Below are 135404 nucleotides of genomic sequence, written 5' to 3'. Positions count from 1 at the left end.
TACATTTTACAAACATGTTCTTGAAAATTTGAATTCTTAATATATAGATCAGCCTATTCCCTCTTTCCTTCCCGGTCTTACCAGTTAACCACGAACATAGATCATCTATTTCACCCTCATAATGGTCCTTGGGTGTAGATTCGTATGTCATATTCTTTTAATTGATATTAAGTGATTCACACCTTGAACATGTTGCTCTTACTTCTTTATTTTCTCTGCGAGCTCCAAAAAAATTCCAATTTGTTTCAAGTCTATTTTTTAATTTACCCAGGATTCAAGAACTCAGTTTTCGTTCTATCTGAGATACAACTACCCCAGAGATGTGTACTTTTTTCATTTCACCTTAGAAAGTGCTGACACTTCACCTCCTATTCTTAATGAATGTATCTTAACTCGAATTAATAATGCAAGTGTTATGGCAAATTTTCTAAGTTGGCTATGTAGTTTCTATTCTGTCGCATGATTTAACAAATTATACAGCAGACGGTTTCACCTGAAGTAAAACATTCCTTGCAGATTGTGATGCCAAATCTGGGTTGGAGATGGCTTCTTGCGCTGTCTTCTCTTCCCACCTCTTTCCTTCTTCTGTTCTACAAAGTGACTCCTGAATCACCAAGATACCTATGCTTGAAAGGAAGAAAAGCTGAGGCAATTGAAGTTTTGGAAAAAATAGCAAGAGTAAATGGAAGAGAACTTCCTTCCGGTAACCTTGTCTCTGACCACGAAATTGAGCTACAGCAAATTGATAACCCTTCAGAGGACGCACGCTTGCTCTCTCCGAGAACAAATGAAATTAAACATCCTTCAGGAATGGATTCAAATTTAGGTGGTATCTCATCATTGTCGGTGCTTCTCTCACCAAAGTTGGCAAGGTCAACAGTTCTATTATGGGCTGTGTTCTTTGGTAATGCCTTTTCGTATTATGGCCTTGTTTTGTTGACAACTGAGCTGAACGGACATAGTAAATGCATGTCACATAAATTGCAGACAGAGAAGTCCCAGGATGTTGGATACAAGAGTGTTTTTATTGCCAGTTTTGCAGGTATTTTCTTACTGGTTTCCGAGTTTTCATACTCGACCGATGCAGGAAAATGCCTGACTGATACATAACTTAATTTTGTGCATAGAGATACCTGGACTCCTCTTGTCAGCTGTGGCAGTCGACAAACTCGGTCGTAAACTATCAATGTCAACCATGTTCTTCATGTGCTGTATTTTTCTTCTTCCGTTGGTATTCCATCTGCCTGAAGGCTTAACAACGGGCCTTTTATTTCTCGCTCGCATTTGCATCACAGCGACCTTCACAATTGTGTATATATATGCACCAGAGGTAACGTATTACTGCAAAATAATTCTGAAGTATCTTGTTGAAACAAAGATAACTACTAGTAACGAATACATGTTATCATTCTGATATTCTTTCCCCAAACTGAACCTCAGTAAGTTTAATGCTTGAAACACCCAAGTACTACCAAAGACAGTTTCAAAGCGAGTAAATTATATATACACTTCCCTTGCCATTCTTTTTTTTCTCTTCAATTGACTGTTGAAATAGCACCATTTAGCAAACAGCAAACAAAATACCTAAGAACAAACTCGCTGGTGCAGCGAGTTTATAATTATAGTTAAAAAGAAACTATATTTTAAGATGAAACTGAAAGTGATGCAATTACAAATGATATGAAGTGGAGTGTAGTTTATTTCTCTAACAAATGACTGATATGCATTTTAAGTTTATCATTTATCATTTTTCAAATAAATTTTTGGATAATAATTTCATTCTTTCAACTGTATAAAACATTTTATATAGACCGCATCTTAAATAAAACTATTCTGTGACAAAAATTTCTCTGTCACCGATTAAAATCATTTGTATTAAGTATAATATTTATGTTCAAAAAAGACAAACGCTGGATGTGGTTTGGCAGGGTTTAAGACGATGGCGCATATAGTTAAAAGATAGTTTAAGAGAATTTTTTTGGTCAAATACTTCTTTATACATTACTGTAATTTAATATTTCAAATATTTATATGAACTGCAGATGTACCCAACATCAGTCAGAACAACTGGTGTGGGAATTGCAAGTTCGGTGGGCAGAATTGGTGGAATGATATGTCCTCTGGTTGCTGTGGGTTTAGTACATGAATGTCATCAAACTGCGGCTATCCTTCTGTTTGAGATCATAATACTTTTTTCAGGAATATGTGTCATGTTTTTACCGATTGAGACCATGGGCCAGGAACTGAGAGATAGTGTGCAAGTCTAAAGCAGACCAACAGCATATACACATAATGAGGTCTATTTCTTGAACTTTTGAATCATGAAAATATACAAGCAAATTGTTGTTCTGCCCTTGGAGAAGACGAGCAGAACGGCAGTAGAAAATTGGAGAAGAAGCAACTATAGGGCAAGTGTTCTGCTTTCTAAAAAACTTCTGTCATTCTACTTCTTAGTTCATTATATTTGAACCATTTTAATTACACTTTTCCACGCATTTTGATCCTTCTTCAATATGCAAATGCATATTATTCTGTAAACTGGAAATTAGATTGTTATTGATGAGAGTAAAATAAAATACCATATTACTTTTCTAAATTATAAAAATAAAATGATTCTAAACTAGTAAGTGTTAGATAATATTTGTTAAGATAAAAGAGTTTTTTAAAAGTATAATTAATTTAGACATAAATTGATTAAATAAAAGTTTCAATTAGTAATTAAAATTATTTTTCACAATCATATTACAGTATATTTTTTCCTTTCAAATGGAAATAGAACATCAGCCAAATGTCCTGCCATATATTTTAAAAGGGTTAAGTATGTTTTTAATTCATGAACTTTGGTCAAAAATTAAAATTCGTCTCTGGTCAAAATTTTGATAAATTTTGGTCTCTAAATTTTAAAAATGAATGAATATAGTCCTTTTAACTCAATTACGTTGACTTTTTTCAACATGTCGGATGTGTTTCATGTTAATATTGGAGTTGTTTATGTCGTTTGACACATTATCGACTCAATATTTATTGAGAAATGCATTCAAAATCTAAAAAAAAGTTAACAAAATTAGATTAAAAAGACTATATTCATTCATTTTTTAAAATTTAGGGATTAAAATTTATCAAAATTTCGATCAGAAATGAATTCTAATTTTTGGTCAAAGTTAAGGAACTATAAATGCATGTCCCATTCTTAAATAATAACATTGTCCTTGTGAGTTTTATTTTGCGTTCAGGCGTGGTAAATCGAGAGTGACATGTGAATGTTTTGATGCAGAGAAACAAAATCGTCTTCTTCCGGAATACAATATCATATTAAGTGAGATTATTTTCAACAATTCCAATTATGCGCGAGTTATTGAAGTAGTTTTTTCAGAAAGAAATATAATTAACATTTATTTATTATAATTAAAACAAAATAAAAATGTATATTTAATCAGGTTTTAAGTTGTATACTTGTAATTAAGTTCTTATTCTATATTTTTTATATCTATTGAATATTTTTTATCAAATTCAATTATGTTAAATATAGGCATTATAATATATTTTATTATTAGAATATCCAACTTTATTAATTAAATTAATTAATAAGGACGGGATCGAATTCATTTTTAATTCCATTAGATCCAGATTTATAACAATAAAAAATGTTAATCTATGAAAATGGATAAAAATGAGATTAATTAACCGACTAATGCTGTTTCCTTTATGCAATAGAATCCGCAAACCCCCCTAATTACAAGCAATTTTATTGAACACACTGAAATAATTTACATTTATTTAGAAGGAGGTACTCCACCACTGGATGAATAGACAGGTACTGTTCATAGTTTGCATTTTCTTGAGATTCTTGTGCGGGTTTTGAAGATCTTTCCTCTTCAGATTCATGGCGGCAATCCAACCACCACAGGCTCCGGATCGTAAAGCCGGTATGTGAACGCCGCACAACTCCTTTATTTGTCTTCTTTTTCTTATCATCATAATTACTAATATATTTTCATCGAATTTTGACCTTCCCAAATTTTTCTTTCGACGAAGTAAATGATCAATTGAGAAAATTTTATTAATGTTTATGAATTCAATAAAAGAAATATTATTTTGGTTGTAGTTGATGTTCGATGTCCATTACTTTCTTTTCTGTTCAGCCTTAAACCTTACATCTGGGTACGACAATCATGAGTGATGTTGATCTGGGTATCTTAATTTTCTGTGTCATGAATGACACCATCCCTGGTGTTATCAGACAACAAAGAATTGTGGACTTTCGCTGTAATCCCTGATGGGATCATCGTGGTCTTAGTGAACAATTCATGCGTTGAAGTGGATTTTGTTGGGGGTCGGGGCTATAAGAAATGAATTATCACGCTTTAAGTCAGACATATCTGTGTTACGAATTTCGTAATTATGGCTTCAATCATCAACGACACTGAGAGACTACAAGGATAATTACTTTATTTGTGTATGTGATCTATTACACTTCATTTTATGCTTCCTTTTCTTTCCAGCAATACTGTTTTACTGCGCTCACTTGCCTGCTTTTCATTTTGGTTTGCATGTGTGGATTTGTGTGCATGTAGTTATTAATTCAGGTTTTGCTGTCTCCAAATTTAGCTTTGCTTGGTCAATAATCTGTACTGCTACTACTTGTGTTTTTAAGTTCATACTGTCACTGAGCATATAGATCATGCATGCAGAAGAGATACCAGCCGAACCAGATAACATGAAGGAGCAGGTAGTAGTTCTCTAACTCATACAAAAATAAGTCATTTCACTAGATATGCCCCTGATAAATATATATAGGGAAGGGATCAAGTCACTCCTCATTCTAACCTTTTATTTCAGTCTAAATGGTTAATATGTAACTCACTTTTATCCATTAGATTAAGAAAAAAATAAAGGGTGAAGATGAGGAGTAACTCTCCTAAAGTTACTCGGTAACTTAATCCCTCTTCACACACACACACACACATAAACATGTCCTATTTTCTTAACTTCATTGATCAATACCTGAAAGTTCAATATCTTTCAAGTCTTCTCAGGGTACTGTGACTATAGGTCATTCGAGGGAGACCACAAGCCAATCAGGATCTTTAGGTTCGGGTGGAGATGTTCCTCTGTATCCTCCTAATGTGTATGCTCCCCAAGCCCAGGCTTTCTACTATAGAGGTTAATCTTCATTTCTGCAAGTCATTTTCATTCTATGAAAGAATTATCACTATATTATGTTGACCAACCACCTAGGGAGTTTCAGTTTACGTACATGGCTTTTAAGTTTTTCATATATGTGGGTAAAGCTATTGTAACTTCCTCATGTTTATGTGTTATTGTTCTTGACATTTTGAAATAAATTACTGAAATGGTACTATCATTTTGAAACTCATGATAGTATTGCAACACTCTGCCCGAGTTTTTTATCCTTTTGCAACCTATTCAACATTTTTCTTGCATTACTGATCTACTGTATAGGTTGCTCACTTTCACCTTCACATTCCTGTCATTGTTATCCATCTTATGAACATTTCATGGCACACAAATTTAAAAGTCCACAGATGTGTTAATTTTAAATTATGTTTGTGATCAGTTTGAGTTTGCAAAAGTGTAAGATTTAAGATAAGTTTTATTCTTTTGAATTGAATGGAGTGACTTTGTTCTTTTCTGTACATAATTTAGTAACCATTTTTTTTCCATACACCACATGTAATTATCAGACAATTTTCAAATTGCAAAGTGGCCATTGACTATCCCAATTGTCTTATGGTGCTCATTGTGCTGTGCTGTGCAAAGTTTATTTGGTAACTGGTGTTGCTATTGCTATTTTCTAATTCTTAGTGAGTCTGATTCCAGGTTTTGACAATGGCAACGGTGAATGGGATGAATATTCTTCATATGTCAATTCTGAGGGATTAGAAATTGGATCTCCTGTGAGAATTTGTCATCTCTTTTTATTTCTGCACAGTTTCTGTCTGCAATGCTTAACGCAATATATGTTCTTTTAAACTATTTTAGGGTGTCTACAATGAAAATCCATCCCTTATTTTCCATTCTGGGTATGGCTTCAACCCACAAATGCCTTATGGACCGTATTCCCCAGTTACCACACCTTTGCCTTCTGTAGGCGGAGACACACAGTTATACTCCTCACAGCAATTTCCATACACTGGACCACCTTATTATCCTCAGCTAATTCCTCCTAGCTTATCATATCTCAATTCGCCTACTCCAGTTTCACAGCCAGAGCTCACCAACCTGGTAGGTATTGACCAACAAGTTGATAACATGTTTTTTGGACCAAGAGCAGGCTATCCATCAGTGGGATCTTTTGGTCGAGGCAGCTTTCCTGTAGCACCTGGTTCCTTTGGCTTTCATGAATCCCAACAAGGATTTGAAGGATCAAGATCTGGTGGTATCTGGTCAGATTGCTCAAAACCCTCAGAAAGACAAAGATCTTTAATGCCTCTATCGCCATCTGTTTCTCCACGGCCCATGGGCTCACTTGGGTCATTTGGGCCGAGTGTTGGAATGGTTTGTTCAATAACTCTAGCATAATTATGCAAGATATTACATTTTCTTCTAAATAGTTGATGATATTTTTGAAAATCAGTAATTAATCTTGCTCTTCACTAATGTATATTTATATATACAAATTTGAATAACAAGGGTACAACTTTTAGAAATTAGAGATAAAGGCTACAACCTATGACATACTATATGCAATAAAAATCAGCTTCGTAAAAGGCTAGACAACATAAGATGATCATTTTTTAACCCCTTTTCTCTAGGTAGAGCATATAAATTGTATGCACCAAGCTTGGAACATATAAACTTAATTCAAGGTCTTCTTAAGGATTTAGTTCAAATATATGAAGTTGATCACTAGAGTTGATAAACCCATAACTAATATCCTTGGATAGCAATTTTTCTTGAATGAAATGATAATCAATTTTTATATGTTTAGTTCTTTCACAAAAACATTAGATTGGAAGCAATGTGAAGGACTGCTTGATTTTCACAATATAACTTCATGTGTTGGACTTTATAAAATTTCAACTGTTGAAGTTGTTTGATCCGCTCAAGTTCACATGTAATTAAAGCTATAGCTTGATATTTTGCTTTTGCACTTAAAAGGGTAACAACATTTTGTTTCTTTCTCCCTAAAATAATAAGATTTCCACGAAAATTTCTTTTCTAGGAGCCTTTTTGGTATACGTTAGAGTGCGTACAACAATGCTCCGGTGATCAATGCAAGGATCTTGCATGGATTGGCTAACAACTCCGACAACAAAAGAAAGATCAGATCTTATAATTATGGGTTAAATGAGTTTCCTCACCAATCTCTGATATCTCTCAGGATTTGTGAAGTTTTCGTGTTGATTAGCCATTAACTTCTAATTTTGATCAGTTGGACTCACAATGGACCTACCCTTAGTCATGCTTGTTTCCTCCAAAATGTCTACAGCCTTCCTTTGAAGTTACAGTGCCTTCCTTTGACTGGACCATCTTAATACCAAGAAAGTATTTTAGGCAACCAAGATCATTACTTTGAAAGTGACTGAAGAAATGCTTTTCCAATTGGTAAATTTTAGCATCATCATTCCTTGTAATCACTATATCATTAACATAAGCAACTATGTAGTACATTGCATACGAGAAGTATGGCAAAATGATCTACTATACTTTGTTTCAGCCCAAAGTCTTGTACTACATGACTAAATTTCCCAAACCAAACTCGAGATGACGTTTGAGATTATTGGGAGATCTCAAAAATTTGCAAACTAGGCCAAGCTCCCCCTAAGAATCAAACTCAAGAGGTTTCTTCATTTAAATCTCCTTTTAGCTCTTCAGGAAGAAAGACATTTTAATGTCAAGTTGATAAAAAGGAAAAGTTGAATAGTAGTGATTTTGGCTATAGGAGAGAAGGTATCACCATAAACAAGGCCATATATTTGAGTGTATCCCTTAACCCCCAACCTAGCTTTGAGATGACCAACTTCACCAAAAGGCCCAACAACTATGATCAATTGCTTTGTGAACATTTATGGGAAAAGTGAGTTACGATATAAGAAATAAAGCAGAAATAGGAAAAAATAAACAATGATAACTCAAAAAAGTTGTATATTGGACAAGGGTTTTGAGAAGAGTGAACACTTTTCCTAATAGCAATGAGCTACCTAGAATTATCATTATTAGGCTTTGTAGAAGGGGTTTGTAATGGTGGACATCAATTAGATGACTTAACAGATGAGGTTGTATCACTTCTCTGCATCTGTTTCTGACATGCATTCAGAGGGAATGGAACAACTTTAGTTGGACTATTTGAAGGAGAATGAGGCTAATTTTCTTGTTGCATATATAATGTAGAATGCAATGAATGAACAAGTAACACTTATGGTATTGAGGCAGATTCTCTTGTGGAGGAAGAGATGTGCCACGAATGAAGACTAATTTGTAAGCCTTGGGTAATTATGAGAGAAAGGTATCATGAAAAACGATTAGAGTATGGAGTGTGACAACAAGAGAAAACTGATTTTAAGGCTCCAATATAAAAAATAGAACCTTTAAAATTGGAATTCATATTGGTGAAAGTCATTGTTTTGCAGCTACTATGGAAGATCAAAATTGGCTTTGGCATCTAAATTGAAAGAGTCTGAGTCTACTGAAATGAAAGGCGTGGTGCATGGTTTGATCTCTATGAATCAAAGGAGTTATGTGAAGGCTACCTCATATGCAGACAAACCAAAATTCCTTTAAGTCCAAGGAGATAAGAAATATGGTGATCCATCAAAGTTGTGATGAGGGTAATGAACACACTTCAAATGATTTCACTCTAGTTGTGATAAGAAATAATTTTGTAGTTACTATTGCAAGTATTCCTCAACATAATGGAAAAGCTAAAAGGAGGAAGGGAACGTCGACGAACATGGACTAACATGGCTAGATGCATGCTTAAAGGAAGGAATATGCCAAAATAGTTTTGGGGGAGAAGCTGTATCCATAATAATGCATGGATGACAAGGAGGAGGCAATAGTGTTTCTTGGGTACCACTCAATGGGTGCATACAAATGGTACATTCCTATTAGTAAAATGATGTGTTGAGAAATCTGTGAGCAACTACAAGGTGGAAAATGAGTTGCCGAAAGGTTTCTAATGTGGCAATTAAGTGAGTTTGGAACCTGTTACAATGCTGGCTACTCGTGTGATTAGCAAAGGTGGGGACTCCTTGAATCAGTGGTTTGTTCAAATGGAAAGGGAAGGCGGTTGTGGAATCTACTTGGGAGGAAGAATTTACTGCATGAAGTCAGTTTCCCAAGTTCAGACTTAAGGACAAGTCTGATTTTCAAGGAGGAGTGATTGATAGGAGCCTAATCAGAGAATGATGGCCAAAATTGTCTACTTTCATATCAGCGGAATGGCCCCACTGTTGAGAGGAATTAGAGGAATCAAGGAAAGAGGAATGAGGTGGCAGAGAGAGAGAGAGAGAGAGAGAGGGAGAAGTGTGACTGTTAGCAGTAGAATTTGGTTACAGGAAGTTTGGAGAGAGAGGGAAGGATAATATCATTTTGGGAAGAATCATTTTCTGAGTCAGAGAGTTCTCTTCTCTTTAGGAGTTGAGTTCTGTGGGCAATTGGGATATTCTCCCCCTTGCATATACTCATTTTCAAATATAAAACAGTTTTTTATCTTCATTGACGTTTCTATTCCTTTTATTATTTGGCTTACAGAGATATCTACGTATCTGTCCCAATTTTGTGTGTTTGATAACTTAATTCTCCCTTGTCTCTGCCTATATACCTGTTCACTAGTACCCTATGGCATCATTGGCATTCATCATGATCCAGATTTTATTGGTTGGAAAATAGTTTAACTATCAAACCTTGTATTTAAGAAAAATATTTCAGTGAATTTGAATGAAATAATGGGTAAAATGAAAATAGGTTTTCAGTTATGTTTTTTAATGGGACCTCATGTCCTATGACCCATAACTGATATTAATGTATTCCAATAAAATTTCTGAAATTTGGTCTTAAATTAACCGTTGCTTATCATCCATGCATGATGAAGTATTACTATGCACAGCATCGATGTGAAACAGTAGAATTTGCCAGATAGCAATACATATATACATTGTTAATATGTCACATAGTGCTGACTACTCTGTTCTTTGTAGGCCTCTCATCAACAGCAATCATTGTATGGGTTTGGATCTGGCTCAAACTCTTATGGTAGAGGTTACCTGCCTAACCAGGGCTCTAGCTTTGGAGGTACTTCTATTTCCAATCTTAATGATAGGAGTTGTGCTTCTCTTGAAAATAGCAGGAGGCAAGGGCGGCCATCTGCATCTCTTTGCAATTGTAATGGTACTCTTGATATCCTTAGTGAGCAGAATCGAGGTCCAAGGGCCTCAAAGCTGAAAAATCAAATTTTGGCTGAAAAAAATTCTGTGGATAATAGTAAAAATAGTGCATCTACTGCCAAGTTTCAAAATGAATCACTCAATCGGTCAGATTTTTCCATAGATTACAAGGATGCCAAATTTTTTGTCATCAAATCTTACAGTGAAGATAATGTCCATAAGAGCATTAAATATGGTGTCTGGGCTAGTACACCAAACGGAAACAGGAAGTTAGATTCTGCATATCGCCAAGCAATGGAGAAGCAAGAGGCCTGCCCTATATTTCTCTTTTTCTCGGTAATTATCTGGTATTTGTAACTATTTTAGTCCAAATATCATGCTACCATTTTCAACCTATTGTAACTATATATTTCTTGTCCTGTGTTTGAAGCAAACCTTGGTTCAGTGTTTTCTATTGTTGTCCTAATTTCTGTTAAAGAAAACTTATGATTGTTTTTTTGAGAAATAACTGTCTTGTTTCACAGTTTCCTAAGATAGCTTTTGGAAAAAATGTGGTTATTTCCCATGGAAAAGATCTCCAAACAAAGATTCAATTGGTTTAGTTTGACCTTGTATTCATAGCATTATATTGTTTTAGTTTTATGGGGTAGGGCATTTGACATCTATTGACTGATATTGGATTTAAAATTACTACTGAAGTACTAAAATTAATTTTCTGTGTTTTTGCTAGTGTTTTTCTAACATAGATGACTGCCGTGAAAAAAAAATTTGCAACTATTTCCAGGTCAATGCAAGTGCTCAGTTCTGTGGGGTAGCTGAAATGGTTGGACCTGTCAATTTTGACAAGAGTGTGGACTTCTGGCAACAAGATAAGTGGAGTGGACAGTTTCCGGTGAAGTGGCACATAATTAAAGACGTTCCAAACAGTCAGTTTCGTCACATTGTTCTTGAAAATAATGATAACAAGCCTGTGACTAACAGTCGAGATACTCAGGAGGTAGAATCAGGGGTCTTTCACTATCTACGAATTTATGAAACATGTTTTAAACGTTTTACTGTTTTTACTCTAATTTCATAGCATGTCAGATTTGGGAGGAAGACAGAGGGAAATGATTACTGCAGGGTGTCAATGAGAAGACTTCTGACAATTGAATGTTGAGTTACATATTGCGTTGAGAAACTTTCTCATACTTTTAGGCATCCTAAAACTTATTTTTTGTCCTGATTTGTACGTTCACCTTGGTGTTTGGAATTACATTTGTCTGAGCTTTGCTTGGGTCATCTACCAAGTTTACTTTTTGCTCACTTGTTTTTGTTTTTAATTAGTTTTCAGATAATTATTGTTTCTAATTAAAGTGATGAGTGACCAGTTAGGTCAATTTAGCTTCCGATCCTAGGTATCACTGTATTCTATAAACTTCCAAACTAATTATTGAAATCAGTTTATTATGTGGTTTTAAATATTGATTACCTGCTACTGATTGGTTGCTCCTTTCTGATTTTAAACTTTACAGGTGAAGTTGCCACAGGGTATTGAAATGCTGGCCATTTTCAAAAACTATGAAACTGATGTTTCCATCCTGGATGATTTTGATTTCTACGAAGACCGGCAGAAGGCTATGCAAGAACGGAAGGCAAGGCAGCAAAGCAGCATGATGACGACTGGGTTAGTTGGAGAAAATGAACATCGGAATTCTGCTAACACAACTGGTGAATTTATGAAGCAGATGTCAAAGAGCTTTGCTCTAGTTGTCCGCTTAGATGAGAATAACAACGAAGTTGCCGCGGACAGAGATAATTTAGTCTCTCATGGCCCCATTGGGAACGTAGTTAAATCTGATGATGGTCAATCAGTGACGGCCTCTTCAACTCAAACCAGTTAGGAAGATGTACCAGAAATGTTGTTTCACATTTGGTGGTTGAAAATTGGAATCATCCCTGCTTTATCTCATAACTTTTTTTCCAAACAAGGTAGCGTTGCCGTTGTTAAGTCGTTGGAGTCTATGGGGTTTCTAAATGAGGTACTCACGTAAGAGATTGGGTTTCATGTATAAGTGTCTCCTGCGGTGCGTCAATTACAAGTGTCGTTTTGATTTAGTTATCCCCACCCCCCAAAAAACAAACAATAATAACTTCTGCTCATTGGAGTGTATAGGTTAGATTTTAATCACCACTTTTGTTTAATAATTTCGTGTAGGATTGTCTTAGGCGTGTTTCATTTTGTAAAATTTCCTCGTCTTTACAACCCTTTTAATAAAGGCAGCAAATCCCCTTGCAATTATCATTGTTATTATTATGATCGTAGTTATCAGTTTCATTGTTACTATTATATTATATAATGAAATCCACACGACAATCTTCATTTCATGCAAGACAAAAAAATATGTATGGTATGGTTCTTTAAATTTTTGGTACCAAGTCATTGAATACACTAAACATGACAAGAAAACTCTTAGAATGTGTTTAAGAATTCATTAGTGCAAAACTATATTCACTTGATGCTTGCTAGTGCATAAGGATGCGTTACATGGAACACAAGGCATGGTTGAATCGTGTTTAGTGTAGGACGATCTAGAACATTGTTTCATTTTTAGCTTGGTTTGAGTGTTGCATCTCCTATAGAAGAGAGTTTTGTAGTTTTGTTTAGTAATTTAATTGAGTTCGTTTTGAATTTTGGAGAAACTTGTGAACTCTTGTATCCTCTGTTATTAAATCTTCTATAGAATTTCTAGAATTTTAAGTGATAAGTTCTCTTATCCCACTTAATTTGAATTGTGTTGACATGTTCTTTAATTCATCTTCACCCATCTATTTTTATTTTGCGTTCCTTTATTTGTCTTTAAATTCCATTGCATATGCCATAAAAGAAACTCATGACTTATTCCTTCATGTAAATATGGGTATGAAGCCCATTTTAAACTATACTATAATTTCGAGAAAAAAGAAATTTAATTCCATGGCTTCGTACTTATTGAATTTAATTCAATTATTATATAAGGTGGTATTTAGTGGAAAATATCACTTTCATATTTATTGATTTTCTTCAATAATAACAACAATATCAACAAATACGATAATAATACGTATGAGTATAAAACAGGAAAGACTGATTCAACTCAACATACTGAAATATAAAAAAAATGTTGGTCTAACTCAGTCTAAATAAATGAATTGTAATATTTCAGATTCAACTTCATTTCATAAACCATTTTGGACCAATTTAATAAAATTAAAAGTATATTTTTAAAATCTATGTTACATGTTTAAAACTAATTTTTATTTTTAGATAAACAACTTATATATAAATTATAGTTATGTTTTAATAAATTAATATATTTATTTATTGGGCCACTAATTTATAATTAATTCAACCTAAATCTATATATGGTATACTTTTTATACATTTTTATCTTAATCGATCCAATATTTTAAAAAACGGCGATAATCCTAATAATGTATCTGAAGTTAAAACAAATTAAAAATATAATTAGCCTTAAAGAATTAAGCGTTTAATAACTATATAGTCCTAAGCCTGAGTCCTAAACTTAGTAACGTCAACTTAATGACCAAAATGATTAAGACAAAAAATTTAAGTTCAATATATTGTGTATATATATTGTAAAACTCAAACAAACTAATATATTAACGATGAAGTAATTTAATGAATCCATTTTCACAAATAATTGTAATATAGATATAAATTTGAAGATCATATTAGCATGTTTTAGTATTTCATTATATATATTAATAAATAATTCAAACATTATATGAGCATTTATGAATTTAAATATCACGCATCGAAAAAGAAATTGAATGATAAAGATACTATTAAATATTCAAAATTGTATATTTGATTAATTGAGAAGAATGCATCCTTTTCAAGAATTTTATGTGATACATAGAAATTTGTGATTATTAACGTGGTGCACTATTTTCCGTTTTTATTTTATTTAATTTTAAATAACATAAGAAAGTTAGAGGTGCTGGGAATGAGAAGGAAAAGGGATAGACGAAATTGAATGCGGTGAAGAGTACGAGAGAATTGAGTGAACGAGTGAAAGAGTGGAAAAAGGATATGAATGCTGCGAACACGATCATGACGTTGACGACGACGATGAGTGTGTTCACCATCTATGCCTATGGCGTTTGGGGCCTCCTTACGTCTGTTGTTCTGTTTCTTGTTATGTTATTTCTTTGGCAGCGGAACAGATTTTTCTTCGCTCCATCGTCCCCGTCTCCGCGTTCCACTCCGTCCGCTTCATCTTTCAACACCGATTCTATCATTTCAACCCCCAGGTCTCTATTCCACCTCCGTCTTTTTTGTTAAATAAGTTCACTATTTCAATTCCAACTCTAATTTCCTTTTCTTTTCTTTTTTTATTATTCTTGTATGCTTTTGTTGTGTTTTGATCTTCTCATTTTTCACTTCTCACTTCGAATTGTTTGGCATAAGCTCTTCATGGAAAGGAAGAAAGAAAACAAGATTAACCTAGGTTACTTGAGTTGAGTCTAGTCATCGACGAAAGGAAGAAACGATCTCGCTAAAAATGACTACGATATCATACATATCTAGCGAGACCTGTACACATAAGCTGGGAGGGAGTGTTAAGATTATATTAATATTACGTGTGATATGCTGAGATTAAGATTGAGATTATGATTTATCTAAGCCATTGAGAATATGATTTTGTTAGAACATTTCTGGTAAAATTTTCCTTTTATTACCTGCACATACTTACGCTATAATTGCTTGCTGATCATGTGATAAATACACATATATATTAATTTTAGGAGCCCTCTCTACAATATTTTCATATAATTGATTGGCTGAGAGGCTCACTCCCTAGCATGTTTTCACAACGATATTTGTTACTTGTCTGTTTTACAAAGAATCATTCGAGGTCAAAAGTAACATTCTAATTGTAAATCAGAAGCATTTGATAGTCTAATACTTTATTCTCTTGTAAGCTTTTCGAATCTTAACTGAGGTGCGATTTAAAAACTGAATTTGGATCTGAAAAAATGTTTCAGCACCAAAGATGGTTTGATGATTGATTCTGTAACACTCACCAAGATAATAATTACGTAAAAGAAGTATTCAAAACATTAAGCACATAGAAGTCACTTAGTAAATTCAGCAGTTAATTTTTTTTTTTGTAATTAAGTGATATGACTTTGTATATATTATATGAAAACAGTTCCCTTTAGTTTACATTCAGTTCACCACTTTAAAGCAAGGATTTTCCAAGCATACATCCCAAACACCTAATACTTTGAGTCATATTCATAGTTCCTTTTTGACGTTTTTTACTAGTGAGTCAGGTGTGTGATAAGATGATTTGACGATGTGGAATTTTTTGTTTACTCTTGCAGAACCTCAAATTTTGTGACATATGCTGATTTGAAATTTTTAATGGAGATTTTGGATGAGAAGCTCAATGAGAATGATAAGTGGGAGGATGTCCTGGATAGAAGAAACCATCATTTGTGCTACAGTGTGAAATGCTTCAAGCCTAAGGTTAATGCTCTTATTCATTTTTAACTGGATTGCAGACTTGAATCTATCATGGTACTTTCTAGGAAAGTTAACACGTAACTTCTTTGTTTTAATTATAATAAAATGTTGCTTTCATAATTGTAGGGGACCTGTTGTCGACGTTCATGTAGCCTTTAATTGTTATATAGTTGATAAAGCATCTCTGTATTTTTCCCTTTCCTCTGTTACATGTTGTGCAGGAATGCCGAGGTACAGACACAAATGCAGAGTCAAACCATCCTCCGGTTCACTTTGTCCTCTAATTAGCATATTCTTCTATAGATCAGTTGGAACTAATTGAGTCTAAGTGAAGGGAAAGTGGAATTTTAGTTGATAGTTTTTCGTGCCCTGTTCATTTTTCTGTTAAATGATAAATAATAATGTCAGGAGGTTACATCTAGTTTTTGTTCTGTTCTTTCCGTGTATATAATCTTAATTTAGTAACTGCTATATGCATATGAAAACAGAATGGTTTTGGAATTATCTATAAACTACATAGTTGTTTCTTCGATGATGTTGCAGAATGGTCCCCTGAGATATTTGAGCAAGACTGTCTTCAATGATATTTCATCTGAGGTGCTGAGAAACTTCTACATGGATAATGATTACAGAAAGCAGTGGGATAAAACAGTGATTGAGCATAATCAACTGCAGGTAGACAAATCTGATGGTACTGAAGTTGGTCATACAATTAAAAAGTTCCCTCTTTTGACGCCTAGAGAATATGTACTAGCTTGGAAGTTGTGGCAGGGGAGTGATAAAACATTTTACTGTTTTATGAAGGTAATGCACCAATTTTGGTTTTTAATATGATAGTAACGTGAATGATTGCTTTTTACTACTGTGTTAATGAACATTGCATCCCGTGAATTGTGATTACTGTTAATGCCCATGTATTTGTGAACTGTGATTGAGTAATATATGAATGTTGATGCGGCTCCCTTGCTCTCTTTACTCACCTTTTCCCCCTATCATTTAAGAGGAGGTAGCTATGTAGGAATGAGGAAAAAATAATGATCAAGTTCGTAGAAAATATATTGGTCAAGAAATTAGAGATCCAGATTATAACTTCAAAGACAATATTGTTCACATGTAAAACTATCCACTGGTAATTATGAATATTTTCACTGTTTTTTCCTTCTACAAATTTGGAGATTTATTTACTGGGATTCGTGCACTACATACTTGCATATTGCACAATAAAATGTGGTTTCTCGTTATTCAATTAAATAGAAGTATTTTCCCATTGCAAGTCTAGCATACTTGATTAGGGGGAACTTTCGTATGCCTTGTTACTATGGGAAAAGAGGTCAGCATGTGTGATGCATCCCTATTCTCCACTCCTTTGACGTATCTGTTCATAATCTTCCTGTTGATATCTTACGGATGGTGTGTATTTAGACACATGCAGAATTCTTTCTCGAACTTATACATTTTGTTAATGATAGTTCCTAGGGAAATACAGTGACAAACAAAGCGTATTGAAATTGACAGAAAATACAACCTCTGTTTGTGAAAGAATATATAATTGTGAGATTTCTTGCTAATGTATTTGAGGAGGCATACAAAGAATTGTTTTTATTCTTTTTATAGAAAACTGTAGTTGTTTTTTCAATGCAATGACTACGTTTTTCATTTTTGATCATGAACCATGTTAGGAATGTGAGCATCCCTTGGTACCACGGCAGAGAAAATATGTACGCGTGGAGTTTTTTAGATCTGGCTGGCAAATAAGAGAAGGTAGTGTCTGGACATATTCTACTTTCTAAGTTGCCTAGATTCATTGTAACTTAAGAATTAGAGTTAGAATTTATTTGCCTAATTTTGTGTATTAATTTTATAAGTAATTATTGTCTACATAAATTGTTAGGTTGAGTATTTTTTCACTCAAGCAATTTACTCAAATGCCCCAAATTATTTTCGCCTTACCTAAATTCTGTGGAGTATAATTGTTGTAATTAATAGAATTTAATTTGCATCCTTAATTAGCCTACACATATTCTTAGGCTCTTGATAACTGAAAAGTTTTTCTTTCAAGGTCGTGAAAGATTATATATATATATATATATATATATATATATATATTATCTTTTAGTTTACTCCTTTCAAATCTTTCTAGTTTTCAAGTTGCTATCAACTCTGAAGTACTAACTTTGACATGGACACTAACACTTACACTGACAAGTAGAGGTGGAAACACAGGCCAAGCTTTGGGTGGCCTGAGTTAACCCCTGCTTTAGCAATCCTGAGCCAACCTAGGCTGTCAGACCTAAGCCCGACTTGTTTACCAATATAAACTCTTCTTTAAAGCTTTAGCATGACCTGCTTGAAACTCTGAACTGGCCTAAAAGCCTATTTATGTGACTATTCTATATCTGCATAATATGTATTTGGAATTTGTTCTGTCAGATCTTTCTTTGCATTTGCATCCAGTAGTACTCATGTGCTCCATTTAAACATATATCTCATTGCCTCTACAATCTTGCAATGAAAGGACTTTTTTTTTTACTGGCATTTGAATAATTACAGTAGCTGGTAGCAATGCCTGCGAGATCACAATGTTTCATCAAGAAGATGCTGGTTTAAATATGGAGATGGCTAAGCTGGCTTTTCGCAAGGGCATATGGAGCTATGTATGCAAGATGGATGATGCACTTCGAAGATACTCTGCTATAAACTATCATTTATCAAGTTCAGTTAACACTTCACTTAATTTAATGCAGAAGGTTAGTGCTGCTAGTTTCACATATAATCATTTAACTTGCATTTTAATGTCTTTTTCTTATTAGAGTTGAAAGTTGTGGTTCCTCTAACTCCCAATAAGGCTGTTTCTTGGATAAACCTGCATTAGTAACTGAGAAGTCGTGATTGAAATTTATTGAAAATATAGAACCAGCTGGCGATGGCCATGTAAATGAAAATATAGAACCACCTGACCTCATGGTTAAGGTATGGAATCCAAAGTAGGCAAATGTTGGTGACTAAATAGTCCCTTCCTTGTGTGCAGGTACCTGCTTACTTGGACAGTGTTAGGAGTAACATATCTCGAGCACATCCTACCGTCTTCGATGATCAAGTTAATGCTGAATCTCAAAAGCAGGTGATCCAGAGAAGGCCATCTAGAAAGTTTCTAGCCAATAGTTTGCTGCTTCTAGGGGGTGCTACTGCTCTATGCCTTTCTCGTGGTCACTCTAGCCTAGGTGCTAAAGTTGCCATAGCATACGTTTTAACAAAATTTAGCAAGCGTGGTGCTAGATCAAACCAAAGTTGAATGTAAGTGTTTTTTTTTTTTTTTTTAATTTAAGATTAGTCTCCTTGTAATACTGAATAATCAACCTTGATAATGTTAATAATCCTTATGTTGTATATGATTTAGACATTCATACTTGCATAATCTATTGCGATATATTTACTTGTTTATTAATATCATGTTGGGGGTTTTTTGTTCAAATAAAACCATAATTAATTTAGTCGAAAGCTTGGAAGTGACTGTTGAGGCTAAGCTACTTTATTAAATTAAAAATATTTAGTAAAATAATTTATTAAATTGGCGTATGTAAAATTATACAAAAGGATGAGTATATATTATATATCATTGTTAATATCTTATTTAGTATAATATTAGAAAATGCAAAAAGTGTACTTTGTGCAAAAGATGAAAATTGGTAGAATCACTAGGTTGTCCACTACTTCGAGATCATCGGATTACGACTTTTGCTAAAGAACCTGAGATTAGTGGGCCTCTTACGTATATGAATTATCTGGGAAGGTCCAATCATCTTCTAACCGTGTTTGGGGGTCTTTCTTTCTACACCTCCATAGACTATATCAAATGACTATTTTATCCTCATCTTTCCCAATCCCTGTAACAGTGACATCTTCTTCCTCAATATGAGATGTTCTCCCCGCTTTTCCTCCATATTTCATATTCTTCCTCCAATTTTCTCACACACAGTGCGTGCAACATTATCTCCCTTCAAATTCTAGTCCATTACAAGAGTGTTGCCAAGGGAACCCCAAGCGGAGGTGATGATTGTGACCCAAGCAAATCCGGAAATACCTTTCGGAACAGTAATTCTAGAATATAAAATAATATATTTTGAAATTATCCAAATTCTTTTTAGAACATGTTTTGAAATTATTTTTGTTTTAAATTTGGAAATATTTTTGGAATAATATTTTCATAATATAATTTTTTTCAAAATACTCGTTTCGGGTTTTTTATATCTTTTAGATTGACATCTGAATCCAAAATACCTTCTAGAATATTCAATTTAAAAAATATTGAAAAAGAAGAGATATAAAGATTTTTATTATAATTTTAATGAGAAGTAATTTGGAAATTTCAAGTGTTATGGGCGTCCAGGAAGGTTCACCCGTGTTTACCAAAGCCCACACTTATCTCCTTCTTCTCACCCTTCACATTTATTTTTTTCATTTTGTATTTTTGAGTGTACAATTGGAAATATATATTTTTTATTTTAATTTCTGATTGTATTATTTAAAATAAAAAATTTTCTATTCTGGATTATTCAATCTAGAATGTAAAATAAAAAATGTATAATTTTAAATATAAAATTTGTATTATGGATTTTGAAATATATTTTTTATTTTACGTTTCAGATTGTATAATTTAAAATAAGAATTTAACATTTATAAATATTTTGAATTATGTATTTCAGAATTGAAAATGAAAAAAAAAAAGAATTTTAAAGTATATGAAGGTGCATGAAGAAATTATGGAGGTCAGAAAGAAACGCCCTCATGATCAATAGCTGTTCTTCATGGTTTATTAAGGTGTTTATTGATTTGTCGAGCTTGTTCCAAGTAGTGAAAGGTCGTGCCAAGATATCGATGGATATAACAATGGTATGGTCAGGTGTTGAGGACATCTTAGTACTATGTAGTATAAAAACAATTAGATGAATTTTAAGAAAATGTAACAAGTTACTGCAATATTTTGTTTTATAAATGCTATGAATAAGACCAAACAAGTTTTAGAACTGTTGAAAAAAAAATTGTTAAAATAATGTGTCAAATATAACTTAAATTTAGAGATTCTTTTATCTTGATGTCATGGTTTTTATAATTCATTAATAATTTATAACCTCTTATGGTTAACACTTTAGTTATTCGTTGTTATACATTTTGTATTTATGTAATTCATTATCAACAATATTTTCAAAGTAGTAAACTAAACAATCATTTTAAAATACTATTTATTTCACGGGCTAGTAAGTTTATATTTTCTCAGTTTTAATTATATTTAGATATTTATTATTTTTAAAGTTAATATTCCATGTTAATATTTTATGATTATTCCTATTAAACAATACAATGAAACAGGAAAATTATAATTATGTTTTTTCTATAATTTTTGAGTGGAGGGTTGGTGGTTTGAAATTGTTAATTGTTGTTGAGTGTATTCTGAAGGTCGATAGTGAGTTGTGTTAGTTTCTTACAGTTTTGGTTTTGGTCGTACGATAAGGCAGAGTTAACAAAAAAATGAAGATGAAACAAATAGAATATAATGAGCAAAAAGAGTGCGCTACCAGGCATTTTTAGGCGTGCAATTCAACCCCATTTCCTTCTTCCTTCTAAATTGAGGCATTGGAACAAAAGGACATTGAAATCCTGTTGTGTTGGTATGGAGGGAATGCTACTTTTTGTTTCATGTTGGATCAAGAACAAAAGATAAACACCCCCTTGCTCGTTTTCCTGTGTTCTGCATTCCATTGTGCTAGAAAATGCACCACAACCTTAACCTTGCAAGGTTGTGGCTTGCTTTGCTTGCGGTCTCAACCACCTCAGTTCATTGCAAAACCTCCTCTGAAGATGGTATTACCTTCATATTCATTCATTCATTCATTCATTCTTCTCCTTTACAATTCAAATTCTTATGCCTAATAATGATGAAACAATTTTGCAGTCTCAGCCCTTAATGTGATGTATTCCAGCTTAAATTCCCCTTCAAAGCTAAGTGGCTGGAAATCAAGTGGAGGTGATCCTTGTGGTGATTCCTGGGAAGGAATCAAATGCTCAGGCTCTTCTGTCACAGAAATGTAATATAGATTATGTTTCTTTTCGTGTATCCATCTATGCATATGCATACGCAAATTCATCAAATACTTGTTGGATTCCACAGAAAATTGTCAGGCATGGGACTTACTGGATCAATGGGCTACCAGTTGGCCAGCTTATCATCAGTAACCTACTTGTGAGGCCCAAATCTTCAAATCCACACTTTCTTTCTTTTTATTAATTAGAGAACATTACTTAAATGTCATTCATTAATTTCTCTTAGTACAGTGATTTGAGCAACAACAACCTCAAGGGTGAAATACCGTATCAACTTCCTCCAAAAGCTCGCAATATGTAAGTCAAAGCAAAAACAATTCACTTGCATAAAATTGTGCTAAATGAATCCTTCATTACTACCTCTTTACTCCAGAAATATAACCCTTCTGGTTGCACCTAATAAGTCAACATTTTGGGATGACTGGTATCATAATTCTGTTTTGTGGTCATGCAGAGATCTTTCGAAGAATGGCTTCTCGGGAAGTATGCCTTATTCATTTTCTCAGATGAATGGCCTCACAAGCCTGTAAGCAAAAGTGTCTCTCTATTTTTATTCAAAAATTTTGTTAGAATTTGTGTTTGGTTCTCAACATGTTATGCATGCAGAAATCTTGCACATAATCAGCTCCAAAACCAGTTGGGAGATATATTTGGAAAGCTCGGTAAACTCAAACAACTGTAAGTGAGAACGTTCAACCAGGTTTTTAGTGTCAAGATCTGTACTTTAATGCTATTGCTGATTTTGGAATTTAACTTGCTTAAGGTAGAAGGTATTATTTAGAACTCATTAAGTTTGCATTTGAAACTCGATTACTTAAGTTTTCTTATTTGGCCTTTTAGTATATGATTATCTGGTTTTCTTAAAACATGAAAATTCTATTAACAGAATATCATCGGATAACATGTAGGGATGTATCATTCAATTCTCTATCAGGAGACCTACCGCAGAGTCTCAAATCGCTCAAAAGCCTCAAGAAGTTGTAAGAATGCCCTCATTATCACTGTCAAAGGAACAATACACACATATTCACTGCGAACATCTTTTTCTCCTTATACAGGCACCTTCAAAACAACCAATTCACTGGTTCAATAACTGTTCTGGCCAAACTTCCACTTGAAGATTTGTAAGTTCTTCCTATTGCTCTTGGGAGAGAAGCGTTGAATAATGATACATTAACTTTGCTGTTTTAATTTTAACAGGAACATCGAAAACAACAAATTTACCGGTTCGGTTCCTGAGGAGTTGAAGAAAGTAAATAAATTGCGGTAAGTATTTTTGGACACTGAGTTATTGAAGGATGCAAGTGAGGTTGAGGTTGTTTCTCTAACTTTGAGTTGTTAATTGGAAAGAACTGGAGGAAACTCATTGTCAAAGGGACAAGGATCTCCTTCTCGTCCTGGTACTCCCTCTACCAACCAATCCATGAAAAAGAAAGAAAAATCCGTTATTAGTGGAGTAGCTATAGCAGGCATTGTTATTGGCGTACTGGCAGTAATTATAATTCTTCTTGCTCTTTGCAAAAGAAAGTCATCGAAACCTTCTTCACACTTTATCGATGAAGAGAAGCATAGCCAGGGTAGCTCTTCTTTTGTCACATCTCAGGAGTTACCAAAAGATTCGGGTGCTAACGTCAACAAAGAATCCAAAGGTGACCTTTTTCTACTTGTTCACGTATTAAATTTTTGGAACACATAATTTCATTTGTGACATTGGTGACAGGATTTAACTCGGTGGATTCTACTTCCATTGACGTAAAGACTTTGCAAAAATCTCCGTCAATTGGTGTCAGGTCGTCGGTCTCCGATTGTGTGCAATCCTTTAATGACAATGAGTTTGCAAATCGTATGAATGCAAGAAGAAGTACATCAATCCGTGTTACTACTTTTTCACTGGCAGAGTTGTACTCGGCTACTGCTAATTTTACTTCAGCTCGAGTTCTTGGTGAAGGATCCATAGGATGTGTTTATCGGGCTAAATATTCTGATGGAAAGGTACTCCGAATGTCTTTCCAATGAAGATGCAGCAGATGCATATAAGACACCTATGTCCATGCTCTTTAATTAATTAATACATGTTTTGTACCAGGTATTGGCCGTAAAAAAAATCAACCCTTCGCTTCTCCATGATGCTCCCTCTGAGGAATTCTCGCAGATTGTTTCAACCCTCACCAAACTTCACCACCCAAATATTGTTGAGCTTGTTGGTTATTGTTCGGAGAAGGAGCATGTGCTAATATATGATTATTTTAGAAATGGCTCTCTCCATGGCTATTTACACTTAGCAGACGACTTCAGCAATCCACTCACTTGGAACACAAGAATCAGAATTGCGTTGGGAACCGCTCGGGCTATCGAGTTAGTCTATATCTCCCATATAGTACCTGTATACTGAAATATCTTGTGTTGACCATATGAACTACATATTCCTTCATACATTTTCCATTAAAATCCAGATTATACGTCAATTTGGTTATTACTACATCAAAGCTGGTGTTTATTTTCTGAATATGCCTTTTTCAGGTACCTGCATGATATATGTTCTCCTCCTTTATTGCACAAGAATATTAAGTCCTCGAATATTTTGCTTGACAATGATCTGAACCCTCGTCTCTCAGACAATGGTTTCGCATCCTTTCACCAGGTTTGTTTAGTCCTTAATTATATTATATTATATATCGAAAGTTACAGAACTTGGTCCTTATAAGATGAGTGTTATTTGTTGGTAGCGTACTAGCCAAAATCTTGGGACGGGATATAATGCACCAGAGTGCACAAAACCTTCAGCTTTTACACAGAAGAGTGATGTATACAGCTTTGGGGTAGTGATGCTGGAACTTCTGTCAGGTCGAATGGCTTTCGACAGGTGGGTGCTTACTGCTTAGTTACATAACTGTGTCTAAGAAGTGATGAATGCAATTAATGTGGTGTTTCTTTGGTTCAGTTCAAAGCCAAAAGCAGAACAATGTCTGGTTCATTGGGCAACCCCACTTCTTCGCGACATTGACGCGGTGGAGAAAATAGTTGACCCTGCCTTGAGGGGGCTTTACCCTCCTAAGTCACTCTTCCGATTTGCTGATATCATCGCTCTCTCTGTTCAGGTCACTCATATCATACATACTCTACAATATATATATATATATATATGCATCCATCACTCTCTTCATGAGAATTGATTGTGATATTCAGCTTCATTTCTTTGTTTCAGACTGAGCCTGAATTTCGGCCACCTGTGTCAGAGTTAGTTCAGGGTTTAACGCGATTGGTTCAACATTCAAGTATGAGGGAGGATTTTGAGTGAAGCTGAGACTTGTCATCCATAGATAGATTTACTCTAATTTTTGTAGAAATTATATGTCACTCCAGTGTTGTGTTGGACAAGAAAACTAGTTGTAGCTTCGACAACAAAATCTTGTGTTGTGCATTATTTATCTCAAGTTTTAGTTTAGTCGTCTTCTCTTTTTTCTTTTCTGCTTAATTTCTTTTTCCATCTTCTTTTTATGGTATTGTATTGCACCAAGTGCCGATAGCCGAAATAAAAATATAACCAGACTGGAACTTTAATTTTCTTTATTATGTTGGCCACTTACGTAATACTCCACTTGTAAAATTGACTCGTCCCTGAAAAATAGTAATTTAGTTCAAAATTTAGAACTTTCATATTTAATTATTAAAGTTAATAAGAAGAATTGAACCAATATTTCAATTTTTACCGTTAAGCATGTATTATAATAACAAACAAACTATAAATGTTAGGAGAAAAAATCTAAAACATTAATTTGAGATCACTGTAATATATATACAGAATACCTGTGATGTTCTCAACAAGTAAAAATTAATATTGTTTAATTCGCAATAATAATAATAGAGTACTAATTCGAGATCACTATAATATACATACAAAATATATGTGATGTTCTCAATAAGTAAAAATTAATATTGTTTAATCCGCAATAATAATAGAGTTGAATTTTTATATTGGATTCTTAATTGTAAGTTTTTTTTTTTTTTAATTTAATGTACCATAATAAAGTTTTCAAACTTTGAGCCTTTAGTGATCCAGAATGATTTAAAAGAATTGAATCATTCTATTAATTAATGAATAGATTCCTATGTCATTATAAGTTTGGTTAAAAAAAATATAAAATAGAAAATAAGAAGATTATTATTATTTTATTGTTGCATAACAGCGTATTAAATTTAATTTGCTGTAACAAAGAAATTTTTGAAGAACAATAAAAACACAATTGTTTCACAAGATTGATATATACTTTCAGTACCAATCAAGAATTTATATATATATATATATATATATATATATATATATATATATATATATATATATATATATATTATTTCTCTTTCAAATCTCTTTCTCTCTCTGTTCATTTTGAAGCACCGGAAACATTCGTTAGCTGGCCTCCCATATTGCAGTTGGTTTGAACAACTCTGAAGTGCAACTATGGGATACAACTTCAAATAGACAGAGGTGGTGGAGAAAATAGTGGACCCTGCCTTGCGGGGGCTTTACCCTCCTAAGTCACTCTTCTGATTTGCTGATATCATCGTGCTCTATGTTCAGGTCATTCATATCATACTCTACAATATATATGTATCCATCACTCTCTTCATGAGAATTGATTGTGATACTCAGTTTCTTTTCTGTTTCAGACTGAGCCTGAATTTCGGCCACCTGTGTCAGAGTTAGTTCAGGGTTTATGCGATTGGTTCAACGTTCAAGTATGAGGGAGGATTTTGAGTGAACAAGAGGCAGTTACTCAGCTCTCATGGTTTCACCCAGAATCAGTTAACACTTTGGAAATACCCCTCAATGGACAAGATGGCTGAGCTCACTGATCATACTTTGGAAATTCTGTTATGTGGTCATGCAGAGATCTTTCGAAGAATGGCTTCTCGGGAAGTATGCTTTATTCATTTTCTCAGATGAATGACCTCACAAGCCTGTAAGCAAAAGTGTCTTTCTATTTTTATTCGAAAATTTTGTTAGAATTTGTGTTTGGTTCTCAACATGTTATGCATGCAGAAATCTTGCACATAATCAGCTCCGAAACCAGTTGGGAGATATATTTGGAAAGCTCGGTAAACTCAAACAAGTGTAAGTGAGAACGTTCAACCAGGTTTTTAGTGTCAAGATCTGTACTTTAATGCTATTGCTGATTTTGGAATTTAACTTGCTTAACTTAAGGTAGAAGGTATTATTAAGAACTCATTAAGTTTGCATTTGAAACTCGATTACTTAAGTTTTCTTATTTGGCCTTTGAGTATATGATTATCTGGTTTTCTTAAAACATGAAAATTCTATTAACAGAATATCATCGGATAACATGTAGGGATGTATCATTCAATTCTCTATCAGGAGACCTACCGCAGAGTCTCAAATCGCTCAAAAGCCTCAAGAAGTTGTAAGAATGCCCTCATTGTCACTGTCAAAGGAACAATACACACATATTCACTGCGAACATCTTTTTCTCCTTATACAGGCACCTTTAAAACAACCAATTCACTGGTTCAATAACTGTTCTGGCCAAACTTCCACTTGAAGATTTGTAAGTTCTTCCTATTGCTCTTGGGAGAGAAGCGTTGAATAAGGATGCATTAACTTTGCTGTTTTAATTTTAACAGGAACATCGAAAACAACAAATTTACCGGTTCGGTTTTTGAGGAGTTGAAGAAAGTAAATAAATTGCGGTAAGTATTGTTGGACACTGAGTTATTGAAGGATGCAAGTAAGGTTGAAGTTGTTTCTCTAACTTTGAGTTGTTAAACCCCCTAAATTCCTTTACGTAATAATTGCTGTCATCTGGAATAGTTTGTTGTATCTAGGACTAGGGTTAGGGTTAGGGTTAGCTAGAATTAGGGCTAGGGGTAGGATTAGGAGTAGGATTAGGGTTAGGGTTAGGGTTAGTTATGCTAGGGAGGTCTAGTTAGGACTAGGGGTATGGGGTTAGGCTTAGGACTAGGGTTAGGGTTAGGGTCAGTCTTAGGGTTATGGTTAGAGTTAGGGCTAGGGCTAGGGTTAGTTAGGATTTATGATTTAGGGTTTGGGGTTTAGTGTTAGGGTTAGGGTTAGCTAGAACTAAAACTAGGGCTAGGGCTAGGGCTAGGGTTAGGGTTAGTTAGAGTTAGTGTTAGTTATGCTAGGAAGATCTAGTTAGGACTAGGGTTAGGGTTAGCTAGAATTAGGGCTAGGAGTAGGATTATGAGTAGGATTAGGGTTAGGGTTAGGGTTAGTTATGCTAGGGAGGTCTAGTTAGGGCTAGGGGTATGGGGTTAGGCTTAGGGTTAGGGCTAGTTAGGGTTTAGGGCTAGGGCTAGGACCAGGGCCAGGGTCAGGGTCAGGGTTAGGATTAGTTAAGGTTAGGGTTAGTTAGAGTTGGGGTTAGTTAGAGTTAGTGTTAGTTATGCTAGGGAGGTCTAGTTAGGGCTAGGGGTATGTGGGTTAGGGTTAGAGTTAGGCCTAGGGTTAGGGTTAGGGATTAGTTAGAGTTAGAGTTAGTTATGCTAGGGCTAGGACTAGGGTTAGTTAGGCTAGGTTTAGGGTTAGGGTTTATGGCTAGGGCTAGATGGTTTATGGTTAGGGCTAGTTAGGGTTATGTCTAAGGTTAGAGGGCTAGGGTTAGTGTTAGGGGTTAGGGTTAGGGCTAGTTAGGATTAGGGCCAGGGTCTGGGGTTAGGGTTGTGGCTAGGGTTAGGGTTAGTGCTAGTTAAGGTTAGGGGTTGGGGTTGTGGCTAGGGTTAGGTTAGGGTTGTGTTTAGTTTTAGGCCTAGTTATGGTTAGGGTTATAAGGGTTAGTGGGGCTAGGGTTAGTGTTAGTTAGGTCTAGTTAGGGTTAAGATTAGGGTTATGGTTATGGCTATGGCTAGTGTTAGGGTTATGGGGTTATTATGGCTAGGGTTAGGGTTAGGGTTAGGGTTGGTCTTAGTGTTAGTGTTAGTGTTAGGGTTTAGTGCTTATAGGGTTTGCTTATAAACTTAAGGACTTGACATAACTATTGATGCGGTGTTTGGACCTAAAAGACTGAATGCAACTTTGGACGGCATTAGTTTTTTAGTTAATGTAATAAAGGGCGTCTCACATCAAAGTTTCGTTTATATAAAATTAATATATTTGCGTCGGCCTAGCCCACACTAATTATGATTAGAAATCACCCAAACTCTCTCACTTTCCACCTCACCCTACTCTCCTTTTTCTTCCATTTTCTTCTTTATCAACGGAAGCAACAGAAAACCTATGCAAAAGTAGAAAATGATATTTTCATACAAAATAACTCACAATCACCAAAGATAATATGTTCAACACTAAAATCTTATTACAACCTCCAAGTTTCCCTTTTTTGCACGTTTCCAATTTTTTTTTTCATCACCAAAACCAGTGTATGCTCTTCCTAAGGTCAAAACCACATCCATTTTCTCCTACTAATAAACCAAACTGCATAATGCAACATGTAGAGGAAAGATATAACAAGGGTGAGAAAACTACTTGGAGAGAAACAAAAATGATGGATAATAAGACAATATTTTGAATGACTTCCACATGGATATATTAGAAAAACAACTACATTTGAAAGAGGTGCATTAGACCACTTCTGTAAAAAAGATAGGATAGAAGCTTATTTTGTAAGACATTTTATGCTTTTTCTTGTTTAAAGAAAAATTGCTCTGCATAGAATTTGATGCGTATTAGCAAATTTGAATATGATCAGATTTATAAGTAAGCATCTCTTGTAAAATATGAAATTTCTATTTCATTTACAGTTTTTCCTTTAGTATTTTATTTTTTTTTATAAATACTATAATAAAAAGAAAAAAATGTAAATGAAAGTTTTTGTCTCATATATATGAATTGTTGGAAAAATATCGTACACATCGATATGAAAAGAAACTATTTGATATGTGAAGACATAATTAAATGTATTTTTCTATTATTTTTATAAGATTAGATAGAATCTTATAATCTTATAGAAATAATAGAAATTTATGAAAAAAAAATATGTTTCATTTTCATTTAAAGAGGTATATTCCTTTTTATTTTTTTGAAAAACACTTGTCACACATATCAGCAATGTGTAGCTTTCTTGCGTGCCAAATTTATTGTTTTTATTTATTTATGAATGTGCAAATTATTTTAATATTATGAAAATAAATTTAAAATTCAACTTGTTTGGAAGTAAAAATTAAGTTTAGTAGTGCACGTGCTAATAATCTTTTAAGCTTTACATTAATTTAATTTAATTTGCGCATTTTAAATTGAGTAATGTTGAATATATATTTTGTTTAAGCACAGTCGTCTTCAACTCTTCAAGTTCTCACTTTGGCCATGAAATTAGATGTCAACATTTATGGTCTTTGAGGATTCTTCAATTGTTCAATCAACTTTTTCTTTTATAAAAACAAATATTTTATTTTTTGGGTTATTGAAATAAATGTTCATCAAATACCAACTTTTGAGTTAATGTGAAAATAACATTTTAAAGGATTTTTTTTTCATGGATAAGTACAGAACAAAATTATTCAAAGATTAATCAAACAATAATTAAAACTTTCAAAAACAGGTTAGTTGTTGGTGCTCACAACTAAACTTTCAATAATTTAATTGTACGATTAGAAAAGTTTGGTTAATTTTAGGTTAAAATACTCCGTTGGTCCTCGTTTTTGTAGCAAAATCTCAATTTGGTCATCGTATTTTTATTGGTCTCAATTAGGTCCTCTTTTTTGTAAATTAGTATCAATTAGGTCCTTTCCGTTAGTAGAGAACTAACACCGTTAAGTAGGTGCCACGTATCAGCTTCTCATTTTTTTGAATTTTTTTATTTTTTTTAAATTTTTTAAATTTTTTAAATTTTTTTATTTTTTTTTAAATTTTTTTAAAAAATATTTATGCCATGTGTCACTTCTGTAATATGCCACGTGTCAATCTAATATGGTGACACGTGTCAAATTAATGTATGAATCTCAATTTGGTCCTCATATTTGTTAATTTGATTTGATTTCAGTCCCAAATTTTTTTAAAATAATTTTAATTTCATATGCTCCAAATTTAGAACAAATTTAATTTTTTTATAAATGTAATGATGATACTTTTATTACAAGTGATATTTCTATTACATATTTTTAACAACATTTAATTTATTTAAATTTATATTTTACATTAAACTTTATTTAAATTTTATTTTAAAATTATAAATATATAAATTAATAAATTTATATTCGAAATATTTGTATAATATTCAATATCAACAATATTTTAGAGTTGGCTTAAAAATAACAATTTTATAAATTCAAATTTAAAATTTTAAAATAATTTTATAAAAAATTAAAATAAATATATTTAAAATTTTAATATTAAATATAATTAATATTATTAAAATATTTAATAAAAATAATCATAACATTATATAAAAGTAAAATTTGGTCTAAATTTGGATTGCCCGAAATTGAAATTTTTTTAAAAAAGTTGGGACTCAAATCAAATCAATTTAACAAATATGAGGACCAAATTGAGATTCATACATTAATTTGACACGTGTCACCATATTAGATTGACACATGGCACATCACAGAAGTGACATAAATATTTTTTAAAAAAAAAATTAAAAAAAATTAAAAAAAAATTAAATAATTCAAAAAAACGAGGAGTTGACACGTGGTACCTACTTAACGGTGTTAGTTCTCTATTAACGGAAATGACCTAATTAATACTAATTTACAAAAATTGAGGACCTAATTGAGACTAATAAAAATACGAGGACCAAATTGAGATTCTGCAACAAAAACGAGGACAAGTATTTTAACCTTAATTTTACTATTATTAAACCGACAATTTTCGCTGATTCGTAAAGTTTGCTCTAACTTTATATTACTTGACATACAGAAATATGATGTGTATCTAAAAGTATATGGTGATTTATTTTATTTAAACCCAATCGAAAATAGAATTCAAAATATGAAAAGAAATAAAATAATTGAAAAAGTAAAAGTATAACTAAATTAGTTAAATTATTTAAAATTAGTTAAATTATTACTCTCTCACCCCTGGTACTTCCATCCCTCTTCCACACTACATGGTATGAGTTGTATTGACATGCTCAAGATATTTATATTTACATTTTATAAAAGATGGTGTGAGAGAGAGTGAGAGAACTTTTTATGTATTTGAAAATCCTCTTCCCTTCATTGACCACGCCACCCTCGTGTTCCATTTTTTTTTTCCTCAAAATAAAAACTCCTCTCACCTTTCCACGCTATCCTCGCTGCAAATATAATAATCAAATTACTGGCTTAGGAATTGCATTCCATTATATTCCAATTATTTCCAATGTCCAGTTTTAAGGTTCTTAATTAAACCCAATTCGTTTTACATCATTATGAAAACTTTATGCATGTACCAAAACTCTACAACTAAAGGAATGAAAATGATATGCATCAAAAGTCCAATTCTCATTAAAATCAACTGTACTTTTAACACGTGGTCCAAAGGAAAATTTATCGTTAAAATTAATAATGTAGAATTCTTTGTCAAAATAAATTTAGACACGTATATCTTAATTATGGTTTATAGGTAAGATAACATGGTTCCAAATGAATATACGTGGGCATTTCAATAAAAAGAGAGAGGTTCGCGGATGTTACGTAACATTGACTTCACGCGATATATAATTACGCAAAATAATAATAATAATAATAATAATAATAATAATAATAATAATAATAATAATAATAATAATAATAATAATAATAATTGTGATGTAATTATGCCAAACTAAGGAAATGTAATAACTTTCGGTAAGTGAAAAAAAAAACAAATAAAGTGGTGCATTTGTGGCAGAAATGAAAAATGTGTTTTAGTGATGTGAATAAATAATTAATAAAATAAAAAATTGGTGATTTGGAATAGTTGTGGTGTGTATGTATATAAATAATAGGAGGGAAGGGAGAGGTGTGGCATGACCTGGAAGAAAGAGGTTGAGAAGCGAAGAGAAGGAGCAGAGGTGGTGTGTAATGGAAGCTTATGCGTGAATCACTGTGATAGATTTGATTTGAATTGAATTGAATTGAATTGATCTGTGAGAGAGAATGTGGAGGCTGAAGGTGGGAGATGGTGGAAAGGATCCTTACATATTCAGCACAAACAATTTCGTAGGGAGACAGATATGGGAGTACGATCCAGACGCAGGTAGCATCGAGGAACGAGCCGAAGTGGAAGCAGCCAGGAACAATTTCTACCAAAACCGCTTCAAGATCAAGCCCTGTGGTGACCTTCTTTGGCGCTTTCAGGTACTCACTTTCAAAACTCTCTCTCTTTCTCTCTCAAATCTCACACTCTATTTCATCATCATCATCATCATCATCATCATCATGTATAATAGGTTCTGAGAGAGAATAACTTCGAACAAAGAATTCCGAGTGTGAAGATAGAAGATGGAGAAGAAATAAGTTACGAGAAAGTGACGGCAGCGGTTAAAAGAGGCGCATATCATCTATCTGCATTGCAGACCAGTGATGGCCATTGGCCTGCGCAGATTGCAGGTCCTCTGTTTTTTCTTCCTCCTCTCGTAAGTACCACATCTTCTGCTTCATAAATCTCTCAATCTAAGCCATCAATGGTTCTCTCATCATATTATGTTTATCACTTTTTCTTTCTAATTTGGATAAAAAACAAATACTTGTATTCTTTTTCTATATGATTTCAAATCCAACCCGTGTATGGAAAAAACCGGTTCCTTCATTCATCAGCTTCAAGCTTGAAGCACTGGGTGAACTTGGGTTTCCATCAATCATTATCACCCCGTTCAATATATATATATATATATATATATATATATATACCACCCACTCTCCTCCCACTTGTGTAAATTTAAATTTAAATTAAAAGTAATGATTGACATTATTTTACAATTAAACTTCAATTTCAAATGATTGGTTTTATATAATTAAACTTCTTTTAATTCTAATTTAACTTTCATTTGTTAATATAATAACAAATGAAATCATATATAAAACATAAAATAACAATATAAGTGCTTATTTATAAATTATTTTTGAAATATAATTCAAAAAATTGTATAATATCATCGATTGAAACGAATTTGATCTTTTAAAAAAAATTTAAATTAGTTGTATCACAAAATAGAAAATTTAATATATAAAATATATAAAATAAAACTAAATAATATTTCGATAGTTAATATTATTCTAACTAATAAATTTATTTTGATTATTTAACTTTATGAAAAATTTAAATAAAATTCATTAATAGTGATGGAGATTATTTGTTAAGGGTTTTATCTATAGAAATATGTGGCTACAAATGTTTTTTTGTCATCCTATTAAACACGTATATGTCAGATTATTTATTTTCCTTTTATGTTTAATATAATCTAACAAATTTAATTCAATTTTAAATGACTGTATAATAAAATAATAAGTAAGATTAAAAAAAATACTGCAGTGCAAGTTTTAAAACACCTTTATCATAAAATAATTAATCTCTAAAATATTGTTTTAAAAATTAAAACAAAAATTATCAGTTCAATTGATAATTGAAAGCAAGTATTATATATTTATATAATATTAAAAAGAATCACCATTCCAACAAGGTTACCAAATTTTCAACAAATTGAATCTGAATTATAAATGGGTCAATTGAGATGAATTGATTGAATTTTCTGTTGTGATTAACCTCGTACGTCTGTCGGGAAGGACAACTAGGTATATCTGGTCATAAAGAGACATAGACAAACATAAACATTATGTACAAATTTAGTCCCCAAAAAGTCTTCCATTAAAATATTATTTAAATAAATCATATGGCTGAGAATTATGATTTCACAGGCAAGTTTTATCAATTTCCCAAGCAAGATTTATCTATTTTACAAGCAAAGCAAGTTTCACAAGCAAGTTTTAATTCAAATAAGATACAATTTCACAAAGAAGTTTTATCATTTCACACAAACAACTTTTATCGATTTGAATTAATTCCAAAACTTAATTATTTTTTCATCTAATTATAAAAGATACATATTTAAGATAGTTATGAATTATTAAATGTGTTTCAGAGGACTTTCTCTCGATCATTGTCTTTTCTGAAATATTGGTTTATTTAATCATCAATCATAGAGATAGTCCTCCAATCCGTTGAAAAACTTAATATTGTATTTTATTAATATTAAATACCTGTTTTCTTTATAATATCTACGTATATTTAAACGATTCAAGACACAAGAAAGTAAAACAAAATGATAGACACTCTTGATATTTCGCGAGTAATAAATAAATTTTGTTAATAATATTTTTATTTAATATGCATAACGAAAATATTTTATAAAACATAAAATATAAACTTTTAATTTTTATAACAAAATTAAGATGCAATTTTCTCATATATTTTTTATTATTTTTAATCTAAATGAAGAAAATAATATTAATAATTTATTTTAATATTTTATGTAAATTTTAACTTCTAAATACAAATTGCGCTTCTCTCTTAAAACTTTACGTTTTAATTTTCACAATTTTTTATTATATGTTAAGTTAAAGTATGGAAAGGAATGTTACTTCATTAAAATAGAAATAAAAAATGTGATCATTATTTGTAGAAAACAAAATAAATGTCTATTTAAAAATTAAAGATCGTGTGATTTTTTTTTAATAAAAAAACATAAGAAACATGAGGCTTTATATGTATATAAAAAAAATGTCTAAACACACTTAAGTGTAATCTTTCTTAATTGAAATTCTTGATTGGTTTTCAAAAGAGTATATATTATAATTTTGTGAAACAATTGTGTTTTTATTGTTCTTCAAAAAAAAAAAATTCTTACAGTAAATTAAATTTAATACGCTATTATGCAACAAGAAAGTAATAATAATATCCTTATTTTCTATTTCATATTTTTTTGAACCAAACTTATAATGACATAATAGGAATCTATTCATTAATTGACAGAATGATTCGATGATTCTTTTTAAGTCATGCTGGACCACTAAATGTTCCAAGTTTTGAAATTTTATTATGGTATATGAAATTAAAAATGAGCCCTACAATTAAGAGTCTAATGTAAGATTGAAGTTTATTATTTTTATGGATTAAACAATATTAATTTTTATTTATTGAAAACATGGCAGGTATTCTGTATGTATATTACAGGTCATCTCGAATCAGTATTTCCAGAAGAGTATCGCAAAGAAATTCTCCGCTATATATACTATCACCAGGTATACATACATGTTTATTAAATTTCAAGATACATTTATCAAGTACGAAGTGAAGAGAGAGAGAACTGTAACATTTTCCTCTGTTAAAATTCTTGTATCATTCAGTGAAATAATGATGTTTATAATCTGTGTTCACTGTAACAATGATAACTTATATAGTATCTGTTTGGTGGTTCCATTTAAAGAATGAAGATGGAGGATGGGGACTACACATTGAGGGTCACAGCACCATGTTTTGCACTGCACTAAATTATATATGTATGCGGATTCTTGGAGAAGGACCCAATGGAGGTCATGACAATGCTTGTGCTAGAGCAAGAAAGTGGATTCAAGATCATGGAAGTGTCACTCACATTCCTTCATGGGGAAAAACTTGGCTTTCGGTAATATTCTCATTTTTTACACAAATATGAATACACAAACTAACAAAGCTAGAATTAGATGTATTTACTGAAACAATGGGTTTTATTATACTTTTGCAGATACTTGGTGTATTTGATTGGTGTGGAAGTAACCCAATGCCCCCGGAGTTTTGGATCCTTCCTTCCTTTCTTCCTATGCATCCCGGTAGAGTTAATTTTCTTATACATTTTCTCACTCTTCAGTATAGATTTTGATTGAATCATTAAACTTTGATTCTTAATTATTTCAGCTAAGATGTGGTGTTACTGTCGATTGGTGTACATGCCTATGTCTTACTTGTATGGAAAGAGGTTTGTTGGTCCAATTACACCTCTCATTTTACAATTGAGAGAAGAACTATTTGCCGAACCCTACGAAAAAGTTAATTGGAAGAAAGCGCGTCACCAATGTGCAAAGGTAAAAAACACTATCTTTGATATTAACCATTTATTAGGTCTTGTCTTGAGTAAGAATTTGTAATTGTGTATTCATTGAATCGCAGGAAGATCTGTACTATCCTCATCCTTTGATACAAGATCTAATATGGGACAGTTTATACATATTTACGGAGCCATTACTAACTCGTTGGCCTTTCAACAAGCTGGTTAGAGAGAAAGCTCTTCAAGTGACAATGAAACATATTCATTACGAAGATGAAACCAGTCGATACATTACCATTGGTTGCGTCGAAAAGGTAAGTATATCATTATTTGAAGAGTGCATTTCAAATATTGTGCTTACAATTCAAAAGAAAAATGAATTCAAAAAATATATATTTTTCAGGTTTTATGCATGCTTGCTTGTTGGGTGGAAGATCCAAATGGAGATGCTTTTAAAAAGCATCTTGCAAGGGTGCCAGATTACTTATGGATGTCTGAAGATGGAATGACCATGCAGGTACACACACGTGTGCATGCACTTTCTTAACCAAAACTAGTGTATTAATTAATTAATTACTCAATTAATTTTGATTGATTAATGCACGTGTCTATATATAACGCAGAGTTTTGGTAGTCAAGAATGGGACGCTGGTTTTGCAGTTCAAGCTTTGCTTGCCACTAACCTAGTTGAGGAAATCGGTCCCACACTTGCAAAAGGGCATTATTTCATTAAGGAGTCTCAGGTTTGCTTCATTAAATATATTATGGAAGAATCACAAATTTTATATTGATATGCATGATTGTTAGACTATTTTGAACATGTTAACGATCGATGTTGTTGTTTTGTAGGTAAGGGATAACCCTTATGGAGATTTTAAGGGTATGTATCGTCATATTTCTAAAGGATCTTGGACATTCTCTGATCAAGACCATGGATGGCAAGTTTCTGATTGCACAGCGGAAGGTTTGAAGGTAACTAACATCTTAATCTAAAGATTTATCGATGATCGCAACAAATATATCTTAATTTCTCTAAATTCTCTGTGTTTTAGTGTTGTCTACTTCTATCAACGTTGCCACCAGAGATTGTGGGAGAAAAGATGGAACCCCAAAGGTTATATGATTCAGTCAATGTCCTGTTGTCACTTCAGGCAAGTACAGAAATGATTATAAATATTTCATATTAATTTTCTAAATTCGTGAAATTTGTTTCTTCTCTTAAATTCATGACCACGTCATTTTGATTTAGGTCACCAGAATTATATTTGACTCAAACAATTTTTTTTTTTTTGCTTTTGATATTACAGAGTAAAAAGGGTGGTTTAGCAGCATGGGAGCCTGCGGGAGCTCAAGAGTGGTTAGAAGTAAGTGTTACATTACATCAATTAGTGATGGAAACATATTTAATCATCAATTGATAAAAAAAAAACATCAATTGACTCTGTCGTTAATCTTCAGCTACTGAATCCGACGGAATTTTTTGCGGACATTGTGGTTGAACACGAATACGTTGAGTGCACCGGATCTGCAATTCAAGCTTTGGTTTTGTTCAAGAAGTTGTATCCAGGGCATAGGAAGAAAGAGATAGAGAATTTCATAAGCAACGCAGTTCGATTCCTCGAAAATACACAAACAGGCGATGGTTCATGGTACGGAAATTGGGGAGTTTGTTTCACCTATGGTTCTTGGTTCGCACTTGGTGGTCTTGCAGCTGCTGGCAAAACTTACACCAATTGCGCTGCTATTCGTAAAGCTGTTAAATTTTTACTCACAACACAGAGGGAAGACGGTGGATGGGGAGAGAGTTATCTTTCAAGCCCCAAAAAGGTTTCTGATTCAATGCTCTTACTCAATAACTGTTCTTCAACTTCATCATGACTCCATAATAATAATAATACTAAATTAAAATGATGCAGATTTATGTACCACTAGAAGGAACTCGATCAAATGTTGTTCATACAGCATGGGCTCTCATGGGACTCATTCATGCTGGACAGGTTTGTTCTTTAGTCTTTAGTACTGTGTTTTTTTTTTACGTTGTGAGTTCAAATTTCAAAATTGTCATCAAATGTTGTAATATGTTTCTCTCTTCATTTTCAAATTGGTATACACAGGCAGACAGAGACCCTACTCCTCTTCATCGTGCTGCAAAGTTGCTCATCAATTCTCAGTTGGAAGAGGGTGATTGGCCCCAACAGGTGCATATCAATAATCCTTTGATATTTAAAAGATTTCATTTTTTAAAATTTAGGGAAATGACAGAAAAGACTTGTATATTAATGATGGTAGTTGATGAACAATATGAATTGAGTTTGGATTTCTAATGGTTGGTTTTGAGTTTTGGCAGGAAATCACTGGAGTGTTCATGAAAAATTGCATGTTGCATTATCCAATGTACAGAGATATTTATCCTATGTGGGCTCTAGCTGAATATCGTAGACGAGTTTCGTTGCCTTCCCGTGAAGTTTAAGTTGGAAGGGTGTGAGCATAAAAGACATTCGATGAAGACGGGGCAACAAATAAAATCAAAGAGTTGCGCATAATCAATTTTTTTATTTCATGTTGGTTTGAATATGTATAGATGTTCTTCGATGTTCCTCCTACGATGCAAACATAAATTTATTAGAATAATGTGTATCTACATTAGAGGACTACGAAGAACATAAAAATGTCACTAAGGTAATTCATTTTTCTTTCATGCCCAATAAATAATGCAAAGCCTAAACCAACTACACATCCACTGCTAGCATCATCCTAAAATTGGTTATTAAAATAAAATTAAATAAAATTAAAAAAAGAATATAAATAATAACATTCTAACCTCATTTTGTTAAAATCCTTAAATAACATAATTATTTTTGGGTCTAATTAGGCCCAACTTATCACAAATCTTCACCGCATGAATAAGATTAAGGATAATGACACAAGGTTGAATGAGGGAATGACACAAGTCCTTCACATACACTTTTCTTTAGTTGTGATTGGAGGACACCCAGTCCTTCACAGACTGTGTGAAGGTGGTACATGACAATGGACATGGGTTTAGAAAGGGTGTAACACGAACAAAACACTCAAATATTAGGCTACAAAATTGAGACTGTCATAAACGCAATTATGAGAAAGATAAAATTGTTATTGAGATAATTCATTTTGTTATTAATGTCCAATTTTTTAAAGTAAAAACTATCCCTGTGAAACCTCTCTTTTCATTTATATATGGATGTTCAACTTTTCAGTTCTAAAATAAAGGTCTACTAGCTTATTAGGTTCAGTTTCATAAACTTGTTAATTACATTATAATTTCTAATTGTGTATATGGAAAATATTTTGTTAAGAGAAGATAGTTTTTAGTAGTCACACTGTTACAGCTAAGAAAATTATTTAATTACAAAAATGGCTATCCCAGATTGAATTAAACTATTGAAAAGTTTGAATAACGATAGATTGAAAATGATATTATATTAATCTTGAAAACATTTTTACAGTATTAAAGATCTTAATCTCTCTGTAAGGTAAAAGTATTACAAGAAATACAAACAAAATAAAAAATCGTGCTCCACTAAAAAGATTAATTACATAAAAAGTTATATTCTTTTCAAGAACATGCTTTGTTATGTATATTGACTAAAAATACTAGAAATGCCTATTAATAACATGAGCAATATTATTTTTATAGTTGATGAAAAACTAAACTAAAATTAATAAACATATCAAATTAAAGTTGGAATCAAATTAATAATAGGAGGAGGAGAAAAAGTTTGTGTGAATCATTCTTTTTTTTGTTGGCCCATAATAGGAGGAGGAGAAAAAGAAATTTGTGATTGACTATCCATAAAATGGGGAGATGGTTTTCTAGAAATGGTTTTCCTTTGGGGCATGCAGACTTTTATTATTAGCCATGGAATGTTGAAGAGCAAGAAACATTGAATAACTAAGCAGATGAAAAAGTAATTGGGAAAAAAGTTGCAGAGTTGGGGGAAAAGAAAAGAAGAAAGAATAGATAGATAAATGTGGGTTTCAAGTACAAAGGAATCAATAATTAAAAGTAGAGGAAAAGGAAATGGATTGGTGGCAGTTGCTGTAGAAAAGGATAAAAAAGGGAGCAGACAGGCTCTCAAATGGGCTGCTGACACGCTTCTTTCCAGAGGCCAAACTCTTGTTCTCATCCACGTCTTGCACACAACCTCCTCACCTCTTTCCAGTAATTCACCTTCACCAACCAACATAAACATATACATGAATATATATATATATATATATATATCTATAACAGTAATAATCATTCATTCAACTCCAACTTCTCACTTTACAAATGTATACATTGTTAGGAGGCTGCCAAAGCAAACTACGCAGCACCACCACCAACTGGTCAGCTGCATCTCCCAATAAAGACAAACTTGCCAACATTACAAGCGACCTATTTGACACCTTTCATTGTTATTGTTCACGCAAAGATGTATGTATGTATACATGTCTATAAAAACCTTATTCTTTTCAAATTGCTTACAGATGCTAAATATTTATTCTATCAGATACATTGTCTTGATGTTGTTCTCCAAGACATGGATGTGGTGAAAGGAATAACTGAATATGTCTATTATGCTGCAATTGAGAACTTGGTGCTTGGTGCAGCCTCCAGACATGGCTTTATTAGGTACTGTCCAACAGAATTGGCTATTCTGAATTCCAACAATAGTGAACAAGACAGGAGCAATATGGTATGTATGTGATTAATGCATACGCAACTTTGTTCAACTAAATGCAGATTCAAGACAAGTACACCAAGCAGCATATTAAAGGGAGCCCCAGATTTCTGTAGTGTGTATGTCATTTCTAAGGGGAGAATATCTTCAGTTAGGAGTGCTGCTCGAAGGGCCCCACATGCCTCCCCATTGCTGAGCCAAATAGAGACTCTAAACGATGAGCATGAAAATGAATTTGATATACCCTGTAGACCACGGTTGAGCTTCAACGGTTTGTTTCTTCAAACTAATCTTGTTTTGGTCATCAATCGTTCTGATGAAATCACATATTTGCATACATGTTTTAACTTCAGGCAACAGGGTATCACCCAAACCGATCACCTTGCAAAGTGAATCCATGAAGTAGGTTTCCTCTTGAAGCCATTTCATACGACAATGAGATTATTTATGACACAGTGATATTAACATAAATCTTTTCTTGTCCAATCTATGATTGAAGCAAGATACAACTTGGCAGAAGATCAGGGGCAATTGGAAGGTTATCCGTGGATATGGCCGAACAAGACTCTGACATATCATTTGTAAGCTCTGACAGGCCCAGCAGTGTGCGTTCATCCTCTGTTTTCTATGACCATGCCGATTGTGGCAGAAATGGCCGAACTTCAACCAGTTCAGATCGTAGCTGGGGGTCAACATGCATGAGACTCAAGTTCACCGATCCCAGTTCACCGGACCATTTATTTTCAGACGAAGGTAGCCGCTCATCAATTTCTAGTTTGCAAAACATGGTGAGCATTTTCCTGTTTTGATGAACTATGTATAGAATGGAATAGGATGCGATGTTTTATTTATTGGATATCCAGAATCCTGAAACTAACATACATTGTGAACAAAGTATGTATTAGAGGTGATGGTTAATACTTGTTCAGGACGAGGTTGAAGCTGATGTGAGGAGGTTGAGGCTGGAGTTAAAGCAGACAATGGAAATGTACAGTACTGCATGCAAAGAGGCCCTAACAGCGCAGCAGAAGGTAAGTAAGTGTATACGGTAATGATGTTATTTAGATTAGGGTTTAGGTTGGAAAATAAAAAGGAAATTATGGTACAGTTACTGGAACTGCACAACTCGAGAATTGAGGAAGAAAAGAAACTAGAGGAGGCACGGGAATCCCAGGAAGCAGCAGAGGCGATTGCAGAGAAAGAGAAAGAAAGAAGCAAAGCAGCAAAAGAAACAGCAGAATTGGCAAAGAGACTTGCAAGGCTGGAAACAAAGAAAAGAGCAGAAATAGAAGTGAAATGTCTGAAAGAAGCAGAGGAAATGAGGAAAGTGTTAAAAAATCTAAAACAGACAGATAAAAGATACAGGAGATACACAATGGAGGAGATTGTAAAGGCAACGAACGAGTTTTCAGAATCCCAGAAAATAGGTGAAGGGGGTTATGGCCCCGTGTACAAGTGTTACCTCGATCACACAGCAGTGGCGGTGAAGGTTCTGCGCCCAGGATCAGCACAGGGAGAGACACAATTTCAGCAAGAGGTGAAGAACGAGTGGAAATATGTAACCCTAAAAAAACAAATCGGCATTGAATGATAGAGAATAACGGTAAATTGAAAATGGCAATGCAGGTGAACATACTAGGGTCCATAAGACATCCGAACATGGTGCTTCTGGTAGGAGCGTGTCCGGAAGAGGGAGTGCTGATATACGAGTACATGGAGAATGGAAGCTTGGAAGAGTGTCTGTTCGGGAAGAAGGAGGAGATGAGGAGTTGGGAGCTGAGGTTTGGAATAGCGGCGGAGATAGCGACGGGGCTACTGTTCCTGCATCAGACAAAGCCAGAACCGCTGGTGCACCGAGACCTGAAGCCCGCGAATATATTGCTGGACCAGAACTACGTGAGCAAGATAAGCGATGTGGGACTGGCGAGGCTTCTGCCTGCTGCAGTGGCGGAGAACGAGACGCAGTGCCGCATGACTGCCGCAGCAGGAACCTTCTGCTACATCGATCCCGAGTACCAGCAGACCGGAATGCTGGGTGTTAAGTCGGATGTGTATTCTCTCGGAATCATTATTCTTCAGCTATTGACGGGAAGGCCCGCCATGGGCCTGGCCCACCAGGTCCAACAATCCATCAAGAACGAGACCTTTGCCCAGATTCTGGACCCATCCGTCCCAGCCTGGCCCCTCCCACAGGCCCTCTCCCTTGCCAACTTGGCACTCCAGTGCGCGCAACTCAGCCGGAAGGACCGCCCTGACCTTGCCACATTCCTCCTCCCTCAGCTCCAAATGCTGAGAGACTTTGCCCACCACCACCACCGCCATCAACAACCTCCCCAGGATCAGGACGTCCTCAGCGAACGCACTTCTCAACACTCCGGAAGCCCATCCAGCCCGTCAAGCCCAACCACAGACCAACCCATACAAGGTAACACTCTACACTTCTCAGTTCTCATACTCCTTTTCAACACTAAATAATTTTTTTTATTTATTCTAAATTATTTTATATTTCAAAATAAAAATATTTTTTATATCAACTAGTTCAATATTAACTAAAAAATTAAGGTGTTTGTGTATCATCTTTTCAATTTTACCATTTGATGTCTCAAGGTTATGAAAAACACTCACGAAAATATTTTGAGACTTGAGATCACTACTGAAATTTGAACTCCTCCTCATTGAATACCAACTCGATTCCTATGAATTACGCTCACTTTTGACAATTTTAGTTCTATTTTAATCTTTAGCGATCAATTTTATGTGGTCTTCAATAGATCATGTTGCAAACTTGGTTATTGCTTTAAAAGTTGAAGTGATACTCTTTGAAAGTGAGCAACTTAAAAACATCTAAGAATATAATTTGTTTATGACGTTGGATAAGATTGAAAAAAAAACTATGTAATTTAAGTGTCAATGTTATCTTATCTTTAATAAGCTAAGGTACACAACTCAATTTATTCCTTTTCTCTTTTTTTTCTCTTCTTTTTTCTTATTTATTTTTCTTCACGTATTTTTTTCATTTTCTCTGTCTAATTCTTTTATTTCTGTTTTGAAATTATCTTCTTTTTTCAGATGGTACCACCTAGAAGATAGCTAAGTGTATAAATGGTTTCTAACTTGTTAGAATTCAATTTAGAGTAAGTTGTTATTGCTTTAAAATCTCATTATTATTAATTCTTTAATTTTATAGTCATACTTTGATTTTACCATTTTAAAAATGTCATTTTTCAACTTATTTGTTTTGGTTTATTTAGTGATATTTCCTTAGTTTTTTAGAAGCCTTGGATGGATTTTCAACTCTTTTTTACTCGCTGTCTGGAACACAAGCAACTTTTGGGTAAGCAAAACTATTTTAAATTATAAGTCATCTTAATTATAGACTATGATTATTTTTGGCATAGTTGAAATTTTGTCTTAATATATTTTAATTAAGGTGATTGATATTATTTTGAACTTAGTTATTGGTTGGAATGGTCATTTTGTAGTGTAACGAGTCACGGCACTATCACGGAAATGTTATATATAGTTGATTGTGAATATGTTAAAAAGTGTTTTGGAACAAGTGAAAAATTGTTATTTCAACTCATCTTTATTAAGTTTTAAGTTGTTATTTAAGTGAAAGTCATTAGTTTGAGTGTAAAATAACATCACGTGAACGTTAAAATGAACTTTCAAGTGACAGTGATAACCCTTGTCGCTTAAACTGAAATAATAAATGTATCTTTAACTATTTTATTTTCTTTAACTCTCGTGGCTTAATCAACGTTTAGATGCTTCGGCAATGGAACATTGATGATTTGTGTGAAGTTTTGGAAACTTTTTTATGTAAAAAAATATAATATAACTAAAGTAAATTATTACCAGAAATTTGGTAATGATAAGTGGAATAAAATCACAAAACAAATAACTTCTTTAATATTTGGTCCGATTTTGATTTACTTTGTTATGCAATGATTCTTACAATATTAATATTTTAATATTAGATATTTCATTGCAACCAGAAACGATAGTGGCTAGCTGCTCTACATCATGTTGTGCTTCCTCTGCTGCTGCGTCTTTCATTATGATGAATTGCGTTATTGTTAGTCAACATAAAAATAAAAGAGGAAGCTATGAAAAATGTATATATATGGAGCAAATTGTAGAAAAATATTGTAAGTCTATCCATAATTAGAATAATTACCTCTCTACAGTTAAGTTAAGGCTTGATTTTGAAATTTTTAAATATATGGGTTTTGAATATTTGGTTTTTATTTTAATTTAATTTATAAATAATCATATATATTTATAATGATGTATGTGACTTATCAAATCAATTATAACCATTAAATCATAACCGTTATAATATATTGATAATAAATATCATTTTTTATTGTTGAAAAATACAAATTTATTATATAAATAAAGTATTCTTGAAAAATAATTAATTTAAAAGAAATATAATTATATAAAAGTATTCTTTTAATTATAAAAAAAGAATTTTTTAAAATAATTATTAAAAACAGAAGATGTTTTTAAAATAACTAAATTATTTATAAAATAATTAATTTTTAAAATAGTAATTAAGGACAAAATTGAAAAAAACAAAAGACATAAACATTTTTATAAATAATAGACATAAATATTTATAACAAATTATAAACATAAAATTTTCAATCTATTATTTAATAAATTTAATTAATTTCTTTGTTTCAAAAAACTAAATTGTATATTAAAGTTTCTTTTTTTATGTTTTTGTGATCAAAGATCTTCCAAAACATTTTGCTTGGCTTGAGACATTTTTCATACACTAAGACGAAAAGAACATATGTTCTTGTCACATGAAAATTACAAGCAATAAATAAATAAATAAATATATATATATATATATATATATATATATATATATATATTAATAATAATAACAATGACATGTATTAACACTAATTATTTAATTTCATTAATATAAATAGTATAATTCACATAAACAATTAAATTAACCTAAATAATAGTAATTCACATAAACAAAAGAATAATAAAATATGGTCCTCACAAAAATGTAAATACAATAAATAACATTGTTTTTTTTACATCACGAATTTATTTTCTTTAAACATTACAACAAAACCAAACATATAATATATAATAACTAATTTTATTACATATTCTACAAATATTTTTTCTCCAAAAAAATTTCCCTTAAAACTACATCATTAGTGTATTTTTTATTTTTCATTTCTTACTTTTAATATACTTTCCATGTAAGAACCTTTCTCTAAATATATTTCATAATTTCATATCTAATAAAATCAAAACATGATAAAATCACACACACACGCACAATGTATATTTTTTAGTGTATGAAAATTTAAATATATTTACTTTATTTTAAAAAAATCATCATAAAATTCAAATTAATATCTCATCAAATTTAAGAATATTACCATTAACTAACTATTAATTTCAATAAACAAATATATATATATATATATATTTCAATATAAAATTTATATTTTTTCTTAATTTACTTAACATCATTATATTTTTTTTCTTCTCAAATTCTAAAGATTATTTTTCTTAAAAGTGGACGAAAATAATAAATGTACAATAAATGAATAACATATATTGGAAACGTGAATTTATTTATATAACTCCGATGGAATATGATGAAATAACACCAAATAACTATTTTTTTTTTTATAAATATAACATTTACTTTTATTACAGATATACTTGTATCGTGAATTTTAATAATGAATTCGTATTTATTAATATAAGCATAACAAAAGTTAGGAATGCCAAAGGAAACTCTTCCCGTTTTCATTAAGTACAGTTTAAGAATATAAATGTTAACAATGAAACAATTAATATTAGTCTTGAATATTAAAAATAAGATTTAAATAGATTTAGAAATGTTTAAAAAAAATGGTTAAATTGTGGTAGTATGTATTAATTATTAATTATTAATTATTAATATTAATTAGTAGTTAGTAGTTAGAAGGAAGGGAATGACATGAGTAAGTAGCCAATTAGAGTGCAGTTAAGATGAGATGTCGCAATGTTATTGGATATCTCTGACATGTTAAGAAGAGAGTGGCTTATATATGTAAATTAAGAAATGTAAGAATCAAGAGAAGAAAGGCGAAGGGGAAGTAGAAATAGTTAGTATAGTATTATATTTGATTTGATTTGATTTAATTTATTTGATTCATTGTGTTGTGTATTTTCTCTCACATGCATTTCTCCTTCAGACAAAGGTATAGAGGAAGAAATTCCTTTCGGTGGCTGTGACAGCAATTGCGACCAATTCTTCACCACAAACAATTCGTAAGGATTAGTAGATCTGCGATCTCAATTTAGGATTTCACTCAGATCCCATTCCAGACGAGGATGCGGATCTATTCTAATTCAATGCCAAATCGAATCCAAGCATAAGCATTTGGATCCATCTTTGTTAGTTAGTTAGGCACTGATGCAGTATCATTTGCTGCATTATTCATTCAAATGTATGATAAATTATTTTTTGTGATTAATTTTGGGCAGTCTCAGCACTAACTCCTGTTGCGGCTGCGGAGAGGAGCGAGAAGGGAGGCGTTGCAGTTTGATTCCCTTAGGAAGCGTAAATCGTTGTTTGGGTGTTTGAAAAGACAATTCAAAATTCAGCGACCGGGTTCAGGGGCTGACTTGCCCCAAGGAGGTGGTGAGTACAACCCTTATTCTGTAGCGCGGAGGGCGAGTTCCACACATTCCATAATGATGGAAAATGACATGGAGAGCGGTACTTTGGGTTTGGGGGCTTACCAGGACAAGCCCAGAGTTTTTCCCAACATGCGCACTAAACCTTACACCCCTCTGGTTCGTTCCTAAACCATAACAATATAACAAAGTTCTCACTTCTTCATTGTTGTATATCTGTCTGCAACTGTCTGTATATTTTGTCCACTCCTGTTTTACACTTTGCTGCAGATATTTCGGATTCTGCTCAGTATAAATGTTCGTGTCCTGTTCGTTATTTTGCTCCTTGGGCTGGGTGCTATCTTTTACGTGGGAGCCAGTACCTCTCCAATTATTGTGTTTGTCATCTCTGTTTGCATTCTCAGCTTCCTTGTTGCCATTTATCTTACAAAGTGGGTGCTCGCAAAAGATGAGGGACCTCCTGAAATGGTTCAGGTAAATCTATTTCCTATAATTACTGCAATCTCTAACGTGTGGTCCATCTCCTCTAAGCATTCCTAAAATCAGCAATTTCGTTTTAGGAGATCAATACTACAATAGGGATTTTCTCAATAATCAACTATTTCTCTGTGGTTGAAAGACGAGTTTATTGCTGTGAATCCTATGAAAGAGGATGAGGTTGATTATCGTTGTCAAAATCATACATACATTATAGATAGAACTACGAAGTCCTTTTAAAGTTTGGGTGGTCCTCATCTTAAACTCAGTTATGTGAAATTCAGCTAGGTCCTCATATACCCGATACAGTATTTAAACCCAATATTGGGCCGCCTGCCTTTCTTTGTGCTATAGATATATATTCCTAAGCATAAGGGTGTATGGTCATTGGGCTACCTGCATATGTCCGTGCTACAAATGTCCAGTGTTGGCACGAAATGGTGTGTTGAGATCTCACTCTGGCCCGAGATATGGCCAGTGAGCCCAAATTCTAAGAACCGAGTTCCATCTGAGAGGTTGAGATGGAATGATATTGCCACATCGTTTGTACCCTTTCATACAGGTGGGGCTATTTTACCGGAAGTTTATATTGTATCAACCCTGTGTAATTCTTGTTGAAAAATATACTCCTCAGGGGGAAAACATTTGTGTGTGTGTGTGTGTGTGTGAAATAGCACTTTTTGGTGATTATTGTTTCGCTTTTATAAGGTTAGATTGTTAATTTGATTTGGATTGGAGGGCATGAAACAGAGTAGCACGTACAGAGTAGGAATGATTAAAGCTTGCCGGTGGATTGGTCATGTGAGAAGAATACCAATTGAGACTATAGTGAGAAAAGAGGATCACATAACACTAGTCTTTGAGTAAAAACAATTAAAAGACAACAAAATTTTAGGACAAATCTTAAAGATTTAAATAATTTTACTGAAAAATTGCTTTATAATAGAGCCTAATGGTTTTGGTTGATCAATGTAGCCAACCTCACCCAGTGAGGTACTGCTTTATTGTTGGTGTGTCAACGTGAAAGGAAACAACTCTTTGGCTACATCCCTAGCCTCTCTTCTTACTTTCCTTGTTTATAGAGATTTAGAGAGAGCTCTGTAGTGTTGATCCCCATCAAAATCATTATGTAATAGTGATTCCTGCATTTTTCTTAACCAGGATAAAGTTCCCATGTACTATACAAGAAAAGATTCTACAGTTTGGGTTCTACACCCGTAATGTTTTTCAATTTGGTCCCTACATGAATAATTCTAACAGTGTTTATAACTTTAGAAAATGGTGGGAATCGATTTGGGAATACTTTTTCATGTAGAGACCAAAATGCAAAGGTACTTTTTTGTGAAGACTGAGATGAAAAGCAGTGCCAAGATTACGGACCACAATTTTAGTTTAACCTTTGGTTAATTACAAAATTACTGTGAATGAGTATTGTTTTTTCCTCTTTGCTTTCACATTTGATGAAAAAAAACTTGAGAAGTGAGAACATGCAAATCTTTAGTTTAGGACATTTCTATTGAGTTCTATTTTCTCTTTTTTTTGGGAGGACAAGAAACTATCTTCCAACCTCCAAGAAAATTTCCTTTCCTTTTAATCAAAATGGGGGAAATATAAACCCAGGAACAGGTGGGCTTGTTAAATTTCATTTTTGCATATCTTCAAATATAGAACATACCAAGAGATTTTCTTATGAATAAAATTCTAGCAGTGGAACCTTTTGTTAATATGCTATCATGCAATGAGCCTGATTTTTTGAACCATTTTTTTCGATTGACCAAAATAGTCTGAGTGTTTAAGTTATTGTACATCTTAGTGCCTTTTATGATGACTGATTGACAGTTGGATCACATCACCATGAACCCTTGTTTTCTTGTCCTGAGCTTATCATATTGCTTTCTAGATAGCAGATGCTATACGAGATGGAGCTGAAGGATTTTTCAAGACCCAGTATGGTAGTATATCCAAGATGGCCATGTTGCTTGCTGTTGTTATTCTTTGCATATATTTGTTTCGCAGTACAACTCCTCAACAGGAATCTTCTGGCCTGGGAAGGTGATGTCATAAAATACATATGCTGTGAATACTTTTAGCTGTGTACTTGTTCTTATCTGTCATTGTCATCCTGTTTCAGGTCAACTTCTGCATACATCACTGTAGCTGCTTTCCTTTTAGGTGCCCTTTGTTCGGGTATTGCTGGATATGTAGGGATGTGGGTGTCAGTTCGTGCCAATGTGAGAGTTTCTAGTGCTGCGAGACGGTCTGCAAGAGAAGCATTGCAGGTTAAACCATAATTAGTTCATTATCAGTTTCTGTGAAAACTATGAACAGTTCACTATTCGTGTGTTAACTGGAAGGAATTTGCACAGGTAGCTACTCGTGCAGGTGGTTTATCTGCCATCATTGTTGTTGGTATGGCTGTAATTGGTATAGCAGTCCTTTATGCCACATTTTATGTTTGGTTGGGAGTGGACACACCTGGTTCAATGAAGGTTACTGATTGTAAGTGTAGACTTCTCCCCCTAACTTGTCATCATAGAATATTTTTTAAAGTTTGAAATTTTAATATTGTTATTATTCAACATACATGTTGCTCTGTATGTTTCATCATTATCTTTTCAAGCTAGTTTTCCATGTTTATAAATTGGTGAGTTTTTATGTGCATTTGTAAACTGAAAATAAAAAAGAGAGCCGAGTTGGTGAACTTGGGGGAGGTTTGATTGAGGTCATAAATGGTTCCTTATATAATTTCTCATTAAATGTTCCCACTCGACTTATGTTGAGCCAAAGGCCAATAATTAAATTGACTGAAATAAGTGTTAGCTGATATGCCCACAATTATTAAGGTATATTGATTGTCTATCTCACTATGGCATGGCATGATTAATTTTTTGTCCATTATCTCACCTATTCTCTCGCTAATTGGGGTTTATTTGAACATTTTTGTTTTCTCTCAGTACCTCTTCTTCTAGTTGGATATGGATTTGGTGCCTCCTTTGTTGCTCTATTTGCTCAGTTGGGTGGTGGAATATACACCAAAGCAGCTGATGTTGGAGCAGACCTTGTTGGAAAAGTAGAACAGGGAATACCTGAAGATGATCCTAGGAATCCTGCTGTTATTGCTGATCTGGTAATTCTTTTGTTTTTGTTTAATTTGTTTCGTTGAGTCTATGCATTAAAATTTGTTGGTTGTTCCAAGTCAGGTTAATGGAAAGACATGAGAGGAAGGATTGAGTTGAACGTTTGTGCTAAGGTTTCTAACTGAAATCAAACACTATGCTAATGTTCATTGAAATGCAGGAGAGTTTGTGGAAATGATTTTGAAATAATATTATATCTTTATAAGTAGCTTGAGAAGTATGTCTGCATGGTTCTATTTAAAGGTGGAAACACAACAAAAGCCTTATCCCACTAAGTGAGATTGAAACACAAAAATGTAATTTACCATCCATGAGTCAACTGTATAACTGAACCTATTTAGGGTGTTCTCTGATTTGAAGTTTCTGAATATTTGTATTTATTTTTAATTTGTCAGAGATTTCTGAGATTTTTCCAAATTTTATGATCATTTTTGTTTTGCCAACCTATTGGATAAATAAACAAAGTGCATTGAGGTGTCTATATTTCATTTTCTTTTAACTATAATATTGAGCTTTAAGCCTTGACGGTAAGAGAATAAAGAAAGTATTGTTATATGAAAGACATTATTAACTGATAAACATTCTGGATTCATATTTTCATCTTTTGTAAAATTGATTGATACTTGCAAAAGTTACATAAGATCAATGAGAAGAACTGTCTAATGTTTATAATTTCCTTGACTTGTGCTTTTGTTTTTTCTGCCTATACTTTTTTTTCTGAACTTGTGCTTCCATCGGTACCATATTGGTTTTGTTTTGATTTTAAGGTTGGTGACAATGTGGGAGATTGTGCTGCTCGAGGTGCTGATCTCTTTGAAAGTATTGCAGCTGAAATAATCAGTGCCATGATACTTGGTGGATCAATGGCACAGCGTTGTAAAATTGCAGGCAAATACTTGAGTTGCTCTATTGTGTCGCTTTCTTGCTTACTTCTGATCTATTACTTGTATTCGTGCCCATCCAATATGATGTTTTCAATTTTGATTCAGATCCATCGGGCTTCATCTTGTTTCCTCTTGTTGTTCACTCCTTCGATTTGGTGGTATCGTCAGTTGGAATATTTTCTATTCGGGGAACACGTGAAACTGGAGTAATGGCTCCAATGGAGGATCCGATGACAATTCTTCAAAAAGGATATTCTTATACGATAGTCTTAGCTGTTTTGGCATTTGGTTTGGTAATAGTTAATCTTCATTTGTGTTCTTTTAATTTGACTTTTTTATATTTCCTGGATTGGCCAAGCATTCATTGTTCCAATTGGCCAAGCATTCATTTGTCAATTATGACTAAAATAACGTACCTCATCATTTTTCAATTTTTTGTTGCACGGGTTATTTTCTGCCTAATTTTTAAATTGAATTACTTTTGCAGTCTACCCGCTGGTTACTTTACACTGATCAAGCACCTTCAGCATGGTTCAATTTTGCCTTGTGTGGGTTGATTGGTATTATCACTGCATACATTTTTGTCTGGATTGCCAAGTATTATACTGATTACAAGCATGAGCCTGTGCGCATATTAGCGCTTTCCAGTTCCACTGGTCATGGGACTAATATAATTGCTGGAGTCAGTTTGGGTCTGGAATCTACTGCTCTTCCTGTCCTTGTCATCAGTGTGTCAATTATCTCAGCTTTCTGGCTGGGTCGCACCTCTGGACTAGTAGACGAATCAGGAACCCCAACTGGTGGGTTGTTTGGCACTGCTGTGGCAACGATGGGAATGCTAAGCACTGCTGCCTATATTCTTACTATGGATATGTTTGGCCCAATAGCTGATAATGCAGGAGGAATTGTGGAGATGAGTCAGCAGGTAGTTATTGCCAGAATAATATGGTCCATTGTGTTATGAGATTTCTCATGTCATGCGTTCTGACAGTCAACCTGTTTTCAGCCTGAAAGTGTCCGAGAGATAACGGATGTCCTTGATGCAGTAGGAAACACGACCAAAGCTACCACCAAAGGCTTTGCTATTGGTTCTGCTGCTCTTGCATCTTTCCTTTTGTTTAGTGCTTATATGGACGAGGTTTCCGCTTTTGCTCATGAACCTTTTAAACAGGTGTGCAGGACTAGCTCCTAGTTAATGAAGTATAAATTTTTTAGGTCCTTATTATATTTCATGTTATTGTTTTGGTACAATTTACTTCATGTTGGATTGAGTGTTTAACATTGGGCCAAAAGCTATAGGTGATACTCAAAGTGCAACTCCTTCTATCTAGGAGCATAATAACCTAAGATCACGATTTGATTGTAACTTGGTTCACGTGACCTCTAGTACTCGACAATTGATGTCACTCACAACAATCTCCCTCTCTTCGTTAGGAATCAAACTCGAAATCTTGACCCTGTTACCAATTGTTGGATTAAGAATTTACCACTAGGTCAAAAGCTATAATCAATAGTCAGGGTAAACTCTTTCTAGTGTAACGTCCATGGGCCACAATTTGATTATAACTTGGTCCACTTGCTTCCTCCATAGGACAATTGATTCCATCCACGAAACTACTTCTATTCCAACATAGATTGAATATGTTTAAAAAGAATAAAATGTTCAAGCTAGATGTAAATTTAATGATTGGTTGCATTGGGAAGAAATTGCCTTTATAATGTCTGGTTTGAAAGATTAAAGATGCATGGACTACAACCAAAACACGTGCATTTTTAGGAACATATTGAAGTCACCACCCTGATTATTATATTATTATTTTTATTACTTTGTCTCATCATTGGTTCTTCTAAGTGCAACTTGTGATTGAGTTACAGGTTGATATTGCAATTCCCGAAGTTTTCGTTGGTGGTTTGCTAGGTTCCATGCTTATATTTGTCTTTAGTGCTTGGGCCTGTTCTGCTGTCGGCAGAACTGCACAAGAGGTTGTTAATGAAGTGAGAAGGCAGTTCATTGAGAGGCCTGGTATAATGGTGAGTTTATGTTTGTAATGTAATATTATATATCTCAATTAAGTTTTGATAATCTCTCTTTTTTTCTTGTTTATACTTTGAACAGGATTACAAGGAAAAACCAGATTATGGTCGCTGTGTTGCTATTGTAGCATCTGCATCATTAAGAGAGATGATAAAACCTGGTGCATTGGCAATCATTTCACCTATTGTAGTCGGTGCGTTAAGTTTTATTTGTATTTGCACATATATTATCATTAGTGAAAGCTGGGGAGAATGGAAACAGTTATGCTAATTTTCTTTTGTTTTATAATTACGTGACCAACATAATTGTTGGATAGGCTTTTGATCGCATGAACTTGTTTTGGGGAGTTCTTGTATCTCTCATATTAACCTTTATATTTGAATGTTTTGTTTTTCCGACGAGTTCTGCCTCCCTTATATCTTTTTAATTCTTGCATTAGTTTGTTGGTAGTAGTAAGTAATTGTTCCCCGAGCCCCTCATCTCTCAAATTCTATCTTTGCGAAAAATTCTGGAGCAGACTTTATAAAAAAAAACCTGGGAATCAGCTGTCTGTTTGATCTTTTGCCTTTTTGAGATGACCTGTTTAGTGATACGCTATTCTTATATTTATATGATATGAAATATTTTTTATGCCACGTAGACTTTACTATATTTTATCTTTCCATCACATGCAGGTTTTGTATTCCGAATTTTGGGCTACTATACAGGACAACCTTTACTCGGGGCTAAAGTGGTGGCTGCTTTGCTCATGTTTGCAACAGTGTCTGGTATTCTTATGGCTCTTTTTCTGAACACAGCTGGTGGTGCCTGGGATAATGCAAAGAAGTACATTGAGACTGGAGCTCTTGGAGGGAAGGGAAGTGAAGCTCACAAAGCAGCCGTAACCGGAGATACGTAAGTTACCGTTTGCTTATTCCACTGGGTTCTCTATTCCCTTGAAGTAATAAATAGGTTTTTGTTTCCTTATATGTGGAATGTGGTTTGTAGTTTCTTGTAAAGTTTTATATTCAGCCATTCAATATGGTTGCTGTTGATTATAAGTATAGTCGGGGCTCTTTTTTTTTCTGTTCTGTCTAGCAGCAACGGTTATTGTGCTTATAATGTGTCTGTTGCATTGCCATGACTGCCTTTGTGACCCTGACCTGTGGCCTCAATGTGCCGTTAACCAGAACAGTTTCATCCTATTCCTTATGCTGTCCCTTTCATTAACACCGCCTCATATCTTCTTCACCCTATCATTATGTTGCACACGGTAATTTTTTCCCCTAATTGCAGCCATGCCAAGCGACCCACTACTGCTAATCCATTATCACCGTTTTGACAAGATCCTTTAGTATCATTGCCCCCAGTACCAGCGTTATCCTTGGAGCTATATTTTTTTACTTTGTTCTTGTTTCGAGTCCTCCTCAACCACCAACCTAAACTTTAACTACATACCTTTGGATAAAAATCACAGGAGATAGCATGAACGATGCTTTTCCTACAATTGTTATTTTGTTGTCTGATTGTCGATGTAAACTGGGACCCTATATAGTTTGTTTTTGGAAATTAATGGAAGATATGATGTACTGCAACTATAGGTCCTTTTAACAAGTCTTCACTTCACCTAGGCTAGCGTAATTGCTAGCAGTGTTTTCCTTTTCGTGATTTTTTATATGCTGGATTAATAATTTACATGTTTGGAAATTTGACTAATTTGGCAGGGTGGGAGATCCATTCAAAGACACAGCTGGTCCTTCAATCCATGTCCTTATAAAGATGCTCGCAACGATTACGCTAGTAATGGCTCCAATCTTCCTGTGAGAGTTGTTGATATCACAGAAAAAGCATAGTTGCGCCAATTTGATTTTGCTAATTTTGGAAAGTATAGAGATAGGTTGTATGAATCTATGATGTACATCGATGAGCCTGATTAATAGTCACAATGATTTTTCTTGTCCTGGATCAGAATAAGAGATATTAGTTGACTGAACATATGGAGAAAGTAGTGATTAGAAAATTTCCCCGTATTATTCTTTGGCTTTTTAAATTAGATGATGTTCACCTGTTATCCAAATCCAGCGCAGCTAAATTAAAATTATACCTAAAAACCAATTAAGGTTTACATTGCGAAACACTTCATTGTAATTCATCCATGTTGCAAACAAATTTGTCACTTCTCAACTTTTTTTACTTTCAACGATTGACGGTAACTTTTGTATCGCTAATCTTCAGCACTGCTTACACATTCCAGGCTAATTTTAGGTTAATTTGTGCTCACTATAGATGATGATTAACAAGCAACAGTTGTGGCAGTAGTGAAGGGTTATGAAAGGAAAGATAAACCCTAAATCTTAAAGATAAAACTAAATTGAACAAATTTAATTAAAATTTTATTTAAATAAAACATAACAAATTATAATGTGAATAGTGTTATTTGATGTAAATCATGTTTGTTTATACACTTTGTTGTTATTAATTTACAAAAATATAATTTAATAAATCAGATACTAAATTGAACGTGTAAAAAAGTAACTAAATCGAATAAATTACACTAAAAACAAAAACCAAAATAATTTTTAAAGCTTTGAGATTAAAGTTATGAAAATGGAATACCAATATCATCTCTATCATATGTATAGATTATTCTCTTTGATATTCTTTTGTTATACATACTTTCTTTACTATTTGTTTTTTCTTTTTTTTCACCGAATTTTCCCATTTAAGTTATTTTTCTCTCATTTCCATGTTTTTTAATCGAGTAGGTATAATTGTACCATTGACAATTTTTACCGTCATACCTCATTTTATTTTTATATATAATATGGTTAATTCTTTCTTTAGGTGACAAAACAAATTAATACAACAGTATATAATTATGGAGACATGGTTCAAAGTTTAATAAGGTTATTCATATATTTAAGACTTAATAGTTATTTTAATCGTTTTTTTTATTTCATTATGCTGTAACATTATTAATTTGGTCTGATTTTCTAAAAGTTTGAGTTAATATATATTTTTTTTCTTGAAATTAGTAGTAACAAAATTATCACAATAATATGTAACAGACAACAAACGTGCTATTATGGTAAATTGTCATTATTAATTTGACAAAATATATTATGTTGACTCATTTAAAAAAGGCTTAAATGCCCTTTTGGTCCTCATTTTCGTAGTGTTTGTTGCGGATGATCCTCATTTTGACATATGTTTAAAATGATCCTCATTTTTACCGAATGTTTAAAATGGTCATCATTTTCGCAATTCGTGTTTTATTTGGTCCTTTTCTGTAACGTCGTTTAAATCATTAACGGAGCATTGTACATGTGGCACAGTTTGTATTAGGGTGTGTTATGTGTACTGTACAGGTGTGGTAATTAGATATTTAGGGATAAATAAGTGAGCTAGGGTTTTGGTAAGGAATGTTTGGGCAGTTGGTGAGTTTTTGCAATCTTGTTCCTCCATTCCCCAATTGGTGTTGTTACAATCTTCTTCTTCCTGCAATCCCATTATATAGGTATGTTATACAGTCTCAATCTTCTTTCTTTACCTCTGGTTGTAATTGTTGGAGGCAACCGTGTTGTATCACTTCATGCACTGATGATGGTTCAACAAGAAATGAATTAATTCCGATTTGTAGTTGTAGAGAGATGACAGCTTTGAGGATGACAATGAATGTGGATGCTCAACATTGCAGTTTAGAATGAAATTACAGATTAGGAGGATACCATGATAGCAGCTACAAACGTCTTAGTTATTTTTTGGAATTTCTGATGTATAATTCATTATTGATGTACTGCATTTCGACTTTCCTTAAACTTCGTTCAATTTCACTTTTGTCAAACATTGATGTAGTGCATTTTGATGAGGATGAATTAATGTTATGAAATTAACTTCTTCAGGACTTAGATCAATTTAATTTTTCCCAAGCTTAGATCAATATCACTTACTTCAATGCTCAAATTAGGGTGTCATTTTGAACATGTTGGGATCAAACTAATTCATTTCTTCAAGTACAAAACAGATTGGACTTTAAAAGATTACACACAATAACAGTACGAATAATACAATAACAATTCAAGTGAACCTTATTACTAATTACTAATTGTAGCCTCTTCTCAGCAACCTTTAATGACTTCTCCAAATCATTAATCGTCTCATTTGTGTCATGATGATGACATCCTTTTCATCAACACCATCATTTGAAAAAGTTACAGCCCACATTATTGGAACCATCGCTCTGTAAATCAATAAACCAAAAATTAAAACCAAATTATTATTAACACAAAAATAAAAACAGATTATACCCAAAATTTTCTACCAATATTCTTTGGAGTTCTTGCCATCCTCAAAGTTGTCATCTCTCTGCAGCTACAAATCGGGGTTAATTCATTTCTCGTTGAACCACCAACAATGCACGAAGTGATACAACACGGTTGCTTCCAACGATTACAACCATAGGTAAAGGAAGAAGATTGGGACGGTAACATACCTATGTAATGGGATTGCAGGAAGAAGAAGATTGCAGCAACACCAATTGGGAATGGAAGAACAAGATTGTCAAAACTCACCAACTGCCCAAACATTCCTTACCAAAACCTTAGCTCACTTATTTATCCCAAATATCTAATTACCACCACATCTGTACAGTACACGTAATACAATTAATACAAATCGTGCCCACATGTACAATGCTCCGTTAATGATTTAAACGGCGTTACAGAAAGGACCAAATAAAACATAAATTGCGAAAATAAGGACCATTTTAAATATTTGATCAAAATGATGACCATTTTAAACATTCTGTCAAAATGAGGATCATCCGCAACAAACACTACGAAGATGAGACCAAAAAGGTATTTAAGTCTTTAAAAAATAATGTTGAACCAAATAATACGTGTTGTTGTGGTAGCATTGTCATTATCAACTTGACAAAATATATTATGTTGACTTATTTAAAACCAAATTAAAAACATTCAAGATAGGGAGATGTTGAAAAGATTATTAAGCATGTGTAACAGTAATTAACTTTATCTAATAAGTGATTAACATTATTATACATTAATTGTCTCACAGAGGTTGAAAAAATGAACATCGTATGTAGCTATTCACTCAGGAGCATCTCAGTAATACTGACATGTCAATGTTTCTATGAGTTTCCACTTATGTGACGAAGATGATATATTAGGAAATATGTTAATCTTTTTGTTAGTTACTTGTCATTTAAGGAAATAATAAATGGTCAACTAATCATGCACGCACACATAAAAATAAACTTGAACCTATTTTTAGAAAAATAATCTTACTAACAATATCTAAATAAATTTACAAATAAACCTTCGTTCAGTACTTGAATATGTTATATTAAAGTTAACTCCTTAGAAGTCCATATAGCTCGACAGAAGGGTCTCACCCTTTCAGCAACTTGTCTAAAAACATGCGTGTTTTAGTAAGAACATTCTATTGTGAGAGATCTCGGTAAAATATTTTTGACCACACGAATAAAAATACCCTTACTCTCTTCTAAATTTTTTGAGGCAAGCTTCAATTTTTATTAATTGAAAGAACAACTTTCATGCGAACATGTCTTTTAATTTTCATGGTTCCCGTCACAACTTTGGGCATGTCTATTGTGAAATTTTTCATGAACTTGTTTTCCACATCATGTGGACACTACCACGAATATGTTATCTTAATAATAATAATAATAATAATATTTGAAAGAAAGTGAGGAAGTTTGACTGATTTTAAAAATGAAGAGATTAAATTGAATCTTTTGTTAATAAAAAATTAAAATAAATAATAGAATCCTTTGATATATATACCTGACAGTTGCATATGTTGCATATAGTGGAGAGGCTCTCCGAACCTTATCACAACTGTGGTGTGGTGCAAGTATGTGAAGACAAAAGCTCTATGCGATGTCTCTCAGAAGCAGCGGTTTGTTTTGGTTTCAAATAAAGTGCTCCGATTCCAAGCAAGGTGGTCGTGGTTTTGGAGAAAACTCTAACAGGATTAAGGTTAGGCTGCGTCTTCTTTTTCTTCTCCATTTCCATTTCTTTTAAGCTCCCATTTCGATTGATTGTTCTTTTATTTCTATCTCAGACCAACAAATCTGACATAGGTTTCGTGTCGCAGCAAAGGTACGATGATTATGCATCATTTCATGTGTATATACATATTTACAATTCACAAACTATGTCATGTGTGTCTGTCTATTGTTGCAGTGTCAAGGGACCAGCACCTAAACAGTCTCGCTCTCTGTCTTCTCGTAAGTGCAATTCAATTGCATCTCTTATCTTCTGCTACTTTTTTGCCTCTCACTTTATTTCATATGATGATATGGCATGTGCAGAGGCACCCCGTTTAAGTTCACAACTTGACGGCAAATCTAGGAACGATTTTTTGGATGTTGACTTTGAGGAACGCCTAAAAACAGTTAGAAGGTGCACCTTACACTCGCACCTATTTCTCTCTTTCTAATTATGACCACCATTGCTCAGTTACTCTTTCTCCACACTGCGCAGGTCAGCACTTGAGCAGAAGAAGACAGAGGAGCAAAAGGAATTTGGAGCAATTGACTATGATGCACCAGTTTCTTCGGACGAAAAGACAATTGGCCTTCCCACTAAGGTACCATTGTTGCTTCTTACCACATAAAACCCTGTTTTCTCTTAGATATCAAAATTATGTACATGTATGTAACTGTCATGATACAGATTGGAGTGGGGGTAGCTGTTGTACTCTTCGGTCTGGTTTTTGCTTTTGGAGATTTTCTTCCATCGGGAAGGTATGCATGCTCTTAAACCAGATAATTAGTTATTGGAACAGCCTATTTTTGCATCTCGGTCTTTTGCTGCACAATTACTCGTATTTTATCTGAAAAAAATATATAGGTTGTTATGTTACCAGTTAACTTAACTTCTCAAGCTTGTTACAAAAATAATACTGGTAAATAATCTCTAAATTGGGGTGGATTTTTTTTAACGTTGTTAACTTCAAAGCGTTGTTTGAAAAGCAAGCTAATTAGGTTTTCTTTTTTGATTGGGATTGAATGAATTTTATACTCAACCTATTGTTTTATGAAAAGGATGATACCTTAGGGCTAACATCTAAATCATTCATAAGCTTAATAGGCTTGCTGTTACAAATAAACTAGGGAAAAATGTTACTAGGCCGACTTATCAACTTCCATCAAATCCTCCATCAAACATATATAGTTTAAGATATTCATCATCTTGAATTATAAACCATGCCATGCTCTGTGCTGCTTGTAATTATGGATGCTATTCATACATTTCCTCATCATGTTCATTATTTGTCATGTAGTTTTGGTTACAGTTTAAATTGGGATATCATTATGTACCCTAAAAAATGGGATATCTTGCAGTGTTAGTCCTGCTGATGACAGTGCTGTGGTCAGTAGTAAGTTGTCCGAGGAGGAGAAAGCTACTCTCCAGGTATGATTTCCATCCAATTATTGTTATCTTCTGGTAACTAGTCAGGCACTGATGTCCTTCCTAATTATTTTTTGTCTTATACTCTTATTTCCTTTCCTTATGAAGCAAAAGTTCACTGAATTAAGATTGTTTCTTTTCACGGACTGATGGAAAAGTGGAGATTTGGTGCTTAAGAGTTTGGTATTGTTGGTTGTGTTTTGTTTTCAACATTATTTATCTGTAGTGGACTAACATTAGGCAAGATAAAAATAAATATAGTTAGCTTTGATATGACATAGCAGTATTTTTCTATCAGATGTAAAGCTTTCCATGCACACTTACCAACTGTAAAGAAGTAATGTGTAGATAAGGAGATTTTGTGATAATGATCCAACAGGAATTTAAATATGCTTAATTCTCTTAGTAATTATGGATAGAGATTCTACCGAAAGGCTAGTTGATTTTCGTTTTGGGACTTGCAAGTTGTAACTGTTGAACAACTTATGGTGTAAATACAAGTGCACACACACAGCAAAGAAACTTTATAATCTATTTTTAAAGATTTTGAGCAGTTCTGCTCATGTAATCAAGTTAATAGTACTTAATATGATTAGTTCTGTTTAAGAATTATCTCATCAGATAATTTTTTCAGGATCCTAATTTTCCCTTAGATACCGGTACTACCATTGGAGTAACTAAGGTGTGTCTATGGAAGGATAAAAAGGAGAATGACATACGAAAGAAATCATAGTTATTGAGAAAGAATGTCATATAAATTCCTATGTAACTAACTGCTGAGATGGCAAGAAGGGTTAGGAAGTAGGCGGAAATCAGTTGGGGCTTCTGGGAGATTCACGCTCTTGAATTGGCTAGACCTCTTTGTTCTTTCATTTTGTTTAACGTCCAGAACCTGTTATGTTAGCACCTTGATATGGCTGTGGGGTTTGCATTAATACAGTGTACATATTCTATTATTTCTGACACCTATCATCTGGGCATGTCATTAATTAGCTTAGTTTGGTCTGGTTCCATCTGATTCTGAGATAAATTTTCAGTCACACAGGAGTATTATACTCTTTCCATTAGGGAGTATCGACATTTATTATGTATAAACAAAGTTACCACGTTTACCCTTAATCCTTCAAATATCATCTCTATACATTCTGACAAAACCACAGAATCATTTATGGTATACTTTGTGATATATGGCAGAGTAGGCTCAAGGAATTTGAAGCAACATTAAGTATTTCCCCGAGAGATCCAACTGCTCTTGAAGTAAGTTTTGGATACTAGTTCTGTTCTTCTGATTTCTGTCTTTTTAGATACATTTTAAATGACTTTCAGGGAGCTGCAGTAACTTTGGCTGAACTAGGGGAATATGCAAAAGCTGCTTCTCTACTTGATGATTTGACGAAGGTATTGTTTTGAGCATGGATATCCCCTGGAATTTTCCAGTTACATGTGTTGGAAAGTATCCTCTACGTAGGGAATTATAGCTATATATTTATTAGACAAAAAATTTCTCTTTCAAAAATATGTTGTGAAAGTCTTGCTAATTGACCTTAGATTAGTGTTGAGAAATTTTTTTGGTGTTATTCCAAGGTAAAACCAAATGATCCTGATGTTTTTCGTTTGCTTGGAGAAGTTAAGTACGGACTCAAAGATTATGAAGGGAGTGTTGTTGCATATAAAAGTTCAGCAAAGGTCAGTATTTTCAACCTTTTTCTTGGAGTAATGTCATAAAACCATCAGGAATTTGATGATTGTTTTAGGACCTGGGATAAATTATATTTTCTGCTCTTGTAAAATATTTTTTGCACTTTACTTCTCATAGTATGTGCTGAAGTTTTTTATGCTGAAGTTTTTAATGAAAGCAATATATCTGTTGCGTCCACCTGTTAGTATGCATCCAAACCCTCTTAACTAGAATCTGAAATCTAGTGAAGAGGTGGCTATATCTACAAATTCTAATTGATCAAATGTAGCAAGCTTAGTAATTCCATCAAGCATTATCCATAAAATCTGGTTGATCTCTGACAGGTGTCCAAAGATATCCAACTTGAAGTTCTCCGTGGCCTTACCAATTCATTACTTGCTGCCAAAAAGCCAGAGGAGGTTTGTCATCATGATAAAGGATTTTCAGGATATATTTGATGCACGAAGTAATTCCTATTATTTTGCTTGATGATGCTTAATTTCCACTCGTCTTTCTAAAAGTAAAATCAAGTACACCTTTTTGTGATGATGTTCAGGATCGTTACTCTGTCCAAAGAGGATAACTAAGTCACTTTATTTTCATTTTGTTTCTTCTCTTCAAAGATTTGTGCACTCAAGCAGTGAAAACCCACATTTTTTCATTTTTGTATTCCATAATAATCACAAAAATTTCTACCCTTTTTCATTTTGACCAGACAATTTAATCCATTTGTCCACTAATCATCCTATCTATCCATATAGAATCCGATCAATCCATCCAATTATAAAAGTAAATATTAATGGATTGAATCACCACTTTTTATTGGTTTGATTATGAGTCATCCAATATATTTTTTCATCCGTTGGGTTAAGTAGTCTAAAGTTCGCTGGTTGAGCATGTTTTTTTATGGGAGTCATGGATGGAATTAATTTTCTCGATGCTTGTTTAAGGGGTCATAAATGGATTAATGGTTTATTTTTAACTCATTATAATTCACTAAAAAATTTACAGAGTCCATTTTTTCACACCCCTATTTCATTTTGTTTCTTCTCTTTAAAGATTTGTACATGAATATTGATTTTCCATTTTCTGTACATACCTTTGGAAAAATAAAACATAAAATGGAAACAAAAAGTAATTCCTTAAACCTATTGGAGTTCAAGTATAAGTTGGACTCCCACGTTATAAATAAATAGATAAGCTGAGTAATATATAAGAAGAAGAACCTACTTTTAAGGTTCTGGTTAAAGGTAGTGTTATATTATCGTGTATTCTCTTCCTTTGATTTCCCAGCAAAACCAGACAATATATTGTACAGAAATATGGGGTTTTTCTTTTGGACTCTCAGTGGTACTGTGCATTTTGAATTAACATTCTATTTTTCCATTCTTTCTTCAACAGGCTGTTCAATTACTTTTGACTTATCGTAAGGATTTGAGTTCCGAAAACTTGAGCAAAAATTCTAATAGCAACCCATCAGACTCACAGAAGCTGGATCCTGTCCAAGTAAATTCACAATCCTAGCATGAGATTTTTATTTCCTCATTTGCATTCCTGTACAGATTTATTTCAGAATTATTTATTTACTTTATTTATCTTATTTAGGGTGGTGAGTCGGTATTTTTATTTTGCCTGCAACTACTGGGTTAGAATTAATTAGTCAGCTGTATTTTCATCATATCCCTGTGCTAAATAATCGGGGAATAATATTCAGTTATCTACTCATTTCAAAGTTGGTATATATCACATACTTCAATTTTCTTTTTGTTTCTTCCTTATACATATGTTTTTTCTAATATTCCTACAATTCTCAGGTTGAATTACTTCTAGGGAAAGCCTACTCAGATTGGGGCCATGTCAGTGATGCTGTAGCTGTTTATGATCAACTCATATCTACTTACCCTAATGATTTTCGTGGATACTTAGCTAAGGTCTGTATTTTTCTCTCATTTAATCACTAAATGCTTTTTTTCTTTATAAATCTAATTAAAGAAAATAATCATTGCAGAAAATTTATATAGTTGAAGAATTTGTTATTTACAGAACTCCGCTTTAGTTTATTTTTATCCATTTGGGTTTATCCAAGGTTGTGTTATAATTATAGAAAATAAGGAGCTGATCCTATATATAATCAAATAAATATTGAAATAAGGAGTTGATTCTATATCATTAAGAATATCTAGATTATATATGTGTATGTATAATTTATTAGAAACTTTTTTATTTATTCGTGTATCACATTTTTGTTATTAAAAGATATCAAATATTGTATTAATTTCTTTTCCTCAATATAAATAAAACACCTATGTTGTCTCAAATACACATTGTTTCTCTCTTTCCTAGAATTTAACATCGTATCTAAAGCCTTTTTCAAAACTGTATTGCCCAATTAGTCCATTTTGGCAAAACCATGAGTTGTAAGAAATACTAGTTCCACCAAAATAGTGTGGAAATACATTTCAAAAACATTTATTTAGTTCGACTGAATACACAACTAGGTTTAATACATAGTTTAAAACATTTTTATATAGAGACAATAAGAATTCACCCTATGTACAAATCATATTTAGAATAGAAATATGTGATAAAAGGATTAATTCTATTGCATGTCTGCATGAAAACAAATATCACTAATAGTGCCAATAAGTTAAATTCGAAAGCAAAATACACTGAAATATGCAAATGATTCGTACACGGAAACATCTTTGGAATATCCGTGTTATCTAGACTAAATTTACAGGATAATTTTGAAGAAAAGGAAAAGAACTTTGATGTAACTAGTAAAGAATAAGCCACGCTCTCTTAGGAATCAACCATGATAGCCTGCAATGTTCATTTTTCATTGTCTCCCTCAAACTTAATTTCTCATAGTCAGTTGTGCTATGAATTACGGCCATATTTTTATGCTTCTAATTTGTTTTGAGTATGTCTTAATACAATTCTATATTCAACTTTTCAAAAATGACTTGTGTTAGATATCTTAAATCAATCGCTTTCTCTGCCATTTTATTCACCCAGAAGATTATTTGATATTATATTCCTATCAGTTATGCTATTTTTGTCCAAAGGGCACTGGAAGGAGCTATTCACCCAAAGTATGTCTTGTAATTTTTTACAGGGAATCATCCTAAAAGAAAACAAAAATATTGGTGATGCTGAGAGAATGTTCATACAAGTAAGTTTCTGAGTTGAACTTTCATAATGAGTAGGTGAATAAAATGTAAAAATAACATTATATAAACTAAAATTTTCTTTTTCTACACTGTTATAACTTTTTTTGTGCAGGCTAGGTTCTTTGCACCAGAAAAAGCCAAAGCACTTGTGGACCGTTATTCAAGATAAAAAATTTTATGGACGTTAATGATGAAGGTAGTATGAAGCAAAGGATGAAATATGTAAATATACTGCAGAATCACAAGGAAAATTTTCAATGATATCTGTAGTGTGTTGAAACTCATTAGTGAAACTATGCTAAAACAAGAACATAATTTAATCAACAAAAACTAGAAACAAAAGCCACCCACTCAAAATGTAATACATGTATCAGCGCCTTCTAAATGCAACAATTACTTAAGAGAACAAAATAGAAATATTTTAAAAGTGAGAATTTAAATAAAACTCTTAAAAATGTTTGAAAAGTCTTTCACAAGTTATTCAAATTAGAGGTGGATAGGATTCTCTAATGATTTTAAAACTATTTCACAGCCTCATTAATGATGTAAAGTATCGGGTAAACTCATTTTAAAACTTCAAACTAGATTCACTTATCTCATTCCTTTTCTCGAGTTCTTTTTCCATACATAGGTGAGTTTTCCAAAAGAAAATATCAGGCTTTAACGGAACTTGTGGGCGTTTTCTTCCGGTGGCATTCAAATTTACGAATGACTTGTAATAAAAATTGCGAGAAATAGATTTTTATGTCTTCAAATAATTTTTATGTTATTTTGTTATTTTTAAATGATAAGTATTAAAATACTAAATGTCTAATAAAGTTAGAGTGAAAACAAAATTTGTATATGTATTAAACGTTAAATATATTAAATATAAAAAAATATTGAATATACTTAAAATATTTAAAATATTAATATCAATACGAATAAATATACCAAAACTTATCTATTTTTAGATGTCATAATTTGAATTTAGAAAATTGTAAATACGTATCTAAATATATGTCAATATATGTCCTACATGATATTAAAATAAGTGCATGATCTTTTAGTTTTTATTTCAATTTGAATGTTTTATATTAGATAAACTAAGTTCAATGAAGTATTAAGAAAATGATGAATTTCATAAAGTCTAATTAAATATTGATACAAAAGTAATTTTATTTTTATAATGTGTGTGTAGTGATATGCATTATATTTATATAAAAAATAAATAAAATCTATTATATCTTTATTATGATCTCACAATTTACAATCATACAACCTCTTCACCAAGGTAAATCATTTACAAATAAACACAAAAGTCTCCTCGTACTTTAGATCCCACGTTAGTTAATTGGCGGTTTCGTTATTGTACAATAAAAATTGGATAATGAATTTGTGATTTCTAGAAATAGTAAATAAAACCATAGTTAGGAATAAATTAAGGAGACAGATGCATGGTGTGAACAGAAGCTGCCTTGTCTTCCATCCATTTACTTAATTTGAAGCTTTAAGTTTGAAGCAGTTAAGGAGGGAAAGTTTCTTGAGCAAAAAGAAACTCTTCTTCTCCCCGGTCGATTCCTCAATCTCCCAACCACTAGAGGAGACCGGAGGAGGTTGAATGAGCACTGGAAATGAAACTCTCAAGAAGCTTTTCGATATGCGCCCCAAAAATCATTAAGAAAATCCCAAACCATATCAAAAAATCATCCTTCTCCAGATCCTTAAGCTGTCATATTCAGCATCATTCCAAGAAGCCATTGCTAGGTTCCGGAGAGACCTCCGACGGCGCCGCCGCAAGGAACGCCAAGGTTCCCAAAGGCTTCATCGCCGTCTACGTGGGCCCCGACTTCCGACGCTTCATCATTCCGGTACGGTTCTTGGCCATGCCTGACTTCACCGCCTTGATGGAATCCGTCGCCGAAGAATATGGCTGCGATCATCACGGCGCCATTCACATCCCCTGCGACGAAGACTATTTTGAGCAAATTTTGACCTCCTGTTCCCACCGAAAACGGGCCCTCCTTCCTCCTAAGAAACTTTCCGACATCCCAATCATAAGTAGCCATTGATCCATTCCTTCGCACACTCCTTATAACAAACCACAACAACGAAGTATTGTATACATACATGTATATACTTTTATATACGTATGTAATATTTTCGGCATGCCCTTCAATTTTTTCATTGTGATGCATGATGAGTAACGCAAGTTGGATTAATTAAAGTTGACAGCGGAAGTGTTGGATCATGCACGAGGGGCACAAAGGCTAATTAATGTTTGTTTTCAATCCTACCTCTTTTCATTTGGGAATCCTATCTCTATGGCAATCAAGATCACAGAATATCTATTGCACATTTTATAATTTTGCATACATTCATGTACATATGTCATAAGAAACAAATAGGAAGACATCAATGTATATGTTATGAAAATTGTTAATAGGGAAATATAACCAACACATGCATCTAATCAAAACTAAGCAGCACTTTGCACTACTTTATAATGAACTAGAACTAATGCATGCATGTGTTGATCATCACAAAAGGAGAATTGATATCTATGTACAAGTTTGAGGATGATGAGAGGGAGTAACTTCACAATCTGATCAGTAAAACGGTGGGAAATCGGAAATCTGAATGTGAGTCTAAATCTTACACACTGTGTTAAAATGAGAAAATTGAGCATATGTAAGAATGAAGACCCATCAATCTATCGTCTTAAGGTTTTGAGTCAGAAGTGGTGTCAATCTCTTATGTGTGGATTGTTGTTGTCCTCCACGGACTTGAGTATTGTCTGGAAAACTGATACATGACATGGGATTTTGAGCACACCCTCTTGCTGGAAACCAAATTCATCTTGGGCTTGTTGGAGCAAAATCTCAAAAGCTTGGTGTCTGAGATAATGCGTGGGAATGATGAATCTCTTGAGCTCTTTCCCTACACAGACAGCGAGGAAGCCTTTTGGAACAATGTCTGCAGTGTTGGAAGCAGAAGAAGATGTTGCAGCTTTCTTCCACTTTCTGAGGATCTGTTGAAGCCTAACCACTTCACGGATCTTGTTACACTTCTTTGAATTTGATTCCATCATATGTGTGTGCATTCAAAGTGAAGAGTGATGATATGAGTTTATGTAGAGATGTAAAATTTATAATCAAACTTGGCCTCAGATGCCAACTGCTATATCAAAATTTAATTCATGCACACAACATATTTTATTCTACAACCAATAATTTTTCTGCGCAGTACAGATAATCATTGAGATAGAGATCAGCTGCAGGTGTAAGAATCAGATCCATAAATGTTCAGTTTGTTTGAATCGGTTTGCTTACATTTAAAATATTTTTCTCACTATAATTAGAAACTCATACTTCAAATGCACTTCAAACAATAACATGTTTTTTAGGTTTCCATGCATTTGTTTTAACTTTTCGAAGCAATCAGAAATTGTAAAAAAAAAATCAAAAGCTATTTTAATTTAATAGTTTCTTTAAAACATCAGAATTTAATATATACAACATCACATATATGTATATAACTCTCAATGAAGGTTAATTTTTTTGTTTGAGTTATCTGAATGTAGATAACTATTTAATGGCAACTTGAACATATGATTGGTGTTTGGATGCTTAGAAAATCGTGGAAGATGGTACTCTGTGATTTTGCATGTGACTCCTCTATTTGTTTATGAAACAGACACTTATAAGCCAGCATGTTGAAATTATTTTATCAATAAAAAAACGAAATACAAACATAGATAGATATCATGAATATTTGTTAAGAATTTTGAAAACCTTATCAAATTCAAAGGTATTTCAATTTCATGATGATCAAGTGAGAAAATAATAATGAAAACATTTTTATCAACCTATAACAAGCCAAAGAAAAAAAAAACAAAATTTAGCATTAACCTTAATTAAAAATCTTTTAATTAAAAATCACCCATGATGCAACATTTAAAATATTAACTTTGTTACTCTACAATTATCATTATACTACTTAATCAATTATTAATTCCCTACAAAAATAAACTAAATCGTGTTATTAAACTCTCAATTTGTTCCATTAAATGGTCAACTTTAACGTAACTCTAATATTATTTATCTCAATTAGTGTTAGTAAATCACCCTCTTACAATTTATCAATAGTTAAAAAGCATTTATGTTAACTCACTTGATTATCCAATTCTTAATTCTTTGAATAAATAAACTTGAATCCCTTATTGAACTCTGTTTCCTGCATAATCCAATCAAATCCTAAGATTGAAGTGTTTTATTTTTAACAAGTATTGGTTTGAAAGCATTCTTTAATGACAATATACATTAAAACAAAACAAATGACATGAGTTTGATTCTAACTACATTCAACCCTAATAACAAGTGATTAGTTACTCATTATTCTTATAAAAATATAATTTGTTAAGTAAAAGTGTCATATAAATACTTAGCACGTGTTTGTTTGATTTATCGTGATTATTAACTTATATCACAATTATCTTTGGTTTACTCATTGACAAATAACATTTCCAAAACTATACTATAATTTTATCTTTTTATAAATTATTTTTTTCTTGATAAAAGTGTAGATTATCAAACCTTAACATAACTCAAAGTTTATTAGATATCATAGCGAACATATTAACATTTAATATTTTACTTGATAATTCAATAGAAAAAAAAATACATCGCATCCTCGACCAACAACAACAAAAGTAGTATTTTTGAAGGTTATATTAAAAATAGAATAGTAAACTCCTTAAATAATAAACACATATTTTAAGAAGAAAATGTGTAACATTTTCTTTCCATGGGAATAGCTACTTATTATTCAAACTTGTGTGTGTTTTTGAATTAATAACACCAGTAAAAAAATTAAAAATGCTTGACAATGATATTTGTTGAGATTATTTAATTTAGTTGGTTGAAGTTTTATACCTTTTGGCATATGTTTAACTTTTTTACAAACATTTATGTGTTCTTTTTTCAACATGATTCATTTCGTATCAATTATAAAATTTTAACTATTTTTTATGGGTTTCGAATCACTTGTGTCTAAACATTTTTAATTAAAACTCCACTGCAAAACCCTTTTTTTTTAAAAAAAAAAAAAGAAATTACTTGTATTACTTCTCCAAATATTTAGAGTAAAATAAAATGAAAAATGAGATTACAAAGCACAAAAGGCTATCACAAAAATGAAAAATTATTCTTATACAAAATTTTAAAACCAAACGTATATTTATGTTTAGACTCACAAAAAGCATCTGAAAATGAATATTTTATTGAAAATTTATGAACATGTGTCACTTTTGTTATTACGTATAGTAGTTTACATGTTATACTATTGACATGTTAATATATTTTTAATAATTGATTAAATAAAAACTTAATAATACATATATACTACAATCACAGTGTCAACTTTAATTACTACTACTTTTTTTTAGCCTCTCTATTCTCTTTTCTATTTTTTCTTGCTTCTTCTTCTTATTCAAATGTTTTCAGGTTGATATTCCACCTTCTTCTTCATTGCAAAAAACTTCACCACCTAAAACTTTACTGCAAAAACATATTGAAAAATGCATGCAAAGAGGATAAGGAGAATTTTGAAAGAGACAAAAAAGAATGAGTTTTTGAGAAGAGGTGTTCACTCATATCTCCCAAAGGCCAAAACTTTTAAAAGGAGCTAAGTTCCGATTATAGATTTAAAAATTTAAACATCACTCTAAAGTCTCAACAAAAATCATAACAAAATGTTTTTAAAATAAAAGTTTAATTTGTCTGAACAAGAGACTCATAATTTCGTTTCACTGTTGCATGTTTTCACCAAAATTCTCGACCTGTAAATGAGATCTTGAAATGAAAAAATTGTAGAATATTCATTGAATATTTTTTAACTCTGATAATTCTACAAATATAAAATATCATGGATTTCTTGTTATTTTTATATTTTACTGTTATTTATTTATAGTTTATCAAAATATTGACCCAAAACAAATTAATATTCTTAGGATTGTAAACAGTACACCTAAATATCAAAATTTATATATTCAATAAAACAATTTGTGAGTTTATTAACATTAAAGTAGATGTGATTAAAGATGAACTATTATTTTGACTCTCTATTCCCAAGTGACCAATCTTATATTGATTCGTGTGCAATAGCGATAACCATTCTTGAATTTGTTGAATGAAGACAATAAATAAATAAATAAATAAATAAATAAATAAAATAAAATAAAATAAAATAAAGAAACCAACTTATCCTTCTAACTTCTAAACCCGCACTAACCTACGATTAACACGTTGACGTGGCAGCATATACGATGAAATTGCTATTATTGTTATGATCATTGCACTACCTACTTCTACTTTTACAATCTAATCTTATCACTTCTCAACCTTATAAACATGCAAAACCCTTATTATATTTTTTTATTCTACTTATTTAATTTGTTCTAAATGCTAACTAGACGAAAATATCGTACACACTTGTGTATTATAATAATGCATCTTTCTAGATATTCTTTGAGATACATTTTAGAAGAATTGATTGGTTAGTTCTATAAGTTTAGGTTATTTTTGTTATCTTAGAAAATAGTAGGAATATTTATGTTTTATATAAACAATTAATGAATTAATGTTAATATGGTGTGTCAATAATATTGTCCCTTGTGACGTAAGAGAGAATGATAAAATATAAAAAATGTCACATAGTTAATGAGTTGTAATTACGTGGGAAAAGGGCGTGGAAGCAATAAAATGGTAAAAAAAGGATTAAATTTTAATATTTAATTGCAAATGGGTGAATGGAAAGGAAAGCGACATTTTGATGCGAAAATACGAGTCCGCATTTCATCCGAAGCAAGAGCGATAAGCCGGCGAGATTGCGAGATCGCAAGATCATCTCTCTATAAATACTCGCACTCATCTCGTTGCAGTGTGATAGGAGGAAGAAGAAGAAGAAACCCTAAGGAAGCAGAACCTGTTGTGTTCAGAGAAGTCAAAAACAACGAAACAGAACACAACAACAACATTAACACAACACAACAACTTTAACACACGACGCAACAAAATGTCTTCCTCCAACACTAACTCTCACTCTAAACCTCAGCCTCAGGCATGTCTTTTTCCTCTCGTTAATATCTTGGATTGCCTGCGCTACAAAACGATTTTTTGTTAATATCTTTTCTTCTGTTTTTCCCATTCCTTTAGGAAGGAAACATGGCATTGAAAACCCATTCTCCGTCTCAACCGCACAGCAACAAGCATGGCCATGGGGTCTTTGGAGACGTCTACACCATCACCAAGGACATGCACACCGATCATCACAACCCTTCCTTTGATTTTCAAATTCGCCTTCCGCCGCTTCCAGTTACCGTCCCACCTATTTCTGTTATCCCTCTTGTTATGCCCACCTTCTGTTTGTTTAAATTTTTTTTTTATGTTTTTGTGTTTTCCCTTTTCAGAATTTCCTGGGCTCTAGAGAGGCCCGCGAGTTTTTCAGCGGTGCCCTTGCAGGGGCAATGACAAAGGCGATACTTGCTCCTCTTGAGACCATCAGGTTCGCCCTTTTTCCTTCTTTTCTTGTGAAATCCACCTATCTATTTGTTGTTCCTACCTGGGTACCGAGCGGTCTGATACAGTGGTATTCATGTGTAGTGATCTGTAAACTATGTATGCAGGACAAGAATGGTTGTTGGTGTTGGATCCAAAAATATTGCTGGTAGTTTCGTAGAGGTTATACAGCAGCAGGGATGGCAAGGATTGTGGGCTGGAAACATGATCAATATGCTTCGTATAGTTCCAACACAGGCTATTGAGCTGGCCACATTTGAGTGCGTCAAAAGGGCTATGACATCCCTGCAAAACAAATGGGAAGAGGATGGCCACCCCAAGCTGCAGATAGGTTTCATCGATTTCAACCTTCCCTTGTCTTGGATTTCACCAGTTGCTGTCGCTGGTGCCGCAGCAGGGATTGCAAGCACACTTGTATGCCATCCCCTCGAAGTTTTGAAGGTATCTTACGGAAAAAGAAGTAATTGATCACATCAGATATATGTCAAATTGAATGGACTATGTGTATTTGTTTTTTACTGAAACATGTCAAATTATTTATGCTTGTGTTCTTTTTAATAGTGACCAGGGCTTGAAAGTTTGAACTCTTTCTTTCTTTCTTGTCTTTTACTCTTGTTTAAAATTGCAATTGTCTTCTGATTTTATAACAGGACCGGCTAACCGTTAGTCCTGAAATCTACCCTACTTTAGGTATTGCGATTAGAAATATTTATAAAGATGGTGGTGTTGGCGCCTTTTATGCTGGTATCTCACCAACACTGGTTGGCATGCTTCCATACAGTACATGCTATTATTTCTTGTATGATACCATGAAGTATTCTTACTGCCAGACCAAAAATAAGAAAACTCTAAATCGTCCAGAGATGCTTGTGATTGGAGCTCTTGCAGGTTAGAGAATCTTTAGTATTTAATGATTTATGTTCTCCTTTCTTGTTGTTCTTGGTCTTGCCCTGTTTCGCAGTCACACCCATTGAATATGTTATGCAAAACTAGTCATTCACTAATTGATTTATTTCTTGTTTTCTTATTGTAACCCAAAGGCACTTGATGAGAGAAAGGGCGTGAGTGTGTTAATAGATTTAATTGGATGTTTGATTTTCCCGGAAGTGTATTTGCTAGTGTCAGTTCAGCTTTGTTTGATAGAGGGAGATGAAATAGCTTGGTGAGAAAAAAGGAAAATAGGTGAGAAATAGAGTGAAAGAAAGATTGGTTGGTTGGAGAAAAATAGAGTTGCAATGTGAAAAAGCTCAAATGAAAGAAAATGAATAAGTAATCAATTACATTATAATATAGTTAAGTTATTCTTGCTTGTCTCTTACATGCAAAGATTTCTGCAATGAAATAAAACTGTGCGAACCCACACTTTCTTTATCTCTTTACTCACAGGATTCCACTCTGCCGAACTCCTGTTTTCCTCTGTTTCTTCGCCCATCCAAGTTTTTCTATTTGATTTCACTGTTATCAAAATGCACCTCTTATGCTGTCCCAATCTAACTCTGTCTCACATGTTGAGCCTGAACATTTTGTACTTGTTAGTTAGTATTAATGATTTTTTATTTTGATTTCACCTAGGTTTTACTGCCAGTACAATTAGTTTCCCATTGGAGGTGGCCAGGAAGCGACTGATGGTGGGTGCTTTGCAAGGTAAGTGCCCACCAAACATGGCAGCAGCACTTTCAGAAGTAATTAGAGAAGAAGGTCTGAAGGGTCTGTACAGAGGATGGGGTGCAAGCTGTCTAAAGGTGATGCCATCCTCTGGTATCACATGGATGTTTTATGAAGCATGGAAAGATATATTGCTTGTCCAGAATGGAAACCCATTTTAGGTTTGTAGTCCTAAGAATTCTCTGTAAGAACGGTATAACCATGGTGGGTAAGGAAAACAAATTATTTAGGCTAGCTCGTTGGAATGGTCGCATGTACTAACGAATGAGTCGCCTAGCTGGTAGGTTTCCAGATTTTGATATTGATTTGGCAAAGATTCTTGTCGAAGAATAAGGTTAAAGAATGAGTTCGGGAGAAGTTTCCTATGTTCATCGTTTCTTTCCATCCCAATCACAATCACAACGTTTCTCTCCATCCCAATCCCAATCCCAATCCCAATCACAACCACAACGTTCATTTGTCACCGAATTGTTTCACTTGACTTCAGTGGGCATTAGATGCGCATTATTAAATATTTAACTGTATTACAGCATCTTCAATACAGACTTATATGCAAAATTGTAAGTTTAAGACTTCGATTTGATAGCACGACAATAATTTTAAATTTAAGGTGTTTTTAAATAAGATCTTAGATTATTATAATAAAAGTTACTTTTTTTGTATAAAACCTATTATTGTATTAGAGATAATAGAAAGAAAATTAAAATTCAATATTTTTAGGTTGAAATGTATATAATGTATTATGTATTATTAAATTAAGTTTTTTATAGTAATGTTCTTAAATTGTCAAAAAGTAGACATGAAACATTAAAAAGAAAATGACAATATGAATCTACAAATATGAATTAAGATTTATGTTATCATCTCTGTATTAGAGGTAACCTTGTTAAAACTAATAGATACTCTTACAAAGCATAGATAAATAAATACGTACACTTGTATAATATAGAGATCTAGGTAATATTGAATCTAAATACAGCTTTTAGTAGGCGCATGGTATTAACATTAGAATTGGCTATATCGATTAAATTTATTTATTTTTAATTATGGGTCCCAAGTGTGAAAATTAATGATTTTAAAGTTAACATCATCAGACTTAAACATGTAACATGTATGAGATAGAAAAAAAATATATTACAAGATAGTACAGAGAGAGTGTATCCTTTGATCTGATGTAAGTAAGGGTTTGCACAACAATAAACAACAAAAAACTGGCCTAGATAACTCAAGAAGGTATTCTGCATATAGAGTATGCTTGCCAATTCCAAAAACTTCAAAGGCTACTTGGTTTGCCTGTCTTTACTCAAAAACTTCCAAAAATAGGTGATTGTTTGATATACTACAATTGGCTTCAATCATGTATTATTATATTTCATTTATTGTGATATTAATCTGGTGTTCTTGTTACGCCAAAAGTTGCCTTGAAAAAGAAGGCTTATTGACCAGTTTAAAAAAATGGGTTAAATATGTTTTTGGTCCCTCAAGTTTGAGCGAAATTTGGGTTTAGTCCCTCATCAAAATTTTTGACCAATTTAGTCCTTCATCTTCCAAAATGCGTGAATTTAGTCCTTTTAACCAAATTTTGTTAAGTTTATCTGACGTTTCAAGCGCATTTCATGATAGTATTTAAGTTAACATTGAAGCAAAAATGTGTCAAACAGTATAAATAATTTAAATACTATCATGAAATGCGCTTGAAATGTCAGATAAACTTAACAAAATTTGGTTAAAAGAACCAAATTCACGCATTTTGGAAGATGAAGGACTAAATTGGTCAAAAGTTTTGATGAAGGACTAAACCCAAATTTCACTCAAACTTGAGGGACAAAAACATATTTAACCCTAAAAAAATTGATGAATCAAAATAATCAAAACCAGTAAATAAGACCCATAAGTTTTATATAAGTTGAGCTTATATAAATTGGAATACTTGAAAACGAAAACAAAAAGGAAAAGGTTTAACTGAGAAGAATACTTGAAAACATAAACCCCTTTAAAACATCATAAGTTTTGTTCTAAAATTATAAAAAGTTGAGTGAACATTTGAAATATTAAATGACATTGGCATGAACCTAAACACAGCTTTGTACACTGCATAACAAGGAGTTGACATCATCAAGAAATAGCAACATGGTATAGAATATTGCTTTCAAAAGCAATGTTCTGAAAATGTCTTGAGAACATATACATCGTATGTACAAGTAATTCAATTCAGTGCAATGCAAAGCTAACCTAAATGATTGATAGGGTGATGTAGTTTCCAATGTGAAGCCCATAAGGGGTTTGTTACATGATCGTGTCTTGTTCTTCGCTAATGTCATTTGTTCTTCCGAAGAACCAGGCCAGGGCGGAGCGAATTGATTGAGAAGACTCTGCGAATGTGTAAAGACAGAAGAAGCATAGCCCTGTGCAAAGAAAAAGACAGTGAGAATGGTTTTGTTGACAGGGATGAAGAGGGGAAGCAGAGAAGGAGTGGTTACCGGCATAGGCAACGGTTATACCAAGAGCGAATCTTCCGATTGCAGAGAAGAGATAGAGGGAAAGGATGACCTTAAGAAAGAGCCTCTTGTCGTGGCCGGTGGCGGCGACGCGGAGGACGGACTCGGCGGCGCCGACAGTGTTGGCTAACCACGCGACAATCGCATTGGCGGTCTCCTCGGAAATCTGCCACTCGAGGGGATCGACGGGAACCCTAACAGAAAAAAAAAAGAAACCCTAAACCTAAGGAAAAAGTAATTTGGGAAAATGGAAATGAAAGAGAGAAAGACACTGACTGTATATTCATCTGGCGAAAGAGAAGACCGAGAATGGCGAGGGAGCAGAGAAGAACGATGAAGACGTCGGAGAGAAGAGAGAGAAGAGTAGAATTCCGATAGGCGCAGTGATAGTACACAAGACTCCCAATCACCAACGCTATCATCGCTTTTCCTGTTCCTTCTCCGCTCCTCCTTCTCTCATCCATCATTTTTTTTTTCTTCTTCTTTTTCTTTTTCTCTTTCTTTTCAACCCGCTTCTTTTCTTTTATTCCCATCCTATCCTTTTCTTACTCTCTTATCCCTAACATAACACATTTTAAAAATCATTTATTACAACTAAACAATTATCTAATTTTATTTTTTAAATAATCTTTTTTATACTAAAGTTCATGCTTTCATATCACATTGTATTACCAAAATGTGAAAAGAGACACATCTGAAAAAATCAGAGCAATGGTGGATGCTGTCACCACAAACCCGATTGTTTTCTTCGCCTGTTTTATCTTAGCATCCAATGATTTCAGACCAAAAAAAATGCATTTTTATAAACATTAAATCGAGTCTAAGAACCAACAACAAGAACAATTCGTGAAAACTATGTTTGTTGTTGTTATATTGAGTTAGTAGTTACAACAACTTGGAAACTCAGAATTTTGACAGAACAAGAGTATGTACCCACATCCATCCATACACATACATACATTTTAGATAACAGACAGAAAACCATTCATTCTTGCTCTCTCATTGTCATACAGTATTCCCGAATTCATCACAGATTCTAGATGACTTGTGTTGGCAATAATTATCGATCCAAGGAGAAAGAAAGAACTAAAGTACATCCGACAGTGATCTGAACCTAGCAAGGGAACAAAATGGGGCATGGATCCCTCTCTAACCTACCATTTGATAAATCCAGTTTTTTCATCTTTTCTTCACACCAAAACAGTTGCTCCCTGCTCATCCTCGTCATTCTCAGAACCCTTGATACCATCTTCACGTCAACAAGCCCAAGCAAAAGCTGAATGTCCTCATGCTTTTGTGGCCAACAATTCTTCTTCCAACCTTTTTTCTTTCTCCGCAGTTCCTTCAGCTTCACTACTTTCTGCATTTACAAGACAACGAATTTTCTTAGTCTTACAGTTACTATCCATAACTACTGCCAGGTAAAGCAAAATAAATAATCAATTGGATCCATATTTGGTTGCAGTATAATCAATTGGATCGGTAAAAATTTCTGCACACAGTATAACATGATTGGCTCGCCTTAGGAATATATTAAAAAGTTCCTTGACCCACCTATATGTCCTAACCTACTACATAAAAAACAAGAAACAAGGAATAACCATTCCTAAACTTTAATTAAAAGGTAAAAATAGCTCAAAAACATTAAGCTGAAACAAGGGTTGATAGATTTGCTGATAATAATCAATATTAGCATTTTCCTACCAGAACAAGCATATTAAAGAGCCATTTGAAGCAAACCTTGAATGTCAACCACACAACATTTCAAATAGACAACGAGAACTGAAGGAAAAAGATGGGAGGTAAACTTTGGTGACTACCAAGTCTAAAAATCTAATAATTGGGAGGGCCAATGCCCGCCAAGCTAACTAGTTGTCTCTGTGCTTCAAAAGTTTACTAGTATATTATATTTATCACAAGGAAAAGTTCTAAACTTACCTTTTCAAGAGTTGACTGAATCTGGTGTAGAGGAGTTGCTAGCTGGTTGTGATTTCCAAACAGGTTGGTGGTACCACTAGACTTTTTCTTGTCCCTTTTCAGGAAAAGATGGAATGTGAGGATAGAGCTTTCAATTATCCTGATCAGATCAGGAGCAAGAACTCTTATCTCCGAATCATCAGTCAATTCATGATCTGAGCCTGAATAGATTCATAAAGTTGAGCACTTATAGTCACACCAGTACAAGCATAAGCACAAGAGTCACAAAATTAAAATTACATTCATTGACAAGCAACCAGCAATTTATTAATTTAATTATTATTCAGTGGTATCCATGACACTCGAATGATTTTCAAGAAATTCACCTCGTATATTAGGAACCTGAAGCAGTTTAGGCAGTTTGTTCCTAGTGCGAGCATATATTTCAGCTCTACGGCCATGCTCAAAAGGTTCATTTTCTATAAACCTTTGTAATAAAACCTGGAACTGTTGAAACTCTTGTGCACTGTGGTTGTAACAGGTAGGATTATCATGTTGCCAAGATATCTTCTGACTCATATGAGAATACTGACAATGAAGTGCCTCCCAAGTCAAACAAATTTGACCTACATATGCTGTTTCAATGTCCTGGTAGGGATCATTCTCTGGCTGTTGAAGATGTTCAGTCTCATCATCAGGTTCTTCAAATCTTTTTAAGGAAAGACAACGAAGAGGAGAAGCCAGTTTTTTTGATGCAGATCTAGGAGATGGAGTTGAAGTATGCTGTGAACCTGACATAGTGAGAAAGTGCAGCATATCACAAAACCCGACAACCACAAATATAACAGAAATACTACATTTTATCAGCAATTACAATTTGCACATGATAAAAGGAAGGCAATATCATGGTTTCTATCTCCAGCTAATATCTTTGATCAATTGAATATAATCAGGTCATCGTTTTTTTAGCAGAGAATTTGCATATAAAACTAGATCATGCACATTCAACCCTTGAACACATATGCACATTCTTTGGGTTTGTGCTTAGGATGATGAAAAGTAAGCTAAACTGAATCCAGACATATAGCTAAATCCATGCTTACAAAAATGGAAGCTTTTCTTTGGTTTAATATTGTTTTTTTCCCAAAAGAAACATTTAAGAGTCGATTTTCATCAGTCATGCATTGTTGTCCTAATCATGCATCATGTGACAAGTCCAGACAAAAACACCTAAATGTACGCAGAGCAGAAACTGAATTGGCATTCCCAACCACTACTACTAGCTGCATATGAAGCATACGGAGATGGCATCATGAAAGACTAAATAATTGTTTTCTTTTACCGCTCGCTTACCCCCACAAAAAACCATAGCAACAATAAAAATCTACCTTTGCCAGCTTCTCTAAGCTGTTGAGTGCTCATCCGATCAAATAACAGCATTCTTTCACAGTATTTTTCAAATACAGCATCGAAACCACGCCACCATTGCTGACCTTCTGCCTCCACATCCCTCCATTCGTTCGAGCTTGTCTCTCCCTCTTCCTCTTCATCCTCCCCTTCCTCCGGGCAGGAATCTTCTTCAGGAATCAACACCATAAAACTGTTTCTTCTCAATTCTTTCAGCCTCCTCTTAACCTCATTGGTAATAAAATCATCGTCATCCTCGGCTTCACCAGCAGAATCTGCATTTCCCGATTTAGACTGATCAGGACCGTTAGCGTTGAGCTTTGGTTCCTCTGGCTCAGCCACTGCCTTGTCTGACAAATTCTTTTCACCATCCGCTCTCGGAGATTTTCTGAACTTCTTCATTTTCAGAAACTCCATGCTTTCCTAAACAGACTATTCGACGCTCAGCCCAATATTTTTAATGTTTGACCAAAACCCACAATCAAATCCAATGGAAACACCAAACAAATATAAATAACTGACCCAATAAATAGTAGTTTAGCTCTGCGACAATCAGCAACAAAGCTCAGCAGAACTTATGCGGAAGAAAAGAACCTTTATTTAGCTTGTTGTAAAGGCAAAACCTCCTAGATTCCGTACCAAGTTCCAAGACATCAGTGATGAAATGGCGAAACCAGCATATGGCACCCTAGATAGAAACGTCACTCCTTTGAATTCAAATAGATAACGGAAATGAATCAATCAGTAGTGGAGTAGCAACCATTGGAAGAAAAAAAAAAGGAGCAAAAGTGGAACGCCCCTTGATAGAAAAGGTGATAAAAGGAAAGTAGTGTCATTATGAACCCCACCCACCAAAAATGCAATGCAATATCATGGTCTATTCTTTATACCTTTGGCAGAAAACTAGGAATGCATTGAGCATGAACAGAGATCAGAGCTACCGACAGGGCAACCTCTCTCCGTGGGTATCACCTACATTCAACTTCTGAAACTCATCAACAATAAACAGCTATGACTAAAATGTCAGATTTTTAGATGATTATGATGATGATGGTGATGATGACTAAGATAAGATGCACACACACCATAGCTAGTACCAATTCCAAAACTAAAAAAAAAAAAAAAAACATGCACTGCATTACATACACACATGCAATGCATATATGAAAATGACCAACAAGGCAGAAAAAAAAATGCAACATTATTTTACACTGACCTGAGGATTTGGGAAAGTTGATATGAAGATCAATGTGACAACATAGGAGGAAAGCACCTAGAAGCCGAAACAGAGAGAAAGAGAAACCCTAAGCTCAGAGAGAGCCGAAGAGAAGATTGAAAATAAACAAAAATGCAATAAATGTGAGAGAGAGTGCAGAGGGCAGAGAGCAGTGTGCAGTGAGCAGTGTGTTTTGTTTTGTTTGATTTGATTCCATTTCATCTCTCTCTCTTCCCATTTCATTTTCCTTCCATTTCCCAATACAATAAATTAAAAATGCAGGATTTGTATACGTTAAAAGCAAAACTGACACAATAGGCATAAATAATAAATAAATTAAAATAAACATGATGTGTTTTGCTGTTGTAAATGGAAATAGGAGCACAGCACTATTCCCTATAAAAAAAATTAAGAAATGAAAAGAAGACAGTGTCACCACCGTACACAGAATATTGTAAGAAAGCCGCGCAAAAGTTGTTTTTAATTTTGTTTTGTTTTCACAGTCATAAAGATACTCAATTTCTGTTTAACACCTCTTCCGATCTTCCTCATCACCCTAATCACCCCACCAAAATCAAAACTTTTTTCGTTAATCAAATCTTTAAAAAGTCAAATATTTTATGAAAATTGAAAACAAAAACAAAGAAAACATTTTGAACCTTAGCTTTGTGTTGTTCATAAAGTAGCATAAAAATGAATGGATGAATGTCTTTTCAGAGCTGAAAAGTAGAAGAAAGATGTTTGTGTTTTTGACCTCCAATTTCATCATTCCATTTAGTCCAAAAATCATAATTCACATATACTCAAAGTGTGTTTATGATTCGTTTAATTTAACCAAAAATGGGTAAAAGGTAAAACAAAATAATCTTATGTTCAAGACAGTGCAGAAATAAATTCAAATTGATAAAATTATTATTATTATTATTATTATTATTAATATTATTATTATTATTATTAATATTATTAATATTATTATTATTATATATATATATATATATATATATATATATATATATATATATATATATAACTAGTTAACGTATAAGCGGTCAAAATTATAACAATAATTAAATTGAACTCAATAAACTAAATAGCATGATAAAAATGTGATATACTTGCTAGAGTGAATTCACCTTTTTTTTTCAAACCACGCTCTCCATGACATTATTAAAGGTTACACATGCAGCATGAAGAAAAAAGTATCTAAAAGTAATACTAATGAAAAAAAATAATAATATAACAACTAAATAAATTTAATAATAAAAACAATAACGACAATAATACTATTATTTTTGTTACAATATAATATTTAATTAAAAAAAATTTCAATCAATTACATTTTAAGCAATAAAAATAACAATTGTTAATTTTTATCTCAATTGAACTAAATGACATAATTAATTAACATTATAATTATTTTCAAGTACTTCTAATAAATATTATTTTTCCTAACTTCTTCGGTTTTCCGATCAATCCTATTCGATCTTTTACGTTGTGTTCTGAACCAAAGATTTCAATAATTTTAAAAAATTAAAATATTTAATAATTGAATTCATTTTATTTTTTTAAATAATTAGTTTGAATAAAACAATTGAAATATCTTAAATTTTAATTTTATTTTTGGATAAAACAATTTAATTTATATTTTAAAATGAATTTAACTCTATATTTAAATCTAAGTTAATTTAATTCAACCTTAAATTCGAAACTATTTATTTTTATTTTTGGTTTAAACTTTTAATTTAGGTTGACTCGATTCGACTTTTAGATTGGCTCAAATTGACTTTCGTCCTGGTTCGACTCAGGTCGACATGGCTCGGTCTTCAAGCTTCAGCCTAGACTGTCTTGGTTTGACTTTCGATCTAGGTCAATTTGTTCGAGCCTTTGGCCCGAACTCACTCATCTCGACCTTTTGTCTGGTCTCGAGTGAACATTTTGGATGTATGAACATTTTTTGTCCTAACTAGTGAACAATTTCACAATATACAAAATTTAAATTTCTTTCTTTCAGAAAATTTTAAATTTTATTATTTTTTTTGTTTAAAATACTTTTTTAAAATTCTTCGATTTCAATTTTCTCATCCAAAATATCATTTTTTTTTTCAAAAAATTTCAAACTCTCCAAGGTGGCCCATACAGCAGTACACCCTGTGATGTGTTCAAGAGATTCAGCAAACAGAAAATTAACATCCAAAGTTTGCTGATTTAATGACATAAAATTTAACACCCACTGCAAATTGAGAGACTACCTTTGGTTGTGCAATTCCAAGACTCGCAAAGAGCTCAGGATGCTTAATTGGTAGCTCGATAACCTACATACAGTTAACCACATATATATATATATATATATATATATATATATATATATATATATATTTTTTTTTTTTTTCATTATTGATACTTTACTATCTTATATGGGAAGATTCAGTTATCATCGTTTTTAACTAGTTTTTTTTTTTTTATCATTTATATAGTAGTTGTTAGAAAAAAGATTTATATTTTTAAAGTGAATTTATCACATAGAAAGGTGTACATAAAAACTTTTATAAAACCTAATCAATAAGCTAAACATAATAATAACATTAATAATAATTTTAATTGTTATTACCGTTGTTATATTATCATAATGTTATATTAATTTTAATAATATTCAATGTCCTGTAAAAAAAATATATGTCAATGTCTACAAACACTGTACATATTGGAACATATTCGAACATGATATCATTAATATTACAAACTTAAAAATAATGTTAATAGATAGATAATATATGATTTGAATTTTTCTAAACTATTGGTAATTATTGTGTTTTTTACTATTATTTTTAAAAATTATCCTAAGCTTTTAGAATTTTAGTTATTTTAGAATCTATCTTTTACTTTGTTATTTTAATATATGGAGAATTTTAATGGTTTGTTGAAATTTTGAAACAAAATAAATAGAATTAAATCAATAGATGACATTTAATAGAGTAATTTTATAGAAATACTGAATATAAGAAAATTCATTAATGCATTTTATTTAGACCACATAAATTATTATCAATAAAGATCAAAGGAGACCTGTTACATAGGTTTTGGTAAACAAAATACATCCTTTCATTTTTTGAAAAATACTTTTCTAAACATTTTAATGGTTTGTTGAAATTTTGAAGCAAAATAAATAGAATTAAATCAATAAATGACATTTAATAGAGTAATTTTATAGAAGTGCTGAATATAAGAAAATTCATTAATATATCTTATTTTGACCACATAAATTATTATAAATAAAGATTAAAGGAGACATGTTACATAGGTTTTGGTAACCAAAATAGATCCTTAGACGGTTGATATTAGATTTATGACTTTATTTCATATTGTTTTTCTCTATGTTTATATTAATTTAATCACTTTTTACCATTAATTGAGATCTAACTGGTATCATACTATGCTTTGAAATATGGAGTGTCAACACTTAATTGAAACTAATGTTACAAATAAATTAATTTTAATTAGTTGTATTTAAAAACTCATCTTCTATAATGGTAATTGATTGATTATAATTTACTTAAGAATTGAAATTATAATGAATTACATTAAGTTCATTACCGTAAATAGACTTGGTTTCAAGTAATTTACTAGAAGGGTGGTTTACAAAACTTATTACTTCATTCTTTTAATGTTTTTGTTAAATATTCAAAAACCTCTTGATTCTGAGATTACTTTATCTTTATGAACTTTATTTTTTTATCTCTTGTCATTATTTTTGTCACTTTATTCCATTTATTTATTTTTCATCTTTATTTTCACCTCTTTATCTTTTACTATTTTCTTTTATTCAGAAACAGAATATTTATTTATTTTCAAAATTTTAAATGAATAATCAAATGTTCTATAATTTGAATGGTATGCTAATTCATCTAAATGCAATATTTAGACTTAAAACCCATTTTATTAGTGTAAACTTAGTACACTTGTCAAAATTCTGAACAAGTCCAACACCATGTCGAGGGTTTTGTTAGTTTAAGTGCTTTTATTACTCGTTTATTAGTTGATTTCCTTTTTCTTTTTTATTCGTTTTTTTATTCCTCTTTTACATTGATCTTCTCTTGGCTAGCCTTTCTCTAAGATGTTAAAGTGATGGAAAATGTATATAACAATGGAGGAACACAAGAAACACCACCACCAACTCTTCTCACACAGTAACAGAGAACCCTTGCAGATTATTATGCAGGAAATGGATCATTTTATTTCAAACTTTGTTTACTACACACTCTTGGACGTAGAAACAGAGACCAAATCCCCCTTTGTTGGGATATCTGACACAACATCAGTTCACGAGACTTGATCATGAAACCCTTATGTTCCTATTGGAGATTTTCTAGGGATTTGTAACACAGTAAAAATGCATCAAGACAAATAGATAGTAAAACAGCTACTGCATGACTGAAATATTTTCCACATTAGATAGTAAAATGTGTCAAGCCATACAAACATACCTTTCAATGTCAAAGCTCGTGGTTACATTATGAACAAAACTTCTGATGAAGTTGCTAATCTTATATCACCAAGAAAAGTTATGAAATGCAATATGTCATAACCTCAATGACTTTAGAGAAGGAAGTTTTAGAGCTAAATTCCCAAATGCAATGTTAGTTCAACAAAAGTTTCTCACCCAACAAACTAAATATTCAAAGAAGCAAACAACTCAAGAGTTCCAATTACTACAAATCATTAGATATGTTAGAAAATTTGTCTACTCCAATAGCACATTTAAATGAAGTTCTAAATATAATAGTACAATTCCCTTGCAATCGAAGGATGCACCAAGAGAAAAATGGGAGCAAAAGCGTTTGATGTGATTCATTGGGATTTCAGAGCTGGTTCATTCTAGGGATACGTGAATGAAGGTATATATACTTTTTTTTTTCAAAAGAAAAAGGCCCATTTTATCAGCAGAAAGGTTAGGTTGATTAGTATTTGCTAGTAACCTAACCAAGAAGATGGTATATGCTGAAACCTGCTTTTGGCACATGCCAACATATCATAATAATCTGATTGGTTGAAGCAATCACGAAAATCAGTAAAAAGCTTCTCAAACACCCTCCACTGTACTTCTAATGATCTGGTGTAAGGGAATGGAAGAAAAACCTGCTCAAAATAACAACTAAAACTATTCAAGGGAAATGACCATAACAAACGAACGTACTAATGACAGGTGAATTACCTAACAAATAGCCAGCAAGAGAACATATACACATTTGAAATTGCTACCTGTGATTTCAATTTAGATGATGGCATGTACAATCACGCTATACATTTGAATGGTATAAGCATAAGATGGAAATTCCAAATGGATAACCAAGATAAGTTGAGAAGTGTAGAAACATGTGTTGCAGAAAAAAATTGAAGGGGAAACGAACAAACACAGGTAAATTCATCAGTAAGAAATTCATAAAGAAAAAACAAGTTAGGTTTGGTTGGTTGCATCTTCGGACAATTTTTTTTATCAGAGCAACAGAAAGAAAGACAGAGAGACTTACATCCCCTTCATGGGCAAGGCGTTTAAGCATGGAAAATGTGTGGTGGTTGTCGTCCAAATTGTGGAGAACAGCAAGCCAAATCCGAGAAGCAAGTTGGTGGGCGATGTCTCTGGACTCGCCGCAGGCAATGAACTGATCTGATAAATAAATAGAAGAGTTGAGATGTGATGTGACGAAAAGATAGAACAAGTATGAAGAAGAGTGAAGTGTGGTTGTTGTTAGCACATACCAATGACGGTTCCATGAAGAATTCCACTGTGGGGAGGCATAATGAAAAGTTGAAGTTGGCGTTTCAAGAAGAGATAAGTGTGGCCAACGATCTCGTGAAAGTGGTGGTGCAGCTGCAAATTTTGAGGATGGGAAGCAAAAATGCGTTGAGCAATGTATAAAGCGGTGAATCTGGTTTTGGAGTTGTTGGGTACAGGAATGGGGCCAGGCCATGGAAGAGGGAGAGAAGGAACTGCCATGAGTGGATAATGGTAAGAAAGTGCAGCTTGCCAGAAGCATTCACTGTGGGAGCTGAGAAGATTGGCCCACTGCTTATTCACGCATGCTATCTGTTCCCACTCTCCTATTCCCCCTCTCACCAATATCTCTATCAACACATCATCTGGAACCTTTCCAATCCCACTTACCTTCTCCTCTCTTCCCTCATCCCCTTCTTCCATCAGTTCAACTTTTCACACCGTCGCTTTTTCTTCAACCAATCAGACCCAAAACTGATAACACAAGCACTCTACTATTCTATTATCTAATTCTCCACAGCTTCAGCGAATGGAATGAATGGGTTCCCATATTCGTGCCCATCTTCTTCATCCCTATTCCATTGGTTTAATCATACCCTACAAGGGTAATGTAATAATAGTTGGGCGAGCTAATTGGGACCCATGATGATGAAATCATTTCTCCCTCTGTTTATGTTTTTTTTTTGTTTCAATGATGCTTTCATTGACTGGTTCAATTGCGTAATTAGAATTTGAAAAACTATCAGCTACTACCAATCTGATTGATACACGTAGACACTCAATAGTTCCAACTACCTATACAAGAGTTTAAATTTTCTGGTCCCCATGACATACCAACCATGATCTATAGATATTACTACTTCCAACTTACACAAAACCTGATAAGTTAATAACAGATAAAACAAACAAGATATAATACTATCCATCTTATGCAGCGTAAAATGATTACAAGACTCGTCTCAGGTTGTACAACTTATGTATACCTTATATTAACATCTCCACTTCTACAACCATCCAAAACTCACCATCTTACTTTGCCAATATATGACGAATTCAATAGCAACAGTGCAAATATACATAAACAGAAAAGAAGTTCAAATAAAAACAACACAACAACTGGATATAATAGCCTTCTTTAGTAGCCAGAACTCCTTCTATGCTATATGACTCTGATCAATTTCTCGCTTTCCATCAACAAAAAGCTCATTAAGTGCTATGGCCGGCAAACAGTACAAGTTTTGAGAACGCTAATCAGTAGAGAGATTGGGCTCTGGTAAACACAAATACCCCTCCTCCACCAACTGCACGACCCAAAAGCATATTATCATCCAAATAACTAAGGTAATATAGTCCTCCAACCGATTCCCTACAATTAAAAAAAAATCATCATATATGTTTTAGTCAAAAAAAAAAAAGAAAACACTAACCACTTCAACAAAGTAGACCGTATGACGTACCTTCCTGGATCTCTCACAGGGATTTGAGCTTTGAAAGTGCGGAGAAATTGTAAAATCTGCAGGAGAAAAGCACAATTATGTGTAACCTATAAACAATGTCTGTCTCACTGTATAAACAAAATATATTAGCAAACAATTTTCATTTATGCACTAGATCTCTTCTCATGCAGATCACAATCATATTGGATCATTCCAATAAAGTATGCCACCAAAGATTGGAGCAAACACAGGCTTTGTGACATAAGTTACCGGGGTCAACTATATCCACATCCTATGCCATGAATAGCACACACTAAAACTCATATCCAAATACAACCATGACTCAAGGTTGACTTACCTGAAGACTTATAAAAGATCGAGGTAGTATTGCTGGAGCTATTAAAGCCTGCAGCTCTTCACTAATATTTATATCTTGAACTGTGATCTGCCAGGAATAAATTGCATATTTCGACCAATGTTATAATAGCATCACACCAATTAAAGAAAAACATTATATTCATACCCAAATACCAATAGTAAGTGGGCTTTCTTTATCTTAGTTCAAAACAGAAATAGCCTGGCATTTACATTGAACTCTTTTCACTTTCTTTAGAAATAAATACTGTGATAAGACTAGTATTACACAGATGTATTAAATTGTATGTGTATTCCTCTATTGTCTATCTCTTACCAATGTAGTATGAGATTAGACCAAACAATCAATGATAATTGAGGTGTTTCGAGAGACCTCACCCTCCCCTGCTTATTCCACCCAGCTAGGAAAATTAACGACATAACCCCCACACCTAAAAAACAGACTATTTATAATGTCTGGTCCAGTTATACACGTTACTGCCCCAATAGACTTTTTTTTTTCTTCTGCTATATACAAGGCCAAACCTATCGTACTAACTCATAAACCGCATAATACAATTCAGAAATAGAACACGGAAAAATGTTATATCTTACAATGAAAACCAAAACTGAAATTAAATGTGGATGATCATTCCAAAAGTTTCAAACCAGTTACGTAGAAGAGAAATTATGTATATCCTAAAAAACCCAGCATCTATGTAGACAGATATTGCACCTCAACTGTAGTATAAAAAATGCTCAAGAAAGTGAAAATGATTACCTATTGAAACTGAAGGTATATATCACGGACAGATACAAAATTAAACTTGGCGGATGCAAGCAGCGAAAATGGTTACCTCTTGAAACTGAAGGTATATATTACGGACAGATACTACATTAAACTTGGCGGATACAAGTAGTGTAGCACCTTCTTGTTCCTATATGAAGAAGGACAAGAGCTTATTAATTTTGGGTTCATGGAGGGAGTACCAAAGCTCAAGCTCAGGTATTTCGTCTAATTTCATTTTTCCAATAAATTAGCAAGAGAGCTTCATTTTTGAACAAACCCTTTAAAACAGAATTTAGAGTTTTCAAGCAAATCATAGATCTTAAACTTATCCATTGGTCCTATTGCAACAAAGGTTAAACCATTAAAGTACATCTCATTTTCAAAGAAAACGAGAAAAACAAAGGGGAAGTCCAAATGTTCTTATCCAATTTTAATTTTAATTTTTCCTTTTCACCTAGCATGTAAGTATACCCATCTCTCAGTAAAATAAATTATTTATGCAATGCATCTTCAAGGAGTAGACAGTAAAAATTTCAATTAGATAAAAGAAAATATAAGTGGCAGAAATACAAAAAACAGTTTGTATTTTCACCCAGAATTCCAACAGAACATATTCAATATCCAACTAAGTTTAATATAATCTGGTTGATCTCTTTACAATATTGTAGAAATAGAAAGGAAGTAAATAATTGACTAGCAAAATGTAGTCCTAGTAAAAGCAAAAGTCACAATCCAGTATCTGAACATGTATTATGAAGTTGCAGCCTCCTAAGCAGAAAACAGGACAGGAGAAAGTAAAAGAAGGTATTGTTTCACCTCTAACAAATTTGGAATACTCCATCGAACAACATTGCGGATAATACCTCCATTAGATTGATCACGACATTCAAATTTTTGAAAGATCTGTCCAACCTATCTCAACATGAAAGCAAATGAAGAAACAAAACGGTAAGCAGGGTGTTAGAGATTCATCCGTACATCTAAACCTTGCATTAATTACAGAATGGTGAGTGTAAAGATAAGTTGAATAAAGAAAGCACAGAGAATAGATTTGAGATGGTGAAATTGAAAGTGCATTGGTATGTACTTGAAAGAAAGGAAGTGTAGCAGCAGCTTGGAGAAGGATGAGAACATCGGGGGCAGAAGTGTACTGGAGGCGCCATGTTCCATCCAACTTGGCCAGATTGATTGGGTGACCCATGTTGCGGCCTTCCACATTCACCAGAGCCTCCTCAATAGAAGAGCGTTGATCGGGAGTTGTTAAGAGACCCCTTTGCGTGTCTTGAACAGAGCTCAGAAGTAAATGCTTTTTGCTCTCTAATTCAGAATCATACGCCTTAAAATAACCCCAAACAAACAAAAAAAAAGAAGTGATTTTTAATGCCGTGCCATGGTAAACTTAACCGGCGGAAAGGAAGAGTGAGTAACACGAACCAGAGCAGAGGGCAAGGAGAAGTTCCTAAAAGTTTTGTTGCTAACATTGAAATTGGGTCTTCTGGCTGTGGAAGTGGGAGACAGAGACGGTGGATACGAAGCTGAATGAAAAGCCAGGTCCATTGCAGCAGAAACAGGACAATCTATACTATGTTTCATACAACATGACACAACGCAACACAATGTGAATTCAGAAAGTCAAATGAAGAATGAATTAAATTGATTACCTTTCGCTTGATTTTATTAATCGAGTGGCTATGGTCCAATGACAAACTGCATCGCCTCAGCTACCACATCCTTCCCATTCCCGCATAACTCATTAATGAGAGATAAGATGATGATACAATACAACCAACACAATCAATTTTCCCTTTCTCTTTCACTTTTTTCTCACAAAACTAAATAAATAACCCTCGTTGTTTTTTTTTAATTATATATATATATATATAATATATATATATATATATATGAAAAGAAATTAAACTATAAAAAAAATAATACCAATCAATAAAACTTAATTTGGAGTCATGAAACAGTTATACCCCTATCATGAGTGCTCTTAACAACAAAATATAATCTTCCTCAAAATTAACAAATTAATCTTTAAAATCTCTTAACAACAAAATATAATCTTCCTCAAAATTAACAAATTAATCTTTAAAATCATTTTAATCGATTCGTAAAAATTTAGAACTAAATTTAAAATTTTCCAAATAATATTAAATTTAAGTTTCATTAGATTTGAGTTTTATAAATTAAAATTAATTTAAAAATTTATTAAAAGTGCAAACATGTGCAGGAAACATCAAAATATATTTTCTCAGAAAGATCATCGGCGAATCCAGTCTACTAAAAACAAACAAAAGATTATACATTTATGCAGATGTATTATTAACAAATGTTTAAAATTAAAAGTATAAAGTTTGTAAATATGCAGTAAGCAACTTGTAAAGCGTGCACATGGATAATTGGAAATACCTATACTGAATTGAATCTTGATGTGATCAGTAATCTTGGGAACAAATTCATCCAGTAAGTTGGTGTGTCACCTTTCGAATATAATTATCTTAAAGCAATTATCTTAAAGCACAACTATACATAAATCATAATTATTCTATATGAATCATTCTATTTTCATTATATCACAAAACTTAAGTAAACAAAACAATAACATATTGTACACCTAATTTTGACATGAACCGATAAGAGTTTCAAAAGTATAACAGTTTCATGTATATGTACACCAAAACTGACATGAAACTGAAACAAAACTATAATCCTAAAATCAATATCACTATTTTTATTTGGTATTGACTTCCTTTTCCTCGAACAGAAGAGTACGAGAAGAGCCTTCCATCACCATCATCGGTGGAGAGCCTTCTGCCACTGGTGGAAGTTCCATCATGATCGGAGTCCATCTGCACTGGTGAAAGTTCCGTCATGATCGGAGTCTCCTTGGATTGAAGCTTAATGTCAACCTCAACATACTGTGTATGGACACTGGCATTAGCATCAAACAAGTATCCGGCCGGCGAAGATCAGTTTGGCCGATCCTCCAAGATTTTTTATCTTATTTATCCTCCGGAAAAAAACAAAAAAGATTAGCATTTATACATAATCAAGACCGAACAATGGGAAGCAGCGGAGAAACTAAACTCACCGGAGAGAAGTGAGAAAAGTGAAAGAACGAAAGAGTGAAAAAGGCGAAAGTGTAGATCGCAAGAGTGCGACAGAGAATGCAGAACGACAGAAATGAGACTACACATACTAAATGAAACGACTATGTGATTTTATAGGATGTTGTAATAGTTGTTGTAATAAGGTTTAAATATCTTTTTCGTCATCATTTTCGTAGTGTTTGTTGCGGATAGTCCTATTTTGACAGAATATTTAAAATGATATTCATCTTCGCAATTCGTGTTTTATTTGATTAATTTTGTGTAACGACGTTTAAATAAGTAACAAAACACTATTAAAGAGCTCAATATTGATGCTTACATATACTTTATGCTATACCTCCAAGTTATCTCTACTGTACAAATGTACAAATATATACCTCCAAGTTATCTCTATACAAATGTACAAATACCTGATTTTTGTACAAATACGTGATTTATGTACAAATATCTGATTCATGTGCATATCAATATTGACGCTATTATTCATGCAGGGTCCAAATTTAGATTTAGTGATCAAGTCATATGCGACACAATTGTGAACCATATGAGTGAAACTTTTAATAGTGTCACATTGGAGGCAATAGACAAACCTATTATCAACATACTCGAGAAAATCAGAATTTATTTAATGAAAAAGTGGACCACCAATGTAAATTCAGAAACAATTACTATACACAAAACTTAAGTATACCAACCAAACAACTATGTCACAAAACACGAAACAACAATCACATAACAGTATACTGACATGAACCAAGGAGTCTTTTAAATCCTAACATATATCACTATTTTTCTTTGGTGTTGACATCCTTTTCTTCTTCTAGCGGAGCCATCAGTGGAAAGCTTGTACCACCTCCACAGTCACCATGGGAGCGTCGTTTGATTGAACATTAACATCTAGATCAAGGTTCTCAGTTCTCAGCCTTGCATTAATGTCAACCTTCGTGTTCATAATATATCTACCAAAGAGGACTTTGGCAGTTTGTGTGAGTTTTTTTACTTTGTCCATATTCTGAACAAAAAAAAACAAAAAGATCAGTATTCATTGCAATGGAAATTGGAGAAATGAACTTAAGAGTGCAGAAGGTCAAAGAATGCAGAAAGTGCAGAGCGAGAGGAGAGGAGTGCGACAGAATGCAAGAACGACCCAATATGGTAATTTTTTATTTGTTTCTTTATATATGATAGTAATACTTGTTTCTGCATGTTTTCCCCTTTCCTTATTATTCATTTATTCATTTCTTAGTTAATCACTTTCCTTTGCATGTATTATTCATACTTCAAGACATGATTCATATATTTAATCATTCTCCCTTCTTGTATTAATCAGTTTTTAGTGTATTTTCCTCGTGAGATTGAGATTGAATATATTGTTTGATGTGTGTTAGGGGTTAAGTCATGAATATTTAAACAGGCAAATTTTTGTGTTGATTTTAGTTTGTGTTGAATTCACAAACTAGTGGATCCAAACCTTGAAGGAAGTTATCCAATTGAGTCAGTTTTGAAGGTTAAAGCATTGTTTTTCTTTCAATAATAATTTAATACAATACATTCAATTTGATTTTCAAGATGATATAAGCCTATTTACTCTTAATTATGTTTTTTTTTTACAGACATTGAATGAGTTGAAAGCAAAGACACCACAAAAAGGAAATTTTAGTGGTGATAAAGAAAAGTGGGAAAAAATAAGAACTTTGTCATGGTTGTATACATTGCTTGTATTTGCAATTAGTTGAGAACTTATTTTCTTATTGTCATAGCTTTATTGTTGATGCCTAGCAAGTCATGATGCTAGTACAATTAGTTACTTGTTTGTAACATTTTATAGAGCATTTTATGGGACAATTTATACAGTCAATGTTTGATTTGAGTGGATACCGTATTCAAAAACTGTGGTCGTATTCAAATGAAAGAATTATAATACTTTTTGTGCTTGCATTTCTCCTTTGGGCTATTATCTCCTTTAGCTACTATAAAGCCTTTTCTCTTGCACAATTATCGTCAGGGGCTAGAATGCATAGTATCAATAAGAAGCCTAAATTGAATTTTACCTAAATAAATATTGTCGTAGGATTGTTTCAATTATTAAAAAAAGTGTATTATCCTTATTTCTAGATAAATAAATTAGTAACAATTTTAAAATGTTACAAAAAGACAATTCATAACCTTTCTTAATTGTTGTAAAATAAAATAATTGGTAACATTAATTTAAATGTTACAAAATATATAAGTAACATTTTCATTGAATGTTAGAAAATGTATTAATAACATTTTTCAAATGTTACAAAAAAATTAAATTCGTAACATTTGTCAGATGTTGATAAAGATGCTAATTGGTAACATTTTTAGAAATGATACTAATAATACATAAAAATGTTACTAAAACATTTTGGTAACATGCACTATATATAACATGTGTATAAATGTTACATTTGCAAATAGTAACATTTTTTTTAGGCTTTAGCAATATTTTTTAAATGTTATTGAAAGTAATATATGTAATAGTGGAAGGTGAAAGTGTAAAACGAGAGAGTGCAGAACGAGAGAGAATGCATAACGACAGAAATGAGATGAGACATGATAAATGAAACGACTATGTGATTTGATAGGATGTTGTAATAGTTGTTGTAATAAGGTTTAAATACCTTTTTCGTCATCATTTTCGTAGTGTTTGTTGCGGATAGTCCTATTTTGACAGAATGTTTAAAATGATCATCATCCTCGCAATTTGTGTTTTATTTGATGCTTTTGTGTAACGTCATTTAAATGAGTAACGAAACAGTATTAAAGAGCTCAATAAATACCTGATTCCTATATTGTTGAATAATTTTTATGGATTCTATCATTTCACCAATTCGAACTAAATAACGAGCTAATGAATCTCCTTTTTTTGGCCATTGAACTTCCCAATTAAATTCTTCGTAACATTCATAATTATCCACCACTTTACGTAGATCCCATTGTATTCCAGAAGCCCGAAGCATCGGTCCTGATAAACCCCAATTAATAACACAACACCGACGCCCTCAACCCGTTCTAAAAAAATAGGATTTTGCGTAAAGTACATGATTTATGTACAAATACTTGATTTATGTACAAATACCTAACATGTGCATATTTATATTATTCATGCAGTCATTTAATATCCCTATCTTTGGTGTTATTGAGATAAGAGATGTCGTTTCTATTTCTAGTCTATCTATTTCTATAAATGGAAAATTATGCAAAATTGAAAATTGAAAAATCGTTATATAATAATCCAAAAATTGCAATAGAAAAGAAAAAGAGAGGTTTGATATGATTTTTCAATCTTTTATACGGGAGAATCTAGTATTCTTATGCATGAAGATAATGAATTTGATAGTTGTGGTCGGACTCTATTATGGATTTATGACCACATTTTCCATAGGGCCCTCTTATCTCTTCCTTCTTCGAGAAAGAACCAAGAAGAAAATAGCAGTTCTTCGAGCTAGACTTGTGGAAGAAGGAACCAAGAAGAAAATAGCAACAACAACTGGATTTATTATGGGACAGCTCATAATGTTCATGTCTATCTATTATGCGTCTTCTGGTCCAAATCTGCTGAGTTTATTATGGAACAGCTCATAATGTTCATGTCTATCTATTATGTATAAAACTTTTATATATATTAAAATTCAAATTACTTGTTATGTTTTATCTATTATTTGTGTTTTCCTTTACTTTTATATATATTAAAATTCAAATTACTTGTTATGTTTTATCTATTATTTGTGTTTTCCTTTACTTATAAAGTATACTTTAAGAGACTGAGGATAAAACAAAGTGTATTATATAAAAATATTGTGTCTATTACATTATTGATCTGTGATCGAAGATAATCACACGCAAATAATTAAAATATATTTATTGCGAGAGGAAAATAAGAATAATTAAAATATGTTTATTGCGGATGCGGAGCATAATTTCTGTGAAAAATATTTGAGGAACATAATTTATTTACACCTAAAGAAATGAAAAAAAAGTTAGAATCATAAAATACAGTAATAAAAAAAGTAATAACAATTATGATTTATAAAAAAGAATATATTTGTATTATCCCATTTTCATGCCTACAACGTTTCCGAGAAACAATCCAAACCATATGCGAATTAAAATTTGCCTTATAATATTATTATTGATCCTATGTATAATTGACCCTTAGAATACCAATAAAAAACTTAATTTGGAGTCATCAAATAGTTATACTCCTATGATCAACTATAAAACTTGAAATTATATCATCTTCAAATTTATTAATATATCAGTTATTTTCACTGGTTTAGACTACAGTGATCTTAAATAAGAATTTTTGTAAAATACTCTATAAATGTTGTGTGCAATTCGAAGACACAGAATGAGGAAACTCAACTGAAAAGAATAATGATTTGGTACATAACATGGTAAACTTAAATCAAAAGGAAAACCAATGCCACTGTAAATTGAAACCCTAAGGTGATTCTGTTGTCCGACTTCACAAGATAAGTGCACCAGAAACATAAAATAAAAATCACTTCCACAACTTCCGCAATGACATATTTTTTTCAGTCTCCTTTTTCATCACCTTGGCCACCGCCATCTCAAAATCCTCCTGAGTCACGTGTACCCTCCTCTCCCTCAAAGCAAACATACCGGCTTCAGTGCATACAGCCTGCATACCAGACATAATTTGAGTATCAGTCAGCCTCAGATACTGAGATAATTCATTGATTTAACACGGACAAACTAAATTGCTCTGCGCTTGCGTTATTATAAATACTTAAATTCATCACTTTATGATTTATGACCGATTTCGTTTCACATTCTGTGACAAATGCACAACCTTAGGGCTTACTTGTTTTATTTCGTCATCGATTCTAGCAGCATTGCTGATTTTTTTGGATATTATAATGGGTTCTCTTGTCAAATCGTAATAAAATCTCACTATTATATACAAGGCTCAGTATCCTGTGTAATACTAAAACATGTCAAATATCTCAACTAGTTACTAATCCATTATAATCTCCCAATCACAAAAACAGTGGTTTATTCTTTGCTACTGTTTCCATGTATTCATACGTCCAGCCAAGCATACTATACTCATTCTGTATCGTCTGTCTTGGTGGCTCAATATTCTGCAATAAACACTCTCATGTGATAATGCACCATTATTTTTTTAATGTATTCCATTTTATCAAAGTCCTTCCTAATATTTTGACTTTTTTCACGGTATCTAGGCACAGACAAACTCAATTTTTATTTACTCTAACTCTCAGACGAACTTACAAAAAAACCCAGCTTCTGTGCTACTTCCTTAACAATGTTTACTACCAAAACACTTAATTTGCCTCTAGAACTGAGATAATAATAATCCAACAATCTAATCTAAACCAGTTAAAACTTGATAGATAATCCAATTCATTACATTGTACAAATTATATATGAAGGCACCGATCTTTTGAATAAATATAACCATATGTTAATAATTCTTAGATATGAGATCAGTAACACCATCACAAATTGCTTCAACAAGGACATTTAGCAGATGGGGTAAGAAACATAAGATGCAAATGAAGAAAAATACCTTAAGTTCAGCACCAGATGCTCCATTCATCTTCTCAGCAATCTTCTTTAAATCAATGCCACGCATTAAATTCATTCTCCTTGAATGGATTTTCAAAATATCCAGCCGAGACTGCACAAACAAATACAGTATTTTAAAGGAATATTGTTATGACCAGGTGCACCTTTTATCCCATTACAAATATATTAACAAGTAACATGAAGGGAAAAATGAACACCTCTTCATTAGGGTTAGGAAATTCAATCTTCCTATCAATTCGTCCAGGTCTAAGGAGAGCTTGATCCAAGATATCAATCCTATTTGTTGCCATCAAAACCTACAATTTGAAAATTTATCTTCAGAACCTCCATAAAGAATTGTGAAGTTATCTCAAATGAATTAAATAGAGTAAATAATATTTGATATGTTCAATTGGTTCAACTTTCTATTTATAACAGTGGACATCAGACTAGCTTTAAAATTCCCCATTTTCCCTTATGTATGGCATAACAGTATACAGCCCCCTTTACCTTGATCTTATTTGAAGCTTCAAATCCATCCAGCTGGTTGAGAAGTTCCAGCATAGTACGTTGTACCTCACTATCACCATTGCCACTTCCAGATTCCATACGAGCAGATCCAATGCTGTCAATTTCGTCCATGAAGATAATTGATGGAGCATGTTCCCTGTCAAGAAGACAAGAGTTGCATGATAATATTTACATATAAAAACCGATCAGGCAAGTCTGCAAATAACAAAGATGACAGTTTATGAATAAAAAGTTTAAGCATAACTTCTTAAGGAGAATAAAAATGTTCTTCTTCCCTCTACAAATGCACTTTTTAGTGGAAATTCCAAAAAAGACATAATACTCACACCAAATTTCATCAACACCTGTTACATTGTATGCATCTAAGGCCAAATTTTACAATCAAAATCTAAGAAACTATGCTTAAACTTTGCTCTGGATCCAGTTAAACCATCCCCTCGTAAAACTATCCCCAACTAACAATCATAACGCCAAGAAAACTTTACTTTTAGAGGAATGCTAGAAAGACACTCTCAAACACACTGGCCCATTAGTTAGACTTTATTGAAAGCTACAAAATCAAGAAAGGCTCTTCAAATGATTGGGAACTCAACAACTTTTTTGGGTTTTTCAATCAATTAGAGAGAGCCTATTGCTAGCATTTCTCTTGTATTTAACAGATAAGCTGAACAGAGGAACCTAAACAATGAGTACAAACCTGGCCATAACGAAAAGTTCCCTGACCATTCTAGAACCTTCTCCAATGTATTTCTGAACCAATTCAGAACCAGACACCCTTATGAACGTACAGTCAGTATGATGAGCCACTGCCCTAGCCAACAACGTTTTTCCTGTACCAGGTGGCCCATACAGCAGTACACCCTGTGATGTGTTCAAGAGATTCAGCAAATAGAAAATTAACATCCAAAGTTTGCTGATTTAATGACATAAAATTTAACATCCACTGCAAATTGAGAGACTACCTTTGGTTGTGCAATTCCAAGACTCTCAAAGAGCTCAGGATGCTTAATTGGTAGCTCGATAACCTACATACAGTTAACCACATATATGAGGTCCAAAAAAATTACTGATATTTTCTAAAGTATAATGTACATTAGGCAGAAAAATATGTCCACACAGAAAATAACATGAGTGATGCATGACAAACACAGATAAATTGATAAAAATATCAGGTCCTACCCCCGAGAGATTATGAATATTAAATGCTAATAAAATTGAAAAGCCCTACATACAGTTAACCACATATATGAGGCCTACTGATATTTTCTAAAGTATAATGTATATTACGCAGAAAAATATGTCCACACAGAAAATAACATGAGTGATGCATGACAAACACAGATAAATTGATAAAAATATCAGGTCCTACCCCCGAGAGATTATGAATATTAAATGCTAATAAAATTGAAAAGCTCTACATACAGTTAACCACATACATGAGGCCCAAAAAAATTACTGATATTTTCTAAAGTATAATGTACATTACGCAGAAAAATATGTCCACACAGAAAATAACATGAGCGATGCATGACAAACACAGATAAATTGATAAAAATATCAGGTCCTACCCCCGAGAGATTATGAATATTAAATGCTAATAAAATTGAAAAGCCCTACATACAGTTAACCACATATATGAGGCCCAACAAAATTACTGATATTTTCTAAAGTATAATGTACATTACGCAGAAAAATATGTCCACACTGAAAATAACATGAGTGATGCATGACAAACACAGATAAATTGATAAAAATATCAGGTCCTACCCCTGAGAGATTATGAATATTAAATGCTAATAAAATTGAAAAGTCCTATGCAGTGTACCTCTTTGATTTCTTTGATTTGCTGGTCTAAACCACCGATCATGTCATACGTAGAATCAGGAACTTTCTCAACTTTCATCAGATTGACCAACGGATCAACTTTACTGGGCAGAACTAAATGAAGAACATAGCTATCATTGCGAAGTGCAACTCTAGTGGATGGAGTGATCTTTGTAATGTCAATATTTTTGTCAATGTCGACAACATATTTTCCTTCGGGGTGGACCTGAGGAAAAGTAAAGGAAAATCAGCACTTCATCTTGGTTCTCATCCTGGTTTTTACTAATTTCACAAATAAACAAGCACTACACACCCATCTGATGAAGTCAAACGTTTGTAACTAAAAGATGAAAATAAATGATGCAGTGTCGATAGATACATCTTTTCAGAACTAAACATTGCTTTAAATAATCCAACACTCAGCAATACTTGAGTATTGAAAAAGTTAGCAAGCAAGCAGACGTAAATGTTGTAGAGTAGAAAAGCAGGAGATCATAAATATAAACATAGATCTATAAAAGAATTAGCAAAATAGTATTTAAGTATACACTCATACACCAAAAGGAGATACATATTTATAAATACAATAGGAGAGTGTGAAAGAAAGATGACCAAAAATGAAAGAAAAAGAGATAAATTAGGATTTGACCTTGACAAGGACTTTGTTCTTGCCCATCACTTTGACAACTTCACCGACATAGGAGCCAGGCTCTTGAAGAAGCTGCAACTCTTCGCGAAGCATCCTCACTGTCGGAATTGAAAAGAAAAAGAACGATGAATAGAATTGGATAAGGGGAACCAAAAGAATAAAGCCCTAGGGCTATGGCTAGGGTTAGGGTTAGCAGACCCCTTGAATTGAGCTCGTTACGCTGAGCCTCAAGACGATTGAGGTTATGCGTCTTTTGACGGAGAAGGAGCTGGTGCTCGTGGATGTTGAGAGAATAGTAGTGGCGGAGACCCTCGCCCTGCTTGGTGGGCTTGGCGGAGCAATTCTCCTCTGGCACAACCTCCACATGCTTCACTTCAACTCCCGCAAGAGCCATAGATACAAAGATAGATCTCTCTCTGCCTTTCAGCGATGAAAATCAGAGCAAAACCCAAACCACCACCTTCTTAATCCTCTTTCTTCTTCTCTCTTCTCTTCTCTTCTCTCTTTCCTGGGTTATGTCGGTCGGTATAAAGGAAATACCAAAAACAAACCGGTTCAAGTACTGCTACTTGCCTTGCCAAACACTACAACCAATCTCACTCCCATTTTTCTATTGGGCCCTCCTGCTTTGCATGGGCTCTTTGGCCCAACAATATTTCTTGTTACCAATTCCTTCTCATTTTTAAGGCTTTTGCTTCCTGCAACAACCCATCATTACTAACTGAACCTCATATTAATAAAAGTATAAAATAATAAGAAGAGAAAAAACACGATAAGATAATAATAAAAAGAAAATTAATATGTTACTTAAATAAATTCGTTCCGAAATGCATTTGATGTGTTCTGAAAAAATCATTTCAAACATATGACATTATATATGTCATGAAAATCTTGTTATGTCATGAAAATCTTGTTTTGAAAAACTTGTTTTAAATTGTATTTCATTGATTGATTTCAAAAAATTTATTCTGCAAATTTCGTGCTTGAAATCTTATTAGGAAAATCTTGTTTCAAAAATCATCTTTTAAAAAATTTATTCCCAAAAATTTTATAACGGGTAAATTGGAAGTCAAGGATAAAAGAGTTATTTCGAAACTTGGAGCGTGCGTCAAGAAATTACGTGGTGCAGTAAGAAAGGCCCATGTTTACCCAATCTTCACTCTTTTGGGCTCACTCAGTTATACATTAAGGACAAAGCGGTAAAATCCAACCTTGGAAAATTATTCATTATCTAGTATTTATTTATTAATTGATTGATCGAAAAGAAAGAGAATGAGTGAAAAGTAATGTGCGGACAGGAGCGACGTGGGAGGAAGGAAAGAGCATACGTGGTGCGATAGTGTGTGCATCCCCGCAGCAGATCAAATAAAACAAACCAAATACATACATCACTATCATCATCGTCATCTTCATCTTCTTCACTCTCTCACATTCCCAATCTCATCACGCAGTTTCATTCACTTCTCCTCTCCAATCTTTAGGGTTTTGATCCTTTCTCGCATCGGATCTTCAAACTCATCTCCGATCTCAAAATGCCCGCTGTTTATGGAGCTCGCTTGACCACCTTCGAAGACTCCGAGAAGGAGAGTGAATACGGTTACGTTCGCAAGGTTCGTTCCTTCTTTTCTCCACTTCTCAATTCCTCGCCCTTTTTTATTATATTCGTTTATCAATTCCTCGCTGCCATCTACGTTTCCGTCACCCGATCCAAACCCAATCACCGCTTTGCGTGTTGATCTACGCCTCCGCTGCAATTTCACACCTTCGCTCTATTACTTATTTCTCATTATATCACCGTTTTCTTCTACAACCGCCCCTTTGTATCTTCAATCTCTTCAATTACTACCCGATCTAACTTGTTTTTCTTCTTTTAACTTCTTTCTTTCTTCTTTTTTTACCGTTTTGCCATACATTCTACACTTTTTCCGTCAAATTTCTTGATGTTAGATCCCTTTTAAGATGTGATCCACTTATTTCACACGTGTTAATAAATTGTGTTTTTCCAATGAAAACAGGTCTCGGGACCAGTCGTGGTTGCAGATGGCATGGCTGGGGCTGCTATGTATGAACTGGTGCGTGTTGGCCGTGATAATCTCATTGGAGAAATCATTCGTCTCGAAGGGGATTCTGCTACCATCCAAGGTGCAATTATGAAACTGCATACTGCGTTGAGGATACCGCATTTTCTTCTTTCAACCGTTATGTTGCTTTTTGTTACTTTTTAACCGTTATGTTGCCTTTTGTTAGTTTTTAATGAAAACTTTTGGTTCTCTGCAATTTTAGTTTATGAGGAAACTGCTGGTTTGATGGTTAATGATCCAGTGTTACGGACACACAAGGTCAGATTCCGTATACCTTTTTCTTATGTTTAAATTCTTACTGCGAACTTCAGCTGATAATCGGTATTTTTATAACAGCCGTTGTCCGTGGAGTTGGGGCCTGGAATATTGGGGAATATTTTTGACGGAATTCAGGTGTGCTTTTTCCCTAAGCAAAGCATTTAAGGACTATCTCACTTCAATTGCTATATTTTAACAAATTAATGATTTAAGTTTTCGTTTTCTTGCGTGCTGTTTCTAACGTAAATGTTTCTTTATTGTGACAGAGGCCTTTGAAAACTATTGCTAAAAGATCTGGCGATGTCTATATTCCTCGGGGTGTGTCTGTTCCGGCACTTGACAAAGATACACTTTGGGAATTTCAGCCTAAGAAAATTGGTACTAAAGAAATAAAATTATTTTTCTTTTTATTATTAATTTCTATACAGAACAGAATTACATGGACCATTTTTTTATGATATTCTACTTTATTCACTGATGACAGGTGAAGGCGACCTATTAACTGGTGGAGATTTATATGCTGTATGTTTCTGTTGCCTTTAGGTTGGCTTGCAAGTTGTTCCTGTTTTATGTATCTGTTTTTTTTCTAAATCTTGTGAATTATTTACCGTTGCAGACTGTTTTTGAGAACACTCTAATGCAACATCATATTGCACTTCCTCCTGATGCCATGGGAAAGATTACCTACATTGCACCCGCTGGCCAATATTCTATAACGGTCAGTCTTTTTTAACTCCTTTCCTATAATGTATTGTGCTTTTTTTGGGAGATGGTAATGCTTTAGTCCATTATTTGCTTTCTGACATCTTTTTGGAGATATTCACGACCTCTCTTTCTCTTTTCTTCATGTTTTCCTGATGATTGCAGGATTGCGAAACTTACATACATATTCGACATTTCTATTCTCGCATTCAGTAGCTTTTCATATTCTCTGCAATCTATGATTTTAATTCTTCCATTATTTTCAGGATACTGTATTGGAACTTGAGTTTCAAGGTGTCACAAAGAAATTCACCATGCTTCAGGTTTTTAACCATTTATTTTGTTCATTGTAGTAACTTCATTGAAGTATTGCTTTTCCTTATCAGTATCTTACATTACAAGATCCTTGTGTGTACTTTACTCATTTTCAGACCTGGCCTGTACGTACCCCAAGGCCTGTTGCATCAAAACTTGCAGCTGATACTCCTCTTCTTACTGGTCAGGTAAACTAAGTTGTTATCAATTGTCTCATCCATTATGTAATTGTGATAATTTTCATGCCTAATGACTTCTGTTTTGTGCAGCGTGTTCTTGATGCCCTTTTCCCCTCAGTTCTTGGTGGGACCTGTGCCATACCTGGAGCTTTTGGCTGTGGGAAAACAGTTATCAGTCAGGCTCTTTCTAAGGTAAACTTAATACATCTTAACCAACTTGCTTTTTGGAGGAATTTTGGGAGGGTGGGGGGTGTATGCAGCCTTATGCAAGGAGTCAGCTTCGAGATTCAAACTCATGAACTAGTCACCGGGTGAAACTGTATTGTGCTTGGGATAACTCTCGACCTAATACACTCCATTAAGACATAAAGGCTTTTATTTATAAATATTATCTGTAATTTTTCTTTCCCCCTTTTTGGCAGTATTCCAATTCTGATGCTGTTGTCTACGTTGGTTGTGGGGAACGTGGAAATGAAATGGCAGAGGTATGTGTTTTTTTTTTTTCAGTTACCTGTATCGAAATACTGTTTTTCTTATTTTGCAGATGGCAAACTAATTGAATGATTGTTCAGGTCCTCATGGATTTCCCCCAACTTACAATGACATTACCTGATGGTCGTGAAGAATCTGTCATGAAGCGTACAACACTGGTGGCTAACACTTCAAACATGCCCGTGGCAGCCCGTGAAGCTTCAATTTATACAGGTGACTTTGTAGCTCTTAAATTCTAGAACATCCTTTATTGTCGAGAATTCATATATACTAATTCTCTTGAATTTCCAAGTATAATTTAGTTGTCTTGTGATAGTCTTGTAGGATTTCAATCAGTTGCATATCTCAGCCAGTGCTCTGCAATAAACTTTGTTGTAGATCTGTGCTTAGTGTCAAAAATATTCTCCATATTTGTTAATTTTCATTGGGCTTTATTTTTGTTATATTTGCCCTTATAATGGACTATTTTGACCTCTACTGAATTTTTTTTTTAATTGCAGGAATCACATTAGCTGAGTATTTTAGAGATATGGGTTACAATGTCAGTATGATGGCTGATTCTACATCTAGATGGGCAGAAGCATTGCGTGAAATCTCTGGACGACTGGTGAGAATTTTATTGCCCTAATAGTAGTTAATAAGTCTTGCCTGTGAGGAAAATTGTTTATTTTATTTTTGTGTGCTTAAAATACATACATTATTTTGAGGAAAATTGTAGTTTTATTTTGAGAAGTTGAATTTTCTTTCCTGACTTGTATAAACTAGACCATTTATATACAATTATGATTGAAACACACGAGGAATGGACCTTGGTCAGTGTATTTGATGACATTGTTCTCTTCCACAGGCAGAGATGCCTGCAGATAGTGGATATCCTGCTTACCTTGCTGCTCGTTTAGCCTCTTTCTATGAACGTGCTGGGAAAGTAAAATGTCTTGGAGGCCCTGAACGTACCGGTAGTGTAACAATTGTTGGTGCTGTTTCACCACCTGGAGGAGATTTCTCAGATCCTGTGACATCTGCAACCCTCAGCATAGTTCAGGTAAAACTTTACCTTCAAATATGGTTAAGTGGTAACTGTAAGTCAGCGATAAGCTTCAGGTTGTTTTTGACTAATGTCCACCAATATATCACTATGAATATCCATCTAGTTAGTTCCTCTTTTACCTATCCTTCAATGACTTCCAATTGATTGTATAAGTTGATATTCGCTGATTGACAGGTTTTCTGGGGTTTGGACAAAAAGCTTGCTCAGAGGAAGCACTTTCCTTCGGTGAACTGGCTTATTTCTTATTCAAAATACTCAACGGTATGTCCTGAAGTTGGTTTCTTAGTAACTCATTTTCCTGCTGTGTTCACCTTTATGCATATACTTCATGTTTTTGTTCCATAATTTTTCTATTAATATTTACTTTTTGGTATCTTTAGGCACTCGAATCCTTTTACGAACAATTTGATCCAGATTTTATAAACATTAGGACTAAAGCTCGTGAAGTTCTGCAAAGAGAAGATGACCTGAATGAAATTGTCCAGGTGTGTTGTTGGTTCTATAATGTTGGTTGTTTGTTAAAAAATACACCCATGCATAGGATGGGGTTAAGAATCGTTTAGCATCTTCTGAGAATAGACGAGGTATCATAAGCAACATGTTGACAGACCATTATGTAGTCAAAACTTGGGTATCAATGTGATGCATAACCTGATGAGTGGAGCTCTAAATGCTACTACTAAATTATGGTGTTTGTAGTTCAGAAAATTTGTTAGGATGTGTATCCTTTTGTTCTACAACTGGATAATTTATTTCCTGTGTTGTACTCCAGCTTGTGGGCAAGGATGCTTTAGCTGAAGGAGATAAGATCACCTTAGAAACTGCGAAGCTTTTGAGAGAGGATTATCTTGCTCAAAATGCCTTCACACCGTAAGTTTCTTTGTAATTAGTTAACTTCTTTAGTATGTATTATATTATCTTCTATTTGCTGTTCTTATGTTGCGACCTTTTGTGTGGCTGTGATAGATATGACAAATTCTGTCCCTTCTACAAGTCTGTTTGGATGATGCGTAACATTATCCATTTCTACAATTTGGCCAATCAGGTATGGAAGGTCTAAGGAATCCGACAATGGTTTAGTTTTGTTTATATTATAAAAAAAATGCATGTAAACATAAAGATGGATTTTGTTTTTAGTTCGTTGCATCATGTCTGTCGTCCCTCTCAGATTGGGACAACAAATGGTTGTTTCTTACTGTGTTCTGCATTCTTTATGATACCTCAGCTAATGTGTTATTAGTCTTGCCTGAAGAAATTTCAGTCAAGATGGCTAAATTGCGTTCAAAGTTTAGAAATTTAATCTAGGCTGGCTACATGTGCAGGCAGTAGAGAGGGGAGCTGGTTCAGATGGTCAGAAGATAACTTACTCCCTCATCAAGCATCGTGTGGGAGATCTCTTCTATCGATTAGTGTGAGTAGTTGTAGTGCTACACATGATGACTTATTTTGACATATGAAGTAGGTCTTATTCTATTAATCTGTTGTCATTGCAGGTCTCAGAAATTTGAGGATCCAGCAGAAGGTGAAGCTGCTTTGGTGGCCAAATTTCAGAAGTTACACGAGGACCTAACTACCGGTTTCCGCAACCTTGAGGATGAAACCCGGTGAACGAAGATGATGTGGGTAGTTTGCGCAAATATTGTGTTAATCCTATTTAAGAGGCAATCTAGCGTACCAGGTTGCAACGTTCCCAGCGTTCTCGTATTTCACTGTTTGATTCATTCATATCACATTTATTTCCTTTCTTGGTGCTGGTTTGGCTTTTGATCTAGTTTCATGTGTAGCTGTAATCATGTGTTTTAAGTCAATCCCCAGTTTGTTTATTGAGAATAAGAAACGAAACGTCGCTCTTTCGATATGTATTTAGGAGAATAAAATTATTTTAGAACATTAAATGCCTGAGGGCATGAGGATTCTGGATTCACAGGGTTGGAATTTTTGGGGGATGTGGATCATGTTGAATCCTGTATTTCATAGATGGACTTTTTTGTAGCAATGAGTATTTATTCGAATTATTTTGCTTGTCAAATTTAGAGCTACTAATAATATTTAAACGATCTTCTTTTCCCGCACCCTTCATAACAATAGCGCCACATAACTATTTCTGGAACCATAGTGATTACGTTTTAAGCATATCTATAAGGAACTACAAATTATAAATTAACCAAGTATCATTCTTATACATTGTGATATTGCATAGCATTTATCATTGGTCATGATATGGAATATATTAATTAAACAATCTAGTTATTATAACATTGGTTATTATCATACATTTTTTAAATAAGTTCATATTAGACATTACATTTTTTTAAAAAGTTCATACTAGACTGTTAGACATTGGTGCTATAATAGAAGATCTTATTAAAAAGAAAAAGAACATAAAAACATAGGGACCTTGAATATGAAGTTATTATAATAGATATATTTAGGTTTTCGTTCATATTTTTAAAGCCCAACTTGATGGGCCAGTGCTCACACACAGAACAGAAGTCCTTGGTGATGGACTTTTACAACCACAGTTCTTGGCCCTGTTCATACAAACAAACCCTCTTCCCATAACCACGTATTCTCTCGTCACAATATATTACTTTACTACTCAATTAAACTTCGCTATATTTATAAGTAATTAACACGCTCTGAAAACTGTCCATTCTCTTACCTGCAACAAATCAAGCAACCTCGAAACGCACCTATATAAGAAATCACTTCAACACAAAACAATGACGTATTATTAATACTCAAATGTGTAACAACAATAAAGCATGGTTCTATCCGTTTCTTTTATTTCTTTCGTCACTAACAAATATATCTGATCCCCTCATTTATTTTAAGGTAGAATAATTATTTTTGTACTTAATAAAGAAATGCTCCAATGTAACATGTACTAAAACTATTTGACATGCTAAATATGATTTAAACATTTCCAGCCTTAAACAAGTAATCGTTTTTCACGTTAAAATTCCTTGTAACCATATCAGCTTCTGTGCATTATGCATTTCCCCTTGCACAATTAATAAAAAAAGAAGAAATTTCGTTGAAGACAACAACATACGTATTATACGAAATACAGCTTGGTCCAAAACAAAGTATTAATGTATAGTGATAAATGCACACGGCATTGAAATTAACCCACAAATACAAGTGATAAAGGATTTGGCTTCATACTCGCAAAGCGCAGTGAACCAATCATCCAGGACCAACTTTAGGAATATCATAATGCTCACTCATGTTTGCAAGATACTGATTGAAATCTTGAATTCTATCACGGTGAGATTTATTAGAAATCTTTGCCAATCTGTGAACATCAAGTTGCTCCCTCTGCTCTATGTATCTCCTCTCTGCCGGAGTAAGATGATCATCATAATGGGCAACCTTCCCTTTCCCACTGCTCAATTCCCTCGCCGTATTTGTATCCTCTTCATTACCATCTTTACCTTCTTCTGTACTTCCACCTAAATCAAATAACATTACGTATACAACACCATAATCTATGCTCAATTCAACACAACTATCACACAAAATTAACACAAAGACAGAACAGTGCCTCTGTATGCAAAGTTATGATATCTAAGACCTATCTTTCATACTCAAAGCTCCCATAACATTGCCTCTTATCATACTTAAGGGCAACAAAAACAATATATGTACACATAAATTGAAGGGTTTAACCCGATTAAGATTATTGCGGCTATCGCTTACCTTGACCACAAAACACATACAAATTTTTTATCTTTGAGTCAGCCATACCATACAATTTATTTTATGTTTTACTCAGCCATAATGAAAACATCACACAGATAAAATAATTAGAGTCAGAAACGTTAATCAAAGAACACAAAGATATGAATCAACCTGCTGAAATATCATCTTCGGCAACTTGCAGAAGTTGATCTTGGTTTCTCTTGTTCTTCTTTTTCTTCTTCTTCACCCCACCGGCCACATCCAGCGCTTTCCCCTTCAGCTTCAATTTCCCACCAACAACATTGTCATACGATGACATCTCTGTCCCAGAAAACAAAACACTATTGAAGACAATTTTTTTTCCAAATAAAATTTCTAGAAAGTAAAGAACGAAATGACCCGTGGGGTAAATGAATATTTAGGGGTATTATCAAAAACCCTAATTTGAATCGAGTATTGAACGAGCAAACATTAACTCGCAAATACTGAACATATAATTCGAAAAATTCATATAAGACAACTAAAAAATCAGAGTGAAAACAATATTCTCATTGAAATCATTAAATCGGAAAGGTTGAGAAAGTAATAAGAATTAGAATCGCACCAATACATAAACGCAGAAACGTCCGTCAAACTTTCCGATTTTAGGGTTCAAATGGATTTTAAATTCTCAATCTGACACGCCTCTTTAAAGAGAAGAGCACCATTTATATTATCATGGTCTACATATAATATATATTATTCTGAATACCTATTTAAAATTTACAAATAAAACCGGATTATTAAAATAAAATTCTAAATTTTAATTAAAAAAATAAAAATATTTGTCTACATAATAATTTATTATTAAGTTTTTGATGTTCAACCGTACTTGTTATAAAATAATCACATAAGCTATATCAATCGTTATCCCTCTTATACAAACAGAACTATTAATCATTTGTTTCGGGTTAGGGACCAAGAGCCTACTAAAGAACCTCTTCAAGCTTACTCCACTTCTTACTGCAGCGATAACTTCTTCTCCAAGGAAATTCACTCCTTTGCTCGATCGGCTGGGATGACGATCGGGGTACTTGTCGAAAGGGCTCTGATGCCTAAGTCAGTAATGAACCGATCGGTGTATCAGTGTAACTGCGGTAATAAATGCGAATTTTAGATCCTCACCAACCTACCTTTGGGCCCTATTTATAGTTTTCGATGTGGACTTGTGATTATGGCTCCTTAATCACGGCCCAATGATCCTTTAATTAAGATTATTGACTCGTTTAACGTTAATTAACCTGATTGACTGGTTGTTTGACCGTGCAACCGATGGTCGCTTGACTGGGTTAGTTATACCCCGTTTTTAACAAGTGAACGATTCGTGTATGGCTGATTGACCGACGGACGCATGTAAAGGACTACGCGAATCTAAAGAGATTGATCGACCGATCGACCCGATGGTTGATCAACTGATTGTCCTTTATTAGGTTTTGGTGTTGTTCGTGCGTGGCCGATCGACCGATGTCCCATTGGGGATCAGAATGTCACTTATTTATGTGTTACCGATTGACCGACGGGCCTGAACGTGGTTGGCTTGTGAGACCGATCAACCGATTGCTTCTGGCGATACAGTGACTTATGTGTATAACCGTTTGACCGATGGTCCTACAATTTGTTCACCAGGCCGTTCGACTGATGGTCTCTCAACGATGCTATGTGGTTTGTTTATAGAACCGATTGACCGATGGTCCTACACAATTTATTTACCAGGCCGTTCGATCGATGGTGTTTTATATACGAGTTTTTCCAATCTTATCCGATGGGCCTGAAGATTGGCTTTGGCCGAAACCGATGGGACATACTGTACAATTCTCATACTTGTAATAGTTTCAAATCAATTATGTGAATTCTCTTTCTTCTCTTCAAATATAAAAAAATAAATAAAAAAAAGTGTTTGTACACTAATATCGTACTCAGATATAGCTGCCTCTTCTAAGTAATATTTCTCAGTTGTTGTTATAATCCATTATTGGTTCAACGAACATAGTAGTTAAATAATCCCATCGTGTTACATAGTACTTTTGTTCGGTTCTATCGCTATTTTTTCCATTCCTCTAACTTAATATTATATCAGTGTATGGATGGTGAGATCTCATATTTTGACTATCATGAAATTTTTTCTTTTCGTGTCGAGATATTAGTTTTTGATTGATTTATTCGTTTATGAATAATTTAAAAAGAAAAATCATCAAGATATAATAAATTGAATAATTAAAAATTACTCTTCAAATTAATGAATTTGTGCTCACCAAATATTACACAAATATTACACTGATTGATTAATTTTTTATACCATAGTTTTAGAAAAATCCTATCAACCTCTAATTTGAATAATTTGTGAAAGTATTTGAAAACATTTTTAGGAGTTTTATTTAAATCCTCACTTTTAAAACATTTTTATTTTGTTCTCTTTGTTAATAATTGTTGCATTGGAAAGTGCTTATACATGTATTGCATCTTTGGGATTTGTTCATGTATTGCATTTTGGGCCTTTGTTTCTAGTTTTTGTTGATTAAATTATGTTTTTTGTTTTAACATTGTGATGAGTTTTGGTACTAATAACCTGTTAACACTATCAATTCATTAAAAAGAAAACTAAAAACTAACACATCATTTCGGATAATCTAGATCTAAAAAATTACAAATAAATATATAAAGAAAGAGATTATTAAAATATGTATATAAGTCTTCTAATATGTAATGTAAAGGTCTATATAAGTCATATAAAAAAGATAGTGTATTAAAAATTCCTTAATATATATATATATATATATATATATATATATATATATATATATATATATATATATATATATATATATTTGTAATGTAAATATATTAAGAGCTCTCAAGAAAAACGGATATTGATTCCCGAGAAAAAGAAATGAATGAATATTATATTGGGAAAGTTTTGAAACAGGGAGCCGTTGAATCAAATTTTAATACAATCTTGCTCTTTACATAGTCTATATGTTGTACACTCTAATGCATCTTGGTTACTACTAAACAAATATTATCCTAATATCATAAGTTATTTTTTAGTGTCATCAAATAAATTTTTGTTCAATCATCCAAAAGAACATTTTTCATTTCAATCATCAAATACTTTCATGTGGTTTTTATGATTGAAGAGGTAAAAAATTTAAACCAGACTAAATTGCACTAAGCATCGCAACCTTTCTCACACATCACTGCCAGAGAACATGATAGATAAACAAATCAACACAGCTGGATCCCAAAATCAAGTTCCGGCATTAGATAAAAAATTGTGGTTCAATAATTAATATTCCTCATATAAAGTCTACTCTAACATTCGTCTACCAAGCAAAGGCTGTAACAATATAAGACAACAGATGGTGTTCTTAGTTTTCACATGGCATAAAAGCCAATTGGGACCAGATAATCATTTTTCAGTATATTCCTGGAATTATTCTGTAGGGTACCTTGTCGCAATATAGTTTCCAGTACTTGCCATACCTGCATGCAATGAAAATTTTCAACTTCATTTGCAATGGTGATGATCCAGAAGAACGAAAGACTCTTCCAATTTCAATTTCAGACAACGTAAATGATTTCATCATTAATAAAATAATGGTTTTGAAGAACCATTCATTTTATTCTTTATAATTGTTCTACTTTTATGGAAAACAAATTGCTAGCAATATGGATAGAAACGATCTTATAAATTTGTTTCTTTTGCCAGAACTACCACTTTATATTGAGATGTGCTCAAGATTATTATTATTTTTCTAATACTGTTATTTGCATGCACACTTACGAAACAGTATAATTCCACTGGGCTACCGTTGTGTTGATTTCATAATGCTACACAAATCATGCCTATGTATCCCACCATTAAGATGCAACTAAAAAACAACGTAGTTCAGGCTAAAGAGGGTGTTCGGGAAACAAAATCATACAAGAGGTAACGTCAACAGATAGCATAATTGAACTGAACGCTTACTTGGATCTGCATCGATCATCGTCTCGTTTTGCTCGATCAAAGAGAAGGATGGTAAGAAAGATCACGTAGAAGTAAGGCAAAAACTGCAATGCAAAAGAAAACTCAGGTCAACATTCTCTCCAAGCTTCAACTTGTACAAAGAAAAAAGACACCCTTACATGATTAAAAAGAGCTGGGACTGTCCAGAAGAAAGCTGCCAGTATTTCAGGGACATAATGAAAATGACGGGATAATCCCCACCTGCAGGTACCAACGTTGAGAATTGAGAATTGGTAGTTCTTCTAAGACAAAGGTATATTTTTTTTAAACACGGGCATTTTTTTGATTCTGAAAAAAATAAAATAAAAGAGTACTCTACGCAAACAACATTAGGTCAGATATAAAAGACGAGTTACAGAAATTAAAAGCACCCCACTTTTTATAGAATTAGGACCTATTAAATCAATTGCCATCTCCTAAAAAAAGCCTCAAATGCCCATAATCAAGCCCAACAAATGGTGAACATAAACCCCTCAATCAGAGAGAGGATGCAGGTATGGTCTCACTTCTCAGTAAGCATACAGGAATTTAAGTGAAAACTTACCATCCAGAGGTTAAAAGAAGGCTTCTTTTAGTTTCCCCAGTAGTAGTGGTATACGAGGCCTCTATCTGCAAAAGTATTCATTATGTCTACCTTATATAAAAGCCTATTGGCAAATATCTGTGTAAGCTTTCTCTGACATACATTCTAAAGAAAATAGAGCTCAAATGAAATTTAGACAGCAAATACTAGGTACTACACCTTTGACGGAGCTTTTCCCCAGACCGTGCTTTTTCCATTTGTCCTACGAAATTCTTGCCTTTGCCTGTCACAGTCATAGTTGATGAATATGCAAAGAATGCCAGCCAATAAAATTGAGATCGCTAGCTGGAAGACAAAAATGAAAGTTCTCAGAAAAGTCAAATTAAAAAGGATAAAAATAAGAAAAACTTTGCAGGCAACTCCACTAACTTCACTTCTTGTTCCCCATTGCCATTGGACTACAACAGATAAGCATCACAAACAGGATGCAGATGGTACCTCAATGCCGAGATTTACGGGATGGTTGACAAGGTACATTCCAGGAGATGTATACACAGATGGAACCCACACCAAGCAACCCCAGCAAATATAAAATCCAGCTGCAAGATTTAAGTGCTGAGATTAAGTAACACGCATAATGAATTTAGCAAAAAAATATAATTTTAATAACCTATGAAATCTAATAATAACAATTCTTTTCTAATCAGAAAAAAGGCTTCAAATGGATACAATTACAGCACCCCCCATCCCCCCAAAAACTGATTTTCTCCTTTAATAACCTTGCTTCAAAAGTACAAAATATTAACACAAAAGAATAGAGCAGGTATGTCCAACAGAAACAAGAATAGGACACATGTAAACCTCGATCGTGTGCAATATCCATTGTGTTCCAATATCCAGCCTCCCACCAGAAAAACTTGGTAACATATACTAGCATTAGTGCAGTATTTACAAGCATTGAGTCGGATACTTTTCCATTTTCTTCATACTGTCAATACAAGAATACAAAATTATACAATTAACGAACGCAGGAAACATCACAAGATATGTTTATGAAACAAATTTAAGTTCTCGATTCATCTAGTACTGTATCCATCACACATCCTACTCATGGTGGTGATAAGTTGGTGCCACCAGGGCAATTAAGGAACTGCAACCGGGTAGCACAATCAACAAACCACAGCTCATATAAGCAGCAGACACAGTTTGGTATTTAATTGACTTCAATATTTATGCAAAGAAACATTATGAGACCCAACCTGTTTTATACAGTAGGTCAATGCAAGAACTGCCCATGACATCATTCCAAATCTGCAGTTCGTGAAAACTTTTATGTCAAAATATTTTCCAATGCGCGGATAGAGTTCCATCCCCTGCAAGAATGACAAGACATTAGAATGCTATTATTTACAAAAAGGGTGAACTTAATTCTTAATGTAAAACAATGCACAAGCGAACCGATTTTTACTCAAGCAATTTATCCTTATGTAACAAAAGTGGGAATTACAATCACAAAAACATCGAGACATTCCTACAATAAGAGTTTCAAAAGATCAATTGTAGCATCACTCACGAGTGCACTTTCAGTGAGACTATAAGATCAAAAGGTTGTGATTTTCTATAAGAACTTAAATGCAAGATGCATTCTCAGGTAATTTCAAAGAAAGACTCTTCAATCATACTCACATCTGATACCAACAAATCATATAAACCGGTTTACGCAGATTCATCATGCAACCAATCACTGTTTTTTTTTTTGCAATCTTGGCTATTTTCAATCGAAATAAACAGACATCAAAGAAGATAATTGGTATAAAACTGCTTAGCCAAAGCAAAGGGGTTTACCCAGTAAAAATCAATGATTATGTTTCCAGATGAGCCAGAATCTGTTGAAGATGGTGCCAAATGACCCTAGCATACATAACGAAGATCAGAAAATTCATTCAAATTAATAGGTAACAGATAGTTCGTAATTTCTGCTATTTTTGCCTCACTTTTATGTATAAGAAAATACAGAAGACAAAGCTCCCGAAGATGAGTGCTGAATATATTTCTCCCAAATGATCATAAACAACTGTAGGGTTGAATATCCCAAACCTGAAAAATGCATAAAAAAAAATACATGTGGTTCGTCAAAGAAAAAGTAAGAGACAAAAACACCCTGCTCTGCAGAAAAAACTTGTAAAGCAGGAAAGTAACAACAGTCATCTTACAGAAGAACAAAGGGAAATTCAACTTAATTTGTAATGGTTTGCATTACCCTACAAAAGCACAGAAACAAACCTTCCTTGATGAAACTGATAAATTCAAAAGGAAAGTAACATTTTTTTTTTCTTTTTGTTCAACCCAACATATTCAATGGACATTATTAGTAATTCCGAATCCGAATCCGAACAGCGTGTCTTCAAATTTCTATTATCGGTTACTGACTACTAGTTTTTGTGCAAAAATTGAATGTGACTACTACTAAGATGCCCTTTTGAAAGATAACAGAGAATATTGAAGATGGAGATAATGACAGTTAGAAGAAAGAGAATGCCGAGGCGTAAGAGGCTCACCACCAAAGGGCAGTATAAGTAATCAAGGTAACTAAGTACGCCGCCACGCCGTTTGCCTGAAGAATGGAAAAGGGAGACTGGTCAGTGAAGTGAAGTAAAGTAAGGATTTGACAAGTGAAAGCATGGATTTGGAGAGAGGTGTGAGGTGTGTTGACCTTGTAGACAGGTTGATGTCCAGTTGGAGAAATAGGGCCGTAAACGGTTTTGGCGGGCAGAAGGAGCTGAAGCGCTGCTTCAAACACAGCATAGACCACAATGATTTTGCAAGCAGTAGCAGTTGGTCTGGGCCATATTTGAAGGAAGCCCTGTACCCCATTCTGCTTCAAATAATTCCACGTCTCAGTAACAGATCCATCAGCACCAGTCATGGTGTACCATCTGCATGCATTCAGATCAGATTTGATCATACTGAATTGAAATCAACAACAATAACAACAATGGCGAAGGGAAAACGATTAGGGTTTAACTCACAGTAGAATCACAAATGGAGGACAGAGCGTGAGAAGTGAAATCATGGAAGCATAAGTGACAATCGGTGAATGCACGGTGTCACTGTTGCCGTTGCCGTTGCCGTTGCCGTTGCCGGACTTCGACTGCACCATCGTCTTCTTCTTCATCTTCTCCGATTGACTCTTCTTCTTCTCTCTCTCTCTGCAGACTCACACAGATCACACATTCGTTCGGACTCAGAGACGACCCTGCCATATATCACTCCGAGTCCACACTCTCATGCGGACTCCACTTTCCACTCTCAATCCATCTTATCCGCCCAATCCCATCTCCGCTCAAATCCTCACCGTTCATTATTTTTTCTGCGTCAATAAAATCTACTTCTAATTTTCCATTTTTAAAGTATTAAGTCTTTATTTCTCCCATTTAATTTTTAACTACAAAAAGTCATTACATATTTATGATATTTTTTCTGTTAATTAATTAGCTAATTAATTTATAAGTGTGAAGCTCACACACCTTATTTTGTAGTTTCCTGGTAACTCGTGGGACACACTTTTGATTCTATATTCACTTAAACAGCAGTATCATAAATAACACTATGAAAGAGTTGTTACAAATATTTATAATGTTACATAACAACAGCAACAGAAAAAAATAAACGAAATCAAAGTTCTTTGTGTATTTTGGTATCAGCATCAGATTGAGAGAAGGAGTTCTTGACATTGACTTCAGCTGCTCCTTTGTCTTCTCTTCTAAAACTGTTTCAAACATCACACCATTAATAATCGATTCATGGCCACACAAATTAATGAAGAAAGAATCATCTGAGTGCACTCTTACTCTATATTTGGAGGAAACAAACGGAGATATGCGTGATTGAGAAGCTGTTTAAGCGTATTGTACCAACCATTAGGAAAAAAAAGTCCTGAATAGGCAGAATAAGCAATTCTTAGTTTCTGCCACTCCCAGAAGGATGGTTTTCTCTTCTGCTCTTCATCATCTGCATTACCACTGCAGACACAGAACCACACCATAAGCAACAACACCAACAGTAACACTCTCACCGACGTGTGCTCCTTATCCATGGCGGCAAAATTCATTCTTAGTCTTCTTCTCCTTCACTCTGTGGTAGCTTATGTACACGTATGTCACTCGGTTACTGTTGTGTATGTGTCACACCACAAACTACCACCACTCAACACGTTGCTTCTTTTCTTTCTTACTCACCCTTCTCTTCACTACACGTTTCACTCACCTTATTTATTCCTAATAGCTATTAAGAATCGTTAGTAATTTAATCACTGTTCATTTCACTTACGTATTTGTATTATTTCTGACTTTGAATTTACTCAATTTCTAACTAGGTTTTTATGATGTTGAATTCTTTCATTTTATATATAGCAACACATGCTTTATAAAAAGCATTTTCATGATTAAATAAAATAATATTACCTATTATCGCCTTCCCTGATCCGTTAAAACGTATGACAGATCAAATATGTAATGAAAATTATCAATTCCGTGTTACTGTGCGAAAGACATAACTCAGGTCTATATAATTCTCAAGTTTTAACTTTCAGTATTCACCTTCGGATGGAGGAGAATGAAAGAAAAATGTGATATAATATGTTACTCCTTGATAAATTTCACCAATACTCAAAATTTGCAGCAGGAGGATAAATCATATGATTCAAGCAAATAAAGCCGTTTTGGCTATTGGCTATATTCAATATTTTATCCGCAGTTCAGCATCAGATAATTCACAAATCGTGTATGATAGATTCCCTTGACAGTTTCAAACAACAGAGTATTTCTGAATACACAAAACTTCTCACTATATGAAACCACGTCCATTAAAAAGTATAAAATCCTTCAGAAAAATAGACGAATAAGAATTTCCATTAGCTATACAACAAACTAGGAGTTGAGTGTGGAGGAAAAAGAAATCACCATACCAATGGCAGAATCATCACACTTACCAACAACGCGTATATGCTTACAAAATACAAACAACCACCACCACCACCATCATTTTGGACATGGGAAGACATATTTCATTAAAGAGGAATACCTACGAGGTTACCAGAGAGGATAACTACACTGGAATGACATCAATCTTTGACGTATCTTCACATCTCAAAACAATACCCTCAAGGCTAGCTGGAAATATACATTTGCCCCATTGGCATCCCGTAGTCAAAGGCTCAGGTGGAGGAACAATCATAAGCACATTGTCATTTCTTTGAACAACCCCCATTACACTAACCGTGCTACCTTCTTTGATGTACCTACAAAAAGATCAGTGACAATTACATAATCTTGAGTTATCCCAACTTTATTTGCTAGAAGCATTTTTGCAATCAACAAGATAAAGTATGTTACCCTTCTTTTAATTGCATTATACGATCATCGCTAGAAAGTTTTCTCTCCCCCAACCATCGAAGAAATTCAGGGGACATGTCTTTATTGGCTGGATTAACATCAATAACAATGGAATCATCAACATAAGGAGTCACCCTTGCACCATAGCCTGTTTTAACCAATGCTCTCAGGCCAGATTGGAAATCAGAGATATAGAAGTCCACCACATGCCTCTGCATTGAATAAAATGAAAGGCAAGTGAATATAAATTTTTAAGTTTCACATGTTATCCTGCAAAATTCACAATACACGAAGTGCATCCTAGTGCAGTCTAGCCACATTTAGGTGGGGGGCTGCAAAGATAAAAGCTTTTCTAAAACATACTTGCATATATTTTTATTTGTGAAAAAGAGCATACAGTTTTAAAGTTTGGTCCTCTCAAGAATATAATTAGTTTTTGCCATCCAATCCAACATGAAATTTTTGTTCCCCCAACATACGAAAACAGTTCAAATAAGGTGATAGTGGAAAGCTTAAATCAACTAGATCAGAATCCAATCCACACAGGCACACACACAATGCAAGTATCACACGAGCGTGAAGATATACCTATGAGAGTAAGAATATTCTTAGTAGTCAAAGAGCAGAATGTCATTATCAAAAGCCCACACCATCATATTCCTCGATTAAAAACAAGAAGTACATTCAGTGTCAGAAGTGAAACTACTGCAAGAACTTCTTTTTATGTCACTTAGGATAATATTTACATTTTTTCTGGCTTCAAAAGAAGGCTAGATAGAACTACAGATAAATAATAAAAATAACAATGCCTTTTACTCTCAATAACTTCAAATAGATTGTGCAAGAAGCTCCTACAAACCAAAATTTTCAGTATCCTTTCAGTTAGAGCTCAACGGAAGAGCCGTGAATGTCATTGGATTCACCAATATTCGATGACTATAATGGAACATTAATTTGTTAGCACTCTATGTTTGATAATTTTATTACAATGTAAATAAGTTAGGGTCAAACCTCAGGTAATGTTCTTTAGGTGCTCGTTGTGTTGTTCCCTTGTTAGAATATAACATGTACACTATTTTCACTCATCAATGATCATCTCTTCTTCACTCTTCTTTCCCATTGCTTCCATTTCAACTCTTTTTGAAAGTGCTTTAGAGCTTGAGACCAAGCCCAACACCATAATCTTAAGGCTTAAGCAACCAGAATCTCACCCTGGTTCACCTGCTCTCAGGCACTTGAAAAACCTGGCTGATTCCCTTCACAATAATAGGAGCCATAGGCTTTAATCATTCCTGTGTTGGAGAACTAGTGAAAGACTATCATTTGTGTTAGTGTCTTCATCAACCATTAGTTGCATCTCCATCCTTTTCAGGTTCCTAGTTAGAATGTACCATTGTCATTGTTGCTAGAGTAAATGGCCATACTCATCATAGTCATCAATCCCAGATATTGGCAGGAAGTGGTCAACTCCAAAAATGCTATAGAAAAATGGTGGAAAGCAAGATGTCCTCTCTTTTAAATAGTATACTATAAACTAAATAATATATACCACATATATAAATACTAAAAACCAAAAAAGAAATTCATGATAAATAAGTCATCGTTTACACACAATCACCACCAATCTAAGAGTAATAAGAAGATAGGAATGAAGTCAAAAAAAAGAAAGATGACAGTGAAATTAATAAAAAACACAAACAAAACACATTAAAAATTAGGAGAATATAAGAGTGGAATCTTAAGGAAAAAGAAACAGGATACCAACACAAAAAGGTAACACAGACCTGATAAGTGTGAATGACCAGATGTCAAAACAAAAGTGACTTTTGAGTGTATGAATGGAGAAGAACTAGGAAGGGTTTCGAACCCTATGATGTTTCTGAATAAAAAATGCAGTGGAAAAGGGGGAGAGGGTGAAGGTCACAAGTTTACCCCAAAACAAAAGCCCTAAAATTTCTCAAGGGTAAAAAGAATGGTTTGAATTGAAGGCCATCTTAGTAATGTTGCCATAGTGCGAGAAAAGACACTATTTTGGCCACAATGATTGTTGCAAGTGAAGTCCCTATGCCAATCGAATTCTATGGCCAGTCCCCATCACTACTTTGCTATAGCAATGCCATATCCCACTACCGACTACTATGCTTCTGATCAATCTAAGAACTAACATTTTTTCTTTACTGATGGCATTACTCTCCAAATGATTTTATATTACATAACAGTTAATATAAAAGATTGGTCAAAAAGTGTTGGAGTGTCGCTTGATAGCAGTAAATCCGAACCAGCCTCAATTGCAGACTCTTTGGTCTGCTTTGATTGCAGCCTCACGAAGGTGTGTTTAGTCTCACATCTCCTAAAGATATGCCTTGGATAGTGTTTACAAAGTTTAAATAATTCTTATCTTATAAGCTGATTTTATGATATTAAATAGGGTTTAAATGATGGTATCCTGGATTCATTAGTGGGCCACTTGCACTGCCACACTCCAAATCCATAGCTCTGGGCATGAGGGGTCTCGGAAAGCTGACTTATCAAAGTTCCCCCTAGTCCACTTAATTGCAGCCACTGTGGGCGGCATTAATTGCAGTCTTGAAAGGGTATGTTTAGTTTCACATTGCCTTGAGACATGGCTAAAATAATGTTTATAAACCTAGGAAACTATCTCTTCAATTCATTTTTGAGGGGTTGAGTTTGGCCATAGGTTCAAATTCTAAGAATTACAACTACTTTATGGTTACCCATCCAAACATCCCTTTTGCCGGGAAGGTGGTCACTGATTCTTGCATTTCGTACGTGAAAGTCTTTTAAGCTGTTATGATTTGTACCGTGAAGTATGTTAGAAAAAGCTTATACATGAAGATAAAGGACATACATGTATAATAACATACTCATAAATGTCAGGCAGGCATGCTCCCCTACTTATGAGCAGCTCTTCCTTTGGGAATGGTGTACTCATTAGGGATAATATGATTGCCAGAAAGAATAAGAAACAAAGTGTGGTCACAAGATCAAGTGAAAAAGTAGAATGTGAAGCCATGGCTTCCTCTACTTGCAACCTCATCTAAGGGAAACAACTTATGGAAGAACTTCACTTTAGGAAAGTTTTGCAAAATTCAAAAGCTCATCTAAGTGACAATTAAGCTGTTTTTCAGGTAAAGAAATACATGACAGGACAATCCACGTCGAGGTAAACTACAACTTCATCAAGGAAAATATTTTAGTAGGAGATATTATCACTAGCTTTATGAACTCCAAAGATACAATTATCAATGCAGTCCTCTCAGAGATAAGCTATTTAGGTAGCAAGATTGGTTCATATGAACAATATTATCTATGTTCTCTAGGTTCGGGTGGGGTTGGATATGTAATTAGCATAGTTTGGTGTCCAGGTTCATTGTATATTGTACATAACTATATAAGATGTAGTTAGGCCCAAATTCATAGTATATAATTAGTCAGTTCATGTAACTAGGGAAATTGTGATCCATGTATTAAAATTAAAATAATATACATTTTCTATATTTTGCAAAACCTTCCTTATTAAAATAATACATCCAGTATTTTGTTGTGATTGTACAATCAACATAGAGTTCAGTAAATGCCTCTGTTTCTCTCTCAACAGTTCCTGTATATTCAATTGGAAAACACACCATCTAACTCACTTCCATGGTAATTGTATATCAAGAAATCCTGAATATTTTATCAAATTTGAAATTTTGGCAATCTGAAGACTGAACAGATTAATGCAATTACCTCAGCTGATCGAAGTCCCCATGTAAAGCGACGATGTTTCGGGTTTGCTGCTTTTGAATCCCATCCTCTATATTCATACAAGCTTGTGGATGTATAAACACATCTAGGAACTTTTTGAAAGGAGGACTCTAGAGGAACATTACCGCAGGTAACCACCTTCAAATGGTAGAATTAATTACAAATCTATTTCTATCATTGAGGCATATATAAACAATATAGACAACATGACAGGTGACATGAGCCAACCATTCAATTCATTGATGTATGTCACATAAAAGCAACATACACCAAGCAACAGATGAAGAATTAAATAATTAAAGCGTGGGTGGTTAGGTGTGCATGTGCGTGTTTGCAGTACTGTTTTTCCAGCGGTCACTCACTTAATTAACTGTATTATACATGTATGAGTGGTTCAAAGTTACATACCCCAGAAACCTTCACAAATTGCCCATTCTTGGCAGTTCTAAGCTCTGCATCAGGATAACGGGAAATGAAACCAACAATGGCTTTCCTTCCAAAACAACTATTCCAAGTGAATAATGCAGAAACCGCAGCAAAAAGAACTACGACAACAATGAGGAGAATGGCATTGCGAACAGCTCCAAGAATAAAACCACCAGCAATGAATCCCATTACAAAAATCAGAATCACGGACCACAATATTGGCTTTGGGAAGTTCTTCCTGAAGGAAAATTCGTCATCTAGACTGAGATTGGTTACAGCAGGATTGTGTACTGCAAAAGAAGCGTGTGATTTCATTGATCCTGTAGAATCTAATGGGCCAGACACTTTCCTTGGAGCCCCAGATGAATTTAATGGGCCAGATGTGATAAGACCAGTTGTAGGAAGAACTGGAGGTATTGGACCTGAGTTTTGGCGTGTAACTCCACCAGATTGGGGGCCAGAAGACTTCTTCACTGGTTCCCCATGTTTATTCAACGGACCCGAGTTGGTCTTTTTCATTGAGGCTGAAGCAGACATGCCTCCAGCAGATACATTACCAGATGTAATATAAACAGAACGAGCTGCGGCATTTTGCATTATAGGTCCAGAGTGAGAAGCACCTGCAAATGATCCTGTTCTTGAAGGAGCATTATTTATTGGACCAGACTTTCTAGATTTAGAACCATCCATGGGGATATCAAACATTTTTCCTAATTCTCCTGACTTCTTGATGTCACCACCAGTATAAGGCATTGCAACTGAGCTCATTGTCGGAGGCTTTTCTTTTGGCTGTTCAGGCCGGCCTGATACATACAGGCCATTACTGAGCTGATGAGATGGGAATCTTGAACCCATCAGACTTTTTCAAAGCAGCGCAGAAGAGGCGCTATTGAGAAACAGTACCAGTTTGTTGAAGCGGTACTCAAAGTAATACTGCAAAACAGTGGAATGGAAAAGAATATTGAAATGGAATTTTAGCCATAATTCAACACTCAATATGGATAGATCATCCATATTTATCTAAAGAGAAAAAAAAAATCTTAGGAAAGCTCAATGAAGTAAACTCGTATTTTTTTGTTTTCCTAAAAATTGAAAGCAATCATATTCAGTTAGAGAAACCAGATTAAAAGTGCAAACAAAGGGAAAGGAAACGCAATGCTGTGTTTTCTGGAAAAAGAATGACAGAATAAAAACAAAAGAGTTAACAGGTGTTGATTCATTCCGCAAAAAGAAGCATAGGAGTGAGTGAAACGAGCATGTGGACAAACCAAAGCGAGTGAATCAAGGATGATGAGACGAAGTAAGTGTAGGGAACACAAGAAACGCGAATATTACATATATTTGCTTGATCCATTGGAAGCAAAAGCACACTAAAAACATGAAAAGTGGGTACATCTGGTTCTTCATAATGGGAATTCCAACGAATTCCAGTGAGGATGTTAGTGGAAGTAAACAGGAGCAGTTACTTTGTGAAGTAGGTTGCGTGAAGTAGAAATGGTGAAAAGGGAAAATTGAAGATGGGGTTAGTGGATCTAGAGGATGGAGAAACAGGGAGTGATGGATCTCCCTCAAAATGCAAACATTGGGAGATCCATTCATATATATATGGATTGGAGTTGCAGGAGAAAAGTAAAGTGTTATTGCAGTGAGGAAAAGAAGGATAAAAAAAAAAAAAAAAAAAAAAACTCTGAGAAGCTTAAAGAAGAAATGAAGAAGAAAAAGGGAAAATGGGTATTGAAGCCAAACCCCATTGAAGAATACTCATGAATGCAATGGAAGAAGATCTGTGTAGAAAATGAGGAAAGTGTGTACCTTGAAGATGGAAGATGAACGATTGAAGATTGAAGATTTAGCAGAATCAAAGAGAGTGGTGATGAGGTTGAGGCTGAGATCCCATCTTCATAGCATTGCAGTACCCATCTCTCTCACTTCACACTTCAAAATCTTCACTTTCTCTCTCTCTCTCTCTCTCTCTCTCTCTCTTTCTTTCTTCTCTGTTGTTACTGTTATTATTGAAAGTTAAAAACTCTCTCTTCAACCACTGGTAGGTTGTCTCGTCCCGCAAAAACCACCAAACAAAGCAACGTATAATTTATTTATTTCCAAAATATCATTATTATTATTATTATTATTATTATTATTATTATTATTAACTCATCGAACACACACATGCCAACTATTTCATCTTCTTCTTTTGTTATTCCAATGGTTACGAAAATTATTAATTGATGTTTCTCAATTTTGTGTCACTCATCAATGCCCTAAAACAATTTTCCTTGCATTAGTTTAAACCAAATTAGACAATTATTAAGGAACAATTAGGAGAATTTTACACTCCTACCCAGGTGGAGCTTTATTCTATAAAGGCTATGTAGAATAAACAATTCAATTTGACAAATATTTGTTTGGAAATATGTTGTTAATTATGTATGAGTATAACTTTCTCATAATTTAATTAGACAACGAATTTTAGTTGATATTATAGTTTTAAATGATTTTTTAAACCGTAAAATTTCATTTTAACTTTATTTGTTCTGACACTACAAAATAAAGTTCCAACCTCTATAATTAGAACAGAGAATTCAAAGAACGAGATCCCCATTTTTTTTTTTCATATTTTCAATTAAACATCATCAACATTTTCTGTTTTTGGATATGTATGTCGTACAATATATTGCAACCAAGAAAAGGAAAATACATCTCAATCATTTAAATCATCATTATTTTAAATTTATATATGCGTTTTATCTTCTTTACCACTTGTTCCTCTGAGTTTGCCTTCTTTTATGTCTGTTTGTAAATTGATTTTTTAAATATTTATAATTAAAAAACAATATTGTATCCTAATGCTAATTATTTGATTATAGCAATTTATATATTTAAAAATAAAATCATAAATAAGTATTTACGTGTGGAGTTTATCAAATAAAATATTAGATATAATATCACTTTTCACTGACCATTCCAATTTGCAATGTAAAATGAAGTTAATAAATAAACTGGAAAGGCCAATAAAAAATTGTTACTCTTCTATTGAAGCAACCATAGTAATGGTGCCAAGTGTATATGAGATTATGAGGTTTTGTGTGATTATTGACAATCACAAATTTTTCTCATTTTTGCAATTTTTCAATATGCAAATAAATTAATATATATGGTCAGATGCATAAATTTTCTAATAATTTTAACATATAAATGCAACTTTTGCTTAAACCGTAGGAAAAACATCTTCTCATGACGTAAGCATGTGCGTGCAAGCAGTTTATTTACCAAATGTAATTACAAAAACAGGATATGATTAAATGTTGCGACAGTAATTTTGAATAAAATTAATTTTGAAATATATCTTATAAAGAAAATGTCATATCCTTAAACTTAACTGAAAATCTTATTTAGAATAATTCCAACTAAAAACATTTTTTATGTTCAGATCAATTATTTAATCTATAATCAATCACATGAATACTTATTTTAAATTTTATCAATTGTTATTTTTGATAATTTTGGATCATCCAACACAAATCCAAGATTTCATTTCAATTGTTCGCTATATACACATATGTACGAGGTTGTTTGTCGGTCACTCTAATTCTTAAAACTATAACTCTTATTTATGAAATATTTAGCTATATTCAAACTCGAGATAACCCATTAATATGGCATAATAATGAAGAACTTGAATTATTTGTGCAAAATGTTGAGTTATAGAAACAATAATATGGAAAATTTGGCGGAGTCGGAATATAGTGAGAAGTGAAGCAGTTCTTGTACATTAAATATATTATTAATTTAATATTATGTGCACTTCTTGGTAGTTCATACCAACTGTAATACATGTGCACAAATTGTAACCATTAATGTCTATAACTTTACTTGTTTAGCATAAGTTCAGTCACTTATTGAATCAAATTTCTCTCTTTAACATTTCTTCTAATATAATTAGGGATAATCCGTTGTAATAATAATAAAGTATAATTATCTATTTATTCCCTCAATTTTTTAAGTTTATTGAATTTAGTTTATGAATTTTTAAAAGATTTAATTTAGCATCCTATTTTTTTAAAAGTAGATCAATTTAATACCTTCCATTATATTTTAATTAATACCGTTTATATAACAGTTACTATCCAATAAATTAAACAACTAATATTAAATATACTAAATAATATACTTGATAAAAATACATCAATAAAAAGACTAAAATAATATTAAGTATACTAAACAAACAAACAAACCGAATTAAGAACTTCACTCACGTTTTGATTACACGTGTTAACGGAAATATAGCAAAAAAAATACTAAACTAAACTACTTTAAAAAAATAAAAATACCAAATTTAACTTTCCAAAAATTCAAAAATTAAAATGAACATTCCAAAAATTCAAAGAAAAAATTGAACTAACTCAAAAGAATTGAAGTACCAACAATAATTATACCTAATAATAATGAGTTACGGGAGTTCAGTTGAGCCTAAAAGTTAATTGTTTGCTGAAATTGTTAGCACTAGATACATGTTTGCGTTTCTCCAAAGATACCAGTTATTTTATTCTCAACACAAATAATTTGGTTTGTTAAACAGATACCAGTTATTTTATTCTCAACACACATCATTTGGTTGCTGTTTAACGGTAGGAACTCATGCTTTTTCTCGTTTAAATTAAATTTACTTACTTGCAAGTTGCCATTAAAGTTTTTTAATTACAAACATGGTTACAACATTGTCCCATCATTAACCAAAATGAAAAAGTATTTCAGACATTGCTTGTAGTAAGGTTTTCTAAAATTTAAAGGTAGATGCCATTTCACATTCATTAAACAGACGATCCTCATACTCAAAAACAGTAAACAAAGTATCTTACGAGAAACATATTCATCATCACTGGTAGAGAAACATTTATTTTTGAAGAAAATTAACGAAATACATTGCCATGCACCCAATAATTAATAAAGATTTTGAAATCTTGTTGGCTTGTCGATTGTCACATGTAATTCAAAAATCATGAAATTTCAATACAAATGCAGATTTAAATCTAAGTGGCCCCTGTAAAGAATTGGCTTCCGACAAAACGCAAGGACCTCATTTGATGTATAGCACAAATCTTACCCAATGAGAAATGACTTCAGCTGTTGTCCCTACTGCAATATCTAAATATAAAGATGTCACTATGGTGATATCCAAATATTATATGTTGTCAATTTATTAAAAAGATAATATCATAAATATCACCGATTGAAGATTTAAATATTTTAAAAATATTTTCAATATACAGTTACGAAAGACAAAAAAAATACTGTAAAGAATGATGTGGCATTATCATAACTTCTAATGAGTTTGATTATAAATGAAATGACTTTTCAAAGATTTACTTGACCTTTCACAATTTTTATGTATGTATTACTTATAAACTGTCCTAGTCCCTAATTCCACTTTAATTTTTGCTGTTATAGGCATTTAACTCCCATTAAGTAAAACCACAAATTTATAGCTGGAGTGATGATTTGTAGTAATTTAACAACCATCAGAAATTGTGACACTTCTATACACAAATTATATTTTGTGGCAGTTTTACTTCAATAGATTGAAGACATTTAATCACTCATGCAGAGTATCAAAACAGAACTAAAATACATTTGTAATGTAAGGAACCTAGCTCATACATACAGTTTCTACACAAAAGGGCCTAAATGTAAAGATAATATGAGAAGGCACCTTATCTTGTTTGATATACAGAGAGAGGAATGAAGTTACCATAATCTTGAAGAAGAGCATAATACAGAGGTGAGGGGAAACTTTGGCAAGAATCAAAATACACACAATACATACAGAACAAGATGTGTCAAACTTTATAAAACAAAAGAATTACTCGTATTTGCATCTGCCTTACAAATGCATGTATCTTTTTATTTCCACGTCCAAAACAGCAAACACAGAAGCTACTCTGTATAGCTTCTGCTGGATCCAAACACAGCTAATAACATTAAATTTTACCATTCCAAACAGTGTGTATAGAAATTCAGATAAAATAGATCAGTTATAATGATTGCTTAAAAATTTAATAAGATTAATGTAGTGATACTTTTCCGCAAAACTGCTGCGTAACCTATCACCAAAATCAGGCAATTAAGCGCCTCGTTGCATTTGCAAACTAAAGAAACAAATTTCAGAACTACAGGAGAAAGGAAAATAAAAGAAAAGAAAAGAAAATCAGAAGTTATTCTATTTTGTACTTTCTTTCTGTACCCAAAGGAAAGAAAGAAATTGACAGTGTACCTGAAAGCTTTGACAAATAAAGTTATGAAATGATGAAGACGAAGTGGTTAGTGAAAGCATATCAGATAGTTGTTATCTTGTTAGTTAGAGAGTGCTATCGGGTTAGTTGGGGTGTGCATAAATAAGTAGGAATGATTGATGCAGGGTGAACAGGAAAATTTCCGCGAACGTAATATTGAAATAATTTCAATAAAGATAGAAGAAGTTGGTGACTAAAAACAGAGTATGTCTGAAAATGAAAAGCAACAACCTTAACCACATAGACAAAACGGAGTATAAACTGTAAGTAACCTAATAGCGGAAGTTTGGTTCATACGAAGAAGACGCGCAGCGAAATGGATTCATGGTCCTGTAAGACAAGATAGTGAGATTGGGATTGAAAGTCAAATTCAGCACATGAAGTGAGAGAGTGAGAGAGTGAGAGTACCTGCGAAGATCAGATAGCAGTTTGGAGAATAGAGCCGAGAGTGCCCAAAACGGCGAAAGCGAGAAGAGGACTAACGTCGAGGGTGTCAAAAACGGGGGGAATAATGTTACGGAAGAGATTGAGATAGGGATCGCAGAGGTCACGGATTGCGGATAGAGGCTGCCGTTCCCACGGGATGTTCGGGAACCAACTCAGCAAAACCCTAACCATCAAAACGCCGCTGTATATGTCCAGCCACTTCCCCAGCCCGGCCGCCACCACCGTCAGCGGCGTGTTCAGCACCCCGCTCGGCTGGTTCCGCACCGCCGCGAAGAACAGCGGGCCCATGGTGGACACGGTGTTGGCACTTATACCCGACAATTTCCCGAGCGGAACCGACTTGGCCAACAACACGGCGAGTCCCATGAGCGTGGTGAGCGTGCGAGTGCATCCCCGGAGACAATCGGTGAGGGTTTCTCTGGGGGCGATAACAGGTGGCGGTGGTTGGTTGCAGTGGCACTTGACGCAGAGCGGTTGAGATTGAGATCTGAGATTGAAGGCAGAGGAAGAAGGTGTTGGGCTGCGCGAGAAGAAAGGGTGGAAACGAAAGGCGTGCGAAGACACAGCCACTGACGAGGCCATGGCCATCTCCAGATAGAGCTCAGAGACGCAGAAGTTAGGGATTTGGTTAAGGAAATTATTCCCAATATATATTTTTATATATATTATTCACTTTCAAAATTTATATATATATTTTTATTTATTTATTTATCCTTCCTTTGCGTTACTCATGGGCTTACATAGGTTTAAGAATTTTGTTTTGTCATTCTTATAAAATTTTTAGTTTCTCGTATTTATTTTCAGATTATTGGAGAAACAACATTTATATATCTCAAATAATTTTTAATGACACGTGTCAAGATTATATGAAGGGCACAATTCACTTCTAGTTCAGTAATACTGGAATTAAAAGTGATGATTTCAAGTTTAGAAGAACAAAAAGTAAATAAAATAAAATAATTAAGAAAGTAGAAGTTGCTAGAAAGATGTTCTGAATCAGCTATTCCAAGATGAGAGAGAAAAGAAATTAACTGGAACGTTGCCACATTTATATATTAAAATCAAATATTTGGAATGGAGTACGAGAATAGAGAGGTATGGGTCAATGTACCTAATTAGGATAAATTATAAGATACTTTTTTAAGAAGAAAGGATAATTAACTCTTTTTTTTTACTTATTTTTAATTTATTATTTTTATTATTATTAGATTATCACATCATATTAAAAAATTAAAATAAATAATTTAATAATAATTAAAATAATAAATTAAAAGTGAATAAAAAAATAAATTAAAATATTATTATCCTATATTAAAATATTTTTCCATCTCTTCTGAGTGAGAAGAAATTGAATCATTACGTAATTGTCGTTAAATTTTAAACAGATTTAATATGCCACATTTTTTATAAGTGGTACACAATTGAGACTAATTAAAATTTGATTATTTAATTGAAATTTTTGAAAAAAAACTTAGAATCAGTAAAATATTTATTCTGTGTAAACTCGTAAATTTACAGAAATTATGGAACCGTGGTCCTACACTTTTTCTGTACATTTACTCTTTCTTATATGATTGTAATAATTTCACAATTTAGAATTGTTTGAGAGAAATTAATAAATAAATAAAATATACATATTTATAATAATATATAAAGAGAATTCTCTTTTTTATTTTTACATTTCAAAATTTCAATTCTACTATTTAAAATATAATTATTTATTAATTTTTAAAAATTGATTGTTATTTTTACAAGTTTTTTTATAAAATCGTTTATCTCTGTTTTTTTATTTTTTTAATTATCGATCGTTATTCTATCATTTTTATGATATATTTCACTTTATTTTTAATAAATATAATTTTATTGTATATATTAACTTAATAACATTATAATATCATCATCTACTAATATAATATCACACATATTTAAAAATTAAATACATATATCATCTACTAATATATATCATACATATTTAAAAAATTGTAGATAGACATCTCATACACTACACTGGTAACAATTGAAGGCATTGCACTTATACAAATGTAAAAACGTGTTACTCGTGAAAAAAGAAAATCTTAATACTGTAAAAATTTGCAAATCTAGTAAAAAAAAAATGCCGAACATTTCTCGAATTATTACATATTTTTTATTTATGGAATCGAATGTTGAACATATCTAAAGACCATATATATTAAAATATATGATGCATTATTGAACCAATATATGTATTTTCCATGTACTGAAAAAAAAGCAAAATACAAAATGCATAAGTTTT

The 135404-nt window shown here is 33.3% G+C and overlaps 20 protein-coding genes, 2 long non-coding RNA genes and 1 pseudogene across 59 annotated transcripts in view; 11 read left to right on the top strand and 12 right to left on the bottom strand.

Annotated features, from left to right (window-relative positions):
* NIAP (Major facilitator superfamily protein) overlaps positions 1 to 2481 on the top strand; it is a 4453-nt gene extending 1972 nt beyond the window's left edge. For 3 of the 4 annotated variants that reach the window (XM_028052295.2, XM_028052294.2, XM_028052296.1), the window contains 3 exons: positions 517 to 1042; positions 1128 to 1330; positions 2043 to 2481. In XM_028052295.2, the coding sequence (XP_027908096.1) occupies positions 517 to 1042; positions 1128 to 1330; positions 2043 to 2267 (954 nt within the window). In that variant the 3' untranslated portion in view covers positions 2268 to 2481. The remainder of the gene's footprint in view (positions 1 to 516; positions 1043 to 1127; positions 1331 to 2042) is intronic. The other variant, XR_014985038.1, reaches the window with a different exon arrangement.
* Positions 2482 to 3755: 1274 nt separating this feature from the next.
* On the top strand, positions 3756 to 12630 carry ECT5 (evolutionarily conserved C-terminal region 5). 10 transcript variants are annotated; one of them, XM_028050928.2, is made up of 9 exons: positions 3756 to 3814; positions 3880 to 3926; positions 4692 to 4729; positions 5037 to 5163; positions 5842 to 5918; positions 6004 to 6519; positions 10164 to 10685; positions 11134 to 11346; positions 11864 to 12630. In XM_028050928.2, exons 2-9 carry the CDS (start codon positions 3884 to 3886, stop codon positions 12230 to 12232), a joined length of 1905 nt encoding a protein of 634 aa, XP_027906729.1. In that variant the 5' UTR covers positions 3756 to 3814; positions 3880 to 3883; the 3' UTR covers positions 12233 to 12630. The 10 variants fall into 10 exon arrangements, with proteins under 10 accessions (XP_027906729.1, XP_027906730.1, XP_027906727.1 ...); XM_028050926.2 differs by having other exon boundaries at positions 3774 to 3814; positions 5028 to 5163; XM_028050934.2 differs by adding an exon at positions 4143 to 4456 and having other exon boundaries at positions 3803 to 3926.
* Positions 12631 to 14327: 1697 nt separating this feature from the next.
* LOC114165102 (Polyketide cyclase/dehydrase and lipid transport superfamily protein) lies at positions 14328 to 19251 on the top strand. Its single transcript, XM_028049758.2, has 6 exons — positions 14328 to 14645; positions 15723 to 15867; positions 16408 to 16668; positions 17544 to 17625; positions 18415 to 18611; positions 18893 to 19251. The coding sequence occupies exons 1-6, from the start codon at positions 14425 to 14427 to the stop codon at positions 19154 to 19156; spliced, it is 1170 nt and encodes a 389-aa protein (XP_027905559.2). The 5' UTR covers positions 14328 to 14424; the 3' UTR covers positions 19157 to 19251.
* Positions 19252 to 21457: 2206 nt separating this feature from the next.
* LOC114165673 (protein STRUBBELIG-RECEPTOR FAMILY 5-like) lies at positions 21458 to 25511 on the top strand. The gene is made up of 16 exons (XM_085668340.1): positions 21458 to 21723; positions 21815 to 21947; positions 22031 to 22102; positions 22195 to 22260; positions 22418 to 22489; positions 22570 to 22641; positions 22872 to 22943; positions 23022 to 23087; positions 23164 to 23229; positions 23314 to 23612; positions 23684 to 23955; positions 24050 to 24318; positions 24484 to 24604; positions 24690 to 24826; positions 24905 to 25061; positions 25169 to 25511. The coding sequence occupies exons 1-16, from the start codon at positions 21633 to 21635 to the stop codon at positions 25259 to 25261; spliced, it is 2058 nt and encodes a 685-aa protein (XP_085524466.1). The 5' UTR covers positions 21458 to 21632; the 3' UTR covers positions 25262 to 25511.
* Positions 25512 to 26354: 843 nt separating this feature from the next.
* Positions 26355 to 28689, top strand: LOC146883429 (protein STRUBBELIG-RECEPTOR FAMILY 7-like). Its single transcript, XM_085668064.1, has 6 exons — positions 26355 to 26542; positions 26632 to 26924; positions 27005 to 27076; positions 27312 to 27383; positions 27462 to 27527; positions 27604 to 28689. The coding sequence occupies exons 2-5, from the start codon at positions 26839 to 26841 to the stop codon at positions 27469 to 27471; spliced, it is 240 nt and encodes a 79-aa protein (XP_085524190.1). The 5' UTR covers positions 26355 to 26542; positions 26632 to 26838; the 3' UTR covers positions 27472 to 27527; positions 27604 to 28689.
* Positions 28690 to 32908: 4219 nt separating this feature from the next.
* Positions 32909 to 39706, top strand: LOC114167020 (beta-amyrin synthase). Of its 2 annotated transcripts, XM_028051921.2 has the most exons (16): positions 32910 to 33255; positions 33348 to 33533; positions 36106 to 36195; positions 36381 to 36578; positions 36678 to 36762; positions 36848 to 37014; positions 37100 to 37291; positions 37381 to 37494; positions 37601 to 37720; positions 37827 to 37949; positions 38030 to 38128; positions 38285 to 38341; positions 38436 to 38804; positions 38894 to 38974; positions 39092 to 39175; positions 39325 to 39706. In XM_028051921.2, exons 1-16 carry the CDS (start codon positions 33055 to 33057, stop codon positions 39445 to 39447), a joined length of 2289 nt encoding a protein of 762 aa, XP_027907722.2. In that variant the 5' UTR covers positions 32910 to 33054; the 3' UTR covers positions 39448 to 39706. The 2 variants fall into 2 exon arrangements, with proteins under 2 accessions (XP_085524185.1, XP_027907722.2); XM_085668059.1 differs by having other exon boundaries at positions 32909 to 33255; positions 38894 to 39175.
* A 1119-nt stretch (positions 39707 to 40825) lies between these two features.
* LOC114166141 (U-box domain-containing protein 52-like) lies at positions 40826 to 45889 on the top strand. 7 transcript variants are annotated; one of them, XM_085668061.1, is made up of 12 exons: positions 40826 to 41178; positions 41306 to 41433; positions 41510 to 41631; positions 41743 to 41951; positions 42034 to 42082; positions 42180 to 42468; positions 42610 to 42711; positions 42789 to 43217; positions 43307 to 44105; positions 44750 to 44814; positions 44946 to 45014; positions 45679 to 45889. In XM_085668061.1, exons 1-10 carry the CDS (start codon positions 40986 to 40988, stop codon positions 44761 to 44763), a joined length of 2334 nt encoding a protein of 777 aa, XP_085524187.1. In that variant the 5' UTR covers positions 40826 to 40985; the 3' UTR covers positions 44764 to 44814; positions 44946 to 45014; positions 45679 to 45889. The 7 variants fall into 7 exon arrangements, with proteins under 7 accessions (XP_085524187.1, XP_085524188.1, XP_027906613.2 ...); XM_085668062.1 differs by having other exon boundaries at positions 45661 to 45889; XM_028050812.2 differs by having other exon boundaries at positions 44932 to 45014.
* Positions 41239 to 43454, bottom strand: LOC114166142 (uncharacterized). Its single transcript, XR_003599857.2, has 2 exons — positions 43317 to 43454; positions 41239 to 43244 (listed from the first exon to the last, which is right to left on the bottom strand). It is a non-coding gene; the product is annotated as an uncharacterized LOC114166142 (long non-coding RNA).
* Positions 45890 to 47738: 1849 nt separating the features above from the next.
* Positions 47739 to 56897, top strand: LOC114166707 (pyrophosphate-energized membrane proton pump 2). Of its 3 annotated transcripts, XM_028051482.2 has the most exons (16): positions 47739 to 47817; positions 47908 to 47983; positions 48200 to 48511; positions 48623 to 48826; positions 50730 to 50881; positions 50961 to 51108; positions 51196 to 51328; positions 51784 to 51956; positions 52734 to 52854; positions 52956 to 53143; positions 53338 to 53775; positions 53857 to 54021; positions 54726 to 54881; positions 54967 to 55078; positions 55560 to 55779; positions 56589 to 56897. In XM_028051482.2, the coding sequence occupies exons 3-16, from the start codon at positions 48410 to 48412 to the stop codon at positions 56686 to 56688; spliced, it is 2412 nt and encodes an 803-aa protein (XP_027907283.1). In that variant the 5' UTR covers positions 47739 to 47817; positions 47908 to 47983; positions 48200 to 48409; the 3' UTR covers positions 56689 to 56897. The 3 variants fall into 3 exon arrangements, with proteins under 3 accessions (XP_027907283.1, XP_027907282.1, XP_027907284.1); XM_028051481.1 differs by having other exon boundaries at positions 47803 to 47983; XM_028051483.2 differs by lacking the exons at positions 47739 to 47817; positions 47908 to 47983; positions 48200 to 48511 and having other exon boundaries at positions 50737 to 50881.
* Positions 56898 to 60701: 3804 nt separating this feature from the next.
* LOC114165854 (Tetratricopeptide repeat (TPR)-like superfamily protein) lies at positions 60702 to 67456 on the top strand. The gene is made up of 15 exons (XM_028050466.2): positions 60702 to 60884; positions 60970 to 61007; positions 61092 to 61135; positions 61220 to 61310; positions 61392 to 61497; positions 61584 to 61654; positions 62255 to 62324; positions 63516 to 63578; positions 63648 to 63719; positions 63906 to 64007; positions 64344 to 64418; positions 65401 to 65505; positions 65814 to 65930; positions 67118 to 67174; positions 67285 to 67456. Exons 1-15 carry the CDS (start codon positions 60786 to 60788, stop codon positions 67339 to 67341), a joined length of 1167 nt encoding a protein of 388 aa, XP_027906267.1. The 5' UTR covers positions 60702 to 60785; the 3' UTR covers positions 67342 to 67456.
* A 2122-nt stretch (positions 67457 to 69578) lies between these two features.
* Positions 69579 to 70282, bottom strand: LOC146883428 (auxin-induced protein 15A-like; annotated as a pseudogene).
* A 3725-nt stretch (positions 70283 to 74007) lies between these two features.
* On the top strand, positions 74008 to 76769 carry LOC114165093 (Mitochondrial substrate carrier family protein). Of its 2 annotated transcripts, none has more exons than XM_028049749.2 (6): positions 74008 to 74270; positions 74366 to 74524; positions 74620 to 74714; positions 74836 to 75169; positions 75379 to 75616; positions 76301 to 76769. In XM_028049749.2, exons 1-6 carry the CDS (start codon positions 74226 to 74228, stop codon positions 76552 to 76554), a joined length of 1125 nt encoding a protein of 374 aa, XP_027905550.2. In that variant the 5' UTR covers positions 74008 to 74225; the 3' UTR covers positions 76555 to 76769. The 2 variants fall into 2 exon arrangements, with proteins under 2 accessions (XP_027905550.2, XP_085524170.1); XM_085668044.1 differs by having other exon boundaries at positions 74008 to 74274; positions 74370 to 74524.
* Positions 76770 to 78385: 1616 nt separating this feature from the next.
* On the bottom strand, positions 78386 to 79439 carry LOC114167199 (Reticulon family protein). The gene is made up of 3 exons (XM_028052206.2): positions 79168 to 79439; positions 78874 to 79085; positions 78386 to 78798 (listed from the first exon to the last, which is right to left on the bottom strand). Exons 1-3 carry the CDS (start codon positions 79422 to 79424, stop codon positions 78680 to 78682), a joined length of 588 nt encoding a protein of 195 aa, XP_027908007.2. The 5' UTR covers positions 79425 to 79439; the 3' UTR covers positions 78386 to 78679.
* Positions 79440 to 79734: 295 nt separating this feature from the next.
* On the bottom strand, positions 79735 to 83695 carry LOC114166051 (DUF1666 family protein (DUF1666)). Of its 5 annotated transcripts, none has more exons than XM_028050701.2 (7): positions 83432 to 83695; positions 83106 to 83187; positions 82738 to 82922; positions 82197 to 82647; positions 81195 to 81599; positions 80830 to 81029; positions 79735 to 80251 (listed from the first exon to the last, which is right to left on the bottom strand). In XM_028050701.2, exons 4-7 carry the CDS (start codon positions 82630 to 82632, stop codon positions 80006 to 80008), a joined length of 1287 nt encoding a protein of 428 aa, XP_027906502.1. In that variant the 5' UTR covers positions 82633 to 82647; positions 82738 to 82922; positions 83106 to 83187; positions 83432 to 83695; the 3' UTR covers positions 79735 to 80005. The 5 variants fall into 5 exon arrangements, with proteins under 5 accessions (XP_027906502.1, XP_027906503.1, XP_027906505.1 ...); XM_028050702.2 differs by having other exon boundaries at positions 82197 to 82638; XM_028050704.2 differs by having other exon boundaries at positions 82738 to 82903.
* Positions 83696 to 87852: 4157 nt separating this feature from the next.
* LOC114165945 (uncharacterized) lies at positions 87853 to 89871 on the bottom strand. Of its 4 annotated transcripts, none has more exons than XR_003599822.2 (4): positions 89186 to 89865; positions 88957 to 89093; positions 88641 to 88725; positions 88427 to 88564 (listed from the first exon to the last, which is right to left on the bottom strand). XR_003599822.2 is itself a non-coding variant. In XM_085668170.1 (4 exons), the coding sequence occupies exons 1-4, from the start codon at positions 89622 to 89624 to the stop codon at positions 88531 to 88533; spliced, it is 657 nt and encodes a 218-aa protein (XP_085524296.1). In that variant the 5' UTR covers positions 89625 to 89871; the 3' UTR covers positions 88427 to 88530. The 4 variants fall into 4 exon arrangements, 3 of the variants coding, with proteins under 3 accessions (XP_027906388.2, XP_085524296.1, XP_027906389.2); XM_085668170.1 differs by having other exon boundaries at positions 88641 to 88687; positions 89186 to 89871; XM_028050587.2 differs by lacking the exon at positions 88641 to 88725 and having other exon boundaries at positions 87853 to 88564; positions 89186 to 89854.
* A 227-nt stretch (positions 89872 to 90098) lies between these two features.
* On the bottom strand, positions 90099 to 93599 carry LOC114166010 (Plastid-lipid associated protein PAP / fibrillin family protein). Of its 5 annotated transcripts, none has more exons than XM_028050667.2 (8): positions 93443 to 93599; positions 93216 to 93358; positions 92869 to 93117; positions 92598 to 92693; positions 91849 to 91929; positions 90996 to 91082; positions 90659 to 90714; positions 90099 to 90567 (listed from the first exon to the last, which is right to left on the bottom strand). In XM_028050667.2, exons 2-8 carry the CDS (start codon positions 93336 to 93338, stop codon positions 90453 to 90455), a joined length of 807 nt encoding a protein of 268 aa, XP_027906468.2. In that variant the 5' UTR covers positions 93339 to 93358; positions 93443 to 93599; the 3' UTR covers positions 90099 to 90452. The 5 variants fall into 5 exon arrangements, with proteins under 5 accessions (XP_027906468.2, XP_085524294.1, XP_027906467.2 ...); XM_085668168.1 differs by having other exon boundaries at positions 93216 to 93360; positions 93450 to 93592; XM_028050666.2 differs by lacking the exon at positions 93443 to 93599 and having other exon boundaries at positions 93216 to 93427.
* A 5662-nt stretch (positions 93600 to 99261) lies between these two features.
* On the bottom strand, positions 99262 to 104011 carry LOC114167012 (26S proteasome regulatory subunit 8 homolog A). The gene is made up of 9 exons (XM_028051906.2): positions 103677 to 104011; positions 103479 to 103576; positions 102831 to 103055; positions 101968 to 102030; positions 101703 to 101866; positions 100985 to 101141; positions 100693 to 100791; positions 100476 to 100586; positions 99262 to 99563 (listed from the first exon to the last, which is right to left on the bottom strand). The coding sequence occupies exons 1-9, from the start codon at positions 103870 to 103872 to the stop codon at positions 99423 to 99425; spliced, it is 1254 nt and encodes a 417-aa protein (XP_027907707.1). The 5' UTR covers positions 103873 to 104011; the 3' UTR covers positions 99262 to 99422.
* A 752-nt stretch (positions 104012 to 104763) lies between these two features.
* VHA-A (vacuolar ATP synthase subunit A) lies at positions 104764 to 110582 on the top strand. Its single transcript, XM_028052755.2, has 20 exons — positions 104764 to 105088; positions 105494 to 105620; positions 105762 to 105817; positions 105896 to 105952; positions 106084 to 106195; positions 106302 to 106339; positions 106434 to 106535; positions 106786 to 106842; positions 106951 to 107022; positions 107104 to 107205; positions 107436 to 107498; positions 107586 to 107718; positions 108006 to 108112; positions 108353 to 108547; positions 108728 to 108814; positions 108934 to 109038; positions 109326 to 109423; positions 109520 to 109598; positions 109876 to 109964; positions 110047 to 110582. Exons 1-20 carry the CDS (start codon positions 105011 to 105013, stop codon positions 110159 to 110161), a joined length of 1872 nt encoding a protein of 623 aa, XP_027908556.1. The 5' UTR covers positions 104764 to 105010; the 3' UTR covers positions 110162 to 110582.
* Positions 110583 to 111585: 1003 nt separating this feature from the next.
* On the bottom strand, positions 111586 to 112999 carry LOC114167644 (7-dehydrocholesterol reductase-like protein). 2 transcript variants are annotated; one of them, XM_028052759.2, is made up of 3 exons: positions 112842 to 112999; positions 112409 to 112558; positions 111586 to 112008 (listed from the first exon to the last, which is right to left on the bottom strand). In XM_028052759.2, the coding sequence occupies exons 2-3, from the start codon at positions 112554 to 112556 to the stop codon at positions 111743 to 111745; spliced, it is 414 nt and encodes a 137-aa protein (XP_027908560.1). In that variant the 5' UTR covers positions 112557 to 112558; positions 112842 to 112999; the 3' UTR covers positions 111586 to 111742. The 2 variants fall into 2 exon arrangements, with proteins under 2 accessions (XP_027908560.1, XP_027908561.1); XM_028052760.2 differs by having other exon boundaries at positions 111586 to 111996.
* Positions 113000 to 115512: 2513 nt separating this feature from the next.
* Positions 115513 to 120087, bottom strand: DWF5 (Ergosterol biosynthesis ERG4/ERG24 family). Its single transcript, XM_028052758.2, has 13 exons — positions 119835 to 120087; positions 119519 to 119741; positions 119364 to 119419; positions 118800 to 118902; positions 118651 to 118716; positions 118065 to 118178; positions 117667 to 117793; positions 117304 to 117404; positions 117025 to 117150; positions 116827 to 116891; positions 116402 to 116483; positions 116244 to 116326; positions 115513 to 115756 (listed from the first exon to the last, which is right to left on the bottom strand). The coding sequence occupies exons 1-13, from the start codon at positions 119978 to 119980 to the stop codon at positions 115690 to 115692; spliced, it is 1359 nt and encodes a 452-aa protein (XP_027908559.2). The 5' UTR covers positions 119981 to 120087; the 3' UTR covers positions 115513 to 115689.
* Positions 120088 to 120382: 295 nt separating this feature from the next.
* On the bottom strand, positions 120383 to 120915 carry LOC114167645 (uncharacterized). The gene is made up of 2 exons (XR_014985251.1): positions 120657 to 120915; positions 120383 to 120574 (listed from the first exon to the last, which is right to left on the bottom strand). It is a non-coding gene; the product is annotated as an uncharacterized LOC114167645 (long non-coding RNA).
* Positions 120916 to 121572: 657 nt separating this feature from the next.
* Positions 121573 to 128441, bottom strand: LOC114167642 (protein SHOU4-like). The gene is made up of 5 exons (XM_028052756.2): positions 128205 to 128441; positions 126375 to 127325; positions 125949 to 126104; positions 122199 to 122410; positions 121573 to 122104 (listed from the first exon to the last, which is right to left on the bottom strand). Exons 2-5 carry the CDS (start codon positions 127245 to 127247, stop codon positions 121912 to 121914), a joined length of 1434 nt encoding a protein of 477 aa, XP_027908557.1. The 5' UTR covers positions 127248 to 127325; positions 128205 to 128441; the 3' UTR covers positions 121573 to 121911.
* A 2724-nt stretch (positions 128442 to 131165) lies between these two features.
* On the bottom strand, positions 131166 to 133772 carry LOC114167407 (ylmG homolog protein 1-1, chloroplastic-like). Of its 4 annotated transcripts, none has more exons than XR_014985009.1 (3): positions 133091 to 133772; positions 132955 to 133012; positions 131166 to 131537 (listed from the first exon to the last, which is right to left on the bottom strand). XR_014985009.1 is itself a non-coding variant. In XM_028052495.2 (2 exons), exon 1 carries the CDS (start codon positions 133715 to 133717, stop codon positions 133100 to 133102), a length of 618 nt encoding a protein of 205 aa, XP_027908296.1. In that variant the 5' UTR covers positions 133718 to 133772; the 3' UTR covers positions 132810 to 133012; positions 133091 to 133099. The 4 variants fall into 4 exon arrangements, 1 of the variants encoding a protein (XP_027908296.1); XR_014985010.1 differs by having other exon boundaries at positions 131166 to 131528; XR_014985011.1 differs by lacking the exon at positions 131166 to 131537 and adding an exon at positions 131855 to 132493.
* Between the last annotated feature and the right edge of the window lie 1632 nt (positions 133773 to 135404).

Source organism: Vigna unguiculata, chromosome 10 (assembly GCF_037176805.1).
Source record: "Vigna unguiculata cultivar grain cowpea cultivar isolate G323 ecotype 2 chromosome 10, ASM3717680v1, whole genome shotgun sequence".
NCBI classification, from domain to species: domain Eukaryota; kingdom Viridiplantae; phylum Streptophyta; class Magnoliopsida; order Fabales; family Fabaceae; genus Vigna; species Vigna unguiculata.
This window is presented reverse-complemented; position numbering and strand designations above follow the sequence as displayed.

What these genes read in the sequence shown, in the direction of transcription:
- ECT5 (XM_028050926.2), top strand. Translation starts at nt 3,884, where the DNA reads ATGGCGGCAATCCAACCACCACAGGCTCCGGATCGTAAAGCCG. An exon ending in CAGATAACATGAAGGAGCAG is followed by an intron (nt 4,730 to 5,027) that starts GTAGTAGTTCTC and finishes ATATCTTTCAAG; the next exon opens with TCTTCTCAGGGTACTGTGAC. An exon ending in CTATATTTCTCTTTTTCTCG is followed by an intron (nt 10,686 to 11,133) that starts GTAATTATCTGG and finishes AACTATTTCCAG; the next exon opens with GTCAATGCAAGTGCTCAGTT.
- LOC114165102 (XM_028049758.2), top strand. Translation starts at nt 14,425, where the DNA reads ATGAATGCTGCGAACACGATCATGACGTTGACGACGACGATGAGTGTG. An exon ending in TCTATCATTTCAACCCCCAG is followed by an intron (nt 14,646 to 15,722) that starts GTCTCTATTCCA and finishes TTACTCTTGCAG; the next exon opens with AACCTCAAATTTTGTGACAT. An exon ending in TGAAATGCTTCAAGCCTAAG is followed by an intron (nt 15,868 to 16,407) that starts GTTAATGCTCTT and finishes ATGATGTTGCAG; the next exon opens with AATGGTCCCCTGAGATATTT.
- LOC114165673 (XM_085668340.1), top strand. Translation starts at nt 21,633, where the DNA reads ATGCACCACAACCTTAACCTTGCAAGGTTGTGGCTTGCTTTGCTTGCG. An exon ending in GGTCGAATGGCTTTCGACAG is followed by an intron (nt 24,827 to 24,904) that starts GTGGGTGCTTAC and finishes TCTTTGGTTCAG; the next exon opens with TTCAAAGCCAAAAGCAGAAC. An exon ending in TCATCGCTCTCTCTGTTCAG is followed by an intron (nt 25,062 to 25,168) that starts GTCACTCATATC and finishes TCTTTGTTTCAG; the next exon opens with ACTGAGCCTGAATTTCGGCC.
- LOC146883429 (XM_085668064.1), top strand. Translation starts at nt 26,839, where the DNA reads ATGTGGTCATGCAGAGATCTTTCGAAGAATGGCTTCTCGGGAAGTATG. An exon ending in ATGAATGACCTCACAAGCCT is followed by an intron (nt 26,925 to 27,004) that starts GTAAGCAAAAGT and finishes TTATGCATGCAG; the next exon opens with AAATCTTGCACATAATCAGC. An exon ending in CTCGGTAAACTCAAACAAGT is followed by an intron (nt 27,077 to 27,311) that starts GTAAGTGAGAAC and finishes GATAACATGTAG; the next exon opens with GGATGTATCATTCAATTCTC.
- LOC114167020 (XM_085668059.1), top strand. Translation starts at nt 33,055, where the DNA reads ATGTGGAGGCTGAAGGTGGGAGATGGTGGAAAGGATCCTTACATATTC. An exon ending in ATTTCATTAAGGAGTCTCAG is followed by an intron (nt 37,721 to 37,826) that starts GTTTGCTTCATT and finishes GTTGTTTTGTAG; the next exon opens with GTAAGGGATAACCCTTATGG. An exon ending in GAGCTCAAGAGTGGTTAGAA is followed by an intron (nt 38,342 to 38,435) that starts GTAAGTGTTACA and finishes GTTAATCTTCAG; the next exon opens with CTACTGAATCCGACGGAATT.
- LOC114166141 (XM_085668061.1), top strand. Translation starts at nt 40,986, where the DNA reads ATGTGGGTTTCAAGTACAAAGGAATCAATAATTAAAAGTAGAGGAAAA. An exon ending in TTTCTAGTTTGCAAAACATG is followed by an intron (nt 42,469 to 42,609) that starts GTGAGCATTTTC and finishes ATACTTGTTCAG; the next exon opens with GACGAGGTTGAAGCTGATGT. An exon ending in AGACACAATTTCAGCAAGAG is followed by an intron (nt 43,218 to 43,306) that starts GTGAAGAACGAG and finishes ATGGCAATGCAG; the next exon opens with GTGAACATACTAGGGTCCAT.
- LOC114166707 (XM_028051482.2), top strand. Translation starts at nt 48,410, where the DNA reads ATGATGGAAAATGACATGGAGAGCGGTACTTTGGGTTTGGGGGCTTAC. An exon ending in CTGTTTTGGCATTTGGTTTG is followed by an intron (nt 53,144 to 53,337) that starts GTAATAGTTAAT and finishes TTACTTTTGCAG; the next exon opens with TCTACCCGCTGGTTACTTTA. An exon ending in CTCATGAACCTTTTAAACAG is followed by an intron (nt 54,022 to 54,725) that starts GTGTGCAGGACT and finishes ATTGAGTTACAG; the next exon opens with GTTGATATTGCAATTCCCGA.
- LOC114165854 (XM_028050466.2), top strand. Translation starts at nt 60,786, where the DNA reads ATGTCTCTCAGAAGCAGCGGTTTGTTTTGGTTTCAAATAAAGTGCTCC. An exon ending in GATTTTCTTCCATCGGGAAG is followed by an intron (nt 61,655 to 62,254) that starts GTATGCATGCTC and finishes GATATCTTGCAG; the next exon opens with TGTTAGTCCTGCTGATGACA. An exon ending in CTGCCAAAAAGCCAGAGGAG is followed by an intron (nt 64,419 to 65,400) that starts GTTTGTCATCAT and finishes TTTCTTCAACAG; the next exon opens with GCTGTTCAATTACTTTTGAC.
- LOC114165093 (XM_028049749.2), top strand. Translation starts at nt 74,226, where the DNA reads ATGTCTTCCTCCAACACTAACTCTCACTCTAAACCTCAGCCTCAG. An exon ending in ACTCTAAACCTCAGCCTCAG is followed by an intron (nt 74,271 to 74,365) that starts GCATGTCTTTTT and finishes CCATTCCTTTAG; the next exon opens with GAAGGAAACATGGCATTGAA. An exon ending in TGTGATTGGAGCTCTTGCAG is followed by an intron (nt 75,617 to 76,300) that starts GTTAGAGAATCT and finishes GATTTCACCTAG; the next exon opens with GTTTTACTGCCAGTACAATT.
- LOC114167199 (XM_028052206.2), bottom strand. Translation starts at nt 79,424, where the DNA reads ATGGGAATAAAAGAAAAGAAGCGGGTTGAAAAGAAAGAGAAAAAGAAA. An exon ending in TTTCGCCAGATGAATATACA is followed by an intron (nt 79,086 to 79,167) that starts GTCAGTGTCTTT and finishes TTTTTCTGTTAG; the next exon opens with GGTTCCCGTCGATCCCCTCG. An exon ending in TATAACCGTTGCCTATGCCG is followed by an intron (nt 78,799 to 78,873) that starts GTAACCACTCCT and finishes TTCTTTGCACAG; the next exon opens with GGCTATGCTTCTTCTGTCTT.
- LOC114166051 (XM_028050701.2), bottom strand. Translation starts at nt 82,632, where the DNA reads ATGGAGTTTCTGAAAATGAAGAAGTTCAGAAAATCTCCGAGAGCGGAT. An exon ending in GCTTAGAGAAGCTGGCAAAG is followed by an intron (nt 81,600 to 82,196) that starts GTAGATTTTTAT and finishes TCACTATGTCAG; the next exon opens with GTTCACAGCATACTTCAACT. An exon ending in TCAGGTTCCTAATATACGAG is followed by an intron (nt 81,030 to 81,194) that starts GTGAATTTCTTG and finishes GAATCTATTCAG; the next exon opens with GCTCAGATCATGAATTGACT.
- LOC114165945 (XM_028050587.2), bottom strand. Translation starts at nt 89,624, where the DNA reads ATGGAAGAAGGGGATGAGGGAAGAGAGGAGAAGGTAAGTGGGATTGGA. An exon ending in TCTTCATGGAACCGTCATTG is followed by an intron (nt 89,094 to 89,185) that starts GTATGTGCTAAC and finishes TTTATTTATCAG; the next exon opens with ATCAGTTCATTGCCTGCGGC. An exon ending in GCCTTGCCCATGAAGGGGAT is followed by an intron (nt 88,565 to 88,956) that starts GTAAGTCTCTCT and finishes TATTTTGAGCAG; the next exon opens with GTTTTTCTTCCATTCCCTTA.
- LOC114166010 (XM_028050666.2), bottom strand. Translation starts at nt 93,374, where the DNA reads ATGAAACATAGTATAGATTGTCCTGTTTCTGCTGCAATGGACCTGGCT. An exon ending in GTATTCCAAATTTGTTAGAG is followed by an intron (nt 91,930 to 92,597) that starts GTGAAACAATAC and finishes TTCTTCATATAG; the next exon opens with GAACAAGAAGGTGCTACACT. An exon ending in TATACCTTCAGTTTCAAGAG is followed by an intron (nt 91,083 to 91,848) that starts GTAACCATTTTC and finishes TATTCCTGGCAG; the next exon opens with ATCACAGTTCAAGATATAAA.
- LOC114167012 (XM_028051906.2), bottom strand. Translation starts at nt 103,872, where the DNA reads ATGGCTCTTGCGGGAGTTGAAGTGAAGCATGTGGAGGTTGTGCCAGAG. An exon ending in GAACTTTTCGTTATGGCCAG is followed by an intron (nt 101,142 to 101,702) that starts GTTTGTACTCAT and finishes TCTTCTTGACAG; the next exon opens with GGAACATGCTCCATCAATTA. An exon ending in CATCTGGTGCTGAACTTAAG is followed by an intron (nt 99,564 to 100,475) that starts GTATTTTTCTTC and finishes TCTGGTATGCAG; the next exon opens with GCTGTATGCACTGAAGCCGG.
- VHA-A (XM_028052755.2), top strand. Translation starts at nt 105,011, where the DNA reads ATGCCCGCTGTTTATGGAGCTCGCTTGACCACCTTCGAAGACTCCGAG. An exon ending in TCAGTCAGGCTCTTTCTAAG is followed by an intron (nt 107,206 to 107,435) that starts GTAAACTTAATA and finishes CCTTTTTGGCAG; the next exon opens with TATTCCAATTCTGATGCTGT. An exon ending in TCTACAATTTGGCCAATCAG is followed by an intron (nt 109,599 to 109,875) that starts GTATGGAAGGTC and finishes CTACATGTGCAG; the next exon opens with GCAGTAGAGAGGGGAGCTGG.
- LOC114167644 (XM_028052759.2), bottom strand. Translation starts at nt 112,556, where the DNA reads ATGTCATCGTATGACAATGTTGTTGGTGGGAAATTGAAGCTGAAGGGG. An exon ending in CGAAGATGATATTTCAGCAG is followed by an intron (nt 112,009 to 112,408) that starts GTTGATTCATAT and finishes TATTTGATTTAG; the next exon opens with GTGGAAGTACAGAAGAAGGT.
- DWF5 (XM_028052758.2), bottom strand. Translation starts at nt 119,980, where the DNA reads ATGAAGAAGAAGACGATGGTGCAGTCGAAGTCCGGCAACGGCAACGGC. An exon ending in GGGGAAAAGCTCCGTCAAAG is followed by an intron (nt 116,892 to 117,024) that starts GTGTAGTACCTA and finishes ATACTTTTGCAG; the next exon opens with ATAGAGGCCTCGTATACCAC. An exon ending in TCCCAGCTCTTTTTAATCAT is followed by an intron (nt 116,327 to 116,401) that starts GTAAGGGTGTCT and finishes TTTGCATTGCAG; the next exon opens with TTTTTGCCTTACTTCTACGT.
- LOC114167642 (XM_028052756.2), bottom strand. Translation starts at nt 127,247, where the DNA reads ATGGGTTCAAGATTCCCATCTCATCAGCTCAGTAATGGCCTGTATGTA. An exon ending in AATTTGTGAAGGTTTCTGGG is followed by an intron (nt 126,105 to 126,374) that starts GTATGTAACTTT and finishes TACCATTTGAAG; the next exon opens with GTGGTTACCTGCGGTAATGT. An exon ending in GGGGACTTCGATCAGCTGAG is followed by an intron (nt 122,411 to 125,948) that starts GTAATTGCATTA and finishes TATTCAATGCAG; the next exon opens with AGGCATGTGGTGGACTTCTA.
- LOC114167407 (XM_028052495.2), bottom strand. Translation starts at nt 133,717, where the DNA reads ATGGCCATGGCCTCGTCAGTGGCTGTGTCTTCGCACGCCTTTCGTTTC.